Source organism: Setaria viridis, chromosome 9, assembly GCF_005286985.2.
Source record: "Setaria viridis chromosome 9, Setaria_viridis_v4.0, whole genome shotgun sequence".
NCBI lineage: Eukaryota > Viridiplantae > Streptophyta > Magnoliopsida > Poales > Poaceae > Setaria > Setaria viridis.
Genome location: NC_048271.2, coordinates 6291940 through 6406867, shown reverse-complemented (window position 1 = coordinate 6406867; position 114928 = coordinate 6291940). Strand labels below are relative to the sequence as shown.

General features: G+C 46.2%; 14 protein-coding genes, 1 non-coding gene and 2 pseudogenes across 18 annotated transcripts; 12 read left to right on the top strand and 5 right to left on the bottom strand.

The window, feature by feature from the left end:
* Positions 1-8921: 8921 nt before the first annotated feature.
* LOC117837989 (uncharacterized) lies at positions 8922-12357 on the top strand. Its single transcript, XM_034717843.2, has 8 exons — positions 8922-9233; positions 9533-9606; positions 10084-10226; positions 10320-10366; positions 10440-10548; positions 10750-10811; positions 11205-11319; positions 11936-12357. The coding sequence occupies exons 1-8, from the start codon at positions 9060-9062 to the stop codon at positions 12094-12096; spliced, it is 885 nt and encodes a 294-aa protein (XP_034573734.1). The 5' UTR covers positions 8922-9059; the 3' UTR covers positions 12097-12357.
* Positions 12358-12558: 201 nt separating this feature from the next.
* On the top strand, positions 12559-13974 carry LOC117837990 (DNA-directed RNA polymerases II, IV and V subunit 9B). The gene is made up of 4 exons (XM_034717845.2): positions 12559-13021; positions 13148-13223; positions 13402-13563; positions 13653-13974. The coding sequence occupies exons 1-4, from the start codon at positions 12993-12995 to the stop codon at positions 13731-13733; spliced, it is 348 nt and encodes a 115-aa protein (XP_034573736.1). The 5' UTR covers positions 12559-12992; the 3' UTR covers positions 13734-13974.
* A 6095-nt stretch (positions 13975-20069) lies between these two features.
* LOC117837987 (ACT domain-containing protein ACR3) lies at positions 20070-23199 on the top strand. 3 transcript variants are annotated; one of them, XM_034717839.2, is made up of 7 exons: positions 20070-20316; positions 20665-20851; positions 20950-20995; positions 21102-21216; positions 21344-22110; positions 22398-22502; positions 22600-23199. In XM_034717839.2, exons 2-7 carry the CDS (start codon positions 20781-20783, stop codon positions 22987-22989), a joined length of 1494 nt encoding a protein of 497 aa, XP_034573730.1. In that variant the 5' UTR covers positions 20070-20316; positions 20665-20780; the 3' UTR covers positions 22990-23199. The 3 variants fall into 3 exon arrangements, with proteins under 3 accessions (XP_034573730.1, XP_034573729.1, XP_034573728.1); XM_034717838.2 differs by lacking the exon at positions 20070-20316 and adding an exon at positions 20325-20548; XM_034717837.2 differs by lacking the exon at positions 20070-20316 and having other exon boundaries at positions 20325-20851.
* An 87-nt stretch (positions 23200-23286) lies between these two features.
* LOC117837986 (uncharacterized) lies at positions 23287-28519 on the bottom strand. Its single transcript, XM_034717836.2, has 3 exons — positions 27528-28519; positions 26351-26538; positions 23287-23945 (listed from the first exon to the last, which is right to left on the bottom strand). Exons 1-3 carry the CDS (start codon positions 28441-28443, stop codon positions 23523-23525), a joined length of 1527 nt encoding a protein of 508 aa, XP_034573727.1. The 5' UTR covers positions 28444-28519; the 3' UTR covers positions 23287-23522.
* A 948-nt stretch (positions 28520-29467) lies between these two features.
* Positions 29468-31279, bottom strand: LOC117837988 (lecithin-cholesterol acyltransferase-like 1). Its single transcript, XM_034717841.2, has 2 exons — positions 30695-31279; positions 29468-30618 (listed from the first exon to the last, which is right to left on the bottom strand). The coding sequence occupies exons 1-2, from the start codon at positions 31120-31122 to the stop codon at positions 29688-29690; spliced, it is 1359 nt and encodes a 452-aa protein (XP_034573732.1). The 5' UTR covers positions 31123-31279; the 3' UTR covers positions 29468-29687.
* Positions 31280-47110: 15831 nt separating this feature from the next.
* Positions 47111-50033, top strand: LOC117836243 (serine carboxypeptidase-like 17). The gene is made up of 13 exons (XM_034715633.2): positions 47111-47392; positions 47479-47704; positions 47806-47928; positions 48021-48123; positions 48204-48241; positions 48329-48430; positions 48526-48606; positions 48710-48865; positions 49009-49080; positions 49152-49276; positions 49355-49468; positions 49650-49695; positions 49794-50033. Exons 1-13 carry the CDS (start codon positions 47205-47207, stop codon positions 49875-49877), a joined length of 1458 nt encoding a protein of 485 aa, XP_034571524.1. The 5' UTR covers positions 47111-47204; the 3' UTR covers positions 49878-50033.
* A 2855-nt stretch (positions 50034-52888) lies between these two features.
* On the top strand, positions 52889-60335 carry LOC117836298 (serine carboxypeptidase-like 3; annotated as a pseudogene).
* Positions 54527-57787, bottom strand: LOC117836299 (uncharacterized; annotated as a pseudogene).
* A 163-nt stretch (positions 60336-60498) lies between the features above and the next one.
* Positions 60499-76218, bottom strand: LOC117836297 (calcium-transporting ATPase 3, endoplasmic reticulum-type). The gene is made up of 34 exons (XM_034715700.2): positions 76013-76218; positions 75861-75911; positions 75720-75753; positions 74778-74795; positions 74117-74253; positions 73966-74040; positions 73423-73468; positions 73125-73184; positions 72942-73022; positions 72434-72519; positions 71611-71712; positions 71361-71414; positions 70893-70994; positions 70330-70388; positions 70065-70209; positions 69778-69885; positions 69100-69252; positions 68900-69004; positions 67710-67906; positions 67301-67412; positions 67036-67134; positions 66819-66964; positions 65803-65860; positions 65026-65118; positions 64602-64652; positions 64376-64507; positions 64022-64123; positions 63459-63513; positions 63274-63359; positions 62352-62500; positions 61350-61455; positions 61212-61265; positions 61012-61060; positions 60499-60908 (listed from the first exon to the last, which is right to left on the bottom strand). The coding sequence occupies exons 1-34, from the start codon at positions 76043-76045 to the stop codon at positions 60844-60846; spliced, it is 3003 nt and encodes a 1000-aa protein (XP_034571591.1). The 5' UTR covers positions 76046-76218; the 3' UTR covers positions 60499-60843.
* Positions 76219-81378: 5160 nt separating this feature from the next.
* On the top strand, positions 81379-83956 carry LOC117840121 (glycosyltransferase BC10). Its single transcript, XM_034720581.2, has 2 exons — positions 81379-82130; positions 83116-83956. The coding sequence occupies exons 1-2, from the start codon at positions 81603-81605 to the stop codon at positions 83755-83757; spliced, it is 1170 nt and encodes a 389-aa protein (XP_034576472.1). The 5' UTR covers positions 81379-81602; the 3' UTR covers positions 83758-83956.
* Positions 83957-86205: 2249 nt separating this feature from the next.
* On the top strand, positions 86206-88401 carry LOC117839962 (glycosyltransferase BC10). Its single transcript, XM_034720409.2, has 2 exons — positions 86206-86982; positions 87541-88401. The coding sequence occupies exons 1-2, from the start codon at positions 86455-86457 to the stop codon at positions 88189-88191; spliced, it is 1179 nt and encodes a 392-aa protein (XP_034576300.1). The 5' UTR covers positions 86206-86454; the 3' UTR covers positions 88192-88401.
* Positions 88402-89187: 786 nt separating this feature from the next.
* LOC117839938 (glycosyltransferase BC10) lies at positions 89188-91706 on the top strand. The gene is made up of 2 exons (XM_034720375.2): positions 89188-89825; positions 90806-91706. The coding sequence occupies exons 1-2, from the start codon at positions 89346-89348 to the stop codon at positions 91445-91447; spliced, it is 1122 nt and encodes a 373-aa protein (XP_034576266.1). The 5' UTR covers positions 89188-89345; the 3' UTR covers positions 91448-91706.
* A 304-nt stretch (positions 91707-92010) lies between these two features.
* Positions 92011-93398, top strand: LOC117839939 (uncharacterized). The gene is made up of 3 exons (XM_034720377.2): positions 92011-92297; positions 92410-92456; positions 93130-93398. Exons 1-3 carry the CDS (start codon positions 92090-92092, stop codon positions 93262-93264), a joined length of 390 nt encoding a protein of 129 aa, XP_034576268.1. The 5' UTR covers positions 92011-92089; the 3' UTR covers positions 93265-93398.
* A 145-nt stretch (positions 93399-93543) lies between these two features.
* TRNAV-CAC (transfer RNA valine (anticodon CAC)) lies at positions 93544-93617 on the top strand. The gene has a single exon. It is a non-coding gene; the product is annotated as a tRNA-Val (tRNA).
* A 1905-nt stretch (positions 93618-95522) lies between these two features.
* Positions 95523-103310, top strand: LOC117836797 (uncharacterized). Of its 2 annotated transcripts, none has more exons than XM_034716298.2 (16): positions 95523-95963; positions 96409-96768; positions 96852-96992; positions 97141-97273; positions 97364-97477; positions 97575-97723; positions 98385-98477; positions 98610-98670; positions 98791-99123; positions 100005-100131; positions 100214-100313; positions 100653-100722; positions 100794-100946; positions 101664-101759; positions 102018-102334; positions 102755-103310. In XM_034716298.2, the coding sequence occupies exons 1-16, from the start codon at positions 95901-95903 to the stop codon at positions 102944-102946; spliced, it is 2502 nt and encodes an 833-aa protein (XP_034572189.1). In that variant the 5' UTR covers positions 95523-95900; the 3' UTR covers positions 102947-103310. The 2 variants fall into 2 exon arrangements, with proteins under 2 accessions (XP_034572189.1, XP_034572190.1); XM_034716299.1 differs by lacking the exon at positions 95523-95963 and adding an exon at positions 96284-96316.
* Positions 103311-103446: 136 nt separating this feature from the next.
* Positions 103447-105220, top strand: LOC117836800 (uncharacterized protein At1g28695). The gene is made up of 3 exons (XM_034716301.2): positions 103447-103978; positions 104087-104473; positions 104556-105220. Exons 1-3 carry the CDS (start codon positions 103811-103813, stop codon positions 105045-105047), a joined length of 1047 nt encoding a protein of 348 aa, XP_034572192.1. The 5' UTR covers positions 103447-103810; the 3' UTR covers positions 105048-105220.
* A 289-nt stretch (positions 105221-105509) lies between these two features.
* LOC117836798 (4-hydroxy-3-methylbut-2-enyl diphosphate reductase, chloroplastic) lies at positions 105510-109113 on the bottom strand. Its single transcript, XM_072291268.1, has 10 exons — positions 108749-109113; positions 108449-108645; positions 107981-108160; positions 107732-107863; positions 107555-107629; positions 107361-107466; positions 107159-107248; positions 106240-106430; positions 105993-106079; positions 105510-105877 (listed from the first exon to the last, which is right to left on the bottom strand). Exons 1-10 carry the CDS (start codon positions 109023-109025, stop codon positions 105812-105814), a joined length of 1401 nt encoding a protein of 466 aa, XP_072147369.1. The 5' UTR covers positions 109026-109113; the 3' UTR covers positions 105510-105811.
* Positions 109114-114928: the final 5815 nt, after the last annotated feature.

The following is a 114928-nucleotide window of genomic DNA, read 5'->3' as shown; positions in this document are numbered from 1 at the left end:
CACCGGTCCTTGATGACCACAATGTTATCGAGAAGAAAAGCTAGAAGCGGATCACTTGACATAGCATTGTCATCCAAACAAACATCTGTGATATCTGATCTAAATGTTAAGGAAACAATAAGAAAAAAATAGATGTGATATACAGAAGAAGAATACTTATATTTCTTAGCCACTTAGCTAATGAACCGAAAAAAACTAATGGCAATGATTTATACGTACTTTAGGCAGAAAATTTCGGCAAAATTTCCCCTATTTTTTGATGCAATCCATACACAAATATGAGATGAATATTTAACCTCAATATAACATGTTCAAACATACAAATATATGCCACATTCATCTGAAACCATATACATGAGCATATTAATAGTCCACACAATCCATAATTATAGTCCATAGTAGTTCATAGTCGATAATAGTAGTCAATACAGTCCATAATAGTTGATAATGAAAGTCCACAAAGTCCATAAAAGTACACAATAACATCTACCACAAAACCCTCACTGCCTCCTAGTCTTACCCTTACCCTTGTGACCAAGAGCGTCGGTGCCTGGAGTGTAAGGGTCAGGTGGACGATGTCACCTAGTGCCTGAAGGCTGTGTAGGCTGAGTCGAGGGAGCATCCTGAAGCTGAGACGGGCCAAGCTCCTTGTGCCTCTGGTCCGTCTCGTCGTCGTCCTCATCCTCGTACGCAATGCCTATGGACCCTGTAGGTGCTTGGCTAGACAAACCTATGCCTCCTCTGCCTAGGGAAGGAACGTGCACGTCTCGCATCGTGGTTGTCCTGCAACCACAACGAGCAGCCGCACGACATAGCTGAAGTGACAGTCTCTGTTGTACAAAATTATGTTAAATGAAAGAATTTAACGTACTAATAATATATTTGAAAGAATATTTTGAATCTTACGTCTAGGAAGTTACGCGTGTTGTCGTCCCTGACTCTCGGACGAAAGCGCTCAATGTCTTCAACCGAGCATTTGAGGGTATTGCCCTGCAACAAAATTCTCAGTAAGATTGTGGTGGTGTGTTGCCTCAACAGTAAATAATTTGTGCTTTACTTGCACTGCCCACTCACTGCATTGCCGCAAATTCTCAGACCTAGCATCTTCTAACAGTCGTGGAGCGTGACTATCATCTCTCCGAAAGGCAAGTGAAAGCTGTGAGTCTTGGGCCGCCACCTACATTTTAGACAAAGCAAGTTTACATGTCAAAAAGCTAAGGGCACGAACAAATAGCCATGGATGGAGGCAATGATTGAAGATAACACCTGTCAACCAACGCAGTTATGGCCGTTGAGTTGAACTTGGGCAACCCACGGTGAACCTGAAAAGAGATGACATCTAGGCCAACTCTTTGCAGGAAAGGAGTGTACCTGTTGTCGTACTGCATGTCCAAGAACCCATCATGGGTTCTAGGATGAAGGAGCGGAAGGTCCTGCATGGAATGAAACATAGTCTCCCATTACTTCATGAACGCATGTACGCTCACAAAAATTTGAACAAGACGTATAGATTATTACTTACCCCTCCGGTATGAGACGTCCTTGGTGGGTCTCCTCGTACGCTGGGTCGAGAAGGTGGAATTGCGCTATCCTACAAAAAAAATCAATGAAATAAAAATTCCATATACAATGAAACATAAACTTAGAAATGTACAAGTAATTGACACAATTACAAGCATAAATTGAGACATGCATAATTAATTGAATGAATACGACAAATATGAAATAGTGAAAACAACCAATAGTCGCACTTCACTAATCTGTCAATGGCAAGTGCGTGAATTGTGGCCCAGTCTACCACACTTGCTGCACTCATACTGCTCGGGGTTAGTAAGAAATGGGGTTCCTCTCCCACACATCGATCTTTCAGGTATCTGATCCATAACCATCCTATGCCTCGTCCTATTCCGTGATCCACGCTTGTTCCAACGGTAAGTTGGATCCGCAATGTACTTTGGCCCATCATATGGAGGCCACTCTCCAGGGTCCCGGAAAGGCACGAAGCGGGGGCTCCATGTGTGCACAAGTATATCAACATTGAACTTGTGAGCTATCCTTCTCTCGATATCATAGTTGCAATGCCTAGCTGCTGCCACCAAATGAGAACATAGAAAGTAGTACTGCCTTGATTTACCACAAGTGCATGTGAAATCTTGGAAGATTACCACATGCATCCTCGACTCTCGGACCTCGCCGTCGAACGTTGTACCGCTCCTATGATCGACTTGATAAGTCCCTGTTGCATGGTCAAAACATGTAAGCTCATGTATGCCCGCCCTTTCATTTGCCTTCTCTAGGTGTTCCTTTGGTTTTGGAGCCCATATCTCTCCATCACTCCACAACTTCAATGCATGGGCGTGTCTATCGTTGAACCAAGCAACAAGCTTGTAGAAGTTGAATTGAACGATTGCATTCACGAGCACGTATCCCCAATAGCAACTTATTGAATGACTCCGCCATGTTGGTGCACTAAAACTCGTACCTCCATCCACCGGCGTCATGGGCTCTTATCAATTTCTCCAAATTCCTCATCAAACATGTGAGACATTGTCTACCTTCTGCATTTGATGCGGTTCTGACCTGCTCCAACTTTTTCTGATAGTAATTGTCCTCAAGCTGTCGAGCAGCCTCCTGTAACATATGAAAGTTATCCTTCACACCATCCTTCCGGAGTAGATTCTCAGCAAGGTGCTGAGTACACCAACAATGGTGCAAAGGTGCATACCCCTCTATCTGCTCTTGCACGGCATTAAGTATGCCCTGGTGCCTATCAGATATGACGCTAACCTCCCTGCCAGGCCCAACCACATGTATCCAGACTAGCCTCAAGAACCATCCTCAACTGTCATTGTTCTCCTTCTCAACCAAAGAAAATGCCAAAGGAATCAACTTGTTGTTCGCGTCACAGGATATGGCTATAAGAAGTGTACCCTGATATTTGTCAATCAAGAATGTACCATCAATGGAGAAGACGGGACGACAGTGCCTAAAGGCCTCGACACACTGAGGGAAGCACCAGAAAGCACGGAAGAATATCTGCCTCCCATCTTTCCATGCATTTGGTTTTGGGATGTACTCATAATGCATGTCTGGATTCACCACTTTGATTGCATTGAAAAGTACTGGTAGCTGCTGATACCCATCCTCCCAGTCCCCATATATCAGCTTCCACGCTCATTGCTTAACCCTCCAAGCTTTACCATAAGTTATCACATAACCTTCATACAATGCCTCAACGGTACTGATAATTGTCCTAACTTTCATGTTGGGTTCTCCCTGCAATATTCCCATCAACCACTTGGCAATGAGGGTAGATGTCAACTGCCGATGCTTCAGTGTAAGCACATGGTCAGCACAATTGTGTGGTCCGACAACTTTTGTGATCTTCCACTTTCCGGCAACCTTTTGCTTCCTTGCACAAACCCTCCATGGGCAGCGTTCTTTATGACACACAACTATGTAACGGCGCTTCGCATATGAATGCAAAACCTTGTAAGGTCTCTTTTATATCATTGCCAACGCCTGCAACCACCTCTTCAATGTAGGGAGGTCCTTAAATACCCTACCCTTCTTAATTACCATGTTAGGGCCGACCTCAGGAGCTTCTAGGAACTCATCATCACATCCTTCTGCACACGTCTGATCGGAATGAGCAAGATCGCTGAACTTGTGTACTCTGGATCACGGCGGTCGGGAAAGATATGCCTCACCATCTCAACATCACTCTCTGTCAGCTCTCCAACAAGGCAATCATCATCAGAATCAAGAGCCATTCCCATCTCATATGCCTTCGAATCATTCATAATTTCAACACTATTGGAGGCACGGAATCCATCTCCACAGTGCACTTGCGCAGCAACAAGGGGCACATCCATATTGTCAGGAATGTCTCCTACAACATAAGTAGAAATATGAGAAAAGAATGAAAAAATGGACGTAAGGAAGGGGGTAAGCTCCCAATAACCATGCAGATAATACACTTACTCGGATGATTCTGTGTCAAAGGGATCTCATGAGGAGAATCTGCCACAACATCATGAGTCTGACAAGCAGCTCCAACTAGCTCATTGGGGGCATATTGAGCATCAGAAACCATAGGTGTAACCTCCATATCCATATCAGGTTCCGGGACGGGAGGTTCGAAGTGTGCCTGCAGACCCATTAGTGGGGAAAAACCATGAGGGATGGGATCAACTAACACCCGGCACACAACTACATCCAAACTTTAGAATTGGCACTTCATAGCTGATCTCACATAGTTCTCCCACTGGTCTGCACACCCAATTGGGATCATCTTCCTTAGAATTGACGGAGGGGAACCTAGGTGAAGTACATCCTCCACTACGATGCTATCATCTCCATGGCAATGTAGCTCCTCCCGAGCCCTTGCAACCAACTTATTAAATGAAGGCTTCTCATTAAATAACACAGGCATGCTTTACATCTCAACAAACTCAACATATCCATAGCGATATCTTTCCATGGTGCCTCCATGATATATGCTCACTAGGTTGTCCATCTAGTTCATACACAAAAGGACGCACAATTTCTTTAGTCCAATATAAATGAAGCATACTAAGTACAAGGTCTCTAGTATCTAATAACTAACTAAATAGATACTACCAATTCATTACTAACTACTAAGTACTACTAACTAACTATGTCAAGTAACTATCTAACTTACTATGTAACTAAGTATATAACTATTTAACTAACTATCTTACTAATTATATAACTATGTAACTAACTATATATCTAACTATGTAAAGTATACATCAATCAACCTATCAATCTAAATATCTTTCTACCAATCTAAATCATCTACCTAAGTATCAATCTATCTAACCATCTATCTAAATATCTATGTACCTATGTAAATCAATATTACACTAACTAACTATATTGTTAACTAAGAAGAAAACTAACTATCTTGCTCAAGTGGAGATGAGGCGGCGCGGAGGCAGCCTGGGGCGGCGCCCGGCGCCTAGGGGCTGGGAGGAGCGGCAGGCGGGCGAGGAGGAGCGCGGGTGACAAGGGGCGGCGAGGCACCGGCAGCCGGGCGGGGATGAGCGGCGGGCGGGTAGGGAGGAGAGAAAGTGAGAGAGAGAGATACGAAAGGAACTGGGTCCCTCTGTAAGCCATCTTGGCGCCAAGATGTACGGCGCCAAGCTTGGTGCCCTAGATCTTGGCACCAAGCTGGCTGCCACGTCAGCCCCCATGCCGCCAACGTGGCCCCGACCTAGGCGCCAAACCAGTTGGCGCCGAGACTTGTAAGCTCGGTGCCACCAACGATGGCACCGAGCTAAGGGTTCAGATTTTGAAAGGATACCTCCAGGGGCATATTTGTGAGAAACTTTCAAAAAAAGGCCAAAAAACAAAAAATTCGGACCCGGCCAGCAGTCAACGTCAACTCGATCAGTGTTGATTGGTCAACGGTCAACTAGGCCCACCTGTCAGCCGATGGCCCCACTAGTGAGTGGGCAAATTAGTTAGTTAGTAGGCCCCACGAGTAGGCCCGGCCCTTTGACACATCAGTGCCACGTGGTACCCATGTGGTGCACACGTGGCCGCACAGGGTTAGCCTGGGATCTAGTGTGCCGGTCGAATCTCGTGCCGGTCGAATCTCGTGCGCTATGCTCGTGGAGCCGAGCGTGTGGCACACGCACGCCTGATTGGCTGGCGCGGTGGCGAGGTGGGCGCGTAGTGTCGCGGCTAAGGGCGCGAGGTGACCGCGCTCACAACGTCGCGGCACGACAACGTCGCGACGGGTAGCACAACGGCACGGCACGGCGCAGGGTCACGACGAGCATAGGGAGGCAGTGCGGCGCGGCCTAGCGGGATTAACCTCAGGGCCGTGCCGGCGGTGTGGCTGGGCGTGGAAACACCTCGGCATCCACGGTGTGCGCGGTTCTGCGGCGTGACAGGGCCATGGAGAGGCCAAGCACGTAGCGGCGGCGACTGGTCGTGTTCGTGCTCGAGGGAGCCGACGGCGAAGGCTGGAACAGAGGCGCCAAAACACAGAGGAAGGGGGAGAGAAGGCGGCTCACGGTGAGGTGGCAATGGTGGCGACGGCTCCGGTGACGCGGCGCAGTGATGGCCTCCCCCTCCGGGCGCAGCGCGACGGCGGCCTCCTTCTACGGGTGCATCACGACGGCAACGATGGCGACCTCCACTCCTCCCTTTCATTCTTGTCCTCCCCCTCTTCTTCCTTCCTTTTCCCCTCTTCTTCTCGGGCTAGCATGGCGGTGGCTAGGGCGGAGCCCCTGGGATGCGAGGAGAGGTCGAGGTTGGCCTCCCTTTTATAGCTGCGGGGCTCGTTGCCGGTGAGCGGGCGGCCAGGATGCGGTGGGCGGCGTGGCGGGGCAGCATGGTGACCATCCGAGGCCGCCAACACGAAAGCGAAGGCGCGGGGGAATGGTCACTGGTGCTGTAGTGCGTGCCAGCACGAACACGGCCGGCGAGCTCGTCCCATCACGTGCGCACGCGCACGGCGTGTGAGGCGTACGGACGGAGGAAGAAGATGGGGGCACAGCAGCGGCTAACGCGCGGGTCCCGCCTAGCGGTGAGGGAAGGAGAGGTGAGGTGCTACGGTGGCCTGGCGGGCTGGGCCGGAGCGCTTGCTGGGCTGCACGCGGGTGAGGGAAGGTAAGAGCGGGGGCCAGGCTGGTTTGGCTTCGGGCCGGCCTAATTAGTTAGGTTAGGTTTTGTTTTTGGATTCAAAATTCAAACACACTCATTTATGAAATCCAACAAAATCCAAAAAGAGCCAAATCAAACTTTGAAATTAAATTGAGATTTAATTTATTACAGAGTTTCTAGATGAGAGTAGAATTTGTCTTCCATTTTCAAATGAGCACACAATTCAAACAAAAAGTTTTAATTTTTGAAATATCACTTAATTTAATATTTCTAATTTTTAGTAATATTACAGGTGAAGTGGCTACGTGGTTAATGGAAGGGGGGGGGGGGGGGGGGGGGGGGGGGGGGGGGGGGGGGGGGGGGGGGGGAAATCCTATTATGATGCCATGTTGGCTATAGCGTTATAAACAAGACAACCCTGTAACTCTAAAAAAACTACTTGACATTGTAAATTATGCAGTGATAGTATGACTTACACGCGCCTTTTGTATTTAGCTGCAGTGTGTAAAATTCAGCAAAAGTAAGTACTGCTGTTGGATTCAATGTGCTCCCTGACTACTTCCTGCCAAACAAACTAATACTCCTACAGACATTGGGACGATATTGCAACGTTAAACAGGACAATAGTAGCAGTAACGTCAGTCCAGCAGGCATAAATGGCAGTAGAACAACCTGACTAACCGGAGGGCACCACACCATCGATCCGTGACGCTGCCCCACTTCTTGCTCTCGGGTGGAACAAGAGGATCGAGAGATTTGATGAAACTGGAAGGCAAGACGGCTGGTTGAGAGGTATGGAAGCCGCGGAGACGTCCAGACCATAGGATGCTCATGCTATGCACATCAAGGATGCAGATATGATCATCAAGGGAATCATTGAGTGTCTTACGCTTGTTGGACAGCAGGAACCACAGGGCACCGTCCGGCAGTACAACGGGGCACCTGAGCACATTCTCCGGCAGCCTCGCCTTCTTGAAGTCCTCCAGCTCCCGGATGCTTCTCACACTGAACTGATCGTCTTGATTCCACCGCCAGTTGTGCCCATGATCCAGTTGCAGAGTCCACACCGCCACCATCCTGTCACCGAAGTCCCCGGAGTGATCGATGGTGACGTACTTGACGGAGTCCCCGGCGCTGCCCATGGTCCGAAACATGTTCACCGTCCCCAACTCCATGGAGTCGTCGAATTCCACCTCGAACCCGGGGGACAAGGTGATGAAGTCAAAATCCACGTGAGAGCTGTCACCGGCGGCGCGCAGGTCACCGTGCAGGACGCCTTCGAAAAGATTGGCCCAGAAGGCCTGGCCTTGGAAGGAGAAGGCGACGTGCGCAAACAAGAACCCCTTGCCACCTTCACCCTGGAAGCGCCGCTTCTTAAGCTGCCACGGATCGATGCCGGAAAATGATCGCAGATCCGCAGCCGATGGCCCCATAGGTCACACGCAGAGAACCCCATCGTCGTCGGGCTGCCCTGCTTGCTTCTCGAGCACGGCGTCAAGCAGCTTCGCCATGAAGACCAGATCGACGCCGTCGTCGCGGCGGCGCACGGGAACGGGCAACCCCGTAACAGGGGATGCCCGGTCGTCCGGTGGATCCGCGGCCATGGAGAGCGACTCGCCGGCGGCGTCGTGGACGAGGTGGTAGACGCGCTCGTCTTCCGATAGGCGGAAGACCAGCGTGAGTGCGATGAGGCTCTCGTCCGCTTGGTGGACGAGGCCCCGGGCGTGCATCTCTCTGCCCCCGCCGATCTGGACGAGGGGTTTGTCGCCCTGGCCGAATCCCGCTTGGATGATACGGAGCGCTTGGTCGCTGATGCGGATGCACAGGGACGCGGTGAGGTTCGGGTGATCGTCGTCGATGAACCGCAGGAGGAGCGTGAGGCCTTCCACCAGCTTCTGGCCGTGCTCGCCGCATCCGTAGCTTTTCGGTTAGGGCACCTGATCGCCCCCCACGCTTGCGGGCGCTAGTCGGAGGACCGCGTCAGATCCACGCCGCGGAGCAGCACGACGCACGGGGGCAGACGATTTGTGGCGGCCATGGCTGAGTGGTGGCGCAGGTGGAGGAGATACGGGCTGACGCGCGCACGATCCGATTTCAACTCGCGCCGACGGGAAGAAAATGGAAAAGCCTCTTATGTTTCTCGATCAAGCCCATCCGATCGGGCCAGGCTGCATTCGTGGCACTGTGGCAGGCCGAGCTGCCGCAAGACAAAGCGGTCATCCAACTGGGCCGGGCAGCGCGCGGTCCAAACCTCAAAACTCCCATCTCTCTGCTCCTGCTGCCGCTGCTCCGAATATCCTGAGGACCAGTACCAGTAGTTGTCGACGGCGTCTCCACCCTCCGCCGCGGACCATCACCAGCTCCGTCGGCGTTGGATCGGCCGTCGTCCGCCGCGAGATACGACGCCGAGTGCCGCGGCGATGCCGTCCGTATCCGCCTTCTCTTCCTCATCCTCAGCTCTGCTGCGCGGGCCCCCGCGGGTCCGGCGCCTCCTCGCCGCCGCCGCGACGCGCGCGCACAGCAGCGCCGCAGGCGCGAGTCGCGCTCGCGGTGGGCTGCCGCGGTTCCACACCCCGTCGCTCCCCTCTTCGAAGGTAAACGCGCTTGTTAACTCCAGCGCTTCCTCTCCGCCGCAGACTAGGCATTTCGTCGAACGCCTTAGTACTCTTCCCTGCTGGCCTCGCCCGTGGGCATCATCTGCAGGTTGTCCGCTTGCTGCACCAGACTTTCGCGCGTGTTAAGCTGTCGAGGATACAGTGTGTTTTGCATGAAACATTGATTTCTTTCCCTCTCGTCGTGGCAATTTGTCTGATTAGGTGGTGTGCGTTGGAGCTGTTCGCTTGATGTTCCGTGGCCTCATACTGGCTGTAACCGAAATATTATTACTTTGCAGGGTGAAGTGATCCGCATCCAAGGAGACGAGTTCTGGCACATGACGCGGGTTTTGCGCCTTGGCGTCAATGACAGGTTTATGTCATCACTTTTCTTCTTCTTCTGTGGAGTACGTGCCTGGCCTCCAAGAAACTGTCTGTATGCATTCAATTCTACGTATATAGTCAGTCCTGCAAGTACTGGCTAGCAAATTAGTTTATGGCTTCTGTTAAGCTGGTAGCTGTGATAAACCTGAACCGTACTCCGATAAGTTTGATCAGTTTTATTAACTTCTAAGGGATCATCCACATTCATGGAGTAAGTTAATGACCATCCAATAAATACTTAAATTAGTCAGCTCATGCATATTAGCATGTAGGAGTATAATATCATTACATGAATATAATGTAGCATTTTCTAGGAGACATTATTGTTAATATAGCATGGTACAAAAATTCTCTCTTCTTTTACCTTTTTCTGATGAAATGTAGCTATGGCTTGCACAAATTACGTCATATATTTCCATCTATTGCTTGTATATGTGCTGAAACTTCTCTCAAACATTTTTTAAAGGGTTGAGCTATTTGATGGGGTGGGCGGTTTAGTTGAAGGGTCCATACAGAAAGTTGACAAGGGTGGCTCGGATGTTGAGTTATTAGAGGATGCTAGGCTCATAGCTCCTCAAGGCATCCAATGGCATGTCTTTGCTGCATTTGGTGAGTCTCGTGAGATATATTAACTGTGTGAATCATGGGTTTGTTTGAATCCATCCTGTAACCATTTTATAATTCTAATTCCCAGTTTTCCAGGGACCCTGAAAGGTGGACGTGCAGATTGGCTTATAGAGAAATGTACTGTATGTTACTTGCAATTTGGGTGTTCTGATTCTTTGTTGTCAACCTCTAAATCTGCTTCCTTTTCCTATTCAGGAACTTGGAGCTTGTAGTGTTACCCCTCTTCTGACTGAACGATGTCATACTATAGCAGAAAATAGGGTGGACAGGTTGCAACGCCTTGTGTTGTCTGCAGTTAAACAATGTACGTAGATTGAGTATATCCTGTATTTCACGGTCTGTTAATTAGTTTGTTCTCAATTGTTAAATGTTATTAGTACAGTGTGCATGTGCTGTTGCTGTTACCAAGATTTCAGTGACAAAGGATACATAATCTAATAAACTGCATTGCTCTTTTCTTCTTAAGAGGCTTAAAATTCGCTAATTTCACTACTCTTTTCTTTAGGCCAGAGAATACATGAAATGTCATTGAAGCCCCCAATTCAGATAGGCAACCTTCTACCTGTTGTAAGTATCGCTTATACCATGTTATCTAGTATGAAACGTTCTGAGCAACCTCAAATTAATGCAGTGACTACTGATCACTGGCACTTTTCTGCTGTGGTAAAGTAATATTATTTTCAGAGAAAACTTGATGTTCTGCAGGCTATGGTACTTTGCTATGAAAATGTACTAGTTCAAACTCAAGCTACAGTTATTCTTACTACAGTTATTCATCATGGTTTAAATGAACTTTCTTAGGTGGAAGCTGTTTGTTTCTAATCTGTATGGGAAACAACTAGAACTAGTGTTGCAGACTTGATATCTCCACTGTGTCTGTGTGTGTGACTAAACAAATTAATTTGAATGTTTTTGGTAGTATTTCCTTTATTATATACTGCTGGCCTTCTGTTCTGTCAGGTGTCACAGTCAAAGCTTGCTTTCCTAGCATCAGCAGAAGCTCCTCCTCTTTTAAGGGTCCTGCCAAAATCCAGCAATGAACAAAGCGGGCTTTTGATTATTGGACCTGAAGGAGGTAATAAGATCTTATATCTAATTGTTACTCCCTCTGTTCCAAATTCTAGGTCGTTTTGGCTTTTCTAGGTGCATAGTTTTTGCTATTCACTTAGATATAGTGTATGTCTAGATGCATAATAATATCTATGGACCTAGAAAAGCCAAAACGACCTACAATTTGGAACGGAGGGAGTAGATAAGAGCGACATTGACCACCAGCCACTAAAACTCGAATTATTCACCCAGATGTTTATCACTTATTCCAAATATGTGCTTCAAATTTTTCATTTTGTTATTAGTTGCTTGCACTAAATGAGAAAGTGGTTATACAATGCAAATTTAATATATAGTAATGTAAAAGAAACAGCTGTAGGATTTTCGGTGTTGGTTCAGGCATGTTAGCAGAGCTGCTGAGTGCATAACCGAATTACATCATATTTCAGCCATCATGATTTCTGTACCTTCAAAGAATACTTATAGGGATGCAGTCATTTTAAATTCGATGCGCAGAATCTCATTTTCTAAATCACCTCAATGTTATAAAGTTATGTCAGTGGATCTAATACGCATACGCACTGTTCTTTTTTCCTCCTGAAAGGACCTAATACGCAATTTTTGTCATCCATGTTCCTCAGACTTCACGGAAGATGAGGTACATGCACTGAAATCAGCAGGCGCAGGCCCTGTCGGTCTTGGTCCATGCAGGCTACGAGTTGAGACAGCCACGATATCGCTCCTATCTGCTCTCATGCTATGGTCGGATGCTAAACACCAAGAAACAGAGCAATGCAGGTAGTCAATGGACATAGTCGTCAGCAATGTGCTTATTTGTGGTAGTATAATAGAGTCCATAACCTTTGAGGCCCGATGTTCTCCTCAAAGGAACATTCAGGTGACCATGTCGCGAAATGTCATTCATGATCTAGTTGGACTTGATTAGCAGAATCATGTAGAATGAGTCCTCAGCGAGCTTTTCGCGAACAACATGGGCATGGCCAGCATTGAGGATGAACCTTGTCTTTCGAAGACTCGTATACGTAATGTTTTGCTTCAGTTATGTTTGTGTCAGCGTGTTGTTTGGATGTATATCGAAACAACTACAATCGTTTTTTCCCCATCTTTTGAAAACTTACAACTTGCCGCCTTCGCTTTTGATGAAAACAAAGCTCATACAACGGTTAGGCCTCGTGCTGCTGCTGCTGCTGCTGCTGCAGTGCACATTCGTAATTTGTGGAGATGGGATGTTCTGAAAATTCGAGATCCATTTGTAGTACGTACTTTCATGGAGCGGTGTCTTCAAGTGCGTTCACAGTAGAATCAGAGCTGCTTCCCGAAAAGAGAGCTCGACTAATCAGGGAAAGCGAAAGACCAAAAAACAGACAAAAGCACAATCACCTGATGCAGTGATGCTATGACACGCTGCCTCTCCAGGCACTTCTCTTCTCTTCCATCAGGTTCCTCCAGAATCCAGACTGCAGATTTGCATCAGCCACCAGCAGGGTCAGGCGAGATTATGCAAATATTTCCTTTTGATTTTAACGCTTCTTTACAAACACATCTGTTCCTTCTCCCCCAACTCCGGTCTCCTTTCAGAAACAAATAACATACGCTTGCCTGCCTCCTGGATTCAGCTGGATCACTGAGACAGTATCAGCAGCAGAGGAAGGCGGATAGGCGGCAGCAGGAGCAAGCATGAGCACCATGAAGTTCTGCCGTGAATGGTGTGAGCTGATGATTTATTGATTGATTCATATGCTTATCCAGTTAACCCCTTTCTTGATTACTTTACCCAAGAGGCGATTGGGTTCATGAGCAAGCTCTCTTTTTTTATTGGTGCATGCAAGCAGCAACAACATTCTGTATCCCAAGGAGGATAGGGAGAACAAGGTGCTTCTCTATGCCTGCAGGAACTGTGACCATCAGGTTTACTGATTCTCCATGTTTATCTTTCCTCAATCCATAATTTTTTCAAAGATATGAAAATCTCTTTTAAATTGTGCAAAAGATTTCTGGATTTAAGGGCAGCCACTCAGCATCTTGTTCTGAACTTATCATGGCCCTGCAATTGCAAATACCCTGTATGAAACTCTGCACTCTGCAGGAGGTGTCCGACAGCAACTGCGTGTACCGGAACGTGGTGGACCACGCCGCCGGCGAGTTCACGCAGGTGCTCTTCGAGGACGTCGCCTCCGACCCAACCCTACCCCGCACCAAGTCCGTCCGCTGCGCGGCCTGCGGCCACGGCGAGGCCGTCTTCTTCCAGGTCAAGCATCATGTCCAGTCCTGTCCTGTCTTCTTCAGTGGGTTCAGAGCCCAGGCCTGACGGCCGCCACGCTTGAATGGTTGGCGCAGGCGACGGCGAGGGGCGAGGAAGGCATGACGCTCTTCTTCGTCTGCTGCAACCCCAGCTGCGGCCACCGATGGAGAGACTGAAACGAAACGATGATGCAAGTGCAAGGCTTCAGCTGGCTGCTGCAAGAGAACAGGAAAATGTTTGTCTGCTTCGCCGATACATTGTTAACTTGCAGCAAGAGATTCTTGGTTCTTGCGTTGTTGATCGAACTGGTAATGAGCTAATTCATGGTCAGAGTAGGCGAGAGTAGGCGAGTAGGAAATTTGTTCAGTTGCAGAGTAGCTGCTGCAGCGCTACGTGCACCTGCGCGTATCTTTTCTTTTTCACTTTTCCTTCTTTTCCCTTTTTAATCCCTTTTTAATTATATATATATAGACACACATGCATGCATAAGTTTCTTAACAATTTTATAACTAGCGTACGTATATAAATTGTATATCATGAAATTTGTGTTACAAATTTTATCACATAAGTGGTTAGCAGTGACGGATAAAGGGGGGCTGCAACCCCCCTAAGTGGCTATAGCTTCCATTGGAGCAAGGTGAGCTAGGGAGGACAAAGGTGAGAGGAGAAGAAAAAGAAAAGAGAGAAGAGATGGGGGAAGAGGAAGAAAAAGAGCTAAACCCCTCTTGGTTGTTACCTGAGTCCGCCTTAAGTTGTAACTTACGCGTGCATTAAATTATTACATAAAAAGTTAATAGTATGAAATTATACATCGAAGTCATGCGTACAAGTTATGATATTTTAAAATGAAAAGTCGTAGAAATTAAAACTTTTCCATATTCAAATATGGAAAGTTCAGTGGCTGGGTAGCCTGCTGGCGCACGCCCATTAGCATGACCCTCCAGGCCAGGTTACAATTACAAGGCTCCCCGCCGGCCGCTTCATAGGGCCGCCGTCGCAGTTAGCCCGTACCAGGCCCGTACCCGATCCGGCCACGCAGCGGAAGCCATCAAGACCGCGCACGTCGCCGCCTCGCCGCGGACGCGCGGAGCCACCCTGCCGTTTGCGAACCCCACGATGATGCCACGCCCCACGCCACGGCTGCTTGGAGCATGATGTCGCGGCCGCAGCTCGCCTATCGCGTGACCGCTGAGCATCGACGCGGCCGTACGCGCGTCGCGTCACCGGCCATTTTGGTTCCGACCGCGTCTCGCCGCGTCACCGGTTGCGAGTGGAGCTTGCCCACCAGTAGCGGCGTGCCACGTTCCCCACGCTTTGCCGCCCGTGTCGACGAGACGTGATGGCAGATGGGCGCGTGGCGTTCTACAAGCACCGGATCGCGGGGCCGCCGCCGTCGGACACGTGGGAAAGGCAGATAGATAGTTACCCGAGCGACGACACGCGACTGCCATCCCAGGCCCCAGCCCCCAGAGGCGACGCAACGCGACGAACGGGCCGCTCCCACCCGTGAGGCTGCGGCCTGCTGCCGTCGCACGCAAGACGGCGGCGGGCGGCGGCTCTCCGTAGATGACGGACGGACTCGGCCCTCGCGCAGTCGACGGCGCGCCTGCCTGGCGGCTGCAACGATTGGTCGGCCTAGACCGACGCCCACTACTTGAGAGGCTGCGGCGCCGAGCTGGATGGATCACGTCGATTCCGTAGCTAGCGCTGCTGCCCCGGCACGCCAGCAGCACGTAACCGTGCGCATACGGTTGCTGCAACCGTAGCAGCCGTCAGCTAGCGCTGACGCTGAGAACCAACTCAACTAGCACCTGTGTTGTGGCGAGGGTATCAAGCCAGGTACGTAGGTTCAAATAGGTTCCCGGTGGGACAGAACAAAGGCACAAAGCCTTCTCTGGGCTCTGGCGCCTGGCGGGTTTTAGTCATTGTCAGGGTGGTGGTGCGATTTGCGCCCGCCGCCTTTGCACACCGGCGCACGGTGAGGGGTCGATTGTGATCCCACCTCCAATGGAGCCTCACTCCAGTCTGGCACATAGGATAGGAAGTGTGCTTGCAATTTTTTTTAGTCAAACGTACCTGTATTAATGATAAAGGATACGGTACAAGACACATACAAATACAGATACGGACATGTAGGATACGGAGGACAGCTGTCCCAACCTTTTTGCACATAGGCCCCTAAGAAATAAAGAAATTACATTGTGGTGCCTGCAACCAGTGCAAACCCAATCTTCCAGATTCTGGCGCCGGCGGCCACCGCTGGAAGCTCTTCGCCGCCATCCCCAGGTCCAGCGAAGCTCCGTTGCCACAAGGCGTTGAAGAGAGCCGCAGAAGACACCCGCCCCCATGGACGAGTTGAAGCCGTCGCTGGTATTCCATCGGCGGTCGGGCGGGAGCCTTTTTTTTCACCTTTTGCAACTGTAGTTTGGGGAAAGAGTCGAGACGTAGCTAACGTAGTGCAACGTGTGCTAGTAAAATTGTCCTAATTTATCTCTTTTGCAAGATCAGCCTGTACAATAAAAGAACATGCAAGAGATAAATAGAGATGAGAAGGAGAGATAAGAAAATGATTGGGGCAACTCGTAGCTCCGTCCTAGGAAGGTTTGGATCCCATAGCTAAATTAAAACCTTTTTATTTGGATGCAAAACTAATTGCATAAATAGCGACTAATAAGTGGTTAGAGCCTGTTAGCTCTAATTAACCACCACATTAGCATATTTAGGGTTAAACTTTAACACTTCTGTAAAATGTATTTTTGGACCATATTTATTTGATATCTATTATCACTAGCTAATATAGTGTATAGGCTTAAATACACCAGCAAGTTGAGCTTGTTCGTCTAATCCAACAATATGAGACAGTGTCCAATTAATATATGGTTATTTCTTCACTGGCTAGTGGCCACCACCACCAGGGGCGATCCGGAGGAGGGCTAAGGGGGCCTAGGCCCTTCTATCCTACCTGGATTAGCTCATTAGCTTTTAAAAGATGTGTTTAGTTTTTTAGGCATGCAAAATAAAAAAAAAATAATGTTTAACTCACCTAATGAGGTAACTTTTACACCCTTATTTCTAGTTTCGTGCCCCCCGCATAGACCTGCTACAAGAGCATCTCCAACAGTCTCTCTTTCCCCAATCCAACTACTATATTGGGAGAGTTGGTAAAAAAATAATGCTTCAGAATCGCTTTACCTTTCTCTTTTCCCAATAATTATTGGGACAAACCAATAATTCAACTCAACTCTCCCAAATAAAAAATAAAGGAGTACTTTAACTTTTCCAATAAGTAGTTGGATTGGAATGAGATTATTGGGAGACTATAAAAAGCAACTTCTAATAACAATAAAAATGATATTGGGATATCCACGTTAACTAGTTATTAGAAACATTTATTAAGAGACCTGGAGATTCTCTAACTACTGCTCCTTCTTGCAACCTTTTACACACTTACGTCACATGTTACTCTCTTCAAAAATAAAATCCGAGCAAACCCAATGTTTTAAATGTTACCGTTGCCGGAGGACTGCATATTTCTTTCTTTCCAGCCCTCTGTAAAATCGAAGCAAACCCTCTAGATCAGTATTGTATGGCAACTCGTCCTAGTGTCTTGTTCTTCAACCAGCGTATCCGTATGTCCAAACAATAATCGATTCCACATAAATAAATCCATGCACATCGAATTCATCGACAACGGACAATAACCTGCACATCACTCGATCGACCAAAACATACAAGCATGGGCAAACAGCCAACACACAAACGATTTTCCTGAAACAAACCAAAACAAACGCTACCTATCGGCGGCTATCGTAGTGCCTAATCCAACGAAGCGACGATGGCTATCGTTCGGCTGCTGAACTGGCCGATGTTCCAACGGTGTTTTCCTCACCCCGTGCTCAAGGTAAACCCATGGCGGCCTGGGCGTGGTTTGATACTTTAATTTGTACGCATCGCGTGAAGAAGATCGCAGGAGTTCTTTAAACAGCCACTAGAGCCTGAGGCGCGCCTTCGGAATTTATGAGGTCGATGCCCCCACGATGTAAGCCTGCGTCAAGTGGCTCAAACACAAGGCTGCCGAGCAGGACGGAGTGCTTATCGCTCTCCTCGCGGTGACTTTTCGCACAGAAGCGACGATGCCTATGACATGCCGGTAACATCCTGCCATTCATGTGCCTCATGGTCCTCGTGGATGCCCCGCTCGTGTCGCTCACAGAGATCATCACGCGGCTCCTCTAACTCGTCTGGCAAACTGTGCACCAGCCGGCCACGGGTGCCATCGACTAATTTCTTGTTCAATATAGATCTCAAGGCATTGGCAAGCTTGAATAGGTCTTGGTGATGAGAAGAGGGGAGTTCGAGAACTGATAAACTCAGTTGTCGATATCTTAGTATTTCCATTTGTTGCAGTGCAAAGTTCTCCAAACATGTCCTCTGCATTTGCATCCACCAATAATAGCCTTCCTACTTAACGTTGCATCGCCTGGTGGACGAATTGGTACTAAGAATAAGGAAATGTTCAAAATCATCGAGCAAAACATGCATAAGTACATTAGTTAGCTCTACTTTTTCCTTGTTTATAGGTGAACATTTTCATGATTTAAGCTATGTTTGGAACAAAGGAATAGAAAACACACGGATGAGAGGAAACACAGGAATAGAAAAGAAATGTAGTTGCAAAATAGAGGAATGGAAAAACACAAAAATTCCTTGTTATGGGCGTTTGGAATGCAGGAAAAGAAAGAGCATATGAAATTGAAGACTAATACTATAATCTCATCCTTACTAGACTAATTGTGTCCTGCCTGGGAAAAATGGACTAATTGAATGTATGAGCTAGAGATAATTTTTTTCCTAAGGCATAACTACACGGGCCTACAGAACTGGTGTATCCTCACACCTCAACAAGAACGATCTCATCTATCTCCATCCTCTGTTCGTTCTCCACCTTTCCCAGAACTTTCCCCATTGTTTCAAGTATCAACGGGGAAGCTCTACGCGAAAGCTTAGGTGGTTCGTCATGGAGTCCTCTCCTCCTCTCCTTAACCTCGGATTAGCTTGATTAGTAGCTGATTTAGGGTAAAATGGGCTTTCATAGTGGCAAATAGAGCAAGCAGAACTTCGCAGACGAGCGGCAAGGGCCAGGTGAGAGGACGGTGGCTTTCATGCGGCCATGGAGGTAAGCTGCAGCAAGAAAGCTCGACGGTGCTCGAAGGTTAGGCAAGCATGCTTTAGGCAGCGAGCGAGCGGCCACCGGAAAGTTTCCATTAGCTCCGAGCTCATTTTCGTTTTCCTCCAAAAGTGCATGCTTCTTTCCCATTCCTATGGAAAGTTTCTAGCTGATTCCTCCATTCCAAACGCATAGTGATGTTAGCGAAACAAAGGATTATCATTCCTTTAAAACTCCTTTGAAAACCCTCCATTCCAAATAGGGCCTACAGGGCCAAACCCTCCGTTCCAAACAGAGCCTACAGGGCCTACTATTTTGTATTTTCTAGATGTACGCTCTACGTCGACATAGAAGATGCTCCCTCCGATCGTTTTTATTTGACGCTCCAGTTCAAATTAGAATGACCACAAATACATGACGTTTTAGTTCAAGTGCTAACGTATTTTCCATATTTACCCCTAGCGTCTTCCTCACAACCTTCGATACCCCGCGCGTCGTCCTTGCTCCCGCGTCGCCGCCGCCGTCCACGCCTCCCGGCGTGCTGCCCCCAACCTCCGCATCTTGCAGCTCAGGATGACCGCATCCCGTGTGAACATAATTCCCTGATCTCACCTCTACATCAAGTCAACAAAACATTCCATACTACATCACTTAAATTTGACGATTGCTAATAAATTCCACTAAAAAAATAAAAACCAAGAAGTCATGGATCCCTCAAACGTCACTACTGCTTCAATAAAATCGCACAATTATGCCACCACAAAATCGTGTTATCATCACTTGTACTTGTAGATTTATGCCCAGGCAATGGCGTGCGTCCTCTGCCTTGCAAAACATGACCGCGAGAGATATTTTCTCTGAAATTACAATATTTTGGGAAAGAAAATTTCAAAGTTTGCTTCTCTTTCAGCATGGGTATGTTTGGATATCTATAATACTTGGTTGATTCATTTTGCGAATCTAACATATAGATTCTCGTGTAGACGCACACACAATCTACTTTAACAAACAGCTTGAGATCATATTGCCAAGGTCAAAATAGACACATCACTATTAACGAACCAGACTAGAAACCCAGGACCAATTTAGTTTCACTTCTCAATACTCTTCTTTAAGTAAACAATTTGGGCGTGATATTTGTTGGGCAAACTCTCGTGCACCGATTGCCATGGAAATCCTTTGCCAATCGCAACGGACACTACGAGCAGATCTGATTTACTCCCACGCCGTGATCAGATCGGCAACCGGCCGGTCAACCTAAAGTCGAGACGGGAAAAGAAAAACACGAGAAGGAAAAGCCAGGGGAACGAACCGGACAAAGGCTACGCTAGCAACCAGGGTGCCTCCGCCACGTGCCCGCGCCCCCGTCCGACGTGGCGCGGCGGCCGTTCGCGCCCCCCCGCGGCCCCGCTCAAAATCCTAAAACGCCGCCGATTCGCAGAGTTCGCAGGGGGAGAGAGAGAGAGAACCCCAGCAACAACGAACAGAGAGAGGCGCGCGGCGCAAATCGGAAGCCCGAGACCGGGCGCCCCACCACCACACGTGACCTCCCCTCCCTCCCTCCCTCCCTCGGCTCGGCTCGGCTCCTCAGGGTAAATCTCCGCCCCCGCCATCCTCACCCCATCTATAAAATCGCCTGCTCCGCTCGTTCCTTGGCTGGCTGGTTGGTTCGTTCGTCGCCTTCGACCCCAAGAACAAGAAGAGCGAGCGATTCGTTGGTGCCACCCCCGCGTCAGGCGCCCCGAGCATGCTGTCCTCGCGCTGCCACGCCGCCGCGCCGGCGACCCGCGGCGTCGCAACATGTGAACGTGGGGCGCGTTCCTCGTGTTGTCTTCTTTCCCCCGGCCGCTGTCCTTTTATTTTCTTGTTGGCTCGCTCTGCCCTCAGATTGGATCTGCTGTTCTTACCATATATCTTTATCTTAATGACGATCCCTGCAGGTTTTCTCTCCGGCGGAGATAAATAAATAAGATCAAGTGTAAAAAAAACAATCTTGGAGCGATTGCGGCGGCCAGGTAGGAACCCAGCGGCGGCGGGCTCGCCCGCGTTCTCGGCGATGAAGTACGTCTCCGGGCCGTACTTCGAGCCGGACTTCGATCCGCTCCTCGACCGCTTCGGCACCCCCGGGTACGCGTCCGCTCCTCGTTCTTCGGTTCTTCCTCCTGCGCGATTGTTCTCGTTCGCAACGGCGGCACTTGACGACGAGCTCGCCGCCGTGGCTGCAGGGTCGTCGTCGACAATGAGATACGCGAGGACTGCACGCTCGTGAAGGTTTGTTTTTGCAACAGAGCCGAGCACGCGCGGGATCGGGTTGGGCCAGGATGTGTTCTTTTGGTATTGATTCTGTGTGTTGCTGTGGCTCCCGCTGCTCTCTCAGGTTGACAGTGTGAACCGGGACGGCGTGCTGCTGGAGATGGTGCAGCTGCTCACCGATCTCGACCTCGTCATCTCCAAGTCATACATCTCCTCCGACGGCGGCTGGCTCATGGATGGCAAGAACTCCCTAAATGCTCCTCTCTCGTTTTTGGTCAATTCGATTCTTGATGCCATCGCCCATCGATTTTGACCCCTGTTATTATATTGATACTTGACTGGTTGTCATGTCGCGGCCCAATGCAGTGTTCCACGTCACGGACCAGATCGGGCGCAAGCTGACGGACCCGTCGCTCCCCGAGTTCATCCAGCGGGCGCTCGTGCCGTTCCACCGCCCCCGCAACGGCCCGTCGCCCAAGTTCACCACGTGCCTCGGCAACGTGGTCGGCCCCGGCGGGCCCGACGTCTCGGACTGCGCCGCCCTCGAGTTCACGGTGCACGACCGCCCGGGGCTCCTGTCGTCCATCACCTCGGTGCTGGTCGACAACGGGTGCCACGTCGCGTCGGGCCAGGCGTGGACGCACAACGGCCGCGCCGCCGGCGTGCTCTACGTGACGGCGACGGCGGACGCCGCCGGCGCGACGGCGCTGCTGCACCCGAGCCGGTGGGCGCGCATCGAGCGCCTCGTGAACGCCGTGGTGGACGCGCGCGAGAACGTGACCGGGGAGCGGCACTGGGTGTGCATGTCGGAGCCCGTGCACGGGCGCGTCCACACGGAGCGACGGCTGCACCAGCTGATGCACGACGACCGGGACTACGAGTCCGGGCCGGCCCCGACGCCCGTCGACGAGGAGCTCTTCAGCATGGGCGAGAAGGCGGCCACCGCCCGGACGGCCCGCCGCACCGAGACCCGGGTGTCCATCGACAGCTGGGAGGAGCGGGGCTACGCCGTCGTCAAGATGACGAGCAGGGACCGCCCCAGGCTGCTCTTCGACACGGTGTGCGCGCTCACCGACATGCACTACGTCGTCTTCCACGCCACCGTCGGATCCCAGGGCCCCCTCGCCATTCAGGTATCATCGTCCAGGAGGATCTATCAGGGCGGAGCTAGGTTATGTGCATCGGGTGCGGCCGCACCCAGCAAAAGTTCATAGTCTCTTATCATCTCTAAATTTTCACCATGTTAAATTGAATGTCAACGTGGGTTGTGTGTTGTGAAGGTGCCGCACCCCCCTTTATTCGTCTCTAGCTCCGCCGATAGCCCATGTCATGATTGCCCATGTTGCATCATCATTTGGAGTAGAATACCACACCTACACGGCAGAGAATGACATTGTCTTCCTTGGCATCATGGACGCAGGAATACTACATCCGGCACAAGGACGGGCGCACGGTCGACAGCAACGCCGAGCGGCAGAAGGTCTCCCGGTGCCTCGTCGCCGCGGTGGAGCGGAGGGCCACTCATGTCAGGCTCGACCATCCCTCTCCGCCGTTTTTACTTCGCGGGCGCCGGCCCCGGCGGTTCACTAACACACGGCGTTGCGCGTTGGCATGTCGTGCAGGGCATGAGGGTGGAGGTGCGCGCCGCCGACAGGTCCGGGTTGCTGTCGGACTTCACCAGGGTGCTGCGGGAGCACGGCCTCTCGCTGCTCAGAGTCGAGCTCAAGAGGCACAAGGACGAGGCCGTCGGCATCTTTTACCTCGTCACGGACACCGGCAGCGAGGTGCGCACCGAGGCGGTGCGCGCCGTGCAGACGAGGGTAGCCGAGATGGACATCTCGCTCGACATAGTCAAGGAGATCCCTGGCTGGCCGCCGGTGAGGAAGACCAGCGTGCCGGCGCCGCCTGTCGCCGGGCAGCAGGCCCAGGAGAGGCCGAGATCTTCCCTAGGGAGCCTTCTATGGTCACACCTCGGGAAGCTATCGAATAACTTCGGCTACATCAGATCTTAAATTTAAAAACCAGTTAGCGTTCGCAGAACAATCCACCTGTTGTTCTGCGTAGCGGCTTCCGTTGGTACCTCATTTCCAGTAATTCCCTGGACCCGAGGTAGCAACTGTTAAAATGTCGGGAAGCAGTAAAATTTTTGTATATAAAGCATAGCATGTTGCATTGCACATAAATTCTCGTGAAATCGGAGATCATTCGGCTCTTTTATCTTATGTGCAATTCTTTGACCAACCAACCAACGAATGAAACTTTATTGTTCTGAACTTGTAACATCACGAATGCTTATGTACACAAGAGTATGAATAAAATTACAAACCGTAATGCTATTGAACCGCCACGTTACGAGCGGTAAGATCACAGTGCGTTTCCCGGCAGCATGGAAGCAAAACAAAGCCGCTCGGGTTTCATTGTACACCGTACTCTTTCCACGGACAACTTTCACCTCTCTATTTTCTTGTACACCAGAGAGGCCCAGTTTCCAATACACAGGTTCGTTTGACGGGTCCACTACACAGGTCAAAGGTTCGCAAATAAATCATTTCACATCATCCTCTTCCAAGTCACTAAAAGACACATCTTCCTCGTCACCTATGTGGATAGTTGGGTGCCCAGCAAGGTCGGCCTCTTCGTCGAACCAGTCATCTATGTCGTCATCAAAGGCCTCTTGCAGAACATTTGAGGTCTCCGTATGATCCTTGGGCAGCTCCTCTTTGATGACTGATTTGTCCACTACTGCAACTTCAGTTACATGGATAGGGTGCTTCTCAATCTCAATTTCTGTTATGGGCATGACAGAAGCAGTTTCCTGCCGCACGAATGGGAATGCCTCTGTACCATCTTTCAAGGCATCCTCTCGTAACTGAACTCCAAGATCATCCCTATGATGACCTAGCTGCTCAGTTTCAAGCTTCGACTGGTATTGCAAACGTTGCATAAGCATTGCTCTAGCTTCCACAATCTGCAAGAACAAGAACTAAACTTAGATTACTGGCTGGGTAGGTGTCATCATTAGTAGAAGAAAACTGTGACACCAGCAGAAATGACAAATCACCATATATTTAGTAATGATTGCCTCAACCAAGACATCTGATAATCTAATGTGCAGCCCTCCTTTTTCATGCACCCATGACATGAATGGACTCCAAAAGTTCAATCAAGTCAGGTCAGGGTAAAATGTTCAGCCGCATTGCAAATCTACTTAAAGCAATCAGAAAGAAATACATGTGTGCAGAATATTAGTCACTAGCACTTTCATCCTGGATGGGCTTTAAGTTCCACTTTTAATTTTTTTTTAACTCATCCTGATGGGTTCCTCTTCCTCTATTGATTCACTTGGAGCTTGAAATTTAATTCCTAGTAAGATAACTTATGCCAAACTAACTTTATTTGATTTCAGGTAATTAACACTAGAGTGCATGGGAGCATTGAGATTTGAGAACAAACAATCAGCCTACCCCAAAACAATCATCACAAGCAGCCAAATTATAATGTAGCTTCTCAACCAGAGAAGGTTGCACATGGAAAATCAGCAAGGGCAAGAGTATCTTGAAGATAGATAGTGCATACTTCTAGTTCTCTTTCCGCGGATCATGCAAGTGCTCGATTGGAATTTTGTTTAACTATATCCCTAAAAAAAGGGTTCTTGGACAATTATTGGCATGGTACTCTTTTAGGTAGCAGAATCTACATAAGCTCTCTAAAAATCAGACAGGTAGAATTTTCTACACTTATTTTGTCCAATTTATGATGTCCCTGAAAAAACCTACCATAAAAGACTCTGTTTGACATTTAACGAGACTTCGATTCGAGTAACTGGCCCTAACTGCAAGCTATTACAGTATGACCCTTGCTTGAATTTGCACTCAAAAATCATATTTAGCTTTTCAACTTTTCACCACTGTGTTAGTACATCAAACAGGAATATCAAAGAAATGATGCACCAATAAATCCAAATATCTCATACAGACTAGAGATTAGAGAAATCTAGCCGCATAGACCCAAACTATTATGCAAATGACCAAGAGGTTCCAAATCTAGCTGCGGAGGTCTAAAACATGCTGGCACGATTGTATTTGTAGACAAATGCAGAACAACCAAATTGACATTACTCGCTCCTCGCACGTATGTACAAAATACAAATTACTTATAGCTTGAAGGAAGTCTATCCACTGGCCACTGCTCCTCGTTGCAGAACATATAGGAAGCAATCTTATACATTGCTGCAACATGTAGGGCACACATGCAGAAGTACTGATGTTCCTATTTTCCCATGTTTGTTTTGTATCTCCCATTACCATTTACAAATACGCTTTTTTGGCATCGAAGTACGTTTTTTTTGGAGCTGCCATTTAAAAGGGGAATACATCAAATAATTTTTTTTCATTCTATGGACAATTAATATGGGGACATTTTGGTCATCTGCCCATGTAATTTCAAGATGTAACGTCATCTGCATTTATGGTCAAAGGATGCAAGACACGAAGAGAGGGGACATATCTAGCAGTTGCTAGCTTCTACAAAAGCTAGATGAAGGTTATTTCAGCTTCCTTCATCAGACCATTAAATAGCATGTTGTAAATTTGTATGGTGTGCTGGTGTGAACCGTGAACTCTTATGTCTAGCAATTGAGTATGAAACTACGAGGAGTGTGGTACCGCATAAATGAACTAAACTGAGATCTATCAGCAGTAAATAAAATTTATACGGGTCAAGCTATGCGGTCTAAGTGTCAAACAGTCCAGGTCTCCAGGAAATCATGGGAATAACAGAATATGCTACCTACTGTAAGATTCTCTATGCTAACATACAAGTCATAATTACTTGGAATGGTAAGCATCTATATCAATAGTTTATGCTAATATAGAGCAATGGTTCCTTGAATCATTAGCATATACTGATAATATTAACATCTGTGATTCTTTTTTTCCTCCATTAAAGCAAAAGAACAGATACAAGTTAAAATCACTCAAAGTTGAACATTTTTTACACCAAAACGATGTAAGGAGTTCTCTGAGTCATGTATCTCATTAATGAAATAAATAAACCCATAAAGAATGATTAATGTACATCACAAAAGAGATGGCTTGAGAAATATACTAATCTAACGAATGTCAAGTCATAACTTACTAGATATATGGTACAAGAATAGCATTGCTAGCCTTGACAGTTAAACACCAATATCAGAATGTTTACCTAATTTGTTATGACAGATCAGCCCATCATGGATTATTAACTTTAGTACTTCACTATCCTTTGTTATCTCACATGACCACATACAGCTTTACTCCTATCTATCCCAATTCTCTGGAAAAAATAAAACTAAAAATGGATATAATCTCGTATCAAGAGTGAGGAACATTTTACCTGTGGTGTAGAAAGAAGTTCAGCATCATGCTTGTTTAGTCTAGGATGTAGAAGAACAAAGTAAATTTTCCAAAAACATTCTTCACTCATATGGATTGGGCATAGTTCAATCCGTAAAGCTGCCAATCTGGGAGCAAGATGCTCAATAGCCAAGGCATGCTCTTGTTGAGCATCAGACATGTCAAAATCTGAAGGAACAAAAAGATTAACGAAAAGGCTCAAGTAAGCACTTTTACATGTACAAAATTGGTAAGAAAAATAATGAAAATGTGGAGCAACCAAGGCACTAAACCAATAGGAGTTAACATATGAACAGCCTTTGAAGTCACAGTATAGTCAACATTGCAGAAGACACTTCGAAACCATAAATCAAGGTGAAACCTTAAAGAAAATAGTATCACACAAGCACTGCATTCAAATTATATGAAATGAATATTACAACCTGCATACACAGGGCATCATGAATTCTGATCGTAGCTCAACATGTCACAGAGAAGCATTTTCCCCCATGCTATTGCTACATAAAACAAAATCATACTTTAAGTGCCAATCCATATGGATTTCATTTGTTTCAGAACGACACATCGTATAAGGGCTACTGAGCATAGAACACATGCTTGGGCATCATTGTTTGGCCCTGGAATCCGTGATGTGGGGTTACATTTTGCAAACAACAGGCAAATTGACATCAAACACGGTTTCAAGATAGGATGCTGGTACCAAGTAAGCATACATTCATCACCTGAGCTATTGCTTATATAAAAGAATCCTTTGCAAACATAGTTATAGAAGATATCTACAAGCTCCTGTGGCAAAAGTTCACAATACTTTGCGATCGACAATTGGATACTAAATAAGATAACTCTGTATCCATACCTATCAGTAGTTCAGTACAGACAATTGGATACTAAATGGACAAAATCCATTATGACGTTTCAAGTCATCATGTCCAATGAACAAATTATCACAGATCCTACAGAAATGTATTACATATTCCCTTCAAGCATGCACCATTGTCATTCATGGTCCAGTCGCAATTTCTTAAGAGGTGCAGAATATGAATTTATGAGTTTGGAAATCAACAAAAATAATTGCATGCCTTCCAATGATAAACTTGAAACTTTACATATGGTCTCACCAAAAAGCAATAATTTAAACAGAGAGGTAAGGAAATTACATGAGAATGGTCCATCAGACTCATCATCGTCAGGCAGCAGCGGGAAGTCAAGCCAGGTTTCTGGGTGCCTGGCAATGTTTGTGGCGAATGCAAGCACCTCCTCAGTGATCCCAATCACATCCCAGTCCTCCTCCACTTCTTCCTCCTCATGCCCTAGCCCATGGCCCTCCAATTCACCACCCTCCTCATGCCTTACTCTCTGCTCCCAGAATTGACCACCCTCCTCGTGCCTTACTCTCTGCAGCTCCAATTCGCCGTCCTCTTCGTGCTTTCCTCTCTCCATCTCCAACTCATGGCCATCTACCAACTCATGCCCTACCCGGTCATCTTCCACCTCAAGTCTTACCCTCTCCTCCCACTGATGCCACTCCTCGTCGCCGTCCACCTCGTGCCCTACCGCCTCCTCTCCCACCTCATACCTAATCCGTCGCCTCCGCTCTTCCTCCCACTCGCTCTCCTCGTCGCCTTCAGGAGCGAAGAAATTGGAGGCCATCTTAGAGAACCCAGTCACGGCCTTGTGACTTGAGATCCGGGAGATCCCGCTCCTGAACCTCCCGCCAATATCCGCGAAGTCGTTCCGGATCCCGGCGATCTCAGGCGGCGTCCCCGCATCGCCGGATTGAACCCCCGCCGATTGAGGGGAGGGCGACGGCGACGGCGAGGTCTCCCCGGGCGGTGGCGCGAGGAAGTTGGCGACGCCCCAGAACTGGCGGGTCAGGGTTTTGGAAAGCTCGGTGAGGTCCTCCTTGACGCCCTCAGAATGCTGCGGGTGAGGAGGTAGCGGCGGCGGCGGCGGGATGCGCGCGGAGGGGGAAGGGGTGGGATTGGCCGCGGCGTCGGCGTCGGGGTCATCGTCGGCGCCCGAATCGTCGGGAAGGTTGAAGGATGTGGCGAGGGAGCGGGCGAGCCATGACATCTCCGGCGATCGCCGGCGGCTAGGCGGAAGGGGGGCAGGTTGGGTTGGGGTTGGGTGGGCTCGGTTCAATCAGCCGGCTTTTCTTCAGTTTCGTGTTTGAAATGGACGGGATTGGGAGAAGGGACAGGGACGTCTGGTTTGCTGAGTTGCCACTGGGCCCGGCCCTCGTGGCGCACCCGGTTTCCCTGTTGTTACCCGATCATCACCGTAGCTCTTGCTGTTGTTAGATCTGGATCGTTGGTTTGGAATTGTAGAAATTCTCAGAAAGTAAATGCGGGAAGTTTTTCAAATGAAAATTGTCATTCATGAAAGGTATGGGATCGTTACTTGGATTTAAATTTGTTTGACTTGCACGCTCGAACCACAGCCTTGCAGCTACCGCTAAACCCAATTTAATTGTTCCGTGTGGACCACTAAATCTACCGGTAAAGCGATTCAACTTTGTACGTGCTCAAATCGATCCGATTTTGCGATGATGTAACGGATCATGTCATTCTTACATTCTGCCGTAGAGATCGGCGTTATGACCAGTGCCGTACTGTTATCTTCGCACAAGCAAAGCACTGATTGCAAACCATACTTTCTTCCATGTTAAGAAAACCTTCCAGGCCGTAAGGAGGGCAGTACTTGTACTGCACAGCTCCGTACTGATTCGGAGACAGGAGTTTAGTTCCGTCACGAACGTTTAGATACTACTTAGGAGTATTAAATATAGGTTAATTTCAAAATCAATTGCATAAATAAAAGCTAATTCGCGATACAAATCTATTAACCCTAATCAGTTTGTGATTTGACCATATGTTGCTACAATAAATATGTATTAATCATGGATTAATTAGGCTTAATAGATTCGCCAATTAGCCACGCTTATGCAATTAGTTTTATAATTAATTCATATTTAGTCCTTCTAATTGGTATACAAACATCCGATGTGATCCGAACTAAAATTAGTCTATGGATCCAACGCCCCCTAAGTTTGCTTTAAATTGAGATCGCACCTCTAGCTAACATTCAAACTGCAACGTTCAAAAAGCTAAATCCAACTCTCTTGTTTATTTTTGCCTCTAACAAGATGACTTATTGATGTGCACAAAAAGATGCACCCTCAAAGTCCCAGCTAAAAGCTACTACGAAGCAAATCCCAATCATCTCGTAAATAAAATTAACAAAAAAACTAGAAAAAAAAAACCCTCAAAGTTTGAAGTGGAATTTTTAAAATCAGTCGTCTACCAATGCAAAGCATCTCAAGACGGCTGATAGCTCGTGGCGTTCAGGTTGATGGAGTCGACGATCCTGATGATCTGCTCGAGCGCGCTCCTGTCGTTGAGGATGCCGGAGTGCGACACCTTGGGGAGCTCCACGACCTCCACGACCTGCGCCGGCGAGTCGGACCACGCCTTGATCGGCCCCACGAGGCTGGCCAGGTTCACCGTCCCGTCCCCGTCGCCGTACACCACCTCCTCGGGGGGCTCGTCGAAGCCGCCGTCCCCGTACACGAGGCTCTCCACCGTGTCCACCCCGGTGCCCACCAGGCACGTCACGGGCACGCCGGGCTCCGGCAGGGCCTCGACGAGCGGCCGGATCCGCGCGCGGTACGGCTCGACGCCCTGCTCGAACCCGATGTCCCGGAGGAACTGCGTCATGTTCTTGGCGGAGTAGGAGCGGTTGCCGCCGCCGCCGTCTCCGTGGCCCCGCGACACCACCAGCGTGGTGTTGCCGAACACCCGGGGCGCCGGCAGCAGCCACAGGTTGCTCTCGGCGCTCCGCTGCTCGTCGCGGATGAGGGAGGCGTCGACGAACGGCACCCCCAGCGTGTTGCCGGAGGCGAAGGTGAGCATCTCCTGCACCGACCCGCCCCACGGCGCCGAGAGCGTGACGAGGCGCGCCACGTGCGCCGCGCGCCAGGGGAGCGGGCTCCGCGCCAGCAGCTGCAGCGCGAAGAGGCCGCCGAGGCTGTGCGCCATCAGGATGGCGGGCCTCCCGCCGTTGGCCGCGCACGCCGACTCCACCAGCAGCCGGAGGCGCTGCAGGTACGCGGTGCCCACCGTCGACGGGTGCCCCGGCCCCGCCAGCCCGTACCGGAAGTCGTACGGCGCGCCGAACAGGTCGCGGCCCTCCTCGTAGCCGGCCTTCTCCAGCGTGCTCGCCAGGGTGTTCATGTACCCCGTCAGCAGCCTGCGCACGCGTCAGTTCTTTTTGTCACGTCACGTCACGGTCACGGACATTTGCAAGCTGCCGTAAAAATGCTTACTTGAGGTTTGGATCGAGGTAGCGGAGGGTGGAGGTGGAGCCGAAGTCGGAGACCCTGGTCTCGACGCCGGGCGCGTTGCGGTAGTCGTCGGCGCCGGCGTCGTAGTAGAGCGTCATGCGGTCGGCGAAGCACCTGGTGAGCGGCGGGAGGAGGACGGAGGGGTCGAACCAGAGGCGGAACCAGCCGCCGCGGCCGCGCACGGGCGGCCACACCCGGCACGCCAGGCTCGCCGGCCTGTACTCCTCCGTCAGGCGCGCCTCCAGCTGGATGCCGCCCGCGCCCGGGATCAGTATCACCGGCCGCCGCCCGGCCGCGACCGCCCTCGCCGCCGACGACGCGCCGCAGCACGAGCAGCTCAGCGTCGACAGCATAACGACCATCACCGTCACCGCTGCTGGCGCGAGGGCCAGCGAAGGGCGCCCCTCCATGCTTCCTTCCACGCTTGGATTTTCCCTTTTGTCTCCTTGTTGCTTTTTGGGATTAGGGTGCTCCCTGCTACTGTGTTGTGTGGTGGTGACGGTGCTTCCCGGAGCTCACTGATTGGCGATGCTACCAGGATCGCTTGGAGCCGCTCAAAAAGGCCACGGTAACGGCAGTGGTTACGTCTCGTCCTGGCCGCAGTGGGTAGGCACCCGTCTAACCAACATGCACGTTCAAATCGAGCTCGTGTCACAGCGTAATTACCCCCGTGTGTTAGTGTGTACCGTCGCCTGTACGTGCTGCGTGTGGACTTGGAGGGCCCTGCTGTCGCCGGGTCCGGGGGCTCGAGGCTGTCGGTCACGCGATCCGGCGGTTGGGGATTGGGGAAGCGTGTGCCGGAGCACGTACGGGCCGCCGGCTGCCTTTCGTCGCCGGACACGATTGGGCCGGGGGCAGGCGTAGTGCGTGCTCAGTAGTACAGTATCAATCATCGCACGGATCCAGCGGCCGAACTCGTCTCTGGCTGGACAACGAGGAGATGCCATGTGATGTGTTTGCCGGCCGTCGGCCAGCCAGCAGCGAGTGATGTGTGCACCGGACTCGCAGTGGCAGCAGGCAGCAGCTGATGGGAATGTGGCAGCTGCCCGGAACATTTTTGGGGTAAGGAATGTTGCCACGCTAAAGCAAACCGTTGGATAACCGACGAGGCGACGACGACGACAAGGACAGGCCTTGGGCTTGCTCGTTTTGTTCATGGGCTTCCGAAGGCCTAGCTGGAACCTGTACAAGTGACTGTGTCATGCTTCTTTTTATTCCTTTTTATTTATTTCAGTAAATATTTTTAATAAATCAATGTTTTATGTTGGGAAAAATTTTATTTATAAAAAATCAATTAAATTTCTAATTATGATGGTTATTTCTAGAATCGGCTAATCGCCATTTTTGAACACTTTTTTAAAACAAAACAGCCCTGTATCGTTCATTTTTCTAACATATGCTATAGTACTCGGTATTAGTTGGAACATTAGGTTGCAACGTACATACAACTTCTATATAATAAGATCTTGATTTAAGTGACTTTAATGGCCAGCCTGCGTAGTATTTTGCCTGCAGAAACGTTTGGCGTGGCTGCTACGTTTTCCTGAAAATGGTAGCAACTTGCTATACGTCCACATGGCTGCAATTTTATTCCGTATCTGTATACAGTACCGTACGTCTGTACCTTACACAACACGTCCGTTGCTAATAACTATACCTTGGGAGATCATCAATCAACCTGCGTCAGATGACCTCAACGCAAGCTAGCCAAAAAAAAGGGAAAAAAGGCTCACAATAACCTGATTCCTCGCGAGTCGCGACGACCGACTGAACTGATGAACCCGTCGTCGTCGACTTCAAGAGTCCACACAAGCAAGGCCCGCCTGACTTGAACAGAGCAAACCAATGCAAGACTCCCTGGCCGAAACAAAGTCGTGCCAGCATCGCGAGCTCAGTCGCGCGCAACCAACGAGACGAGCATCGGGTCAGAATCAGAACTCACCCTGCCTAATCCGTAGCCATCCAAGCACGTCACCTCCCGGCTCGAATGGAACGAGTCGCATGTCATCCACCTATATCATGCCCCAGCTAACCGTCGTGTTGCCGCATCAACTCATCCAAGTGTCTGTGCCACCTCGCTCCGGGAGCTGCCTGAAACAGCAGGCCGGTGCAAGTGCAACACACAGCAAAGCAAGGAACAACCCGTTTGATCGATCGATTCCTCGCGGTCGGCAGGCGGGCATGGCGGTCGTGGTGTCGGCGGCGACGGCGAGCCGGGGGATGCGAGTGCTGGCGGTGCTGGGGCGGTGTGCGCGCGCGCCGTTCCGCGTGCTCGTCCGCGCGCGGGACCTGTACGTGAGCCGGATGGCGGCGTGCGCGGGCGGCGGCGGCCGGGGAGGAGGCCCGGTGGGGCTGGTGGCGATGCCGCGGTGCCAGAGCCACGGGTTCTACCGGTCGGCGGCGGGGGCCGACGACGACGTGCGGGAGCTCATCAGGGCAGCCTCCCGCGCTGGCCCGCCCAGGGCGCCCGGCGGCGTCGGGCCGCGGAGCCAGAGCGTGGCCATCGGGCGGATCGACGAGGACCGGGCGTGCGAGTTCGGACTGGAAGACGGGGAGCGGGCGCAGGCGATGGGGCCACGGAGCAAGAGCTGCGCCGTCGGGCCGTCGGCCAGGACGGCTCGCCGGGCCGGCGTCGCGGCTTAGCCTCAACGCCACCGCCGGCGCAAACGCACTGTGATGAAGCTGGAACGTGGACGGCAGGACAAATCTGAGTGCGCCACAGCACAAAATCTGCTGTTCGTACTGATAAAAAAAAGAAGCGGAAAAATACGACTCCTATAGCATACTATATACGTTGAAGTACACGTCCGTCGCTGTGTCTCGCTGCCGATAGTTATTTCTTTTCTATCGAAAGACCTGCCGATTGCAATTGAAAGTGTCTGTAATTCGAAAACGTGAAGCGAAATTATTCTGTCGCGCATGGCCCCGGCCGTGAGCAAGGTTAAACGTCGATGCTCTGGATACGAGTACGCGGCCACGGGAGCTGTCGTTCTCAATTTGTGCCGGAATGTGTTTTTCTTTCTTTCTTTCTTTCTTTCTTTCTTTATAATAAGTAAGTGCCGGAATGTGTTGACGCCATCTTGGAAGAAAAAGAGCAGGTCTTTCTTGACTTCAATAACGGGCGGCCTCCCTCGCCGAGATATCGTTTGACTCGGTACACGAAACTACCCGTTCCTCGTACTTTAGTTGTTGAGTGGGACAACGGCATGTCTGCGTTGGATGCGCCGTTGTCACAACAAGCTTGCACTTCCTCGCTTCGCACTCGCTGGTGCTGCCAAGAGAGAACAGGACCATCGGAGCACGGTAAGCGAGCCGAGAGCACGCGCACGTTTTCAACCACCTGAATTCCGTATTCACAATTGCCATGCCACAAGTTTGACACATGATAGCCTTTTTAGGTGTGTATTTGATACACGCTACAAATATGTCGCGCCGGATGCTTAACCCGATGTGCTATATGTCATTGCCTTGATAAATTTTACTACGAATGTACACGAGCGTGCTCACGGGATAGGATGCACCCGCACGTTCATGTAGGTTCAGTGCGCGTGCGTGTATATGAGTACGTATATAGATTTATATTGTATTTACTATTTAGTAAAATAATTACCTTGCTACGAATTGTGATGTAATTTATTTTTCACACTTTGTCTGGTGGGAGTATGACGATGAAGTCCCCCGGAAGTAGGGGTGGTAAAGGTCTCTCTAATTTAATGAGTGTTTGGCAGCACTCCACTCTAGAAAAAACAGCTCAACTCCACCTACTTCACAAAATTGCAGCTTCATTCCACCAACTTTAGGAAAATATGAAGTTGTTGCACGTGTTTGGTTGATTGCAGTGCTCCAGCTTCAGAAACATGAGGACTTATTATGAATAGTTTATTTTACCCTTTTGTAAATGGATCCACAGTCTCTTCTCTTTTCCCCTCCTCTCTTCCTCTCCCTTCTCTTTTCTCCCCTTCTCTTCAACAACGACCACCATCGGAATTGGAACAACAAACGATCGGAGAACCTCAGCACGGGAGAGACGGGCGGCGAGGGCGTTGGCGAAGTAGGAGGCCCGGCGGTCCTCCGTGCGGCGAGACGAAGAGGAGGATGGAGTCTCGGGAAAATAGAAACGAACCGGTAGTTTAGATTGATATATAAATATATAAGCTCTATGGTGCGATGTTTAGACCATAGCACTAACTGCCTAGTAATGCATACGGTACTACAATTAACCAATTCAGTAGAAAAAATCTTATTAGTTTTAATTGTGCCCATGCACTAGCATTGCTGGTATGTTGGCAGGGAAAGAGGGCGGTAGTTGAAAGATAAATTGACATCTTACTTATTCAATCTGTAAACATTTCACCATGTTCTCCATCAAAAGGAACTGAAGGATCTGGCCTTACTGACAGTACTATATAAGAGAGCCATTTCACTAGCTAGGACTTGTATTTGACCTCCTATTTCTGTGCTACTCCACTAAGAGTTTTGACTGATCTTTCTCTTCAACCTGTTGCAGAAGTGCAAAGTTGAAAGTGCAGTTTACAATGAAGAAGCGAAGGTCCGTGTACAGTCACATCTTTATTAATTATTGGACAAACCGAGGTCATTGCTGAACCATTTTGTTTCCTTTTATTCAGAGTTACGGCGCAGAGGAAGCACTAGAGGTGGTCAAAGAAGAGTAGTATACATCACGACACTGAAGATAAGTCTGGCGTAATCCTTTCATATTGAATGTTTTTACTATTTTTTATGGTCCTTGGAATTGAAGGTACCACGAAATTATACATGGGAAAGTGCTTCAGGTTGAGTTCAATGTTGTAGCAGTGGAGGCACTCAAACGTGTCTCTCAGGTTGGCGATGAGCTGCTCTGTCTTGCGGGATTTGATGATGATGTCGTCAATGTAGACCTCCACTGTATCCCTATCCCTGACCAGGTAGGTGGTCAAGGCAGCGGTTCATGCACCTCTGGTATGTGAAGCCCACATTCTTGAGCCCGAACGACATCATGACGTAGCAGTACGCGCCGAATGGAGTGATAAAGGAGGTCGCGAGCTGGTTGGACTCCATTGCGATCTGGTGGTAGCCCGAGTAGGTGTCGAGGAAGCAAAGGATCTCGCATCCCGTGGTCGAGTCGATGCGAGGCAACGGGTACGGCACCTTGGGGCATGCTTTGTTCAGGCTTGTGTAGTCCATACCATGCGCCATGAGCCATTCTTCTTCTTCACCAGCACAAGATTGGCCAACCACTCAGGGTGGAAGACCTTCCTATAACTTCGGTCCTGAGGAACACCCTCGTGACCGTACCCCTCACTAAAAACTTCATTCTAAAAATCCAGTGGGAAAAAATGGAATGGAGAAATGGTTGCCTTCAGTTTTGATGAAGAAGAGAATCTTTGGCGATGGAGATAGCCAGAAGCTTTGTTGTTGCCGAGGAGGTCTTTGTTCCCAAAGCTTCTTTTCTTCCCTCTTCGTCACCGACAATAGGTGACGAAGTCCCTCGAGCCGAACCCTGTCGGCGACGAAGACCGAGTTGACGACAAAGGCCGAGTTGATGACGAAGTAGTCAATGATGAAGTAGTACCAGTCGACGACGAGGGCCAAACACTATCAGCGACGAAGACCGAGTTGACGACGAAGGCCGAGTTGACAACGAAATAGTACGAGCCGATGACAAAGCAGTCGACGATGAAGTACGAGTTGATGACGAAGGCTGAGTCGACGACCAAGTAGTACGAGTGGACGACGAAGTAGTAGAGCCGACGGCGAAGTAGACGATGAAGCCCCTCGTCTTTGGTCACGAGCACCGAGCAAAACCTTTATCCTTCGGGGTGATGCCGTTCATCCCGACACCATCGTAGCCCCTCTTGGCCAGTGTTCGCGATGAAGGCTCTAAGTTCAATCTTTCCCAGCCCTCAAATCAATGTTGAGAGATAAGATGAAGTGGTGGTCAATGTCGAAGTCTACGATGATGTAAATGATGATGCCCCTCTTCTCAAACACCATCGGCGATGAAGGTGGAGTCAACGATGAAGCAGTCGACGACGAAGTAGTTGACGAGCCCCTCGAGCCGAACACTGGCGGCGACGAAGGCGGAGATGTAGTATGAGCCAACGACGAAGTAGTACGACGAAGGCCGAGTCGATAGAGTCCCTCGAGCCGAATACCATCGGTGACAAAGGTGGAGTAGAAGACGAAGTCCCTCGAGCCGAACACTGTCGGCGACGAAGGCGGAGTCGACAGTGAAGTAGACGACGAAGTAGATTTTTCTTGCAAGAATCAATGAAACTTTCTTTGTTTAAGGAAAGCTATGAATTAGATAAAAGTAGAGCATGCCTTTCCTAGCTTCTATGCTCAAAAATATGCAATCGCGCTTGGCGTTATGATTTTTCAGGACCCTTTCGGCATTTACAACCACTCTTTGGCATATACAGCCATTCATATACACTTGGCGTTTACTCTATGGCATTATCACTTCATAGAGGTCTCAACGTAGGTGCTCTCGGCTCTATGGCTCTTCGGCATCTTGCACGATAGAGTCTTAAGCGTGAACGCTCTCGGCTCCATGCTTCGGTGCAATGCAATGCAATGCTTGCATGTATGAAATGAATGTATGAATGAATGGATGCTTTTTGCATGAGGGTGAGAATAAAGGGTTGGCAAGATAAAGTGAAGGATACCCTTCAGTTCAGTCTCTCGTCTTTGCGTGACAAAAGCTTCATGAGATAAATGAAATCCAATGATACCAGAGTCCAATAGAATTCCCGGAAGCCAATCAATCGATGAAGTCCAGTAGATACATAAAACCAATTGATATGGCATAGCCATTTCCAAATCAATAACACAATAAGATAACCGCGGAACCATTAGCTTCGGGGGAGAAAACCGATAACCCGAAAGCAATATCCTGCAAGAAATGTGGTGAAGTGCGCATACAAAACATGATACTTCCATGCATCCTCTCGATGTGAATGGGATAGAAAGCAGAATTAAGAATAGGCACGTAGCACATTTGAGATGAGCGTATACGAACATATGAAAACAGAGGGCAAACACATTGGAATTCCTTACCTTGGTGAGAAGGGTCATCCTAAAAAATCCTTCCATACGAAGGGTTAGTGTGAGCACTATATTAAGTAAAGACTTCCAAAATGAAGGGTAAGAGACAAAACCGATTATGCACAAATAAGTAAAGACTTCCAAAACGAAGGGTAAGAGACAAAACCAATTATGCAGAAATAAAACTGAGGTGATAGTAAGATACTTACATGTGCTAGCTGGTCCTGCATTCAAGAAACACAATATTTCATGCGTAGGGTTAGCTTATGAAGCTGAAGAGATACTTACAAAGATTGGTCAAACCTGCATGTTAGTGAGAAAAGCAAAAACCAAGAAGCATAAAAATAGCCTCTTTTGCCCACAAGCAAAGAGTGAGAAGTATGGTGTATGTGAATTGCGACCGAAACCACGGCACACAATGGTGGTTTCTTGCACATGAAGTGCATTTTTAGAGCCTTAGCTCATGAGCAAGTGAAACATGCATGATACCTGAAGGGTTTGTAACTTGATGCACGAATATACTTTAATAGAACACTGTTAATGCCAAAGGTGGAAGCCCCAGGTGAGAGATTCACCTCTAAGTATAAAGTCGTAGATTTTGCCGCCAACGGAAAAATCGTGCGGCTTTCATTTAGTTTGGCCCTTAGTCGGCCCGTTGTAGAAAGTGAGTGACTTCGTGTCGAATGTGAGTAGATTTCGTGTAGAAGGCGTAGATCACTTGCGAGAGTTTATTTCGTAACAAGGCGAGGTTCCTTTCTCGCGCTGAAAGCCCGCCGGTTCGCGAGTGTATTGGCCGAAACCCAACTACACGGATGACGAGCCCAATCAAACGGAGCCCAACTTGCGCCGGAAGCCAGACAGATGCTGACGCCGAAGCTACAAAATGCCCGGCGAGTGAACTGCCTGCATTCTACCCTCGTGAAAAACCCAACCGAGGGAGACTAGCTGAGACCGAACGGTCATAGAGTCTTGCTGAGAGCCTGCGAAATCTCAATGGCAGGCACACATATATATTCCGAAGTACTTAAAAAAACCCGGCATGAGCACCATGAAATAATAAATAATCAATATGAAATCTATAACGTGTCTGCATGCTCGAGATCTAAGAGCTGACAAGGACATGCTCAGGCGCTCTCTGCAAGGTGACACCTCGGTTCAGAAAATGACTGAAGGGAGCGCGACGTGGGCCTCGTAAATACCTGGGCGGGCTCCGAAGGGGTTGTGAGTGGGCCGTAAGAGTTATCAACTGGACCGAGGGGATTGATTAGATGGGCTTTGGTTTTCCGAAGCCCAGCAAGCTTGAGTGATGTCTTTGCAGTTACGGCTGGCTCGCCGAAGGGGAAACGTTTCCCGTAAAAACCCAAGTGTCCATGATGAATAACTTGATGACTTTCAATAATCAACCGAAAAATAGACAGTGAAAAACTCACTTTCCACACTCATACGTAGTCCAAAGATTGGTTTGTTATCTCGGACGAAGGGTACTTCGTCACTTATCTGAAAAAGTTTGTTAGTAGATAACCAATACGTAGACCCGAAGCAAGTAATGTTGTAAAATAACAGTATAATGCATGAAGGTGCACGTAATGTGAACATATCTCCCATTCGGAGTAATTGTGTAACAAAGCTGATATTAAATTAGTATGCAAACAGTGTAAAGAATATTATAAATGCACGCTACATTCGAATTAATAGACATTCAAAGGATACATTCTGCAAGACAGGGGATTAGAGCTTTAACTGAGACATACAGTTTAATGGTTGATTTCTTTGCTGGGCCCCTTCGGCACTGTAGAGTGACCGAACAGAACAAAAGGACCCAGCTGTGTCGCTTTTGAGTATCACGAAGCAGGCCCTTTGTTGATTATTCAATGAGGTAGGAATTTAAGCAAAGTCAAGCACTACATCCTTGCCGAGATGCAGATATTAAAGCTGTTCATGCATGAGCTTCGGAATTAAAAGAAACTGTTCCTTGAAAAGCGAACTGTGGGTATGCATATACTAACCAAAACGTTTGTGCATGATGCAAATACGGAGAATAAAGAAAGCTATTAGCGTCTGACAGCAATTGAGGATTCCACCTTTGACTATCCGAGGGTGCCTCCGTGAGACGAGGTTCACCGAGTCGGAACCCCTCGGCTCCTGATGTTTGTGCTAAACCAAACTCACCAAAGTGGTACGGTAGTTGTTGCCTACCTGGGCCTTCGTACGCCTGGCCGAAGAGGTCTAATGGGCACACCCATGGAGGCCGAAGCGATGCGCGTAGTGCCGACGGAGAATTTTTTTATTTTTATATATATTTTTTTCAATTAGTCGGATGAAAAAATTGTAAAATTAGATTATTGTCGCCTGCCCAGCCGGCGGAAGGGCCTTATCGCCGGCCCAGGCGGCGGTTGGGCTGGTGGAAGGGTCTTACCACCGACTGGATCCTTTAATTGCTGAAATAATCGACACAAGTTTCAGATCTAAAGATTGAATTTTAGATCTGAAACTTGTATCGATTATTTGAGGATCAATATGACATCAAATGAAAAAAAAAAATAACTACAAAGTTATAGATATCATCGAGATCTACAAGTTTTATATAAAGTTTATCTCCATCTGAGTTGATATAAATTAGTTATAATTTTTTGAAAGTATGGTGCGGAGGGGTGCACCTCTTGTCGCCGGCTGGGCCGGCAACAATAGCCTATTTTTACAATTTTTTTGTTTGACTATATATTTTTGCAAAATGCTAAAATAAAAAATATAAAATATAAAAAGTTCGCCGACGGATTACGGAAACCATGGCCCAAATTTGATGATCGAGGCCCAACCGACGACGAGGTCTGCCACCTTGATGGCTGATTTGTAGGCATGCATTTGGGCCGGCGAACTGCTTGGCGGTAGAAGTAAGTGGCCGGCCGAGCTGGAACTCCCAAGGGGCCATCGGCCCATGCGTGACTGGCCGATGAGCGGATGTAGTTGCAGTTGGGCTTCGTCGACCCAGCTTGTGCCTCCTCGGAAGGGTTGCGGCGTGGGTCGAAAAGGACGAAGCCCAACATCTCTTTGCTTGTTTCTTCAGGCCTCCGAAGGGGTTGCCGAAATGGCTGCCTACATGGGCCGAAAAGGCCAAACCTGGCTGGTCGCATTTCTTGCCTTGTTTCGGCCTCGGGGGGACGAAGGCCACCGACATGAGTGTACCGAAGCCCATCAGCTGGTAGTGGCGTCGAGATTCAATGTAGAGATTTGTGACATTTTACCTGTAGAACTTGCTAACAGGTACAACTTTGGGACGATTAATCATAACAACAACATACATAATATTATTGATTGAAAATGTATCGTGCAATTAGCTGGCAGGGTTTATCTTTTAGAATCAGAACCGTCTTAACACGTGTTTACTGTAAAGCAGATATGCAAGGGAACTGACGTTCAAAGTAGTACGTGAACGTGTAAAATTATACTGAACGCAAGGTCTAAAAATATTCAAAGGATACTGTCTGCAAAAAATAGAGGATTAGTGCATTAACTGAAACGTTTAGCTCAACGCTCTTGACTGCAAAACTGTGGGTTTGTAGAGCATTGATCTGACCCCTTCGGACGCGAGATTGTTATGAAACTTGAGGCGTCAGATTGGATCCCTACCGGCCACCCAACCATTTTCTTTCGAGGAATGGAACGTACCTTATTTCTTTTGGGACGAGTCGACGACGAAGAAGTTGACGAAGTCCCTCGAGCTGAACACTTGTCGGTGACGAAAGCTGAGTTGGCGATTGTTGGCGCTAGAAATCGGCTGATCGAATCCCCAGCGTCGGACACACGACCCGGGAGAATCTGCTTAACTCCTGTTCGGGTGATCGCCCTGGTGCGGTTCGCGCGGCGTGCCAGCCAATCTGACCTGTTGATTGGTAAGGAAAGAAACGTGTCAGATCCCAGAGGTTGCGATCGGCTAAGATTCCGATCTCGAGATAGCTTATCAGCGAATCGGCCGATATGCTGTAATAAAGAAATCGGCTATAATGCGGCCGATTACTGGGCAGCGTTAGTAAAGAAAATTGCTAGAGTGATCTAAACAACGCTATAGTAACAACACTAGGAATAGATCTAAATCGGCTATGCAGAAAATAATAGATTGAATAACGAAGTACAAGGAAGCTGAAAGCTCCAATTCCTAGCTGGATAACTGGTGATAAAACTAGAACAACAGGCAAGACCTAGGATTCTAGTGAATATCGATAACTAATGAATAAATCTAAACGAAACGACAGCGATGCGCCCGAAGTTAAAGCTTAGATATTACTCGATAAACGGGACTTACAGAATCGGTCGGAGATCAAGTTGATGCAACCCCACCAACCCGTATGAACTCGTGAAAAAAGAAGAAAAGTATTGGCGAAGTCGCCTGCTTGAAAGTAAGTGCGAGGAAATAGTAGTTTGTTGTATTGCCTTTGGTGGTGATTACAGATCTATAAAGGTGGCTATTTATAGCCTGTTACAAACGATTTCTTAACCGACTAGAACTCTATCTCTAATTTAAACGAAAACGAATATTTACAAGTACGATTCGTACTGGAGTTGATCATCATGCTCTCATGGGCTGACTCCCTCTTTATCTTCATAGTCCACTTTAAGCCCATACCAGTCCAATTGCTCCAGCCTCCTAATCGGCCGATTTCTACCAACTCCATCAACAAAGGACAGCCGAGTACAGTACACCCGTGTCCCTCAGAAGACGAGTACTCAAACAGCATTACGACTACCCGACACTCGGGACTACTACAAGCCAAGCTTAGCCTACATGTCGGGGGCTCCAACTACTCCGACCTTGGGATCTAAGGTCGGGCGAGGCGGAGTTCCACCCGAAGGGTCGGGCGCCTCCGACCCCAGGACTCGGGGTCGGGCGAGGCGGAGTTCCACCCTCGGAGGGTAATCGGCCGATCCTCAACTGTAGCACCAATCGGTCGATTTCCAACCGTGACCTTTGTGTCTTGCCACATCTCCTGATTTCTTCCTTTCCTGACGCCGATTTCATACGTGTCAAAATCTGGCGTCAACAGCGATGAAAGCGGAGTGGATGACGAAGTAGTTGACAAAGTCTCTCATGCCGAACACTTGTCAGCAACTGTCGGAGGGAAATATTAACGGCCTCCTAATGCCGCTTAAAGCAACAGTCACGAATGCCCAGGCCCATCTAAGATCGCAAAATTGCCGTCGGCCCAACATGGAAGGGAGAGGCCACGTTCCGCCTCGCTCGACCAGGAGTCCTGGGGTCGGACGCTCCCGACCCCTTGAAGGCCACGCTCCGCCTCGCCCGACCGGAGACCCGGGATCGGACGCTCCCGACCCCTTGAAGACTGCACTCCGCCTTGCCCGACCCCGTATTTTGGGGTCGGGCATCCCCGACCCCCGGAAGACCAAGCTCCGCCTCGTCCGACCGCAGATCTGGGGTCGGGCTGACTCGGGCCCGCCCAACAAGTACCCGCCTCGGGCGCCGATCTCGTGGGTCCTCCTGTCAATCTCGCTATAAATGCGCCGCAGGTATGTCAGGAAGAGGGATGATCGCGCTCCTCACGCAACCTACTGCAAGTACCCATGCACGGCCGCACTGTACGAGCTACAGTACCTGCGGCCTCCCTCCATTCGCCGCAAGGCACTCATGACCTGCGCCGCCCGGAGCAGAGGGAAGACTCGCCCGTTCTCGTGCCCCGCGTGCCCGGCAGCAGGGATGTGACGTCCGCTCTCCGCGAGCCATCAGCAGGACGGCGGCATCCGTCGTCCCTCCCAACGGACACCAGAGTCGCGACGAAACGCCCTCATCATGACCCGGCGGCTACAGTCACCAAGGAGGCCATTGACAGGGCGCAACGACAGTTGGCGCGCCGCCGCCCTCCTCCAGCATACGCGCCGGCAGACGTCGAAGGTCGGCGAGGATGCCGGGAACCTGGGAACTTGGTTCCTCCCTTCGTGTTGTACTTTTTACCCAGCTGTGTTTAACTCTTTACTGTTCTCCACACCCGGTCTCACCTGTGACCCGGCGGTCTCCTTACGGTATAAAAGGAGCATCGGGGACCAGAGACGGGAGAGACTTTTTTCCTCAAGCCAGCAGCACATTCTTACATTCCCTTAGAGCACAAGCACACAAGAGATCTGGGATCAGTTCCCTCTCTCGTCCACCTGTAACCCCTACTACAGAACCCCGCATGGGCAACACGAGCATCCTCGATACTGGACATAGGGCCTCTTTCGCCCGAACCAGTCTAACCCTGTGTCTCCCACGCCACCATCCGAAGCCTTGCGCGCATAAAAGAAATTTACTAGTCTAAGTCTTGATCCGCAAATCTTGGCAACAACAGCAACGAAGGCTGAGTTGGTGATGAAGGCGAAGTGGATGACGAAGTAGTCGACAAAGTACGAGTCGACGACAAAATAGTTGATAAAGTCCCTCGAGCCGAACACTTATTAGCGACGAAGATTGAGTTCGATGAAGGCGGAGTGGACGACGAAGTAGTCAACAATATTCCTCCAGCCGAATACCGTCGGCGATGAAGGCCAAGTAGACGATGAAGTTCCTTAAGCCAAACACTGTCGGTGACGAAGCCGGAGTCAGACGAAATTCGACCGAGACGATTCCAAAGGTCGAATGATTCCGAAGGGTGAAAAATCGATCAAATAGTGCGTGCCGACGCCTTAACGGGCCTTGTCTTTGCCGCGGCCCATGACTGTCCGAAGGGGGCATCGTCTGGTCCGAAATAACCGATGGACTAGTGCTGTGCTGCTTAAAAAGTTACCCAAGAAAGCTGGAAATGATCGTAGCTACTACCTATCTACCTTGTTACGGGTACCAGGAAACGATCGTGTCATGCAAGTCAATTAAATAATTTGCATGCTGAGCTTGGCAGTAAAGAAAAGGAGAATACGCCGAGATTTATTGTCTAGGCCAAAGTAACGTAAAAGTTTAGTATTGAAAATAATCAGAGCACAAATGCTAGTACAAGGACGAAGAGCTTAACGTGGCGGAAACCCCTCGGCTGCTGCTTTTCTTTTCTTTTTTTTACCATTTTCAGCGACTTGGTTGGCTAGTACTGCGTACCTGGGCCTGTGCGCCACGTACACGTACCCGAGCCTCTCGTGGCTATTGAACGAAGGTGTTGGCGTGACCCGTATTAGGCCGAAAGAGTGGCCTGTCGAAGAGGTCAGCGCGTATGGGCCGAATGGTGACCCGCCGAAATGGAGGCGCACTGGTTTGATGGCCGGCTGAAGAGGTAGACGCGTGGGCCAAAGCTTTTCTCTCTCCAGATTTTTTCCTCGAGCCAAACATGCGGTGGGCGTCAAATGTCTCCAAATAAGGGGAAAAGGAAAGAAGGAGGGTAGAGGGGTAGAAATAAGAGGGATGAAGGTGTAAAAATATAAGAGCAAGTGAGAAGAGCTCAAGTGTCTCATATCCTTTTGGGTACTTTATGCAGAGAAGGGAGGGGATGATAATTTTCGATTTACCCTAGTGGGTACATTCAGGCTGTTCGCTTCAGCTTATAAGCCGGCTGAAAAGCTAAAACGGCTGATTTATTGTGAGAGAAAAAAACTGTTTGGTGACTGATAAGCCGGCAGAATAAACTGAAGCGAATAGGCTCATTATTTACAAGCAGATCTTAAGCTTTCACACAAGACCAGGGCCATTCCCTCCAACAACATGGGCAGCCCACGCGGCGAGTTCACGCGGAAGTCGACCGGCGGCGTGCGCCGCTGCCGCGTGGTGTGGCCGGTCGTGGCATCGGTCGCGGCCCCTTCGGCTGAGACGTCGTCAGTTGCCGGCGGCTGATCATGCAGGTCTACCTTGCGGATACTGTATCCCGCGAACCAGTCATCGAAGATGAGGTAAAGGTGCCGCTGCAGGGGAGGATTTGCGGGGCCGCAGGGGACGGACAAGATCACCGGACGGCCGCCGCTTTGGCATCCTTCTTTCCTCGTTGCCTTTTGCTCCTCCTCAGCACCGTGCCCCTGCAATTCGCATCGGTTGCAAAATTAAATCGAGATCCAAGTATCCAACCCGATGATCCCGATCCTACTCTTATTGCAACCCCCACCCATCCCATCAAATCTATACGATCAAGCGATCAACCCTACTCCTTAATGCAACCCAACCCCCATCAAATCTCTACGAGACTGTATCGAGGGGAAAACAAAAACCGAGGAGAAATCAGAAGTACTAACAATCAAGTGGAGGTAGGTCTAGCAGGAAACAACAGAACTGCATAACGTGCGCACGCCATGCTGGCTGTCCCCATGGGTCGTGATCATGGGCCATGCATGAGGCGTCCTTTGTGTGTGGTAGGATCGTGCGAGTAGGATGATATCCAGCTGTATGACAAACGAAGGAGCGTAGGACTGGACAACTGGCGCAAAGAGAGCTAGCTAGAGCTCGCGTGCTGTTGCGAACTGAGCGTAGTTCAGCCGGTAAGATATCTTAGGGTGAAATCTGTTCATGTGGATTTAAGTTCTCGACTCAGCACTGGTGCTCACATTTTTCTGAATTTATTCCAGATCCATGCAGCTCTAGTATATATTCAAGAAATAATTGAATTCATGAGTGTTTTCGTCGTCCTTAATTTTCCCCATGTCACGGTCCCAATAAAGCCTCTGCCCAATAATGAAGACGGTATCTTTCAAAAAAAAATCAAGACGGAGATGGAGAAGCATACGATCGTTTCAAAAAAGAAGAGAGAGAGAAGCAGATGGCATTCAACTATTCCTACGTGCAGACACAAGATGAATCCAGTGAAAACGAAAAACTCGACCACACATGGAGAGTCCCCAAGCTTTGTTCTAAGATTAGAAAGTGCCATGCTTCGTACATAGTTTTGAGAAGGGAGTTTGAAGAAAACAGTGACCCCGAAGCATCCTTTCCTCCATGAGAGCGTTAAGTTGTTATAGGCGCGACCAAAAGGCTCGAGAAGAAGAGGACGTGTAAGTTTGCTGACCGCCCTTTCACCTGTGGGCTGTGGCCGTGCGTACCAACTACTAAGCCACTGTGAGCACGTGAGTGGCGTGGCCCATCTCGCGGTGGACACTGCCAGCGACACTGTCCCTGTAGGACACTAATGACAGACGACAAAGACCGTAGGGCTGGACAATACTCCGATCCCTTCTTTTAGTAAAAGGTGACGTTTCATCAGACATCTAAAATGAGCTAGTAGGCCATAACCCACAAAGCTAAAATTCGTGGCCGGAAGGTCACTTTAGGTGAACGGAGGGCGGAGGTAGTACAGAAAACCTTTTCTTTAATTTCGAGGAAAGAATTTAGAAGTCGTACAAAGAAATTTAGGCAAATTTAGGCCTCGGTCTCTTTCTTTCTTTCTTCCCCGGCCGTGCATATATAATCCGACGCATAATGCGCTAGGCACAAGGGCACAACAAACATAGCAAAACCCGAAGCTCTTGGAGCATATAGAAAACGAAGACGGCGACCATGAAGAAAATAATGCCCTTGGAACCTCGCGTCGTCCATGCCGCCGGACACCGCCGCCACCCCTCTCTGCTCCTGCGGCTCGTCGCCTGCCTTCTCCTTGCGCCGCCGCTGCCGCTCACCCGTTCGGCGACGGTGGTCACCCGCCTGCCGGGGTTCAATGGCCCTCTGCCCTTCTACATGGAGACCGGGTAATAATAAGCATGCTCTTCCCTCTGCCCTCGGCGCCAGCATGCTCTGCCCTTCTTGCTTCGATGACCCTGCACACGCGTGTCAGGTACGTGGGCTTGGGCGACGCGACGGGGGGCGCCGAGCTCTTCTACTACTTCGTGGAGTCGGAGCGGAGCCCCAGCACGGACCCCCTGCTCCTGTGGCACTCGGGCGGGCCCGGGTGCTCGGCCTTCAGCGCCCTCGCCTTCCAGATTGGCCCCCTCAAGTTTGTCGAGAGACGGTACGACGGCACGTTGCCGCAGCTGGTCCGTAATCCCTATTCCTTGACGCAGGTGAGAGTGAGATCCTACTTTTTTTTTCTATATATAATATCTTCACACGACCTTCCTCTCGAGGCTGCTACTTGATGAACCATTTGATCGAACGTCATCAGGTGGCAAGCATTATCTTCGTCGACTCGCCTGTCGGCACTGGGTTTTCATATGCGCGCGATCCCAAAGGCTACAATGTGGGAGACATCTCGGCTTCTTTGCAAGTCCTGACATTTCTGAGAAAGGTTGGGGAACACAACAAGCTCAGCATTGATTGAAGAACTGAAGACGAAAATACATATTGAGCATGCATGCTTCTAAAATTCTGCTTGTACAGTGGTTTGATGATCACCCAAGGTATCTTTCAAATCCTTTCTACCTTGGCGGAGACTCGTATGCCGGGAAGATGACTCCTCTTATTGCGCAGCATGTTTCAGAAGGTACCATTTGTTTTGCGATACCAGTTTCCCTCATTTCCTGGACGATTCATAGTGCTAACTAACACTGTCCCATGCTCTAGGTATTGAAGAAATGCAGTATCCACTTATCAACCTCAAGGCACGTAATTTCTAGCAGATAAATAAACAATTACCAATTGGTTAAAATACGATTAATTATGTCACACACATCGTTTTCTGTATGCAGGGCTATCTAGTCGGCAATCCTCTCACAGGAGATAAGATTGATGATAACTCCAGAATTCCATACTGTCATTCATTCGGAATAATTTCTGACCAAATTTACGAGGTGCTTATTCCTTCTCAGAGGCTGCAGCATAGCAATACTGCAATAACACCACTGCATACTTCTGATTCCCCTTTCTTTCCCTTTTCTTGTCCAAGGCTGCCCTCATAAACTGTAGAGGAGATTACGTAAACTCCACAAACAAACTCTGTGCTGGTGTTGTGCAAACTATTAATGATGTAAGCTTTATTTATTATCCTGTCTAAACACTTACTTTCTGTACATATATATCGTCCACTAAGGCTAGTTTAGCATTCCTTAATCCTTATATCGTCTTCACAGCTCATGTCAGAAGTTGATAATGAAGGCATATTGGACCCAGTATGCCCCTCTGCTTCACCCAAACCAAGGAGAGATGCCCTAAGAAGAAAGTCTCTAGCAGAGGAACACTATGAACTTAGTGATGGCCCACCTGAAGAACCTCCTTTTGGTTGTATTGTAAGTCAACCTAGCTTTGCCCTGATGATTGTTCACTCAATTCTTTTTATGCAGATGTAGGCCAAAAGCGAAATAAGTAGTTAATCTCTCTTGTTCACTACCAATGGCTGCCTAAAAATTGCTCTTTTTTTTGAAACACACAGAAGTACCGCTACAACCCGTCGTACATTTGGGCTAACGACAATGCCACCAGAGCAGCTCTCGGGATCAAGGAGGTAATGTTTTTAATACTTTCTTACCTTTTGAAATTGAAGTTCTAATGACCCAAGGATAGCACTAATAATAGGGAACAGTGAAGGAGTGGATAAGGTGCAAACCTAAAGGAGAACTTCCTTACACGTTTGATCTGCCAAGCAGCGTAGGATACCATTTCAAACTGACCACCAGGGGATACCGCGCTCTTGTGTACAGGTGAAAACATAAGCTAGTGATTCAGTAGGATCATTCTTAATTTCTTATGTGTATGTCACCATTATTTGAGCCTTGCAGCGGAGACCATGACCTCACCGTACCCTTCTCGGGCACACATGCATGGATAAGATCCTTCAACTTCTCCATTGCTGAAGACTGGAGGGCGTGGCACCTTGATGGTCAAGCTGCAGGGTCTGTCATGTTGTTCTGATGCCCTAGTCTTTTATCCCCCAATCAATCTGTTGCGTCGTTATTAGACTATCATTTGACAACTTTATTGTGGATGTGGACTCTTGCGAGATTCTGAATTTTACGCTAATTTTGGTATAGATCAATCTAACGAGCAATGCATGTCATGCTTTGTTTTGGCCAGATTCACAATAACGTACGCCAACAATCTAACCTTTGCAACAATAAAGGTTCGTCTTACGGATTGGGTGGGCTAATCAGATTCAGATGCATAGTGTATATGCATGGCATACTTAACAACACCTTTATATTTTGGCTGTGGATGCAGGGTGGTCGCCATATTGTTTCAGACAACAGGCCTAAAGAATGCTTTGTTGCTGCGAAAAGGTGGCTGACCAATGAGCCTCTCTGATGTGCCTACTGGGTTGCATCTCGATTTGAATTCGGATGAAGCAAGGAATGCCATACAAGCCCACAAATCAAATGTTTTGCCCCATACTCAGGGGGTTGTAAGTTAACATTATGTTTTCTTAGTTGAGAAATCAACGAAGGCGTTATTATTTATTAACCTTTCAAGAGTGTTGGTTGGCTGTTGGCGATTCATCTTCACTCTTGGCAAAAAAACCCCCCCCTCCTGTTAGACCTAAACACTGTCGACCATTACTGGACAAAAAGAATAAAGCATGCAACCCCCTTGGCCGTTTAAAATAAAACGGGTGGGATTAGTTTCGAATCCAGTAGTGATTGTTTCTTCTGACCCAAACCATTTGCATCTGTCTCCTCGCACTCTCTTTCAATTAAGGCTGTATCCATTTGGACAGTTTGCAGCGACGAAGATCAGTAATATTTACTATATTTTATTTAAATGTGTGTTACCTACCACTCTGGTGACTTATACTGTACCTCCGGGAACAAATGGACGCTCAAGTTTTTAGGTTTGCTTGTTTGAACCTTTATGAAAGGGTAAGCTGTTGCTGGCTTTTAGCTTTTATAAGATATGTTTAGCAATCTGAGCTCAAAAGATTACGAAAAACTCGCAAATTCCAGCTTTTCATATAAATTCAACTTTTTTAGGCTTTCAACTTTTCGGAAACTGCACGACAAGTTTGCTGTTTGTTTGAACTTCTTACTTTCCATGGTGAGAAGTTGCCCGGAATTAAGCTCAAACAAACAAACCCAATATTTTTTATATAGTACGGTCACTACCGGAAACAGGAAGTTTGCCGAGTGCCCCAGGCACTCGGCGAAGGCCAAAAACACTCGGCAAACTCTTTGCCGAGTGTAACACTCGATGAACCACACTCGGTGAACTTCTCTACGGCAAACAGTGGAGTTGCCGAGTGTCGAACGTCGGGCACTCGGCAAATGGTTTGCCGAGTGTCAAAAAGCACTCGGTAAACATTTTCGGAAAAAATAAAAAATAAAAACAAAAACACCGGCCGCCGGCCGCCGGCCACGGCCACCACGCCGCCACCGGCCGCCACGCTGGCCACCACGCCACCTCGCCCGCTTCCGCCCGCCACCACGCCGCCTCGCCCGCTGCCGCCCGCCACCACGCCGCCTCGCCTGTTGCCGCCGCCCGCCGCCTCGCCCGCTGCCGCCGCCCGCCGCCTCGCCCGCTGCCGCCCGCCACCACGCCGGCTCGCCTGCTGCCGCCCGCCGCCACATCCGGCCGGGAGGGGAGGGGCCACCGCCGGAGAGAAGGGGAGGGGGCCTCGACGGGGGAAGGAGGGGCGGCCGCGCCACTGCCGGAGAGAAGGGGAGGGGGCCTCGGCGGGGGAAGGGGAGGGGGCCTCGCCGGGGGAAGGAGGAGCGGCCGCGCCACTGTCGGATTTGGCCAGGAGGGGCCGCGCCGCAGCCGGATCCAGCCAGGAGGGGCGGGCCGCGCGTCGCCGGGGAGGGAGGAGGGGAGAGGAGGGGGAGGGGCGCCGGCAGGAGAGGGAGCGGGAGGGAGGGAAGGGGCGGCGGCGGCGGCTAGCCGGCGGCTGGGAGAGGGAGGTGGGCGGCCGGTGTGTTGCGCGGAGGGGGCGTCGGGCGCTGGGGGTGTCGCGAAGGAGGGGGTGCTGGGGACGGGCCGGGTTGAAATAGTAGCTTTTGACGTTTGCCGAGTGTCCGATGTGGGACACTCGGCAAATAAAAAGAAATTTTTTTTTGCCGAGGGTGAAAAGAAAAACACTCGGCAAACATTCTATAATTACCTTTAATGCATTATTAAAAATATCCAACAGTTCCAAAAAATTAGCAAAATGACACATGAAACAACATATGTTCTCTATTGCATATAAAAAAAGTTTTGTGGTCAAATCAAAACTCAACCGTCACTTTGACTCTAAATCTAATCGAATTCTTCTCAACGCTACTATTCTTCTTTGGAGATGCTTCGGTTTGTAAATATCGTACATGGCAAAATGTGCAAAACCATCTCAATTTTTTACCACAGCCTCCACGTATGATATCATCACATCATGACAAATCTCATGATTTTCCAACTTCGTTTGCCTTTTTTTAGAATTTAAAAATCATTTGATGACATGTTTGTGGTTATGTTTCCTGAGCAAGATGTTTAAAATTTCTTTTCATTTCATGGGTAAGGCCTCAAACTGGGCTAAATAACATAAATATCATTTTTCTACTTATTTTATTCTATAATTTGAATCACTTGCAGTTCAAATTTGACTTATACCAAAAATTCCCTTGAAATACAATTAATTAATTAAATATAGCAAACAAATCCAAAAATATACCAAATTTTAATATGAAGTACCACATGTTGTATGTGGGGAGTAGAAAAAATTTCAAGGTGAGAAGAGAAAAAAAACTTATTTTTTTGCCGAGTGTCAAAAAAAACACTCGGCAAACCCCCTTTGCCGAGTGTCTTGTTTGACACTCGGCAAGCCCCCTCTTTGTCGAGTGTTTTTTTTGACACTCGGCAAAGAGGCGGGTTTGCCGAGTATTTTTTTGTTGACACTTGGCAAAGATCCGATTTGTCGAGTGTTTTTTCTTTGCCGAGTGTTTCTAGCTTGGCACTCGGCAAAGAGCTTGTTTGCCGAGTGTCTGAAAAAAAACACTCGATAAAAAAACACTCGGCAAATTTAAGGTTTCCGGTGGTGGGTGTCTGGTGAAGGTCATCAACAGTGTTTTTTCTTCCCGGAACTGCCGTCACCGTCAGAAGATCTACCTAACGTGTATTAACAAAGGAGAGAAGGTCATTGACGTGTTACACTTACAGTCACACCAAGCAGCTACAGAAATACGAACATGAGGAGCTAGCGTGCGTAGATATGGATACATCTGCAAACCAAATACATATTAAGTTTGGTCAAAATGAAATGATGATGTCGACAGGATTAGATGACTTTGGCACACCGTCTAGCATAAGCCGGTCAGGCAAATCATTATTTGAGTTTGGAGAATTCACGTTTAACAATAAGCCACAGCGTCGAAAGACGAAATTAAACATAAACAACGAACAGCGCAGGTCTTAGTTCAACGCCTCGGCTGGTGGTTGGTGGCCTGGTGCTCCAGTTCTTCACCATCCACACCCCAATGCGCAATCGAAGGATGGCCATGAGGCCTCTCTCCTCGATGGATGCCCGGAACTGCCATGCCTCTCTGCCGTTGCGCCTTGTCGTCGCCTGCATCGCCCTGCTGCTGCTGCTGCCGCCGCTCTCCGGCGCGGCGGCGACGGCGGTCACGCACCTGCCGTGGTTCGACGGCGCTCTACCCTTCTACCTGGAGACCGGGTACGTGAGCGTGGAGGAGGCGACCGGGACGGAGCTCTTCTACTACTTCGTGGAGTCGGAGCGGAGCCGGCGCACGGACCTCGTACGTGCTCCTGTGGCTGACGGGCGGGCCCCGGTGCTCGGCCCTCAGCGGCCTCGCGTATGAGATAGGTTCGTAGCCAATGGCCAATGCCACGCAGGCTTTCGAGTAATTTGGAGATGGTATTCGTTAATCCATTGGTGGTGTTCTTGCATGATGAAAGGTCCTGTGAAGTTTGTCGAGAAACGATACAACGGCACATTGCCGCAGCTGGTCTATAATCCCTATTCCTGGACACAGGTGAGGATGGGAGAAACTTTGTTTAACATTTCTAGATGATGATACTCGATATCGGTGAATCATTTGAATCTTTTGATTAATCGTCACAAGATGGCATGCATCATCTTCGTCGACTCCCCTGTCGGTTCTGGATTTTCATATGCGCGGGATCCTAGAGGCTACGAGATGTTGGAGACATCTCATCTTCCTTGCAAATCCTGACATTTCTCAGAAAGGTTGAGGCACAACAATCTCGGTGTGTGTAGTGTGTGCACTTTGGTTGAAGGAAAAGGCTCTTGATCAGAATGTTGGTTATTGACATCCTTCTGTTTCGGTTTATACGTACAGTGGTTTGGTGATCACCCACAGTATCGTTCAAATCCTTTCTACATTGGTGGAGATTCACATGCCGGGAAGATGACTCCTGTTATAGCGCACTATATGTTTCAGAAGGTAAATTTTTAAGGCTGGATGGACCCAAGAGGCCTTGCTTGTACCTTGTCATTTCTATTGCGGTGTTCATTTCCTTGAAGGGAATGGTTCCCTAATGCTGATTGTACCATGCTTCAGGAATTGAAGAAATGCATCATCCACTTATTAATCTCAAGGCACGTACTCCTCCGTCCCAGAATAAATGTTCAGCTTTCAAATTTTGTTCTACAAAGAGTGTTCATTTCTAGCGTGCAAATAATTACCAGCTGACAAAGCGTGCAAATAATTACCAGCTGACAAATTAAAGGGCATGGCGAATTACCAGCTGACAAAGCGTGCAAATAATTACCAGCTGACAAATTAAAGGGTTACCAGCTGACAAATTAAAGGGCATGGCGACGCACAATTTGTTCATTAGGCCAGTCTCAGTGGCAGTTTCACGAGCACAGTTACCAAGACTGCCACGTCAGCTTTTCATTGCTATGAAACTATCACTCTCAGTTTACAGTTTCATAGACATGGTGCAGCATTTAAGTTTTGCATTGTGTTGGGATCAATTGTGCTATTGGAACTATGTAGCCTTTTGCATAGTAAAACATGTGGTTATAACTCGTGTTAAAAGTTCATATAGGTAAATAAATATATATATGATATTAAATAGTCTCATATAAGTAAATGATTACATATAGTATATCTCAATCCGTAGATATATTCCGACGTCGCCCGTTCTTGTTCCAAATGTGCTCCACCAAGTCCTTAAGTTGTATATGAGTCGAACGATCTCGAAGGTCTTCATTTTTATCTAGCACCCTTTCAAATGGAACATAGTCTTCAGGTAAGAATTCTGGTTCTTCGACGATCACGGTACCAGGAGCCTCATTTAGATCAAGATTCTCTTCAATGTCTTTTTCATCTTCAACTATCATATTATGAAGTCCAATGCAAGCTAGCACCACCATTTCAAGTTGACCACGATCATATAGATGAGCTGGTCATTTTAGAACGCTCCATCGACGACACAATACTCCAAATGCACGTTCAATATCCTTTCTCTTCCCTTCTTGTTCCTGTGCATATAACTTGTCCCTGTCAGTGATGGGCATGGATATTGACTTAACAAATACAACCTATTCCGGGTATATCCCATCTGCAAGATAGTAACCCTTGTTGTATTGCTTCCCATTGACCATGTATTGGACTCTAGGAGCTTGACCCTTTAATTCTTCGATAAATAGAGTAGACTGGCTAAGGACATTGATATCATTATTAGAACCTGCAACTCCAAAGAATGCATGCCATATCCAAAGATCATGTGATGCCACGGCCTCAAGAATTATCGTTGGGACTTTCTGATCACCTCGAGTGAATTGGCCCTTCCATGCATTTGGACATCTTTCTCACTGCCAATGCATGCAGTCAATACTGCCAAACATACCAGGAAAACCTTGGCGCTCACCAATTTTTAGCAGACGCTCTGCATCTTCCATAGTGGGGTGTCTCAGATATCATCCACCAAATACAGATGTAACACCCTCGACAAAATACTTCATTGCCTCCATTGATGTTGTTTCACCAATCTTCAGTGCATCATCTAGATGATCAGCCGCACTGCCATTAGCCAACTGCCGAATAGCCGCCATACACTTCTGTAGTGGGGTGAGCCCTTGTCGACTGACTGCATCCACCCTTGTAGTGAAATAATCAGACCACTTGCCTAATTCATCGACGATGCATAAGAATAGTGGCCTAGACATCCGAAACCTTTGACGGAAAATATTAGACGGATAGAGAGGATTCTCCGAAAAATAATCATCCACTAGACGCCGATGATACTCCTCACGTGGCCTTTTGATATAGTTCCTCAGACGCAATCGATGATCAGAGGCTTCTTCTGCTAGAGCTTTGATGCTACCCTTCAAGAACACCTCAGCTTCACTGATTAAGTCATCTAGGATGTCGGCGGCGGCGATGACCTCATCCAGTGGGTATAGATCTCTGGGGTCAGCCAAGTTAATATCATCGTCGTTGTCTTGTTCTCCAGACATAGTCTCTGGTAAAATGACGATATTTCATAAGGCAAAAAGGACCATGACAAAAACAGAAATGCACAGTACAGAAAGAACAGAGGTTTACCTTCAGGTCATACGTTGTTCACATCTGTCATCAATTTCTATGGACTTGCTTTTATCCTTCTCTGACTGAGCAACAGAAGTACACCATTTTGGTTCATTCTTTAGAATCCTCCACCAGTGGACATGTGCGAAAGGCTTGCTATGCTTCTTGGTAAACATCTTTTGTGCTTCATCCATCAGTTGTCGTCTGAGTATCCACTCTTATTCATTTTACAGACTGAACTCCAATAGCCATTGAATTCATTGATCGTTGTGCTCAGCCGGGACCACCTTCAATTGGTTAGTATCCCTAATACAATCTGGTTGGGAGTCCTTGCTATATTTCTCCAAACAGTTGCATTGGTGGAAAATGTGGTTGCTGTAAATAATTAAAATAACTACCCCTACAATATGTACAAACAGAGTATGAGTTCTTCTGACTTAAGTATATGATAAAATAGGCAACTACATGATAAAAGAACTACCCCTGCAATATGTACAAACAGAGTATGATTTCTTATAGGTTGTTCAGCTAACTGAATGTTTATCCTACCTAAAATATTCCACAAACAAGTATTGAAATGCAAATAATGCTTCAGCTATTATGAGTTCAAACAGGTCTAGTGTATAAACCATAGCATCTGACTGAATTTCAACAAAACTGCATATCCATCAGCTCTACAATGGTACAATCCGACAACTATGATCCATAATTTACCATGCAGTCAACCATGAAAATAGTACCCAACCTGAAACTATTTCCTGAAATAGTACTGAAATGCAAACTAACCCATTTGCTGTTTACCCAACCTGAAACTATTTCCTGAAAATAGTACTGAAATGCAAACAATGCTCAACTGTATTCATTAGCAAGTCTAAGGGTATCACAATCAGAGTATCTGGCTAAACTTCAAAGAACCAGCAATCATCTATCAACCGTACAGACTCGCACAATAATCTTGCTCAGAAATCTAAGTGGATTGTTAGGCCAGGAATGGTAAAGTGATTAAGTTTCTGAAGGGCCGTTGGTACTAGAAAAAGCTTAAGACCAGTGTTCGTCCTTTCCCCTGCATCCAGTTTGAACTTACAGGACAGCAGGTAATTAAACTGGGGAAATATTATCCAGATTAATTTGATAGAGAGCAGATAGATAGCTTCTCAATAATGACAGCTATCTCAATGCTACCAAAGAATCAAAGTACGAATCATAGAGCGCAAGAAATTCCCCCCTCAGTTCAGAAAAATAAATTCACTAATCGATTGGGGAAATTTGCACTACAGTTACCAATCTAGCATCCCAATCAAGTGTCCTCTTCTAATCGATGCACAAATTGTGAAAACGCGAGTGAAATTACCATGGATTCGCAGAACTGGATTGACCTCCTGGAATTCCAGAACCGGAATCCGGCCACCATGCTGCTTATGGCGTTGGCCGTGGGGATGGCGCAGCAGCTGGTGGTGGCGGTGCCGTCCGCTTCTTGGAGCCGCCCTTCCTCTCTCTGCTAGCCATTGGTGGCGGCGAGGAATCAGACGTCGGGCGTCAAGATTGGAAGGGGGAGGGAGGTGAGACTGGAAGGGAGAGGAAGCAGATTGGAAACTCCATATATTGGTCAGCCTTGGAAGGGAGAATGGCGGGAGGGAGGGCGGGAAGATTGGCGGGAGGGAGGGCGGCGCACGGGATCTCCGCCGCGGACCCGGACGAAACGAAGCCCCGCTCAACGCAGTGTCGTCCGTCTGGGTAACCGGAGCTGGGGCCGTTTCGTCACCACGACACGGTACTTTTCTCTCTCTTCCCCGTGCCATGTCAGCATATTTGCTTATGCGCTACTCCCTCCGTTTTCAAATCATAAGTCATTCCAAGAATTTTGAAGAGTCAAAGCATCTCAAGTTTGATCAAAATTATAGAGAAAATTATAAAGATTTATGACATCAAATAGGTATACTATGAAAATATAATTGATGAAGAATCCAATGATACTTAGTTGACATCATAAATATTATTATATTATCATATAAATTTGGTCAAACTTAAGATACTTTAACTCTCCAAAATTTTTGGAATGACCTATAATTTAGGATGGAGGGAGTACCTAATTAATTGCTGATGAAACTAGCATTGAGACTGGACGCAGGGTTATATAGTCTCACTGGAGACAAGATTGGCAACTCTAGAATTCCAGTCTCATTCTTTTGGAATAATATCTGACCAACTGTACAAGGTGCTTTCCCATTCCTTTTGTCATAGGCTTTGGATAAGATTAGCATGCACTTGCAGCTGTTAATGTAATAACACCAATTAATAGTTATCTAAAAAAGTGTAATAACACCAAAGCATGCTATTTTTTTTTCTTCCCTTCAATTTGTCAAAGCAGGCTGCCATGGTAAACTGTAATGGAGATTACATAAACCCGACAAACAAACCCTGCACTGACGTGGTGAAAACTATTAATGATGTAAGCTCCTTCATCTAAACGCTTATTATTAGTATATATATCCTCTGACTAAGACTTTCATATAGCTCATATCACAAGTTAACAAGGAAGGCATATTGGACCAATATGTCTCCCTGCTTCACCCAAACCAAGGAGAGATGCTTCACCCAAACACTATCGACTGAGTAGCCCACCTGTTGAACCTCCTTTTGGTTTTGGTTGTGTGGTAGGTCACATTTACCTTGCGGATTGTTAATACCATGTAAATGTAACTGAATGTGAATTAAGTACTCGATACAGTCTCTTGTCCATCACAAACGATTGCCTAAAATAATTGCTCTTTAATTTAACAGTCATATCGCTACTACCTTTCTTACTTTTGGGCTAACGACATTGCCACTAGAGCTTCACTTGGGATCAAGAAGGTAACATGTACTTTCGCTTACATTTTGAATTTGACCTTATATTCATCTTCAAACTAAAAATGCTGGAAACATGAACGATGACTACTAAAGGCATCTAGCATCCTTTCTTTCTGTTATTGGCTTAGCTTATATTGCTTTAGACTGAAGTCCAAATGACCAAAGGATACCTCTAATAGGGAACAGTAATGGACTGGATAAGGTGCAAAGCTTCCGGATATCTTCCTTACACGTATGATCTTCCAAGCAGCATAAAGTATCATTTCAACCTGACCACTAAGGGATACCGCGCCCTTGTGTACAGGTGAAAGCATTTCTTCCAATTTGGTAGAAGTATAATATCTCTTATCTATTATTTGTTGTCTAAATCTTCCTTCCTGAATGTGTTTGTTACATCAATTTTGAACGTAGTGGAGACCATGATCTTATTGTACCATTTTCGGGTACACACTCATGGATAAGATCCTTCAACTTCTTCATAGTTGATGATTGACGGGCATGGCACCTTGATGGCCAGGCTGCAGGGTAAGTCTTCTTATGATATACTATAGCATTCTAGCATTTTTCTCTCCCCTTTTCAACCTATTGCATCGACATCTATTCTCTTTTTGTATGTGCAAAATCAGGCACATCATGTATCACTTTTTTTATATTAGATAGGATATGGAAAGAAATTATGCAAGAAAAAAGATTTAAAGAAAGAAGAATGTAATGCCTACTAGATTCTTGCAACCTGTAGTTTTATCCAACTTCTGTTTGACCTAACCGAAAATGCATGTCATCCTTTTTTGCTAGATTCACAATAACATATGCCAGCAACCTTACCTTTGCAACGATAAAGGTTTGTGCCGTCCATCCCCCACCCACCCCCGCACCGCAACGAAGGTATATATGGTCTCATTATTTCATTGAATGGATTAATAGATGCACATGGTATTTCTTTGGTTATGAGTGTATGGTGGCCGCCATGTTGCTTCAGAAAACCGTCCTAAAGAATGCTTTGCAATGGCAAAAAGGTGGCTGGACAATGAGCCTCATGAAACTATGCTCAGAGCTATAGCCTATAGCGGCATCTGGAATGTGGATCTAAAACATAGAAATGAGGTGTTTATCCCATGAAGCAAGTGAATATGATGAAGTGCATAAGTATTGGAACATACTCATGGTATTTGAACTTTTGAAATAGCCCATTTTATTTCGTGATCACCACTGAGAGCTGAGCTATTTCTTTTTTTCAATCAAACTGATAGAAACAGCTGCTCTCTAACGATGGGCAGCATCATTTTATCTGCTAGCCAAATCATTAATACGTACATCTTTTTATCTGTATGCTTATCTATTAATAAGGATGTATCATGTATCCATTTGTCTGGACGATAGGGCTGTATTTTTATCCATACGATCATGCTGATGAAGCTTGTTCTCATCTTTTTCCCGGTTTGTAGTACCACTTTGTTCACCTCCTAAATACCTTTGTGGTAGCAATTCAGTGATTCACCTTCTAAATACGGGAATTGGAACTTTTGTGGTGTGGAAGGCATGAAAAACCAAAGGGGTGTCACTGACTGTCACCCAGATAATCTGTACAGAGTACATGATGCATAAGGGTACCTCACCGGTAGAATAAATCCCCATCAGAACAGGGGGCAATCGTGAACTCATTATTTTCTGTAAGCATCAGTTACAGGTATGAGCAGAGTCTATAAACAACTACAGATCCTAGAGCACATTCTCAAAGCTGTTCTATGTTTTCTGCCCAAAACTGGCATTCTGAGACCTGAAAGAATTCCAGCGTCAGTCATTGTATGAATCAGATTGCCCACAACAGGATTTGCAGTGCTTGTTAGTCTACAAACATTAGCCGAAATCAATCTTGCTACCAGCAGAAGCCAAGATTCCCGCTCTGTATTGTAAGCATCTCCATATGCTGAGGACTAAAACTAATTATCTCTCGACTCTTTTGGAAGTATCTCACGTCTCCACAACCTTAAAGGGAACCTTCGTCCTGCAAACAAGCAAACTCAGATTCAGCCAGCTAAAATAGCTGCTGCTGTAGCATTTGTGTAGACCTATAAATTCATGAGATTGTGCTGCAATCAGGAACTTACCTCGTGGGCTTCTCGAGAACAATTTCAATACCTCATCAATAAGAATTACCTGACAATTAGACGAAATTAGTCTGCCAAATAGCATAGAGGAAAAGATTTATCAACAAAAAAAAATAGCCATTGCTAAAACAATGTTATAAGGAAAATACAGATCACATCAATTGAATGGCATAACAAGTCAAGGTAGAATAAGTACTAACTGGGAAGGATAGATAAAGAACAACTTTCCACTCAGCCCACGATAATGGAGACACCTGCACAAGTATACCACAATTTATCCTAAGTACTTTTTAACATAAAGAACAGGGGACCACACAAGAATAAAGAAAGGCACTTACTGAGAAAAGAGCTGCTAATGGTTCAATGTACAGGACTGCTACGTGAAGAAGCATTGTCAGAATAATCGACCCAACAAGCCATAGGTTACTCCATGGATGAATGACACTGGATGACAGTGATTGAGTGAAGCTGCGTTAGTACAGAAGTTTTTGGCAAATGCCACAACCTTTTCAACGACACCTGTTATTCTCAAGTTACAGAAATGGAAGGGCCCCAACCAAACAAGCAGTTGGCCTTGTGCTATATACATAAAAAATTAGAATTTTTTAATAATGACTACTTGTACTGTCATAATATAGATATCAAAAGGTCAGATACATTCTTTCTTTTGCTTGTAAATATTACTCTTAGGTTCCAGGACAAAAAAAGATAATAGCTACAGATTTCAGGTGTGGTTCACGTGACTTTTCCAAACTTTTTAATACAGGCAAAAAACTCTAGATTCTGTGTAAAAAATAAAAAGGTCATGTCCCAAATTTCACAATGTGCACTATTCATGGGTCATGTAGAAAACATTGTATTTGAGGACGATGGTTGTGCAAATACCTTAGATTTAATTGACAGTTCTATGGATAGGCATCAGAATCACCTTTCACAAATAAAAAGACTACACGTTGATGTTCCTTTGCAAGTCGAGCAAAAGAACAGCGCATAAACACAAAACATGGATGCAAGCAGGCAAGCTCTTAAATTATAGCAAGTAAACCCTCCAGCCAAAACCAGGTGAAATTTCAGGATGTTCAAACTTTTCAAATTTTAGATGTTAATATCTTTAATATTCATTCTGAATATACAAATTTGTCTCAAAAGGTACTTTTCTAAAATTATAATCTTACTAGGTTTAAAATATACTGCAACAGAAATTAGTGTTCATAGTGGCATTTTGAATGCTCTACCGGTGCCCAAAGCATCAGTTATTTGTTATTGGAGGCCGTACATGTACACTATATCGAAAACCTTAGAATAGAACAGTGGCAATAATGGAGGACAAGAGCGCTTACAGCAGAGATTGGTTTTCACTCAGGTTATTCAAGGCATTAAACATCTCCACAACAACAAGCACAGTCATTGAAACAGTGGATGGATGACGATCCTCAAAGATGCTGCAAGGATAAGAAGTTTGCCTGGCAGAACATGAATCAAAATTGACCTGCATTGGTTAAAGGAAGCAGTTTAGAATATATGGAATCAGTAAGGCATATTAGGGACCTGGAAGAAACTTCAGAAGGAATATAAAAGAGGTAAATTAGACTCTAAACTCATTCAGCAACCATGCAGGTCAAAAGGTGCCAAGTGCCAGTCTAGACTGAAACATAATTGACCTACGAAACCAAGCAAAGTAACTGCAGTTCAGCTGTACTGCAAGGGTACAGATCCTTGCAATACCATTACCATCCATAGCAATGTGAAAGCCCGTTCCAGTTTAGTAGTTGGGATTTTCCATGTAAGTAATTTCTTTCTTAATAAAAGGCCCATGGATAGAGCCAATTTGCCAAACAACCATCAACTGAGATCTCATTACCTATACAAAGCGCAAGGCACAATAAATGGCTTTCATTTTCTAACAAGAAATTTTTAATATGTCCTCCGTATAGTTATTTCATATACAGATTTTACAGCAGAGCTTGCCCCTATTGATGTCCTCTAGATAAACAAACAAATACATTCAACTCACTCAGACATGGTTGACCAACAATCTCCTGTCAATAAGATGCAACTCAATGTGCCAAGCAGGAGAGCAAACAGCAGACAACAGTTGCCATGCAAAACTAGTACTTTACATGAATAACATGTTGAAGTATAACCTTTTGTTGTTGTATTGTTGAGGATAACACTAACAGCAGGTCATGGCACCACAGTTTCAGTAAATACAGAAAGGTACCAACACAGAAAAGGGAAAATACTTCCAAATTGCCGACTTACCAGTTCTGAGTATGGTAATCCAGGACCATTTTCAGAATAAACAAACCACCAAACAAAACCCGCTATAGTAGCAAGGCCAACATAAGCTGCATTAACAAAAACAAAAGGACAAGCAAACATGAATAAAAAAGCTGCTGCAGCTATCAATAGGAATATCAAATATTGAGAAGATAGAAGAAATGAACCTCCAATGACCAAATAACGGAAAAAGAGCCATCCGCTAACCACAGCTTCATTAACCTGTAGTGCAATTAAAAAGGAGCATTGTTTAACATCTGAGATATCAGTTTAGAAAATAAAAACCATAGCTTTTACTTGAAATGACGTGCCTAGCAATTCCTAGTCATCAATATAATTATAAAATCATGTCTGGCAATTATCTAATTTTTATGTAGTCATCGAAGCAAGTATTAGCAAATCAAAGGTTTCCTGGATACAAGGATTTTGCTCAATGCAACATCTTTAGATGTTAATTAAGTAATTAGCAATATTCTTGTGCATAAAAAGTTCAAGTACAAATAATGTGGCTTAGCAAGTCTGTTATACTATAATCTTTGACTTGGCTGTGCTAAAGCTAGCATACTGATCAATAAGTATTTCTTCAGTAAACATCATTTTCCTAATTGAATACCAATAAAACATGCATCAAGACATAGTTTCATGGAAGTTTAAACAACAGTTACCAGCATGAAATCATGAATAGCTATTGATACTCAGGTGCTTAACCAATTTTTTAGTTTTATATTACCTTGCGAGGCTTGACTGTCATGATGTTGCTATCAGGCTTATTGAAACCAATTGCAGTTGCAGGCAATCCATCAGTAACAAGGTTCACCCAGAGTAGCTGGACCTGCAAAGCAACGACACAGAGACATAAGCACAATTCACATCCATACAAAAATTAGAAAGATCCGCAGAATAAAAAGGAACCTAATGTTTAAAATGGGTTTGCAAGTAGACAGGTGATTGTTCTCATGAGGGAGGCGTGTCAACGTAAACAAGGAAAACAAATTCATCACATGATAAAAATGTGACAGACAGCATTTGTGAAGATCATTATCACAATAGTTTGTAAACAAATAATAAGAGAGCTTCCACTCACAGGTACAAGTGTGTCAGGGATCCCAAGCACTGCTGCCACAAAAATACAAACCACCTCTCCAATATTTGACGAGATCATGTACCGAATAAACTGCTTCGTGTTATTATATATGGCCCTTCCCTCCGCAACAGCCTATGAACAAATGGTAGAACAGGGTTTGGATAAATATCGTCATCTGAAAATAATGGCCATTATTTGTATGTCATGCAATGAGAAATAATCTTACAGCAACAATTGTGGCAAAGTTGTCATCCGCCAAAACCATGTCTGATGCACTCTGAGATATTACAAGTGTATAATGATTAAATCCAAGAAACAACCCTTACGAATGACTGGAGATTTAAGAAAGGGCAAAATTGGTTATAAGGAGCTTCACTCGGTTGGCATTTGCTGAGACACACAACAAAAAGGTACTTTAGATAGACTCAGCAAATCACGAATTTCTGGGTCAATTTTCATCACTTGCGCAAATAAAAAACAATGATGTGCTCATTGGCTGGTGCACATCAAGGAAAGATTACTTTAGTTGGCTAGAGAAAATGACCCCAATATTTTTTCGTGTCTCAGCAAAATACCAATCAAGGCAGCACCCAGGAGCCAATCTTACAACCAAAAAATAAAAAGAAAGGGCTTGTTATACTTATTAGTACCTTTGCAACTGCAGTTCCTGATCCCATCGCTATTCCTATATCCGCTTTCTTCAGCGCAGGTGCATCATTGACACCATCTCCGGTCATAGCAACCTTGCACACAAAAACAAACCTAGAGTCAGAGCATGGAAATGGATAGCTTGGATTGAGTTACTGCATGAAGGGGGGTGGCACGTTATTTACGGGTGTCAATTATTTGGTTATTTAAACAACTTGGGCATATAGATTATAATGATGACTAAGGGCCTGTTTGGTAGAGCTCCACCTGCTCCTGATTCTCAGTGGGAGCTGATTCTTGGAAAGAAGTGATTCCGTGACTGAAAGTGATTCCTTGTGATTAATTTTATGGAGAAAGGTTTTCTGTGCGAGAAGTGAATCAGGAGAAGCTACTTTTTTCCAGCTCCCAGCCCCTTAGTTCATTTCAGAGAATCAGTTCACAGAATCAGGAGTGAATCACATCTCTCTGAAAAAACTGTTTGGCAGAGCTCCTTGTGGATTCAGCCTAGAAGCTGCTCTTCCACCAAACAGACCCTAAGAAACAGTGTCTGAGCTACACTAAAAAGACCTATGCAATAATTAAGAGAAACATTTATAGCAGAAGTGTCTTTATAGAAATAGATGCCATGGGTTTGAGGGGGAAAAGAAATAGATGCCACGAATTTTTGTTAATGTGTAACTTCCCATAGGTACAATGCACTGGGCTGTCACTGACAACTAAAAGAAGCACAATGGAGCACTTTGATGACAGGTAGGAATCATACATAAATGTTAGCTTACCACTTCATTGTGTGTTTGCAAGGCTTCAACCAGCATCTTCTTGTGAGAAGGTTCCACTCTGCACCATTTAGTATGAACTATCAGGTCATGATAGGGTTGTTGAAACTTGAAAGTGTAGAATTGAGAACTTCACTATGTGACTTCATATTTCGATATGATTTCATCAGTTTAACTGTCTTATCTCTGATCTCTCACAAAGCTCAACATCAGTTGTGAGTAACTGTATAATGCCACTAACGTTTCATCTGTTGCTAGGCTTCATATTCATAGGTGGTTCTGACATGTTATGGCCGACAAAGTAAGAGCTAAAAATCATTCCTTAGTGAAAATTGAGAAATAAAAATCAACTGCAGACATGTTGAAATTTTGAATTGAAAGAAAAATATTTTTCTTACTGCCTGTGCAATGGTAAGCAAACTATGATGCACAGACAAGAATAGGCCTTTTATTCCCATTTGGGCCAGAAGTTTTCCAGTTACCCTAAGTTCCACTCCTTGAAACAGAGGTAGTTTACATATGATCACCATTAATAAGCAACCAGAGAAACTCCATCTACTTGATACCCATAGGCATCTACTCATTTGTTGTAGATTATTCTCTTGTATGTTCATAGCTAATCTTTTACCATCCACACATCCCTTTCTGTAGTACACTCTCTTTGTGTAATGGGCAAGTGCCAGATTGCAAAAGTATTGTGAACATCACATTAGGTTTCTTTTTCCCCCTTCTCGTGAAACTAAACCATCATGACTGCTCTGTTTTTCGTAAAATGGCAAGATCCCTATAATTTATGCATTCAAGTTTTATGAGTTCTAAGATATAAACTCAGATAAAAGCTCAAGCAAGGAGCTGGGGCAGCCTGGACAAAAGCAATTTTCATCGAGCAAAATATTCATCCGACTTGCATTGTGCTTTTTGAGTTCACGGTTAAAGAGAAAAGTGAGAATGGTGTCATTAACCATTCAAAAGTATGTCAAGTCTTGGCTTGTTTCTGCAAGGCAATGATATTAAATCACCTTGAAAACAGAACCATCCTTTGCAATGCATTTGTCCTTTCCAGAGGAGGCAATCCTTCAAATTCTGATGCTGTATAGGAATACCCCGCAAAGTCATCCAAGTGCTCAAAAGCACCAATTTGCCGACACAGAGATTCTGCTGTAGACTAAAATAGTGCGCATTAATTTTCTCACCAGTAGCAAAATTACTCAAAAAATAGGTCAAGGCTTCACCAACCTTGTTGTCCCCAGTAACAACTATAACACGGATCCCCGCGGACATACAAGAGTGGATAGCATCCCGAACTTCTTCTCTTGGTGGATCAAGCATCCCAACCTAAACGAGTAGCAAAAGAAATGGTTTCATCAATAACTACACTATTATGTTATAAACAACAGAAACATAATCTCGTTACAAAAGGAAAAACAAATTTGAACATGCAAAATAATGTAGAAGAGTGTAAAGATGGGAGAGGAAGTAGCAGGAGACTGACAAACCATACCAATCCTATAAATGTGAGGTTGGCCTCATCATCATAACAGATGCTTTGTTGACCAGCTGGCATCCGTTTTAATGCTAATGCTAAGCACCTCAGTGTATCTTTCCCTGCAAAACTGAAGTTTTAAGAATATTTAGCATAGTACAGCAGAAAATTATAAGATACATCACTGAAGTACCGTTGTAAACAAAAGTTACTAGTGCAGAAAACAAGAACAATCGATCAACATAATCACTTAATAGTAACTTCAACTCAAGGGTGTAGCCAGGGCAAAATTACCAAGGTCCCTCGGCAACAGAAAGTGTCAGAAGTATTATTGACTACACTGATATGAGCTGAATATTTCAATATTATCATTAAAAGCGTGGAAGGTGCAGTGCCTGAAGACAGATTGCACATGAAAAAGGCTAACCTTTGAAATCTAGCTTCCAACTCATTACGAATGTCCATAGTTAATGGTACTGAAGAACCATCATCATTGCACAATATATGTGTGCATCTTGCCATTATACTTTCAGGGGCACCTTTTGAAAACATAATCTCCTGTTGTTTTCTACTACAAAGGACGCTCATCATTTTGCGATCTCGGGAGAACTCTAGAACGGATATCTAAAGAAACAAATCAGAAAGTAGAGAAACAATGAATTTGAAACTATTAATCCAAAGAAATAGAATATACAGAAAAGCAGCTAGTTATAAAAAGAAGATTAGCCCCATTCAACTGATTCAAGGAACAAAGAAAATAACAGGTAACGGAATATTTCAGCCACATGTCAGCACTAGTTTACCTAAAAGATGACTAAAATGAGTTAACCAAGTGCTTTATAAGCCATAGAATTTCCAGATAGATACTTTTATGCAGATAGATACGTTGACAGTTGAAACCTTCCAGAATATGGGAAGAACAACTGACAGCACTGCTAGAACTTTATAAAGCCTTGCATATTGGTAGTAGTGGGACAAGCCCTAGGTCTGGACCCACCAGCACAGAAAGATGATAATAAGAGGCATGTGCTGTTCACGCGGTTATTGTAGTGCATTGCCAGTGCCGCAGATTATATTATATTACTTGGTTTGTTAGGAAACAGATTGATTTGGTTAGGATATTTGCTTAGGGATCAGTCAAATTCTTGAGCAACTAAATAGTAAGGTTGCTGACACTGATCGATTAGACATAATGTGGAAAGGGGTAAAGTAGTTTGACGATACTGAATGATGAGAGCAGTTTCAATAGACCATAATCCAGTGATCCACTAGTTCCATCAGAAGCACATATGTTTTGACTACTCTAGGAAGTGTGCCTGTTTGGTAGGGACTAGTGAGCAAGGTGCAGAGTGATTAGAGAAATTAAGTGCTTAATCTATTCACCAAACCTGAAGTTTCCAGGCAACATTTGAAAACTTTGCAGTAACAAGTTATTTACTTGTCTATTTACAAGAAGAGTCACATTCTGACTTTTTAAATGTGCTAGACAGAATTAGTTAATGATCAAAGACCATTTCCTAAAGAAAATGCACATGAGGACCTTTAAGGGAGTCACAAATACAGCAAGGTTGTAGTACAGAAGAAATATAGCAATTCAAAGAAGATGAAGAAAATAACCTTTCTGAACTGATTTTCCCAATAACGGTTGCAGTATGATGCGCGCTCATGCTTAGTTAGCATGTTAAGAGCTGAAGGCATTGAATCAAAACCAGGAAGACCAACCTAACAGGGTTTAATACATTGAATGTCAATCGAAGTTAATATTTCCCATGAAAGCAAAAGTGCATAGATATGTTTGTCTATTTGCAGTAACTGACCTTCTCCACAAGCACACGCAGAGCAACTTCAGTGGACTCTCCAATTTTTTCATAACATTTTTTATCAGGGTTGTATTGTAGAGTGGACTCGTTGCAAAGAGCTGAACACATAGCAAGATGAAGGAGACATGGTGATTGAGGGGGAAACTCCAGCTGCAACAGATGAAAGTCCTTTAATTAGCGCTACTAAAGCCCTAAATTCCAAAATGAGACTGTAATAACATAACTGGTGTCACAGGTGCCTAAATAGCAGGCTTGAATGTTTCACAGGCTGTCTAAAAGTATCCAGTGGTACACATCCAAAAGGCTCAGCAGCGGAATCAGTCAATTTGCTATGGGTTAATACTACTTTCAAGCTAGCTAGAAGTTGGGTAGAAGGCTTTGTCAGTTGTCAGCATGAAATACACTACCCATCATTCATATTTTGTTTAGTAACTCTAATGCAATTGCAAAGCATTCCTCGAGAAGCTGGAATTCTCTGAACATACTACAAAAAATATTCAAAAGGGGGTGTGATGAGCAATTTCAGGTGCCAGTCGTTACATTCTACAAATGCAGGCAATTTTCTTTCCCTGGATTGAAGAAAGCATAACTTCCATTGGATAATGCAGGTTTTTCAGATTTTTGCACTATACGAATCCCAGAAATTAATTGAACCTAGAGAATACACTATTTTACCTGCAATCCATCAGCATCATAAATAAAACCTTCAGGAGCAAATGTTGTTCCGCTAATGGAGTACTCATCAGTCATCGGTCTCTGGTGTACAGACCGCACAACACACACCTGGAATGTTAAACACACTTTTTAAGTCATGCAATGAATTCAAATATATCAACCTACGATGACAAATTACTTTTAATTGAAAGAGCATATCATATTTCAGCACCACATCATACTGAGCACCTGTATATGCAACAAGGATAATATAATGAAAAAGGCCACAGAAAAGAGAAACACATCACCTTTGACACAGACATCATGTTTGTCGTGAGAGTACCAGTTTTGTCACTGCAAATAACTGTTGTGCATCCTAATGTCTCTACAGAGGGAAGAGACCTAACAATAGCGTTCAAGCGAGCCATTCTTTTGGTGCCAAGAGCTAAGCACCTAAAAGAAAAACAAGCAAACACCTTATGAGGTTTACTTCAATGAGGAATAGAGCATAGCACTACACCTCAACAAACATGATCCAGTGACAACCAAGAAATTGTTTGACAGGAAACTCACGTTGTTACCACAGCTGGAAGACCTTCTGGAATGGCTGCAACAGCAAGAGCGACGGCTACCTATCAAAAGAAAAGCAACAGAAAGGACATCCTTTGAGAAACAGTATTATCGCTCTGTTCTCATCAATGTAGTTATCCTATACAAGCCTTGCTGTATACATGTTGCAATCACTAACATGTATTAAGGCTTGTCAACTAAATATCAAGAAGTAAGGCTTGTCAGAACGAGTTCTCTTTTTAAAAGGCAAAAAGTCACTATACATGCTACCATAGAACATAATAAGACCGAAACACCCATAATATTTGCAATAAGTCACAGGCTCTAAACTTGGCTTTCATGAAAGTGAAGCAGTTAGACAATGCAACAAACTACTAGACTTTGCAAATGTGGTCCCCCAAAAAAATGATCAACTTGGCCAAATTCTGCATTCTGACCACACTTCAACAGAATAATTTCCAGGTGTTCAAACTAATACTCCAGGCAGTATGTGCCAGACTGGAGGTTGACCTACACTGATTGAATGTTACAAAAATGTAAGTTGAAACATTGGAGCAACAATATACCTTAAAATAGTGGATGGCACCCCTAACAAAGCCACCATGAGAAGGATCTCGGAAATGTCCAATATTTACAACCCAAACAAGTATACATATCCCTGCTATCACCTGAAAAGAATAATGTAGTATGAAGAAGCTTTAAAAGAGAATTTGAACTATTCAATTTGTCATTCTAGGCAGCTCTAGTTAACAGAGTAAATACCTCATTCCACTTTCTGTCACTATAATATTTACCTACAATACGAATGAAATTGAGTAACAAAGATGCAGCTTCTATCGATAAGTAAGTTAAATGTTAAGTTCCAGGAGAGAACATTAAATTAATGCTGCTTTAGTTAAGATGTCATCAGCCTATAATACATTAGATATTTCCATGATTTACTTCAGTGACAAATTTTACACACTATAGTAATCCTTAGTTTTGGAAGGCAAAAAAACTACTCACAACTTGTTGAAAGAACCATGATCAGCTACCTTTGCCAAAAAAGTACCAAACTCATCAAGCTTTTTCTTCAACGGTGTTGCTTCCTGTAATTTAGTAAGAATTTTAGCTGTAAGCAGACTAATAACATAAAGCATGGGGGTGAGGCTGTCATTAACCAAAGTGCAAATAGGCATACTAGTTGCAACATAGAAAGGAAAATATATTTAGAGTGAAGCAACATCACATAGCTCAATTCTCCTGAAGGCATAAATGAGAAGAAATATATGTTTCATTACTTACATCTTCTGTTCTCAGCATAGCATCACGTATACTTCCCATTGCAGTATTAGAACCAACCCCAATGACAACTGCTCTTGCTCTGCCAGCTACAACAACAGTGCCCTGTGAAACAACAACAGCAGAAAACACACTAGTCTCAGAGGAGGCAATAAATTATGGAGGAGTGCAATGAATATGAATGTTTTATAAAGTGCTCATTCAAAAATCATTTCACACGTAAAAACTACAAGGAACTCAAAAAATATACTGTTGAGTATTCAAAGATCATTTCAGATGTAAGAACTATCAGGAAATCAAAAAATCCACTGTTGAGTATATAGGTCTCTGAAATGATGCTGCTTCACTATAGTTTCAGAAATCAAACATGAATCATGCAAAGACCCCAAAAAAATCTAACTTGCTCGCTTTTATTCATAATATATATGGATCCCAATGGAGATGCTCATAAGAAAAAATGCAACAGAACATTCAAAGATTCTGAAGAGAGGAGCAAGACATCCAGATATAAGGCATATTTTCACTTAACCAGATAAAATAAATGCTACAGAATTGGAAACTTCAATGTAGCGTAATCATACTAAATGCATAATGGAGTCCTAGTCCCATTGAATCAGTCTTCCTTTTGCTAACTAGAAACTTTCTTGCTAGAGTGCGTAACTGGTATCTTTAGTGAAAAGTTTTATATTCAAAAATGCAAAAATAAAATTGGATTGTACATGGAAACATCACTGCGTTAAGAGATGCATATGATTTACTTTCTGTTTTCAGCTGTACAACAAATAGAATACTGACTTAAATGCCACTGCCAGCACGGTATCCTTACCGAAAAAAGAATGTTTGTTTTGTCCTGGTAGACAGCATTCATTGCTGAAGTTGATTCAAGCTCTTTAGCGACTGAACAGCTTTCTCCTAGTCAAACCACAAATCCACAACATTAGCAAGAAACTATATTTTAGTTAACTGATGCTTAAGCAATTTATACTTCGTACAAATCACTCTATGACAAGATGCATTTAGCTCATCAAGGATAAGGGACAGCTACACCCATCTAACCAGAAGCTCTAGAAAATGCAAGAAAAATATCTATCAATTTTATGACGAAGTGATTGCTAAATTGGAAATGTTGAAGACAACTCATTCAAAAAGTGATGAGAAATAGAGTCAATAAAGTTATTTCTTTTACCTAACTCTTGAAAAAAATATATATCATCAGAACAAATGGTTGATGCCAGCTGATTTTGGAAACCAAATGGTGACGTAAGAATAGGGATGCTACGTACATAACTTTAGGATGAATAAGTAGATGGCACAAGAAAACAAAAAAAAAGTACCTGTAAGAATTGCTTGGTCAACACGCAACTGGTGGCTTAACATTTCAACCATTCTCATGTCAGCCGGAACTTTGCAACCAACTTATCCACAAAAGGGGGAAAAGCAAGCGTCAGCCAAGTCGCATAAGGAAAATGCTAAACATGGTACTAAAAGGAAATCTTCAGATGGGTAATCGACGGTACCTCCTACTTCAACTATATCTCCAGGGACGAGTTCTGTTGCTGGGAGTATAGAAAAGCAACCTACAGGATTCAAACATTGACAAATGTACTAATCAGCTTAACATATGAGTATGTGACAGAACATACATGATTAATAATTTAATTCGGCTTCTGGGCATCAATGATTTGTGACATTTTATGGACATTGAGCAACTATGGTAATTGGCCCCTGGACTCATGACAATCAGATTATGATTTCTGGACAAAAGAGCAAACAAAATACAATGAAATGCAAGAATCAATTGCAAAAGCTTGTTACCATTGCGCAAAACCGTTGCAATATCAGCTTGATAAGCACGGAGCTCCTACAGATTTGTTATAGATAAGTCATCACGGATGGTGAAAAAAAGTTGGCCATTGCAATATAAATGTAGTCCAAGAATGTTAGGAAAGGCAAATAACAAATTGTAGCATGCCGCGTTGTGATACACCATGCATAAAGTAATCAGTTATGCAAACAATGAGCATAGAGAATTAATAATTAGGACCAAGAATTCGGTGCTCCCAGTGCCAAAAAAACTGAGAACGTGATAGGATTTGAAAGACAGTACAATAGAGAAAACACACCCCATGTGGCCAGATAAAAGCAGTAGGGTCTAAATCACCTCCTAGTTCCACCTATATTTAATATAGCTCTGTTTCTGATGGTATAAAGATACATGGGAGGGCAAAGATTAAGCCACAGATCAATCTCATTCACCAAACTATCTCGTAGCATACGCCAAAAAAGAAACAATCATACAGCAGGAACAGCACCCTCGGAGTTAAACACAACATTAGTGCCTTATTTAGAAGTAAGAACCTCGAGAGCTTTTTCAGCATTTGTTTCAGTAATCACACCCACAGCTGCATTTGCTGCCAGTATCATAAAGATGACCTATAGTGAGAATAAAAGAACCAAGTCAGTTTTAGCCTGCAGGTCATTTTAAACCAGTGGGATGTATCCAACTTACAGATGGTTCCAAAAATGCAGATAATCCAGTTTCACCATTCATTTGAGCCAAAAGGAAGGATATCGCAGCAGCTGCTATCAATATTTTGACGAGTAAATCATCAAATTGCTTCAAAACTAACTTCCAAAAGGGAGTACCTGGGTAAGAATTTCCATATCAAAAGATGAATGCTCAAGAGTACGAAATTGGAAATTGCTAGTTCAAGGAGCAATCAGGAAAAGGAAAAGAACCAGAGATGTAAGGTGTACAAGGTGGCCTCGGAAGTCCAAAAAAAAATCTGCCTTAATTAAAATCAAGTCCTGATTCATGAAGTAATTCTGCAGAGTTATGATGTATGTGCCTACGTGGAACACACAACTACAGAAGTACCGAGCAATAAATTAGAGCTAATGGCATGCTTCCACAGATGATAGAAAACGGTATGTGTCTGGATTACTGTTACAGAAGCTCACTAAAGTCTATATTCCTATGGTAATGATAAAACTGTCAAGTGGGTTCAAAACCCACAGGCCACAGTTGACCCTATAAAAAACAACATATGGGAATACGGAAAGCCAACTTGATCTTATGGTTAACACTCTTGAGAATGAAACATACAGGTAAAAGGTATTGTGATGCAAGATATACAAAACAAAACTAGGAACTTCAAGTGATGACTTACTTTCTTCTTGGGGAAGCACTGGAGTAGTCCATCCATGAAAATAATGAAGAAAAATCAGATAGTCATCAGAAAGACCATAAGAATCAAAACAATGTGTAATGCAACGCAAAAGTAAATTATCCATACACATGCCAACTTCCAAAATACACTCCAACTGAAACTTCAAACTAATAAATAGCAGGGACTCTAACTAGATTAAAAGCGTCAGAGTTATAGTTCAGTTAGATCATCATAAGAACATGGTCCATGGCATGCAATTCTGGCTCATTACATGGTGTTAATGTCCTCTGGCTCATTACATGGTGTTGTCATAATGTCCTTTAACAGTGACATCATTATTTAATTCAGATATCAGAACTGCTAGTGCCTGTGAGATGTGACATTACTTGCAAATTTTTCATGTCAAACTTATTCAAATGTTTGGTAAGGTGAGAAACTGTAGAGTGATTTTCTCACAAAGAGCCTTCAATGAGCAAGATCCTCAAAATCTATAGATTAGATTATGCTCACCACTAGTCACTACAGTGCTAACTAGTGATGAGTCACAGATTCTACAAAAATCAGCGGAGTTTATAACTGGTAGCTTTGCACGGATGACCAAACTCTAATGTGGATGAACATGGGAAGTATGCATTCGATTGGTCCATTGGTTTATGAAACGCAATTTAGAGCAAACATTCTTTTGCCTGAAAAACACTCTCAAGCAGTGTAACCTAAAACCACTGTTCCAGTTCAGTTCTAAAATCCCAATGTGTAACATTTCACTATTTGAACGAGACTTCAGCAAAATGTAAAAGGATAGCATAACGACACGCAGACTGTACAACTACTGCCACACAGATAATCTTAAGTTTTTTGTGTGCGATGCTGTAACCAGTCAATCCCTACCAGAAGAAAGAGGAGTAATCTACACGCATAAAAAAGCAAAAAAAAAAAACTCACCGTTTTTGCCGTAGAGCCTCGTATGCTGCTCCACCTGCGCACAGAAACCGAAACCAAATCAGCCCAACCCACCCCCAGCGCATTACCCGTGCCCACACTGAAATTCACACAGCGAGATGCTTGGGATCAGGCGATCAGCACCTGCGAGTCGGAGAGGCCCTTGGTCCGATCCACGCCGAACGCCTCCAGCACCTGCGAGAAGGTGAAGGCGGCCAGATCCGTGAGAGGCGGCGGCGGGGCGAAGGGATTCGGCGAGCACGGGAGGGTGTTAAGAGTCGGGAGGCGCCCATTACCTCGGCGACGGACTTGGCGTAGGCGTCCTCCATGGGCGCCCGGCGCCGCCGCGGCCTCCGTGGACGCGCCGCGGAGTGAGAGCTCTGCTACAGAGAGATGGAAGGGGCGAACCGGAGAGGGATGGTGCGGCTAGAAGCGATCGAGCGAGCCTGCGCCGTCTGGGTGCGGGTCCGCGGTGTTTGGCAACGGTCGCGCCGTACCGGAGCCCGGAGACGTGAGACGGCTGGGGTTTTGCTGATCGGATGTACGTGGCGTCCGTCGCGGTGGCGTTTGCGCTCGCTGTTTCGCTGACCTTGCAGCTGGTGCGGCGCGATCGCGGGAGGAGCGTATGGCACGTGACTCGTGAGGACGTGGAGTGAGATGCAAGCGATCCATGCCCCATGGGCTGGCCTTGCTTCCAGTTGGAAAAGGACAACAGTACATATGGAAATTCTTCATCTAATACTCTCTCGTTCCAAATTGTAGGTTGTTTTAGCTTTTTATAGGTTCATAAATGTTTATATGTATCTAGGCATACATTATATTTATATGCATGCAAACATCTATGCACCTAGAAAAGCTAAAACGACCTACAATTTGGAAACTGATATCTTCTTCTTAAATGCATCCCTGCTTTATTTTTCTGAAAAAAAGAATTTTCGTTGAAAAAGTGTGTGGAGTTAGGTTACTTGATTGTTTAACTTTATTAGAAGTCAAAGTCATTTGGTTCATAAGTAAGGCACACTAATTTGGCCTCATGATTCTAAATGGGTTTCACAAACGATGTTTATGTCTAAAGGCAATCTTTTATAAAGTCACAGTGAACCTCGTGCAGAATTTACGTGCCCTAATGGTTGTTTTGTGTTTCTATGTCGAACTTGTAAAGTTTTTTAGAAGAAAATATAGCAATATGCCTATGATCGAATATATATTTCTCTAGTGTCCATAAAGTTTAGTTATATGTATTTTAGTTTTGCTCTATCTATATATCTTTGACACACGTTACATTCGAATTTGTGCTACCTAGGCTCTTATAATACCTAAACGTGGATGATTAGAGTTTCTGTCTAATTTTCACTACCTATCATGCCACCTTCTGCAAAGCTAAACGATCTCAATCTGCATCTCACAATGGGAAGCCACCTAGATGATAATACATGACAATGATCATTCATCGATCTTTCTTTTCTAGCTGATCTTTTGATCAACAAACATGTACTCACAAATCAAATCGCTTCAGCACACACCACCAGAAAAAAGCAGCAAGCTTTGTCTTCAGAGCCTAACCACTCTCCTCCAGATAAAAGCTACATGTTCGATGTCCTAGAATCCAACCCTTCAATCTACCTTTCTGTCACCAGTGCCATGTAAATACATCCATCAATGTTAGCATATCTGGTTTTGTAAACTAGTCTATTAGTGGGTAATGGTGAATTCATTCTTTGTTTTTTTCCGTTATGGGTATATTGGTTAGGTGTGTAAGTTGTGCCTATTTGTTTTTATAAGACTAGGATGGCTTGGACGTTCTATTCTATATAGACGAAGGGGGTGAGAGATTTTGTTTAATCACATGCGGAATGTGTTGATCGCATATGAAAGATAACATTAAGTATTGTTTTAATAGCATTAATTTTATCAATTTATTATACCCAAATGATCCATATTTATCTCAATCAACTTTAGTTTTCACTAATACTACTTTATATACATCAATCACATGTTAATCCTATGATTAGCATAGCTCGTATGAGGAAGAAGGTAGGATTTGAATTTTCCTATGGAGCCTAGCCCTGATTGGACCTGTCCAAACTTGGCCTGACCTGGCTCGAGACCGCCCGTGGCCTTTATAGGACGGGCGTGGCCTTTATAGGACGGGCATGACGTGTATTTTATCGGCCCGAAAAAATATGGGCGGGCCAAGCGATTATTTTTTTAATTATTTTTCAACTAAAAAGAGGTCCCAAACTCTGGTAAAGGAGGAGGGTTGTGATAGGCTTAGCGAGCCAACATTAAACCTAGCCATTCTAATGGAAATGAAAGAATTGATGATAGCGAACGTTTTCTTTAGGAAAAGACGGTCCCATTTAGTGACTTTTAGTAGTGGCCAACACTATAGCCTGGGGGATGGGTACCCCATGGGTCCCCACCGACCAGGATACTGGCTGGACCTGATAAGTGGGCCCGCCCGACCAGGGCGTGCGGGCCGAAAACATGAAGTTACTTGGAGTACACATCAAGGCAACAAGATAGACCAGATCTGCTCGGATATTTGCAGGATACGTGTTATAGTCCGACTCAGATTACTTTCCATGTAATAACCAAGTAGATCAGATTCAAACGACTTGTAACTCTAAGTCGTCAGCCTATATAAGGCGGCCAAGGGAGCCTCCCCAGGGCAATCGAATCATAAACCAGCAATACAATACTCTCTTGAGGCCCAAACCTGTCTAAAATACAAATCCTTGTGTCATTCGTATTCTCGCGATTACCTTCGAGTTCTTGGTTTTGCAACTGCCCTCACCTACAAATCAACCACTTGGGTAACTCCCTGGTGGACGGTCAGGCTTATAAATCCAACATAGCCATATTGACTTTATCCTTACAAAAAGAGAGGATAAATGGACATGCTTCGATTGCAAGGTGCTATCAGGGGAATGTGTTGTTTCTCAACATAAGCTTGTGGTGGCGGACTTTCATTTTCATATGCGCGCACGCAAAGATAAACAAGACAATATTGCAAGAATAAAGTGGTGGAAACTGAAAGAGGAGACGTTAGAGATCTTCAAGGAAAGGGTAATTAAAGAGGACCCTTGGAAGGATGGAGAGGACGCAAACAACATGTACAAGAATAGGGAGATATATCGGTACAAGATGCCGGAAGAGTAGAGGAGAAGTATATCGGTACCAATATATAAGAATAAGGGAGATATTAAAAGTTGTACTAATTACTAAGGAATTAAGTTGATGAGCTATACTATGAAGCTATGGGAGAGAGTTATCGAGCATCGTTTGAGAAGGATAACATGAGCCTCTATGAACCAAATTGGTTTCATGCTTGGAAGATCAACTATGGAAGCTATTTTCTTAATAAGACAAGTTATGGAGCGGTATAGGGAGAAAAAGAAAGACCTACACATGATTTTCATTAACTTGAAGAAGGCGTATGACAAAATACCAAGGAATGTTATGGACAAACATAAAATCCCAATGAAATACGTTGGACTTATTAAGGACATGTACAACAATGTTGTTACTAGAGTCCGAACAAGTGATGGGGACACATATGACTTTCCGATTATAATAGGACTTCATCAAGGGTCTGCTTTGAGCCCTTATCTATTGCCTTGGTGATGGATGAGGTAACAAGGGACATTTAAGTGGATATCCCTTGGTGTATGCTCTTCGCGGATGATGTAGTGCTAGTTGATGAAAGTCGAGCAGGAGTAAATAGGAAACTGGAGTTGTGGCGGGAGATCCTAAAGTCAAAAGGTTTTAGACTCGGCAGAATTAAAACTGAATATATGAGATGTGACTTTAACACTACTACACATGAGGAGGGAGATGTCAGTTTAGAAAGCCAAGTAGTGCCCAAGAAGGATACATTTCGATATTTGGGATCAATGCTACAACGAGCTGGGGATATTGATGAGGATGTTAGTCATAAAATCAAAGCGTGGTGGATGGAGTGGCACCAAGCATTAGGAATTTTATATGACAAGAGGGTACCGTTGAAGCTAAAAGGCAAGTTTTATAGGATGGCGATTTAGACCTGCAATGTTGTATGGTGCAGAATGTTGGCCTACAAAAAGACGACATGTCCAGCAGATAAGTGCTGCGGAAATACGTATGTTGCGTTGGATTTGTGGTCATACGAGAAGGGATCGAGTCTGAAATGAGGATATACGTGATAGGTCAGGGGTAGCACCAATTGAAGAAAAGCTTATTCAACACCGGCTGAGATGGTTTGGACATGTTCAATGAAAGCCTCCGAAGGCACTAATGCGTAGTGGAACCTAAGGCGTGACAGTAATATGAAGAGAGGCAGAGGAAGACTAAAATTGACATATGAAAAGGCAATAAATGGAGTAATGTGAAGAGAGCCAGAGGAAGATCAAAATTGACATGGGAAGAGACAATAAAAGGAGATTTGAAAGGATGGAATATACCCAAAGATTTAGCCCTGGATATGAGTACTTGGAAAACAGCTATTCATATTTTTTTGCCCGAATCCTGTTTTCTGGCTTTTGTTGGGTTTCAACTCTAACCTACTCTAACTTATTTGGGACTGAAAGGCTATATTGTTGCTGTTGATTTTTCAATAAAAAGAGTGGGTGGTCCAGTTCGACTTGAAAAAAATCCCGAAATGACCGGTCTGAAAGCTGCTCGTGGGCATGATCACGTTTTTTAGCCCCGATCCATTCCGAGCTTTTTGCCGGCCTGACCCAATCCCGATCCGGCCCGCATTTTGCTCAAGTCTAGCCCTGATAAGAATCTCGCATATATTTGGCTTGGCAAAACTCAAAAGATTATGCACGAACACAATGTGGTTTTATGCTTTTGAGCCAAAAATGTGATTTTATGCTTGTGCACCTAACCAGTCACTTCCTATATAGCTAGATGTTACAATATGATTAATGCATTAAATAGTGGTCAATTTATTAAAACTAAAGTTGGTTGACTAATTTGGACTTCTATGTTTACTGTGCCAAACTTTATTTTTATTTCTCATGTTTCGGAAACATGCGTAAAAAACATGCATGCACTATAATGGTTTCTTTCCTAACTCAAATGATAAATTCATTTGGTCCACAACCGCAAACTATTAAAATGTTTGCTTTATAGACCTAACCAAAACTTAAGATAGTTTTGTTTGATTTGACTATAACATAAAAATAAATTGTTGGTTCTCAAATTGTGACTTGTCTCTGATAATCATCAAGCATTTAACCTTTTAGGTTAGGGTTGTATTTTAGATAACTTTTGAAATTTCAAAATTGCAGAGCGTAAGACTTAGTTACGTTTAAAAATCAAACATACATCAAACTCGAGATTCAAAAACATTGGAATTTTTTTTAGTAGAATATGTCATGCTACCCAGGCCCCACGTTTACGGGTTGACCAACTAGGTAGAAGTAGAACATGTCTGATAAAGAAAATAAGCCAGCACCACCGGAAGTCCGGAATCAACGATCCAGGACAAAGCACGAAATCTAGAGAAATCCCCATCTCACGCGGTATCCACGAACCCGGTTCACACATACAGCCCTCCACACGCGAACTCGACAAACCTATAGATCCCTCACGGCTTTTGTAAACCAGGTCCATCGGTCCATCCGACCGCATCTCCACTGTTGCAAGGTGAGCACACCCGTGACGCTACACGTCCCCCGAGGCACCCCCACCACTCCACCCCACACCACCACCAGCTGCGCCGCCCGCTTCGCAGTTCGCACCACCCCCAACCACCGCCAGGCCGCCCAGATCTGGTACGTGCCGCCCCTCGATTTGGCGCGCTCGATCCGGCGTCGTGCTGGAGATATGCCAGACTCGAGCTCAAATCTGGGAGACTCCACCGAGGCGAGATCCTAGTCGCGAATCGCAGGCGCCGCGATGCAGGCGCGGGTGGCGTCCATGGAGGACATGAAAGAGGCGCGGCAGGCGGCCGCGGCGGCGGGGCAGGGGAGGGTGGTGCCAACAGGGATGCTCAAGGTGTTCCTGGGCTTCTTGCTGCTGGGCGTGGGGCTGTCCGCCGCCGGCATGTACATGGCGCGGCACGCCGTGGCGGCGGCGGCGCCCGCGCTGTTCCGGCCGTGCCTGGGCGCCTCCGCCGCGGAGGAGGAGCCCGAGGGGCTGGAGCGGTGGACGCGGCCCCCAGCGCGCGTGGAGCACGCGATGACGGACGAGGAGCTGCTCTGGCGCGCGTCGTTCGCGCCGCGGCTGCGCGGGTACCCGTTCCGCCGCGTGCCCAAGGTGGCCTTCATGTTTCTCACGCGAGGCCCGTTGCCGCTGGCGCCGCTCTGGGAGCGGTTCTTCCGCGGGCACGAGGGGCGCTACTCCATCTACGTGCACGCGTTGCCATCCTACCACGCCAATTTCACCTCCGAATCCGTCTTCTACCGTCGCCAAATCCCCAGTAAGGTTAGCTCACCTCCCTCTTGCTTTACTTCACTTGGCCAGACAGTTGGAGGTAGCTTCGCTTACCTATACCGATCTAGTCTGATTGACACTTTGACAACAAATGCCCATTAGTGCCATGTTTGTACATTGACCTGTACTGTAAACTCAACGATTTTGCACGTGATTTGGCAAGTTGGTTACTGAGAACCTACTTCCCTGTACTTTAATATATTCATTTCAAACATTGATAATGAGTCTTACTATATGGAGAATTACTGCAAGGAAGCTTTAAATGATGACTTAAGAATACTGTGGAGAGGATACAGCTTGATCCTTATGTGTTTACTGTGTCCCCGGACAATGCAAATTTTGGGTGCTTGGTTCAATGATTGAAATTGAACTGAAAGAAGTCGATCAAATCCAAACAGATGTTTTGGCTACGAGGTTGAATTTTGTGATTTGAAGCTGATTAGCAGCGCTGCCAAATCATATTGCTGGACCTAATTCAAAGGAAACCTTTTTCAGCTGATTCTGCATGTACAGTTCTACACCTTACCAGTACTCAAAGAGTTCACAGATTGGATTGCTCTTTTCTGTCATCACTGCACATTTGCGTTTAAAGTGAGATGGGCACCAACTCATTACAGAACACTGACTAGTAACTACTGCCATTGGGAAGGTTGTGTGGTTTTGTTTTTTGGGAAGACCGACCATTATTGTGATATTGCATTGGGTCATGGAGGGCGTGTGTTTTCCAGACCAAGTGGAGCACACACCTTGATTAACTGTGTGAAAACCACTGCACATAGATGTTTCTTGCTGGCCTCACAGCTATTGACGGATTGATATTCTAGTACTGTGATGGTAGATGCTGTAAGCCATACAAACCAACTTATACATGATAGTCGTGTGTAGTATCATTTGATCATTTGGATGGTTATTTTCTTATGTTTCCCTGGTATTGAGATACCCTGACGTATTTGTTTGATTTGTGTTCTGATCACAGGTCGCAGAATGGGGTCAGATGACCATGTGTGATGCTGAGAGACGTCTACTGGCCAATGCTTTGCTGGATATATCCAACGAGTGGTTTGTGCTTGTGTCCGAGTCCTGCATTCCTATATTTGATTTCAACACAACATACAAATACTTCCAGAACTCAAGCCAAAGCTTTCTCATGGCATTTGATGACCCTGGACCATATGGACGGGGAAGATACAACTGGAACATGACCCCTGAGGTTGAACTTGACCAATGGCGCAAAGGCTCTCAATGGTTTGAAGTAGACAGAGAACTTGCTGTTGCAATCGTCAAAGACACGGTCTATTACCCGAAATTCAAGGAGTTCTGCAGGCCCCATTGTTATGTCGATGAACACTATTTCCCTACAATGCTGACTATTGAAGCTCCGCACAGCCTGGCTAACAGAAGTGTTACTTGGGTGGATTGGTCGAGAGGTGGTGCACATCCAGCCACGTTTGGCAGGGGTGATATCTCAGAGGAATTCCTGAGGAGAGTCCGAGAGGGGCGGACCTGTCTATACAATAACCAGAACTCCACAATGTGCTTCTTGTTTGCGCGGAAGTTTTCTCCAAGCGCATTGGAGCCATTGTTAGAGCTAGCGCCCACTGTGCTCGGTTTTGGTTGATGACTTGATGTATGCTTGAAGAGGTGTTGCCTGTAATTTTGATATTAGATCAGTGTAGGATTACAGCGTGGAGACACGGGCTTAGATTGATGGATGTAAACACGCAGGGTGCCCGCCTCCACTGATTATTATACACAAACTTGTATTGTTTTGTACAGTATAAACTGACAATGGATCGGAAGTTTCTATTTTTTCTCTAGGATTGTTATTACTACCGTGCATCTCTTGGTTTATTGGAAGATAATGTACTGTAATTTTTGGGCGCAAAAATAGAGTTAAAGATGGAAATTTGGCATGCCACGTCACATGCAAGTCTGAGCCCCAAAAAAAAATTGTTGAAGCAGTGAATAGAACGATGTAACAGTAGGACTGTTGGAGTGAACCTGGCCCAAAATCGAAGCTATACTGGAGATGGTCTTTCTGTTTGTCGCCGTCATGCAAAAACTGTGACCTCTTCGTTGGCATTGCTCACTGAGGACTACATATCCTGATATCTAGTTTTCAGCAGTGTCCAATGGCTTAGCCCCAAGGGAAACTGTTATACTCTATCCAATAAGAAGGCCAATCGCTTTCATCCTTTCATCAGTCAGGGGGGCAAACGTCTGCAGCAAATGGCCACCTTGATTCAGAGGAATGTAAATAGCAGGAGGTGTCTTCGTTTCGTTTGTTTTTTTTTTTAAAGATCAGGAGGTGCCTTCTCACCGAGCTAGCATCCACTGCAACCATTCCTGACGGTAGAGAATCACGAAAGGCTGTGTAACTGTGTTTCAAGGCATGTATGCACTTGATAGGTGTGATCCTGATTCTCTGGTTTTGAACTGAAAGAAGACCACATCAGGATCCTCCGGTCTTCTTTCAATTATTTTTCCTCGGCAGCCCATCATTGCAAATTGAATAAGAAAAATGGCTAGATCATCTCGCAAGTCTTTCCTAAAAAAAAATCATCTCACAAGTCCCGAGTAACCAATGTAGACTTTGAGTGATTGAGACTTAGGGGGTGTTTGGATCCTGAAGCTAAAGTTTAGTCCGTGTCACATCGAATATTCGGAAGCTAATTAGGAGGACTAAATATGAGTTAACTATAAAACTAATTACACATGTGGAGGCTAAATGGCGAGACGAATTTATTAAGCCTAATTAATCCATCAGTAGCAAATGGTTACTTTAGCAACACATTGTGAAATCATGGATTAATTAGGCTTAATAGATTTGTCTCACCGTTTAGCCTCCATCTGTGCAATGGGTTTTGTAAATAATCTATATTTAATACCCCTAATTAGTATCTAAATATTCGATGTGACAGGAACTAAAGTTTAGCCCAAGGATCTAAACATCCCCCGAGGGACGAAACCGGAGGTTCGGCATGATATTTTAGTCTAGCAACGTAAGCATTGAGGTTTAATTATTTAAACCGGAAGTACTAGTCCATAAGGCAAGTTGCTAATTTTAGCTAAGCTGCTAGCAAGTTCCCCGAGTATAGAAAGGTCAGATGAGCGCAAAGGTTTCAATTAGCCTAGTACACGGTTAGGAAAAGGGTTTGGCTCGGTGAAGTATCCAAAATTACGCATTAACCGAAAAAATATCTTTGCTTCACATTGTTTATGGACACCATCTGAAAGTGTATTTACAAATAAGAATCTAATACTCCCTCCGTTCCAAATTATAAGTCATTCCAAGAATCTTGGAGAGTCAAAACATCTCAAGTTTGACCAAAATTATAGAGAAAATTATAAAGATTCATGATATCAAATAGATATATTATGAAAATATAATTGATGAAGATCCTAACGATACTTAGTTGACATCATAAATGTTATTATATTATCATATAAATTTGGTCAAACTTGAGATACTTTGACTCTCCAAGATTCTTGGAATGATTTATAATTTGGGATGGAGGGAGTAGTAATTATACGCTAAAAAATAAGATGCCTCATATATAGATAAAAGGGATCGGAGTATATAGATCACGCAAGGACACAACACACAAGGCTTTGAACAACAGGTGCGTGACTTAGCGTAGTATAGTGGTGTGTGGGTAATGTGCACTTGTGTAATCAAAGAAAATTAGTAATATGCATATTCTACGTGACATTATTCAACGATGGTTTGACCTCGTTAATAATAAAACAAATATGCTAATCAACCAACTAGGGCAAGAACTCATAGCTCTCGGCTGTCTTCACAACTTCACCCAACCTGAACTTTATCACCATTTGAGGTTCATAGTCTTACCACCGGTCTGTGCCAATGACGCATAGGACCAGCCATCCAGCCGACCAGGCTCTACGTGTCCTTGAAATAGTCTGATGGTGTTACAGGAAAAATGCCATGGAATCGGTCCACACACAGCCGAAGCCAATGTTTACCAATGCCTGCCGCCCCCCTTCATGGCTTTCGTACACCGGGTCCATCTGACTGCGCCACCTCCGTTGACGAGAGCATGCCGCCAAGCGCCACCCGCTCAAATCAAACCCCACCACCGCCCGCTTCGAGGTTCGCGCCACCCCAACCGCGCCGCCGCAACCCCCCAGAAGGCCAGAGCTCGAACGTGTAGATGTGGTGCGCCCCTGATCCGCGTCGCGCGGAGACATGCGACGCTCGCGCTCAAATACGTGGGGGGGATCAGTTCCACTCCACGGCGTTTGAGAGAAATCCCAGCCGGGCACCGCCGCGACGCAGGCGCGGGTGGAATCCATGGAGGACGCGAAGCAGGCTGCCCTGCCCGCGGCGCCGGCGCAGGAGCAGCGCAGGGTGTTCCCGGCGGGGTTGCTCAGGCTGTCCCTGGGGTTCCTGCTGCTCGGCGTCGGGGTGGGGCTGTCCGCGTTCGGGCTGTTCCTGGCGCGGCACTCCGAGGCGGTGGCGGCGGCCGCGCCCGCCCTGTTCCGGCCGTGCGTGGCGGCGCCTGAGGAAGGGGAGGGGATGGAGCTGGAACGGTGGATCCGACCACCCGCCCGCGCGCGGCACGCCATGACAGACGAGGAGCTGCTCTGGCTCGCGTCGTCCGCTCCGCGGGCGCGCGGCCACCGCGGGTACCCGTTCCGGCGCGTGCCCAAGGTGGCCTTCATGTTCCTCGCGCACGGCCCGCTGCCGCTGGCGCCGCTCTGGGAGCGCTTCTTCCGGGGGAACGAGGGGCGCTACTCCATCTACGTCCACACGATGCCTGTGTACCGGGCCAACTTCACCTCCGACTCCGTCTTCTACCACCGCCAAATCCCCAGCAAGGTTAGCTCGTCGCCTCCCCCAATCAGCCAATCTAGCGCCAGGATGGCGCCAAATCCCCAACCTATTTATTCTGGATTCAAGGAGCATTTCTGATTAGGAAAGTATTCATACACACTGAATATACATGGCGGAGTACTTACTACAAGTAAGGAAGCCGTGAGTAATGCACCAGTCAATTCCATGGAGAAAAATGTGATTTCAACCTCATATATAGAGGTTGCTACATTCCTATCATGCAGGGGTGTCAAATTAAGAACTGGAAGAACATAACTAGAATGGTAGATCACTAATTTGTTCATAGTTACTCATTTACTGATTGTAATTGTAGTATTGTACTACTTTGATGTTACAATAATGTATTTATCTTAAAAATTGTACAACTTTGATGTGGACAAGATGCAGATCATATGAACGTTGAACAAGCATGTGTCTCTCTCTCATTGCCATGCCCATACTATTATTTGATCAACTGGAGAAGTTATTTATTTCTGTTGCTTGTTTCTTGTATGGAGATACCCTGCTGGAATATCTGTTTGAAATAACGTTCGCTGATTACAGGTTGTGGAATGGGGTCAGATGACAATGTGTGACGCTGAGAGACGCCTGCTTGCCAATGCTTTGCTGGACATATCCAACGAATGGTTTGTGCTAGTGTCCGAGTCGTGCATTCCTCTATTTGATTTCAACACAACCTACCAATACTTCCAGAATTCAAGCCAAAGCTTTGTCATGTCGATCGATGATCCTGGAAGAGATGGACGAGGGCGATATAATTTAAACATGGCGCCCGAAGTTTATCTTGAACAATGGCGCAAGGGCTGGCAGTGGTTTGAGGTCGACAGAGAACTTGCCATTGCGATTGTCAGGGACACGTTGTATTACCCAAAGTTCAAGAAGTTCTGCAGGCCTGGCTGCTATGCTGACGAGCACTATATCCAGACGATGCTCACGATTGAAGCCACTCATAGCCTGGCCAACAGGACGGTTACCTGGGTGGATTGGTCCAGAGGCGGTCCACACGCAGCACATCCGGCAACGTTTGGTAGAGGTGATATCACGGAGGAGTTCTTGAGGGGAATTCGAGGGGGTGAGACTTGTATGTACAATAACCAGAACTCAACGATGTGCCACTTGTTTGCTCGGAAGTTTGCACCAAGTGCATTGGAGCCATTGTTAGAATTAGCACCCACCGTGCTCGGTTTTGGTTAATATCGTTTTATATGTTGTAACCAGTGCATCCTATAATTTTTTTTGATTAGATTACTGTGGATCATTACATTTGTGGAGATTTTCGGTGGACGAATTGACGAAACCATGAACCCTGACCACCTCCACCTGATTATTTTACACGAACTTTTATCTGTACGATGAACTGATAATCAATGGATCACAAGAGACTAGGATTATTATGACCCTGAATTTTTTTTGTTCATTGGAAGGCTATATTGTTTTTTGGGAAAGGACGGTAAGAGATTTGCCGCAAGTTTTATCATATAGTAGAAACAAAAAGGAAGAGTAACACAAAAAATGGCTGCCCGCTGTTGGAACATTTGGCACATTTCGTGCTGCTGCGTGGAAGCCATTGGGCTGCAGCTGGTTGGACCACTTTGTTGCATATAGAAAAGTTTTATGGGTTTAGCACCTCTGTTCGCTTCAGCTTATAAGCCGGTTGAAAAGCTGAAACGGCTGATTTGTTGTGAGAGGAAAATACTGTTCGGTGGCTGATAAGCCGACTGAATAAGCTGAAGCGAACAGGCTGGCACATTGTCAATCTATGGTGGTGGGAACAAAGATATAAGGATAAGCACGTCTAGCCCTCGGAGCAGGATAAGCACGTCCGCGTATGTGCGGTGGCTCCGTTGCTAGTACTACAGATTCATATGAGTGATCAACCATTCCTACACATTACAAAAAATTAACAAGGCCTAAGATTAATTTGATTTCTTTGGTGCTAGTACTACAGATTCATATGGCAACAATCTTTCTCGATGATGCTTGTCATTTGTCAACCTGGCAAGCATCCAGTCCAGTCCTCCCCAGGTCTCGGCTATTCTTGACCACTGTCTGCTCCAGCAAACCTGAAATCTAAACTGAAACCTTGGTGGCCCCCTCGATAGATCCGGTCCACGCACACCGTTCTTACATAGGCGAACTCAGCCCCTTCGTGGCTTCCATAGACTGGTCCATCTATAACTGGACCACCTCCGTTGATGGGAGCAAAGCCGGCAAGCAGCGGGGCCACCCACGAGGCCACGATGCGGCGCGGCGTCAGGCACCCTCACGCCCAAATCTGGGGGATCCCACGTTGTCGTCACGCCGGAGAGCTCCTAGTCGGCTAGTCCCTGGCCGCGCTGCAGGCGCGGATGGCGTCCATGGAGGACGGCGTGAAGGAGGCGAGGCAGAGGCTGTTCCCGTGGGAGATGCTCAAGGCGTTCCTGCTGCTCGGCGTGGCGCTGTCCGTGGTCGGCGGCATGCTCATGGCGCGGCACGGGCACGCGGCGGTGTCCGTCGCGGTCGCGCCCGCGCTGTTCCGGCCGTGGCCGTGGGCCTCCCCCGCCGCTTCCGCCGCGGCGGCGGCGGCGGGGCTGGAGCACTCGATGACGGACGAGGAGCTCCTCTGGCGCGCGTCGTTCGCCCCGGGGGTGCGGCGGTACCCGTTCCGGCGCGTGCCCAAGGTGGCCTTCATGTTCCTCACGCGCGGCCCGCTGCCGCTGGCGCCGCTCTGGGAGCGCTACTTCCGGGGACACGAGGGGCGCTACTCCATTTACGTCCACGCGCTGCCGTCATACCGGGCCAACTTCACCTCCGAATCCGTCTTCTATCGGCGCCAAATCCCTAGTAAGGTCAGCTCGCCTGCTTCTAGCTTGTCCGATCTAGATAGTTTGACAGCAAAAACAAAACCCAGATCCGATTTAGTGCCAGGATTGTACATTGAGCTGTATTGTGCTGTTCAATGGCTATTGATACTGACGTTTCAGTTCATTTAATGGAATCCTAAGGTATACTACATTCCAGAAGTATCACTGTATTAGCGCTGATGTCCTGAGCTACTTAATGTGGTTCCTCTAGGAAAATGCATTACTGTACTCAAGTTGGTACTTCACTAGAAGTGTGATTGTGCCATCTCTATCAGCAGATCATTTGTGCCATCTCCCCTTAATGTAGTCTGCTAGTGTGATTGTTGTGTGCACAGGGGCATATTATTAAAAAATAAAAACGTTGCGGGGTTGACAATTGAATTGATGGAAGCTGATAGCAACAGAAGTTCCTGATCCGTGCCTTAATGAAGATGTCCAGTTTTACACAGAGTTAAGTTTGGTGCGGTGTATCTGCAAGTACCATTATTTACCTTCAACAGATATGTGGTTTGAACCTAATTCACATTGCTGCCTCACATATCGCCATACTTACAATTGGGAGATAGCCATTTTGCCATTTCCTTCTTAGCACAGAGTAACAATTTTCAAATGCTCAAAGAATATGGACAACAAGTTTTGAAGTCGAAAAGGATCAAAGTAAGATGGATAACCAACTTACGCTGAAACACCGACTAAAATGATTATCTGAGTAGCATTGAAAAGGTTGTGCTTCTAACTTTTGAGAAAACCGACCTTTTAAAATAAAGAACTGGCTTTACCTCTTTCTATAGATGTTTCTCATATTTGTATTCTACTTGTCGATTATGTAAAGCATATGGGCCAACCTACTTCATATGCCTAATTGTGCCCTAATGTTGTTTAATCAACTGGAGGAGTGATTTCTGTGGCTTCCCTGTCTGTATTCAGATACCCTGACACCTATTTGATTTGTGTACTGATCACAGGTTGCTGAGTGGGGTAAGATGACCATGTGCGATGCTGAGAGGCGTCTACTTGCCAACGCCTTGCTGGATATATCCAATGAATGGTTTGTGCTTGTGTCCGAGTCATGCATTCCTATATTTGATTTCAACACAACATACCAATACTTCCTGAACTCAAGCCAAAGCTTTGTCATGTCGATTGATGATCCTGGACCATATGGACGGGGGCGATACAACTGGAACATGACCCCTGAGGTTGAACTTGACCAGTGGCGCAAAGGGTCGCAATGGTTTGAAGTAGACAGAGAACTTGCTATTGAGATTGTCAAGGACACGGTATACCACCCAAAGTTTGAGGAGTTCTGCAGGCCTAGTTGTTATGCTGATGAGCACTATATCCAGACAATGCTCTCAATTGAAGTTCCACATGCCCTTGCTAACAGGAGCGTTACTTGGGTAGACTGGTCTAGAATTGCTGCACATCCAGCAAGGTTTGGCAGGCGTGATATCACGGAGGAATTCTTGAGGGAAGTTCGAGAGGGACAGACTTGTCTGTACAATGATCAGAATACAACAATGTGCTTTTTGTTTGCTCGGAAGTTTGCTCCAAGTGCACTGGAGCCATTGTTAGAGTTGGCACCCACTGTCCTTGGTTTTGGATGAGTATGTTATAGAGACTTGCTAGATGTAATGCGACTTAAATCTCGCAATACCTAGAGAGGGTTAGGTTTAGCAAAGGGCTGTCAGTTGGGGTTGATCTGAGACTACGGAATTTTAGATCAAATGTTCAAAATAGGTCACCATGTTTTAACCGGTGCCACATGTAATTTTTATATTGTATCATTGTTGGATTAGATTACATATATGAACTTATCTTGATGGATGAAAATATGCTCGGTGCCCGCTTGATCACTAGCATAAACTTTTCTCTTGTATTGCATGATGAGTGAACTGTGGATATATGCTTTGTACAGTAAACTGAAAATGAATCTCAAGAGAGCTTCTCTCTTGGATTAATACCTTTTAATGTGAAATTTTGAGGGAAAAATACTGAGGAAAAGCAAAAGCTTGATATGGCCACATGCAAAGTTGCGGGCCAAAAATATAATGCAGAAAATGTAATTGGAACGAAGTATGATGTGGCAATCAGCCTCAGTCTGAACCTTGCCCAAATTCCAAGCTGTACTGGTGATGTCCCTGTCTGTTTCCAACTTTCCATCCATACAGCAAAACCTGTGGCCTTCGTTCCTCGGGACTAGCAGATATCAAGCATAGCAGCTTACTAGCATCTAGCAACACTGTCCAATGGCTTGGCCCCAAGGGAAACTGATGGATCCAATCAGAAGCCCGATCGCTGCAACTTCATCTTTTCATCAGTCAGCGGTGAAGCATCTCCAGCAAGGCGTCATCTTGGCTCACAGGAATGGAATTAGCAGGAGGTGCCTCCTGACGCTGCTGACATCCACTGCAGCCATACCAGACAGCAGTGAATCAAGGAAGGCTCTACTGCAAGGTGAGCACCAAATTGATCAGATTTTTCTGGATTTGAACTAGTAATATTACCGGTTGATTTGCTATCCACCTTGGATGTATCAATAATTTGGTCTGTGCGTTCGTATACGCAGAGTATCTGAAGAAATCAAAGGAGAACAAGGAAAAGAATGACAAGGAGGTATGCTGACTCTTTCAATTCCTTTCTCCTTAGTATCCCATCATTATTTCCGATTGATTGAGAAAAATGACTGAATCATGGCACAAGTCCCGAGTAAACAAGGCGACTTTTGAGCAAGACTGATTACGGATTTAAGCAAAGGAAACCAGAAGTATCAGAATAAACTTTTACTAGTCTGGGTGTCGAAGTAAAGTAGTCCAAATGACTAGCTTTGGGGAAAGTTAGGCTTGCAATGTCATTTTAGGCTTGTTGTATACTGTATTTCCCACCTCCCATTGTATACTGCATAGTTCATTGGTTGAAGTAAATGGATGACTCGAAAAGAAAGGGAACATCTGTGCTAGTTGCAGGTCAAAGCTAAAGTTTTGCTGAACGTCTATTGACTCCAAACTTTAGGAAAATTCTCATTCAGGCATGAAGTTTCATTTGCCGTGTAGCCCCTTAATTTACAATTTCAAAGAAACTCGTGGTTCCAAAGTTTATTACGTCCTTAATAATCCAGATATCGGTTGGTTTTTCCTCATGCAAACGTGAAATGACATAAGAAATATCAACTGACAATGTCATTCATGTATAACACTCCCAGTGATCGGTCGAAACGGCAGCCGTCGTTTCCTTCTAAAATCTAAAATGACGCTGCTACCGATCCTCTGCTGTTTCTCATATTTTCCAGAGGCTGGATGACTACTACAAGAGGAATTACAAGGACTACTTCGGGCTCATCGAGGGCCCGGCCAGAGAGAAGAAAGAAGAGGAGCGCACAGAGTCGGAGAAACGTATCCTCGAGTGGCTTGACAAGAACAAGTAGTCAGTACCAGGAGAAGGGTGCTGAAATTCTCACAGCCTTCTTCCAGTTCTTGCTGTAGGCTATAGCTATGGCGCTGTGTAAGAAGCATGTTGCTTGCAGGTCATACTTTTTTTCAATACAAAATTGACTCACAATCCACGAATAGCAAATAGAGCCGAAGCTGGAAGATATCCCATGCAGCAATCGTGTGGCTCGCCATATGCTGCACTTGGTATGAGGGTATGAGCATGTGACACAAACCATCAGATATATAAATTTTAAGAAAACAATGAAACGACTGTCTGGGTGGTGTAGTTGGTTATCACGTTAGTCTCACACACTAAAGGTCCCCAGTTCGAACCTGGGCTCAGACACATTTATTTTTTGACATTTTGCTCCGTTTTTCTTGCTATTCTCTCTATGCCTTCCTTCATATGTTGCTCCCCGATTTTTCTTGAACAAGTGCTTGCTTGCTTCTTCAAATCTGCCACTTCCGAGTACAACATTTCTTAACCGGGAAAAGGAAGTATACTTTCCCTTCCAGCTTAAACAAAGCCCCGGGGATATCAGTCACTGCCGCAAAGATCCGCAAGCCGCAACCGTATACATGGGCAGAAAGTAGCATTCGGGAACCGGGAGCCGATTGCTCGACCAAAACCCAAACAAAACACACACCGCCACCACAGCATTCAACTTTCAACACCATCCCGCCCGAGGATACAGCTTCCAGCCTTCGTCTCCAACCAGGCGTCACCCATCGGACCACGGTATCCACCGGTTGGCCCGGCCGGGCGAGCCGCGACGCCTGCCTAACACTTTGACATCCGCGGCCGTACTAGTAGTACCTTAACGGAGCACAACTTTTGTCGCCCCCGCGCTAATCGAATCCCGCAGCCAACATAGCCGGATAAGGCAGTCTAGTGGGCCACGTGAGCGCAGCACCGATCCAGATCCCTGCCGTTTTTTAACTACTACCCGCCACGCGCGGCTCACCCGCGGGCCGTAGAAAATGGCCCGCAGGATCGCGGCAGCCGCCTGGTTGGAGTTGGAGCCCGCACCGCAACGCCTCCAGCTCGCGCTAGTGCCCGGCGCCCGGCGGTGCCGCTTGGTGGCGACGGCCGGCGACATTTGGCAGCGGCGGGTTTGACCAGCGCGGGGGAGTGCGGAGTGGTTGCGTTAGATTAGGCGTGCGTGGTTAGGTTAGGTGGCCCGCAACGGCGCCGTGTCTCTGTTCGGTGATGCAACGCGACGCAGCGCAGCCGACCCAACCCAACCCAATCATCCGCCCGCCCGTCGACGTCCAGCCCAGTGCTCCGCATCATTCCCATTCACCAGTTTTCGCTCGAGCGCCGCGGTGGTGGAAAGTGGAAACGGGTCGTTGCCTCGTGGGTGTCACGCCGATCGGGCGATGGTGCCCGGCGGCGGCGAATCGCGGAGCGTGGCGTGGCGTTGTCACTCGTGAAATCGTGATGGTCTGATGGAACGTGCGGTTCGGGATAGAGGAAAACCCCAAGCGAAGCACGCTCGTACACCTGTACGGGGCAGGAGTTGATTACGAACTACTGCTAGTTTGCTACTCCGCTACGAGTTCATACGCCTTGCGTACGAAAGACTTGCGTTTTGCTTGTAGTTGCTTTAATTTCTTTCTTCGGAAGAGCGATTAATTAGCGGCCGATTCAAGTTCGAGCGATGCAACGGCAAAACGAGTTTTTAAAGAGAAAAAAATAGTAGGACTTCGCTGTCAGGGGTTTACGTGCAGCTTTCATCTCCGAAAGGGACAGGAAGTTAGGGGGCGCTCAACAGAATCTGCCGAACGAGATGGCGAAGAGTTCAAACGAGCGGAGGCTGCTGCCACCGTTGCCGACTCGCCGCAACGGTACGAAAAAAACCGAGACGGCGCTCGGCTCCGCGTCTCCGCCCGAAACTCCGTGCGCGCGGCTACCGAACTGCCGGGCCGACCGGACCCGGTGGGTGGCACGCGGCCGTAAATAATCCCCAACCCCAAGCCCTCTCTCTCAGCTCCGCTTCCCGGGTACAAAAAGCAGAGGCCGTGAAGCCCTACCGGGCAGCGAGAGGAAGAAGAGAGGGGTAAAGGAAATAAAATAATTAGCTTTTCAATTAAATGCGGCAATTTGTTTTTCCCCGCTTAATCATATATCGGCTCTGTTGGCTTGGCTGGCTGGCTCTGCCTCGGCCTGCCTGCCTTTCTCCCATCCTCACTCGCCCCCCCCCCCCCCCCCCCCCCCCCCCCCCCCGCGGCTGCTAGTAGCCTTCACGACTAAATCCACCACCACTCCCGCACACCTCACCTCCCCCGCGTCGCCTCCTGCCCCCCTCCCTCCGTCCCCTGCGCATTGGGCGGGCAGCTCCCCGGGGCGCCACCAAACCCTAACCATCCCGGCGCCGCCCGGTCGGCCTCGATCCGCTCCAGCGGCCGGCCGCCGAGCGAGGCGCGGCGGGTGGTTGCGCGTGCGGGTCCCGTGGGGGCTCGGCTGCGCGGTGGGCCCCGTTCCCGGCGGCGCGGCGCGGCGTGGGCGTGAAGGCGGTGGAGGCAGAGGGGTGGATTTGCGCGGGGCGATGAGGCGGAGGCTCGCGGCCGCGGCGTCGCGGGCGAGGCCGTGAATGGGAGCGGCGGGGCGCTGCGGGCGGCTGCGTGCATGGAGGCCGGGGCACCGCCCCGCGGCGGGCGCGGGAGGGTGCTCTGGCTCCTCAGCGTCGAGGTGAGCTTGCTGCCTCGATCCGGTGCGGGTTTGGAAGGGCGGGAGTCGGGAGGGGAGTACTCGGAGCTCGTGGATTTGGGGCGGAATGGCCGGGAAATTCCAGGGGTTTGAGCCTGCTCTGGGCGGATTTGGTATGGGCTGATGCGCGTCTCGTGTTCTGACTAAGGTTGATTTGGGAGATTCGGCCTGCTGCTGCGGGTTTTACTGTTTCGCTCCGCACTGTTGGGGCAGGAAATGTTTCTCTCAGAGCTATTTTTGGATGTTTGGGCCACGACCAAGTATAGTTGCATCAGAGTTTGATCATTTTAGGTGGATTTCTTGATGTTTGCCTTCTCATGCTGCGAATATTTATGGTAGGAATAGGTTGTGGTCAAGTGCCATTGGAAGGAGCTGCGCTTTTGTATTGATCCTGACGATTTCCTTTCATTCTTTTCCCTTGCTGCAGATTGTGTTGATTCTAGTCTGGACTCAAGGAGCTGGTGCGGATTCTGCTGAAAGCAAAGCATTGTTTCCGCAAGACGTGGAAGCTGGAGAAAAGGATGTTTACCTTAGCCACTCATGCATCCATGACGAGATACTGCATCAGCGGCGGCGAGCTGGGCGGAAGGAGTACTCTGTCATGCCACAAGTGTACCACGAGCCTCAGGAGAAAGTGGACCACGTAAGAGGACGACACTTGTTGGGTCTTTTGTCTTCGCGTGTTACGCAGAGGAATGCCAGGAAGCCAATACGCATATACCTCAATTATGATGCCGTCGGGCACTCGCCTGACCGGGATTGTAAAAGAGTTGGTGACATCGTTAAGGTCTGTTTGTAGCATTAGCTTCTCATTGCGTCAGCAGCTGTGTATAAACCCGTAGCTTTAATTTTGGTGTTTCTGTTTGGTAGCTTGGCGAGCCTCCTGTACCGTCAGCACCAGGAACACCTATATGTGATCCTCATGGCGATCCACCACTGGTGGGAGACTGCTGGTACAATTGCACCCTTGAGGACATAGCTGGGGAGGACAAGAAGCAACGGCTCCGGAAGGTGCAGTTCTTGTGCTTTTCGTTGTCCCTCTCTGCAACTTAAGTTAAAAACAATCCAAACTTAACTCGACTGTTACAGAGGATGTAGCTTTCCTATCCCCATGTTTTGTTAACTTCTGTTTTGTATGTTGAATTGAGTCATTTTACAGGCACTGGGACAAACAGTAGAGTGGTTTAGAAAAGCTCTAGCTGTTGAACCTGTCAAGGGGAACCTGCGGCTCAGTGGGTACTCAGCTTGTGGTCAGGATGGAGGTGTACAGCTCCCACATGCATATGTTGAAGGTAATTCACCGTTACAATGAGTTGTTTTCTAAGTCTTGCCTTCTGACTGCCTGACACTATATTGTAATATGAATCTCTCTTGAATTGCAGATGGTGTTTCTAATGCCGACTTAGTCCTCTTAGTAACAACTAGACCGACAACTGGTAACACCCTTGCATGGGCTGTGGCCTGCGAACGTGACCAGTGGGGTCGAGCCATCGCAGGTTTGTCAATCAACACACTCTAGCATGCAAGCATTCAAATATGGGGGACTTTATAATGTTTTTCTGACCCAATGTGTACATTCCTTTTTGTTTCTAGGACATGTTAATGTGGCCCCTCGTCATTTGACAGCTGAAGCAGAAACATTACTTTCGGCTACTCTAATACATGAGGTCATGCATGTTCTAGGCTTTGATCCTCATGCTTTCACACATTTTCGTGATGAAAGGAAAAGGAGACGTGGTCAGGTACTCAACAATGTCTTTGCTCACTTTATTCTCGCGCTAACAATTCGATGGGCTCTGCCAGCTTTGCCCATTTGTTGAATAGGCTATTCGGCAGTTACAGTATGAACCTAATATGAAGGCTTAGAAGATAAGCCTGAGAAAGTTTAAATACTTAAAGCATACAAGTGCTTATAATTTGGAGGATTGGGAGTTAAAACCTTTTGGTTCTCATATAGAAAGATTTGAGATTATTGAGTGTTTGTGCTATAGCAATCGTCATGACTTGGCTTATGAAATAACTATATGCAAGCTGAGAAAGGCATGTAAGCTTCTGTCAGTTGATCAACCAGTTCACCATGGAATTTATGGTAAAATGCCTGCCTGCAAATGTTTCTTGATGATTTTGTGAATGTTTATTGGAGAACATTTGTGAACATGGCATGCTTAGTGTATTGGGCCAACTTTTGTGAACAATGGTTTGAACCCTGTGGAAGAATAGCTTTGGGAACTAGCATCCCACCATAGCTTGTTTCATTGTAATGCTCTACTCGAAAGATGTACCTGTTCACTGGATTGATGAGTAGCATAGCGTGAAAAGTGAAAACTGTGTTGAAATGCTTTCTGTATCTTTTCTAATATAGATTATTCCCCTCTTTCAATGTTTTTCTACTCGTTCTTTCAGGTTACTGTTCAGACTTTGGATGAAAAGCTTGGAAGAATGGTTACTCGTGTTGTCCTACCTCGAGTAGTAATGCACTCCAGACATCACTATGGAGTAAGTCATAACTAAAGATGTGAAAGATTGCTAAATAGAGACATTCGTGGCTGCGGGTGTTTTTCATTTTCATGCTCTTTACTTTGAAAAAAACTGCTTTATATAAACTAACCAATTTCTTTCTCGTGCTAGGCATTTTCCCAAAACTTCACTGGGTTGGAATTGGAAGATGGGGGAGGCAGGGGCACCTCAGGTAGATATGTAGCATGAGTCCTTCATAGTTTTTTTTTGTTTTTTATCGACTGATATATGTTTGTATTACTTAACTTTCCAAACACGTTCAATTATATATTCACATTTGGCTTACTTTTAGGTTCACATTGGGAGAAAAGACTCTTAATGAATGAGATCATGACTGGGTCAGTGGATACTAGGTCGGTGGTTTCAAGAATGACTTTAGCATTACTGGAGGACAGTGGATGGTATCAAGCTAATTACAGCATGGCTGAGCATTTAGATTGGGGTCGGAATCAGGGAACAGAGTTTGCTGTATCTCCTTGCAATTCGTGGAAAGGGGCTTACCATTGCAACACAACTCAACTATCAGGATGCACATATAATAGGGAGGCAGAAGGTTACTGCCCTATAGTGAGCTATAGTGGGGACTTGCCTAAATGGGCTCAATATTTTCCCCAAGCCAATAAAGGTATGCCCAAATGTGTAGCATAGATCAACTTCTTTCTGACATTAAAAAAGGATGCTAAGTGATGTGGAAAGTTGATAACAATTTAAGCGTACTGTTTGATTTATCTTTTTTACTAGTTCTTACACTCATCCCCTACTAGTTCTTACAGTCATTCCTGCTCCTTCCAGTCACAAAAAATACTAGTCAACATTGCCTTTTGTAGACTGTTGTGATGCACAAAATATCAATTATTTGTGACTGGAGAGAGTAGTTTCAAGAGTTATTTTTGTGTACTAAAAGCGTACAAAATTTGGTTGAGTTTCGGAGATCAAGGCCACAATTCAGCATGCTATGTTTTTTCTAAATAATAAAAGGTACCCTAAAAAAATACCCACCCAAAAGAAAAGAAAAGCAAGGCACTATTGAACAATTGATTCTTAGTTTGTCTGTGCTGTTGGAATCCTTTAATGAACACAATCATTCAAGACCATCATCACACATCATTTTATATTCCATTTGTAGATATTAGCCACAATGTGGCCTTCATGGACTCTATGTCTCAACTGAATAACAGAAACAAAACTAACATAGTAAGTTTGGACAAATAGTGTCCGCTGGGGTATCCAACCACTGTCACAAAAAAAGGAAGTAACAAGTAGCACTATTTTTGCTCGCATGGTTCTAAACATGATATATGGCTGGCGCCCACCCAGCAATGATGTAGATACTAACTGGCAATGTGGCAAGTGTACGGTAACAGGTAGGAGCACCTGTTTCTAGTATATGGCCTAGCCAAACTGTCATGCGTTCTGATCCTTTTATAATTGGATTAAGTATTTATTGTAGTATGCTGCATTTTTCTTTGTTGCATATGATATATATTTGGAATCTGATGTTTGCAGGTGGTCAGTCTTCATTAGCAGACTACTGCACATACTACGTTGCTTATTCCGATGGTTCATGCACTGATGTAAATAGCGCAAGAGCGCCTGACAGAATGTTAGGTGAAGTGCGAGGAAGTAATTCGAGGTGAGGTCGCAAACAACAATTTGGATATATGCTCAACTGCATTCATTAGTTGCATTGTAATTATAAATTTGTTAATAAGCAGGTGCATGGCCTCGACTCTAGTGCGAACGGGCTTTGTTCGTGGATCTATGACCCAAGGAAATGGCTGTTATCAGCATCGCTGCACAAACAACTCATTAGAGGTGAATATACTTAATACTTCGTTCTATCAGTTTGCACAAAGTTTACTTTGCACACAACTAATTAGTGGTGAATATACTTCATAGTTCATCTATCAGTTTGCAAAAACTTTACTTTGCAAACAACTCATTAGAGGTGAATATAGTTCATAGTTCAATGTATCAGTTTGCACAAAGTTTACTTTGCATGCTTTGGGTCCCACTGTCTAGTTTCTTGTGCTAAGTTTTCTTTTGCTGGAGTGTCTTTATTATGATATTCATCATGATATTGTGCTCGAGTAGCTTAACTTTTTTTTTCCTAATGTTTGCCTTGTCCTGTGTTTGGAAATTCATGATATTTAGGTTGCTGTTGATGGAATTTGGAAGTCATGTCCACAGTCTGGTGGGCCTGTTCAGTTCCCAGGATTCAATGGTGAGTGTTGTTACTTAAGGTGTATCACATCAGCACCACTTTTTCTTATAAAAGTTAATTTTTTGCTGAAGGGGAATTAATTTGCCCGGCGTATCATGAGTTGTGTAATACTGTCCCAGTCCCAGTGACTGGTCAGTGTCCCAAATCCTGTAGTTTTAACGGTGACTGCATTGATGGGACCTGCCACTGCTTCCCTGGGTTTCATGGTCGTGACTGCAGCAGAAGTGAGTATATACTATTCCCCCAACAATCACAGTGGATGTTTCTTTTCTTCTTCTAATCACCACTTTTTTTTTTTCTTTTTGTATCTTCTCTAATGTCAAACTGTTGCTGTTCCTAAGAACATATCATTCTAGTCGCAAATACCATTTCGATAATCAATACAATGTTTTGTTCATTGTTTTAGAGCAATTTGTTATATCATGAAAATTATATGTTACAGAAATACTTTAATGAAAAATGTACAAATATCAATTTTCCATATGACATATTTTAATACTTGTGTATTTGAGCGGTCAAAGCTCTCAACATTTGACTGTAGACACTCTAAAGTGGCATCTATTTATCAAATGTCTTGAAAAATAAATGAATTGGGTGTTCAAGGGATACTTCCAGAGTCAAGCAATACCACGAAATAATAGTTTAGGTCAGAGAAGTGGCATGCAGCTTTTTGTTGTTTTGCATCATGTCTATTGTCATCGTTTATCAGGATGAAACAAATAGAAAACACATAAACATCTAACATTTTTGGTAATAGTGTGAATTGCATAGAATGTATTGATTCTTGCAAAACTGACATTTTGAGGTTAGAGGATACAGCAAGGTTCTAGTGTTCGGAAACTGCTGAAAATTTCAGAGTCGCCACCTTCTGATATATTGTAGTGTTCATTCTGTTATTATACCTCACAAATTCACTAACTGCTGTTGGTGTTGGTGAACAGGATCTTGCCCAGACAAGTGCAGTGGCCATGGTATATGCAAAGCTAATGGGATCTGTGAATGTCAAAGTGGATGGACAGGGATTGACTGTTCAACAGGTGAAGCTCTGACTTCTCTTTCTTTTTTATTTACTAAATGCACGCATTGCTTACTGGGTTGGATTCATGAGATATAATACATGGCAAAAGATTTTGCTCAACAGTTGTCACATTAGGCTGATGAATTTTGAAATGTGTGATGAAAGACATGCTAAATATCTTCTATGTTTGCAAACTATATGTTGTGTTCGCTCACAATTGTTGCTCTGTTCTTATTCATGTAAGCAAGAAGTAACATCCTCCTTTCCTTCTATGCAGCGGTTTGTGATGAACAATGTAGTTTGCATGGAGGGGTTTGCGATAATGGTAAATGTGAGTTCCGTTGTTCAGATTATGCGGGCTACACTTGTCTGAAGGGTTCTACAATACTGCCCAGCCTGTCAATGTGTCATGATGTACTTGTTAGAGATTCGGATGGGCAGCATTGTGCACCAAGTGAACTCAGCATACTACAACAGCTTGAAGCTGTAGTTCTGGTGCCAAATTACAATAGGTTGATGCCAAGTGGACGGACCTTCCTTAACTTCTTCAACAATGCCAATTGTGCAGCAGCTGCGAAGCGGCTGGCCTGCTGGGTATTGCTTTCTTCCACCATTTCTCTTAACATTTTTGTCATGATTTTCCCGGTTCTTTTTTTCAAACTTCTAACATAAGCTTGTCAGCGTGAGCTCATTTCAAGATTAGGCTTGTGCTCACTGTTTCTGGAAACAAACAATAAATGGAAGAGCGTGAATCTCGCATTAAGTCAACCAACAAGTAGCACTTTAGATAAGCATGTATACAAAAAAGATGTCAGGATGCATATTATGTTAACTGTTGGTGCTATTTAAGCTAATCGCTAGTATATTGACTGCCCTTGCTATGTTCCTTATCTAGTGTCATCAATTATATCCCTTTTGTCATTTGGAGAACACAAGATAATGTTTTAATGTGACTTCGGCGAATTTGTCATCTAGCAATGAATAAACTTGTCCTGATTAAATTCCTGTTATCAGATCTCAATTCAACGGTGTGACGAAGATGGGGACAACAGGCTTCGGGTATGCTACTCTGCATGCGAATTGTACAATTCGGCTTGTGGAGCGGGTCTGGATTGCTCAGATCAGACCCTTTTTAGCAAGAGGGAAGAAGAGGAAAAAGGTGTTCCGTGCACAGGATATGGCGAGAAGAAATCTTTCTGGCTATAACTTCTCCCGAGCTTCTTCCCATGCTGCTCTGGAAGAAGCTCAGCAATTGTGTAAAGTATAATTGACTGTTTTCTCTTCTTTTTTCCTTTTCATCCACTACTTCCCAATTGTAGGATACGGGAAGTAGGAGGTTCATTTCACCTAGGCACCTGAAGATGGGTGCTTGGTGTACAAGCTGTGTTGGAGTGGGCTCTTTGTTAGAGGTTAGTCTGACTGGAAGAGAGGGGAGTTGGGGGAGATGGAGGTGGATGGTAGATTCTTCGTTTTCGCTTCAGAAATAGTGAAGGGAATGTAAAGGTTGATGTGTGTTGTAATCCATAATCCTTAACAGAATCATTTCAATGAGAGCCCCTGTGTTGTCTCATGACTGGCCTGAAGTGCATCCGTATGATCCCAACACCCAATACGATGTCAGCTCTTGTCTGGTTAAATCATCATAGAGTTGCTGCTGCTTTGGAAATTTGATTTGAATAGCCATTTGCAAGCAAGAATGGAGCCTAGAAAGCAAATTTTAGGCCATGGCCTCGTGCCGGTTCGGTGAAAGCATGACAGCCATGGCTGGAGAGCTGCTGGTACTCAACATTCACGTATAAGAACCTGGTGGTGATTTGAGGAACCTGGCGGTGATTTTTACGTGATAAACTGTCAGTGCAAATGGGTAGGTTTGCTGCAATCTTCTCATGACCGCCCATGCACATTTCTCGTCATCATATAAGAACTGAACTAACAAACCTCTCGTTCCCATGAGATTCCGCGCGCTTTCTCGTTCCCAGCCGGTAAAACATCGCCCTTCCACGGTGATGGTAGTGGAACTAGAGGCTCTCCGACGCTAAGGAGAAAGAGCGAGCAAACCGATCCAATCCAATGGGCATGTCAATACGAGATCGGCCGGAGCACTGCACACCGAGCCGTGTCGTGGCCCTTGCCGCCGTCTGCCTCGTCGTCGTGCTTTGCACATACGCGACGTCTTCTCCGGCCGGCGACGCCGCCGGAAAGGAGCAGAAGTACAACATATGGCGGCGCCGATCATCGGCAAGTCTAATTCTAGGACCATTTGTTCTTTGTTCAGGATTGTTACTACTGCAGCCTAGTCAGGCCTAAACCCTAGCTTAATTCTTGGCATTGTTAAAGTTATATCAGGCCTTCGCTCCCGACGATGATCTGGAGGTGGCGCTGCGCGGCGCGGCGTACGCGAACAGGACGCTGATCCTGACCGTGCTGAACGAGGCGTACGCGGAGGAGGACGGCCTGCTCGACCTCTTCCTCCAGAGCATGACGGAAGGGGACGGCACAGCGCAGCTCATCGACCACGTCCTCTTCGTGGCCATGGACCGGCAGGCCTTCCGGCGGTGCAGGAGCCTCGGCGGCCTCAGGTGCTACCTGCTCCGGCAGAGGTACGGCACCCACGCCGACGATGACCTCGCGTCGGAGCAGCTCTACATGTCCGACGGCTTCATACGCATGATGTGGCGGCGGATCCGCTTCCTCGGCGACGTGCTCAAGCACGGCTACAACTTCATATTCACTGTACGTACGTCAGAGATCATGCGTTCGCGTCGCCTTGATTTGGCTCATGCTTACTAGACTTGGTTGTGTTGATTTTCGCAAGGATATGGACGTGATGTGGCTGAGGAACCCGTTCCCGAGGCTGGACCTTGGCGACGGCGGCGAGGACCTCCTGATCAGCTCCGACAAGTTCAACGGCGTGGCGCGCGACTACGTCGGCAACGAGCTGAACACGGGCTTCTTCTTCGTGGCCTCCAACGGCCGGACGACGGCGCTGTTCGACGAGTGGCACGCGGCGCGGCGGGCGTCGCCGGGCATGAAGGAGCAGGACGTCCTCAACGCAATGAAGCGGCGCGGCGCGTTCCGGCGGCTCGGCGTGCGCGCGCGCGTCCTGGACACGGCACGCTTCAGCGGCTTCTGCCAGGACAGCCGCGACGCGGCGCAGGTGGCCACCGTGCACGCCAACTGCTGCCGCACCAAGCGGGCCAAGGTCGCCGACCTCAGGGCCGTCCTCCGCGCCGCCAGGCGGCTGAACACAACGGCAGCGGGGCTGAGGTGGCCGCCGCACTCGGAGTGCGTGAAATCGTGGGCGTGAGAGGTGAGACCAGGAACGCTGGTCCTGAGGTCTGGTCGTGTTCTTCTTGCCGTGTCTATCCAGGTAACAATGCAGGGCAGCATTGTAGCACTCGTCATACTTTTAACATATTGTTTTTTGTTAACCAAAAATAGGCAATCTGATGGTAAAAAAAAAAGAAAGAACTTAAGCAATTCTGATCTGTAAAGTGCAGGAAACAACTTCCTTTGGTAATTCGGGAAGGTATGCTTTGTTGCTTTACACTTGACCCATCAGACATCCAGCATTGCAAGCTTGATTGACGTGACGTGTCACGAATTTAAGTGAAGGAACAACGTGAGAAAGTACTAGGATAGCAGAAATAAAAAGGAAAGCACTAGAATAAGTGAATGTTTCGTTGCGATTTCTTTTACAGCTGGTGATTCATCAAGGCCGGACATAAGCTTATTATTCACAGGAACTCTGCATTCTTTGCACTTGGTGTAGGTACAGGAAATCCTGCATCTGAGCTCAATGCATACACGTTAAATATTCTTCATATGGAAGAGACAATTCCCTGTCACTAGGGCCAAAAAGTTACAACAGCTGATGCAACTGTTATCCATACCAATGATTACATGTCAACATTTTCGTTTCCACCAGACTGTAAATCCGAGCACAAGGACAGTGCCTCGTGATAGTGCGTGCCTAAAACATTCTTATCTACTGTACAAGCATTGCATGTGCAACAGTTCTACTAACCTTTGCCAAGCCTTCAGCTATTAAGCTCTTTTTCTGCTTAGAATTCACGCAACCTGCAAAATTTCCTGACGCTTGATCTCGAATACCTTCTGAAGTGCATCCTCAACAACCTGCACAAGCAGAACGTTCACATTATTGCTACACAGATTTACATTTATCCATCCTCCATAATATGCACACTAGTGCAAGGAGGCTAATATGCGCACTAGTACAGCTATACATTACCTTGTCTGGAGTTGAGGCACCAGAAGTAACACCAATTGTAATAGGCCCCGCGGGTAACCAGTTCTCTTTCTCGACAAGTTCACCATGCTGTTAAATAAGCCAAATTTCAGTAAAAATTTGAAGTTCACCCTTTTTCAATTTATTAACTATTCAACACAAAATCCCTTCAAAATTCTTTTGTTTTATTTTAAAAAAGAATTAGTCCTGGTTAAATAAAGAAGCATTTGTGGAGGGTATTAGAAAGTACATTTAGCTTGTAGCTGATCCTGTTTCCTGGGCCAATCCTTTGTTCACTGTCGATCCAGTAGGATGGAATTCCACTGAGTTCTCCAATTTCCTGCAAATGAGAGGTGTTACTGGAGTTCCATCCTCCAACCACCAGAATAAGGTCAACTTTCTCCTTCACCAGCTGATACATAGCATCTTGCCTTTCCTGAGGTATCAAATGGATAGATATAAATCAGTACAGCATCAAATGGATGGATATTAAATCACTAAATCAGTACAGTACATGTAAAAATAAGAATATATCTATCTCCTGAAGAAACATTTTCTAAAATCAAAAGTTTAGAAATTAGATCAGCTATGATCCATTTAACATTGGTGTAAGAGAAGGATATGCCAATAGCTGTCTCAGTTTCCTTTGCAGGCAGCATAATGGGGGACCATATCAGACCATTAATGACTAACATCTCCCACCAACTGTAAGTTACCCTTTTCTAAACATTACAGTGCAATGTGATAATTCAAACATTGCCAAAAGGTCCTCGCAAAGACAAAGACAGACAAGCTCCACATTTTAGCCTCACATAAAGATTAAGCAGTGCTGTAAGGTTGCTGTTTCTGTTACTAAATATATCGCACAGAGTATCAATGGAGTAGGTGTTGATCTACGTGATCAATGGGAACATGCAGTGGTGTGTCTATTAGACATGAATGTGGGCAACTTTGGAACACAAACTTATTTGAAAAGTGAGAATGTTGTTCCTTTAGGTACAAGTATAAACACCTTGGGGTAACCTAGATAATATAGAAACAACCAGTTTCTGAAATCATCAAGAAACCATATGTTTTGGAGTGCATCACATAATATCTAAAAGGGTTGGGCTAGAAGGCTCTGGATTGTGCAAACTGACATTTATGTTGGAGAAACACACTTACCTGAGTAGCATCACAAATAGTGTTGAAGGCCATGAAGTGATCATTGACATTTTCAACTCCATACTTTTGCATCATAGTCCTCTCAACAAGTTTCCCTATTAATCATACAGCATTACAATCAAAATGGTGTGTGCCAAAATAATCTGCATTGCATAAATCACAACATATAGCTATAAAAGGGTAGCAGAGACTGGTAACATAACCCACCGATTTCTTCAGTTTCTCCTTTAAGCATTGTTGTTTGATTTGCAATACCCACCATATCAAGATCAACATCAGGATCAAATCCTGGAGAAACAGCATTTTTGAATTTCTGCAGTCGTGTATAAAACCGTTTTGTTAGCCATTCCTTTCCAGCATGCCAGTGAATGGATAGCCTGAGCAAAGTCCTCAGTCCTTACCTCAAGGAACGCCTCTTTTGTTGAGCTAGACCCATCAAGTTGGCCACCAAGTATATAGTCGCACACATAGTTCGCCTATTACAGTTGAAAACACTTCAACTTCATATCTATGGGCTATGGCTGCCTTCAAGACAAAGTATGAAAGAACAGCAAAATGTAAAACTTGTTTTTATGTACCTCTGCTATATTCTTCACAATGATGTACTTTCCTGCAAAAGAAGCAGTGGCAACAGTTTCTTCATGTGAATATTTCCCATGAATAATTGAAGTATAATCACTCTTCTTGTGCTTTTCAACCATGTTCCAAACCTATATTGAATAATGGATCTCATCAGCCAGATACAATACGTTTTTCACTTAAGGAACAACGAGTCAACGAGGCACAAAAGGCTTAACAAAAGGGTGGTGTCCGAAACGAAAATATACCTTTGAAACCCAAGGGCAGGTTGTATCAACTATCTGCACTTTCTTCTCATTTAGTGTGTACATCTCCTCCACAGCAGCTCCGAATGCAGGCAACACAACAACATCTCCTTTTCCAACGACATCGAAATCCTTGATACCCGCATCAACAGGAATGATTTCTACACCCATCTCATCCAACCTCTGCTCGCCCAATCAAAAGAATTCAGATCAGAGATGCACACTGGCCTCTTACAACAAAAAAGAAGGTTGGGACTTGGAGGTTATGACTTCTGTTTTGCACAAGGGAACATCAACACTGAGACCCAATGGAAATGAAAAATGAACGCGTTCACCAGTACAAATGTACAATTTAGCAATTTATCCCTGAATTGGACAAAATCTCATACATGGCAATCTCTATTGCTCGTAAGAGCCACCCATCACCCATGATTACGAATGAGAGAGTCCACTGATTACGGATTCCATTACCTTGTTGACGGTTGGGTTGTGGATGATTTCGTTGGTGAGCCAGATGCGCTCCTCGGGGAACTGTTTGCGCGCCTCGTAGGCGATCTGCACTGCGCGCTCGACGCCCCAGCAGAATCCGTAGGCCTCCGCCAGCTTCACGGTGACGGGGCCCCAAGTGTAGTGGTTGCCGTTCTCCTTGAGCGTCTTGATCACATCGCCTGCAAAATCCAATCCGCCCCCACTCCCTCGTCAATCAACCAATCAATCAGGATAAAAAAAAAACAACGGATCCCTCCCTGCCCCGCGGCAGCTAGCACTTACTGGTGTACTCCTGGCTCATGAGCTCGAGCGTCTCCTTCTTGTACCCGAAGCCCTTGCGGTTGTAGTTGTCGCTGCGGGTGAGGTTGTGGCGAAAGGCCTTCTTGTCGAAGTCCGGGTCGAGCGATGCGGCCGCCGACGCCGACGCCCCCGAGGCGGGCGGGGAGGCGTCGCATCGCACGTTGGAGGGCGCGCGCCGGCGCCGGCGCCCTCCCCCACGGGAGGAGGAGGCCGCCGGGGAGAGGAGCGCGGAGCGGAGCTGCGTGGTGATGGTCGCCATCACGGGCGTGGGCCTCGTGGCGGAGGCGTCGCTGGGGAGCAGAGCACTAGCGGAATAGCAGCAGGAGGAGGCGGACGGCGAATGGGATTAGCGGGTAGCTCCTCTCCCCGGCTCGGGGCCCCGCGCTCTCTTATCCCTGCGGCTCTCGCGGCCTCCGGCCTCGCCCTGTCCGACGCCGTGGCCCCCGTGGGGCGGGAGGGGGATATTCCGTGGCGCGCACGGCTCGGCTGCCCGGGCCGCCGGTCCCTGTCCTCTTGTGGACGGACGGGTCAGCACGGGCACGGCACGGGGAGATGAAATTTCCAGAGCGGCCGGTCGGGTCGGGGGCAGTGGCGCACCACGTTTTCCTGACCCGCCCAAATTGTTGGGTGCGGGAGTCAGGGAGTGAGGATTATGGGCCGGTGGAAGGGACGCTGGACGGTGGAACTGCTGGCTGACACGCTGGGGAGACCACTCTGCGATAGTGCGGTGTCGAAAGAGAGACGCCGCTAGTGGGACGCACGGATCGCCACAATTTGGGTTGGCTTTGATTGCCTTTCCATCCAGTTTCCTTCTCTGCGCGGTGGTGCGGTACTAGGATGGATTTTTAGCTACAAATCGGTTCGTTCCTCCAACTGTTCGGAAGCATGTGCTTCGTTACACCTTTGAGATGCATCAGGGATAAACAGCAACGAGTCACCCTTTGGGAACAGGGCACAAAGCAGGATCCAAGATAGCGATGCTTAAGGTCAAATACTCAAATGCGACTTCCAAACACATGCTTATCACGCTGACTGACACAAGTCCTCATCGGTCGCGTGAAAACGACCTACACGTGGATGGAAACGGACTTCCCTATTTCTGAAATCACGCAACACGTGAAACTGGGTTCAAGAACATGTGCCTGGAAAAAAGGGCTCCGATGGTCAGGCAGGTGCCCCTTTCGAGTTATGGACTCTCACGCCGTTTCTTCCAAAGCCAGGCCCATCGGATGCTGTACGACGACGCAACTGCGACGGCCGCTCGCTGCCCACGAGCGAGATTGGTCAGGGCACATGCCGAGTGACTGAGAGACATTTACAGCGCAGCAACAACCCCCGCGCCGTTGAAGCGCGGCGGCGCGGTGACCCTCCGACGTCTCGGCGCGCGCGTATATATATGGTCGTGCCCCAGCGATCGAGGGCCGGCGGCGCCGCGCGTGCGGAGCCGAGCTTGCAGCCCCAAGCCCCCAACCCTGGCTGGCAACCCACCGCCACCGGCCACGCCCTGCGCCACCGCACTTTTTCCCCGTGCGCCCCGCCGACGCTCCCACAGGCTTGGCTAGCAAGCCCCGATCGTGCCCGTGACTCGTGGGGCGCGCGCCGCGCCGCTCAGCGGCAGCCGGCAGCGGGCATCTGCGCTGCGCCGGTGCCACCTCTTCCGCGACAAATCTGATCTGATGAAAGCGAAACGCGGTTTCCATGCGCCTGCTTCCTTCAAAACTCACGTCCCAAAATTATGAATACGCGCGCACACAGCAACTCACCGCTGGGGACTGGTCCAAACCTCTTCGATATATATCAGTACTACCGGGTAAAATAACTAGTAGTAAAGATAGTTATTTAGTATCGGTTGGTCTGTCCAATCGGTACTAAATTAGTCTGCCACGACATGCGTGGTAGAGATCAATTTAAGTACCGGTTGGAGCAGTACTAACGTCCTTTTCTTTTCCTTTTCTTTTCTTATTTTGTTTTCTATTTCTTTATTCTATATTCATATTTGTTTCCTTAACGTATACAATACAAGTTCTAGTACGCTAATATATATAAAGTTGTATTAGATCTATAATATTACATTTGAAATAATATATATAGAGAGAGAGACATCTTGTGCATACACATTTATGAATAATATTACATTGCATCAACACTTAAAAGTTGAATATTTGGATCAACTATTTTGAACCCGAGTCCTGACGGTGATGCATATTTGATCCATCATTATGGAACTCCCCCGCTGGATTTACTTCGTCCAGAAGAAATCCACTGAGTTGTTCTTGGATTGCCCTGATTTTTTCCGTCTCGAGGAATGCTTCCTTCACGTCTCCCATCTGTGTCATTGGCGAAGGTTATTATATAGTAGATCAATGGGTCTGCACAATTAGAACTAGTTTATTGTTAAGAAATTTATCTACGTACTCTGAATTCGTGGTCGGTTATACGCTTAGGACCTACAAAGTCATGGATGAACTCACATACGTAGTATCTGCATAAATTATTCCCCGAGTTATATCTCAAACACTATATATATGGCAAAAAAAAGTTATAAAATATTTGTTGTGTTCAAGGAAGTGACACGAGATGTGCAAATTCAATACATACCGAGAATTCATGCTTGAAATCAAGTTCCTCCTTGAATTCACCTGTGTGATGTCGACAGAAGCGAGCCCATGCTTTGTTAAAAATGTCTATGAGGTTGGTATATTTATCTCTTGATTTCCTCAAAGAATCCATGTATAGACCGCACTTCGATCAACCACGATAACAAGGAATATCAGGTGGAAGCTGTGTATATATATACATAGCCAAAGCTAGTTAGTCTTATGTTTAACTGCTAGTTCGAAAATGAAAAGAGATGGGAAACACGCTCACTCGAAGTTGTACGGTAGAAGTACGTACTTCTTGTAATGTTGGTTGTCTAGGAACTTATATATGTTCTTCAAGGTTCGATTTTGTTGATCTCTTACCGTTGCCTCGTTTATAACATCCGGATCTATGAAACCGATGTCATAGTATCCTTTCCTCCGGTAAGTTTAAATCTCCATCCTACATGATACAAAATAGAATAGGAGATAAGATGTCGCACAATGACTAGAGCGGAGATTTTGAAGTTAGAGCAAATTAAACACTTACAGAGCTCAGGAACTGATGAGTGATTTGTCAAGTGCGTCTTGATTGTAAAGGAAATAAAGTTTCTCGAGCGGCACATTTATAATGACATTCCCACAGAAATAATGTTGATCTCCAATCCAAACTTCGAGCATGAGTAAACCGGTGGCTGAAGCCTCCATTTACCATTGGTGCAATTTGTACATCTTCGTTGGAAGACGGTCCACCAACTGCAGCCACACAAGCTATTTCTCTAACTCAAATTTTCATTTACCAGCCCCAATGTGCTTTGGGATGTGATCCTCCCCTCGAAGTTGAGCTACGGTGAAATTTGTATCCTTAGCGATATAAGCAGGTTCTTATCAAACTTCAAAAGCACCTGGAGCGGGGCAATCGATTGGTTGGATTTGGTTTTGAGCTGCGGAATACTTGACCCCATCTGATAAGACTTTGTTATTGAGCAATCGTAGTCAGATAGCAGTGGTTTCTCTGGCTTTTTCTCCTAGCTTCTAATGAAAGTTCGAAATTTAACCTTATTAAGTGGTGGATCTTTCTTCACGGGAGACTTTGGTGCGAAGTGATCTTTAACCTCAGCATCCACTATTGTGTTGATTTCCATATCAGTCATATCGTAAGTTTTCTTGGACTTTGGTTTCTTCTCCTTTGACTTCTTTTGCTTCTTCTTTGTAGCCGCTGTAGGTGGAACTGAAGGCGTTTTTAGCCATGTAGCCTTGCTCATAACAAGGGAGATGGACTCATGCTAGGATCCTTGTCAACTAGTGGAGAGTGTGGACTCATGCTCGGATCCTTGTCAGCTAGTGGACTCATGCTAGGATCCCTGTCAGTTAGTGGAGAGGGTGCCCTAGCAATGGCGTAGGTGATCTTGACCTTGAGCCCTGAGGAGATGATCCCAAGGTCGGGGGATTCGGTTGCGGAATTCTCATGTTTGGTCCATAAAATCTAACCATGGATGGCTTCTCCTAGATTCTTTCCCCATCACCTCCAGGTACCTCCAGTTCGAGGTCATCCTATCTGTCGACCACTCAGTCCACCCCTTAGCGTAACTGCGAACTAGAATCTCCATGCCATGAACTGTTTGGCCTTGGGTCAGTTGTTCAGCTACACCATAAGCCACCACGATGAGCTTGTTTCTCACGGGAGTAACAAGCTCACAAGGGGCCCTCCTAGTGATGTCGCCCATGGGGTGGCATTGGTTATCCTCAATCATGTCGGAAGATCCTCCAGCTAGGACTTCCGTGGAAGCGACGCTACTTCGACGCTGAGAGGGGGCTTACATCGATATTAGCCCCTGTTGATGTAACTGCTTGTTCACTGGCTTGTTTGCTAAGAGCTATAGTCACACGGCGGTCGATGGCTTCCTCCATTCTTACTTCTGTTAAAGCTACCTGTTCTTTCAACTCTCATATCTATCGTGCGTGTTCGGCCTTACTTCATTGGCAACTTCTGTAGGAATCGACGTTGACGGGACCATAGACCCGGGGTCCTCAATGGGCCCACTTTCCCACAACGCCTGGTCTAATAAGAGGCGCCGCGATACTGCATGCCTGGACCGGCCCAACAACGCAACGCAGGCCGAGACTAAGATCTGGCCATCGACCTGCTCCTACGACTAGGAGGCCTGGTCGGCGCCCCGACCAGAAGGGTCCAATCAGGGGTGGGACCATAGTCTGACCCCGACCAAGTTCCTCCAACCGAGGATGCACCGTACCGACCACACCCCTCCCCCCGACTGGCACGGCCGGGGACAATTGGGACAATCGACCGGGGATGCCCGCTTGGTGTGGGCTCAGGGAGCAGGTGGAACGAATAAGAGGAAGCACCCAGGTCAACTACCGTACGAGGAACCGTACCGCACCACATCCTGCACACGCCCTGCACAGTGCCGCCGCAACCTACCCGCTACAACAGAGTGGCCTGACGAGATGAACAGGGACTGAGGACGGCGGCCATACTATACCCGACGACGTGGGCCTCAATAAGACTAGGCAGCTCTCTCTCTCTCTCTTGTAAGGCCGCCCCCTTTACTATAAAAGGGAACAAGCCCTCCCCGTCTGAAGACAAGGTTTGATAGGCAGACACTTCTACTCATTCCATATGCGCGCGCACTCTCGAACACATAGCGCACATCTGAGCCCCCGGTCATTCTCTCCCACTCGGACCAGAACACGACCAGGTCTCGAACACCCCCTTTCATCCCTCTCGTTTATACCCCCACTGCAAACTTTGAGCACCGGAGCTCAGGAATATAGTCGACCGACCGACCCCGACTGGACGTAGCATCCGTTGCCCGAACCAATATACATCCTGTGTCATTGTGTGCTAGGCCATATCCGATCTAACGCATGGTAAAACTACTAACACTTACTTGTCGGCCGGATTCCGCACCGACAGACGTGGTCACGAAAGGTAAACTTCCATGGAATTACTTCTTGCCTCGGCAACGTCCAGAGTGTTCTGGATTACCTAGTGCCATAGTCAGCTCGTCCTTCTCTTGATCAGGCACGAAAGATCCTTCGGCTGTAGCCTTTATTAACTCAACAAGCCTCGTTGCCATTTTTGTCAATTCTTGGCTGAAAACAAATTATCCATCTTCGGAATTGAGCGTGCCGCCATGAGCATAATACTAATGCTTTGCTCGCTTCAGCCATTTGAGAGTCGCCGATACGATTCCCTTAGCAATTATGTCATCTTCCTTCCTCTTCCATTTGATGAGCCCCTTCTTGTAACCTCCTGGTCTAAGACGATGAAAGTATTCTTCTGACTAGCATTGTCGGTGTTGGTTTTAGTTGCCTTAGCACTCTATTGCAATGCCTTGAACTGCACAAATGAATTCTAGTGATATCTTAACTTTGGGTGCTTCGTGAAATCTAGTGTAAGGCCCTTCTTTACATAGTCTTTGTTCAGGTTCTTCTTGTATGTCTGAAAAGCAATTGCACCCTTCCTAAAGCCCCAATCTTTCACTTTTTCTTCATCTATACCTTGGAACATGAAGTTTTCTTTTATCTACTCCCATATCATTTCCTTCTCTCGCTTAGG

Bases quoted from the DNA above. Each gene is read 5' to 3' on its own strand.
- LOC117837989 (XM_034717843.2), top strand. From the start codon at position 9,060: ATGCCGTCCGTATCCGCCTTCTCTTCCTCATCCTCAGCTCTGCTGCGC. The intron at 9,607-10,083 runs GTTTATGTCATC...CATTTTTTAAAG, and splicing joins CGCCTTGGCGTCAATGACAG to GGTTGAGCTATTTGATGGGG. The intron at 10,549-10,749 runs GTACGTAGATTG...TCTTTTCTTTAG, and splicing joins GTTGTCTGCAGTTAAACAAT to GCCAGAGAATACATGAAATG.
- LOC117837990 (XM_034717845.2), top strand. From the start codon at position 12,993: ATGAGCACCATGAAGTTCTGCCGTGAATG. The intron at 13,022-13,147 runs GTGTGAGCTGAT...GCATGCAAGCAG, and splicing joins ATGAAGTTCTGCCGTGAATG to CAACAACATTCTGTATCCCA. The intron at 13,564-13,652 runs GTCAAGCATCAT...TGGTTGGCGCAG, and splicing joins GCGAGGCCGTCTTCTTCCAG to GCGACGGCGAGGGGCGAGGA.
- LOC117837987 (XM_034717839.2), top strand. From the start codon at position 20,781: ATGAAGTACGTCTCCGGGCCGTACTTCGAGCCGGACTTCGATCCGCTC. The intron at 20,852-20,949 runs GTACGCGTCCGC...CCGTGGCTGCAG, and splicing joins GACCGCTTCGGCACCCCCGG to GGTCGTCGTCGACAATGAGA. The intron at 21,217-21,343 runs GCAAGAACTCCC...GGCCCAATGCAG, and splicing joins CGGCGGCTGGCTCATGGATG to TGTTCCACGTCACGGACCAG.
- LOC117837986 (XM_034717836.2), bottom strand. From the start codon at position 28,443: ATGTCATGGCTCGCCCGCTCCCTCGCCACATCCTTCAACCTTCCCGAC. The intron at 26,539-27,527 runs GTAATTTCCTTA...TTGTTCCTTCAG, and splicing joins GTCTGATGGACCATTCTCAT to ATTTTGACATGTCTGATGCT. The intron at 23,946-26,350 runs GTAAAATGTTCC...TTGTTCTTGCAG, and splicing joins AACTTCTTTCTACACCACAG to ATTGTGGAAGCTAGAGCAAT.
- LOC117837988 (XM_034717841.2), bottom strand. From the start codon at position 31,122: ATGGAGGGGCGCCCTTCGCTGGCCCTCGCGCCAGCAGCGGTGACGGTG. The intron at 30,619-30,694 runs GTAAGCATTTTT...ACGCGTGCGCAG, and splicing joins TACCTCGATCCAAACCTCAA to GCTGCTGACGGGGTACATGA.
- LOC117836243 (XM_034715633.2), top strand. From the start codon at position 47,205: ATGAAGAAAATAATGCCCTTGGAACCTCGCGTCGTCCATGCCGCCGGA. The intron at 48,866-49,008 runs GTAAGTCAACCT...TGAAACACACAG, and splicing joins AACCTCCTTTTGGTTGTATT to AAGTACCGCTACAACCCGTC. The intron at 49,696-49,793 runs GTTCGTCTTACG...CTGTGGATGCAG, and splicing joins TAACCTTTGCAACAATAAAG to GGTGGTCGCCATATTGTTTC.
- LOC117836297 (XM_034715700.2), bottom strand. From the start codon at position 76,045: ATGGAGGACGCCTACGCCAAGTCCGTCGCCGAG. The intron at 70,995-71,360 runs GTAGCTGATCAT...TATTCTTTTCAG, and splicing joins TTGGTACTTTTTTGGCAAAG to GTGATAGCAGGGATATGTAT. The intron at 67,135-67,300 runs GTATGGTTTGTC...CTACTCGTTTAG, and splicing joins ACCTCACATTTATAGGATTG to GTTGGGATGCTTGATCCACC.
- LOC117840121 (XM_034720581.2), top strand. From the start codon at position 81,603: ATGCAGGCGCGGGTGGCGTCCATGGAGGACATGAAAGAGGCGCGGCAG. The intron at 82,131-83,115 runs GTTAGCTCACCT...TTCTGATCACAG, and splicing joins GTCGCCAAATCCCCAGTAAG to GTCGCAGAATGGGGTCAGAT.
- LOC117839962 (XM_034720409.2), top strand. From the start codon at position 86,455: ATGGAGGACGCGAAGCAGGCTGCCCTGCCCGCGGCGCCGGCGCAGGAG. The intron at 86,983-87,540 runs GTTAGCTCGTCG...CGCTGATTACAG, and splicing joins ACCGCCAAATCCCCAGCAAG to GTTGTGGAATGGGGTCAGAT.
- LOC117839938 (XM_034720375.2), top strand. From the start codon at position 89,346: ATGGCGTCCATGGAGGACGGCGTGAAGGAGGCGAGGCAGAGGCTGTTC. The intron at 89,826-90,805 runs GTCAGCTCGCCT...TACTGATCACAG, and splicing joins GGCGCCAAATCCCTAGTAAG to GTTGCTGAGTGGGGTAAGAT.
- LOC117839939 (XM_034720377.2), top strand. From the start codon at position 92,090: ATGGCTTGGCCCCAAGGGAAACTGATGGATCCAATCAGAAGCCCGATC. The intron at 92,298-92,409 runs GTGAGCACCAAA...TCGTATACGCAG, and splicing joins AAGGAAGGCTCTACTGCAAG to AGTATCTGAAGAAATCAAAG. The intron at 92,457-93,129 runs GTATGCTGACTC...CATATTTTCCAG, and splicing joins AGGAAAAGAATGACAAGGAG to AGGCTGGATGACTACTACAA.
- LOC117836797 (XM_034716298.2), top strand. From the start codon at position 95,901: ATGGAGGCCGGGGCACCGCCCCGCGGCGGGCGCGGGAGGGTGCTCTGG. The intron at 95,964-96,408 runs GTGAGCTTGCTG...CCCTTGCTGCAG, and splicing joins TCTGGCTCCTCAGCGTCGAG to ATTGTGTTGATTCTAGTCTG. The intron at 96,993-97,140 runs GTGCAGTTCTTG...GTCATTTTACAG, and splicing joins AGAAGCAACGGCTCCGGAAG to GCACTGGGACAAACAGTAGA.
- LOC117836800 (XM_034716301.2), top strand. From the start codon at position 103,811: ATGGGCATGTCAATACGAGATCGGCCGGAGCACTGCACACCGAGCCGT. The intron at 103,979-104,086 runs GCAAGTCTAATT...AAGTTATATCAG, and splicing joins TATGGCGGCGCCGATCATCG to GCCTTCGCTCCCGACGATGA. The intron at 104,474-104,555 runs GTACGTACGTCA...GATTTTCGCAAG, and splicing joins GCTACAACTTCATATTCACT to GATATGGACGTGATGTGGCT.
- LOC117836798 (XM_072291268.1), bottom strand. From the start codon at position 109,025: ATGGCGACCATCACCACGCAGCTCCGCTCCGCGCTCCTCTCCCCGGCG. The intron at 108,646-108,748 runs GTAAGTGCTAGC...TGGATTTTGCAG, and splicing joins CATGAGCCAGGAGTACACCA to GCGATGTGATCAAGACGCTC. The intron at 107,630-107,731 runs GTACATAAAAAC...CAACTGTAATAG, and splicing joins TTGTGAAGAATATAGCAGAG to GCGAACTATGTGTGCGACTA.